General features: G+C 41.6%; 2 protein-coding genes across 2 annotated transcripts; both read right to left on the bottom strand.

The window, feature by feature from the left end:
- Positions 1-44,574: 44,574 nt before the first annotated feature.
- On the bottom strand, positions 44,575-110,628 carry LOC144265031 (sperm flagellar protein 2-like). Its single transcript, XM_077817160.1, has 11 exons — positions 110,445-110,628; positions 107,266-107,388; positions 96,177-96,315; positions 94,884-95,113; positions 60,491-60,597; positions 58,520-58,702; positions 54,827-54,919; positions 52,744-52,917; positions 46,305-46,490; positions 45,962-46,084; positions 44,575-44,682 (listed from the first exon to the last, which is right to left on the bottom strand). Exons 1-11 carry the CDS (start codon positions 110,626-110,628, stop codon positions 44,575-44,577), a joined length of 1,650 nt encoding a protein of 549 aa, XP_077673286.1.
- Positions 110,629-110,922: 294 nt separating this feature from the next.
- On the bottom strand, positions 110,923-139,591 carry LOC144265028 (sperm flagellar protein 2-like). The gene is made up of 15 exons (XM_077817158.1): positions 139,465-139,591; positions 138,789-138,919; positions 132,655-132,736; positions 131,606-131,679; positions 130,468-130,571; positions 129,665-129,921; positions 126,357-126,465; positions 125,478-125,635; positions 121,748-121,887; positions 120,437-120,564; positions 120,189-120,327; positions 118,087-118,224; positions 112,810-112,961; positions 111,807-111,993; positions 110,923-110,985 (listed from the first exon to the last, which is right to left on the bottom strand). The coding sequence occupies exons 1-15, from the start codon at positions 139,589-139,591 to the stop codon at positions 110,923-110,925; spliced, it is 1,989 nt and encodes a 662-aa protein (XP_077673284.1).
- Positions 139,592-144,179: the final 4,588 nt, after the last annotated feature.

Here is a 144,179-nt window from a genome sequence, read left to right as displayed (position 1 = left end):
TCTGTGTCTGTCACTTTTCTGTGGATTGGAATTACAGAAGCAGCATTCAGTTTATCACAGCAGCATTTAACAATATTCTTAAAGGGACAATGGCAACCATTTCAGGCCCCATAATTCTCCTACCTAAGGGAGGAATCCAAGTCCTTATGTATAACCTGATTAAATGGGCTGACTTAAAAGGGGTGCTTCCACAGGGATTAGGGGATAGCCCCCACCCTATTAGTTCATGGGATGGCAATTAGTTCATGGGATGGCAATGTTGCCCAAAGACTGCAGTAGTCCTTGAAGCTCACATATCCCGCTATGCAAGAGGTTTAAGCTGGTGTATCTCTGTTCCCCCTGCATGGGCTTTTTGCATGCTGCCCTTGAAGCAGGGGACGCACATTACTTCTGCAATTTCCTGGATCTTCTGTGTCCATGGTGGTGGACTGGGTTTGTCCCTAATAAATTACAGAATCAGATTCCTAATGACATATCCCATCCACCTAGTATTAGCACTTGTATTCCTCAAAATGCTTTAGATAATTCATTAACCCTTCTATTTTTCTCCCTTTACAGATGGGGAAACTGAGGAAAAGAGGTTGAGTCTAATGCAAAAAAGAGGGAGTCAGTGCCAGAATTTGCCTCTATCTCTGTTGTGCTCCAGTCCCACATATCCACCATCTGCCATTAATCCCAGATCTAATCTCCAAGTATACTCTGTGTTATCACCCCTGAGATCCCACCACAGACTGGACCCTTTCCACAGAGGGATGCTAATTGGATCAGCAGGACATTTTGGTTCCAAGCTGCAGGGAGTTTGCCTTAAACTTGCCACTTTCATAAACACCTTAGTTTTCTAAACTTATTGAGCTCGTTCCTCAGTTGTACCAATTCCTTTAGCTCCCAGTAATGGACCCATCCAGGGGGCCAGTTTGGCCCTGGCACAATTTGAAGACACCTTACGGCTACTCAAAATTGTGCTGGCTGCAACAGCTACCAATGGACCATACTGGCAGAAAGGGAGCATTGAAACTCAGCAGCATCCAAGTCCAAGTCCCCGCTCAACAACATGAGCAGGGTTAAAATTCAGAATAGGCTTAAATGCTTTGCTAAACTGGGGTGTCAATGACTAGAGGATAGTGACTTGGTGAGCCAGAGTAAGGAAAGCAATCCAAGCATGGAGGGGCAGGGGATGGAAAAAAGTATGGCATTTCTTAATGGAGAAACAAAGAGGGTGTCAAAAGGGTTGAGTTGCTATTCATCTGTCCAGTTTCAGTTTGTTTGTATGTTTCTCATAATCATGCTGCAATTGGTTTACACAATACTTCCCAGCATGTGCATCAGCGTAACCTGCAATAATACTGTTATGGTTGAAGTGGCACTATCATTATTATCTCATGTTTTTGCAGAATCATCATTTGGCTAAAGTTCGTTTTGCTTTCTCATAGGGTAATGCTGATTCTTTTGAGACAGTTTGGTAAATTCTGTGCAAAGTGGAATCAAATGCGAAAGAACAAATTACCTATGGAAAAGGAAGGACAAATTAACTCAGTGGGGAGTGTGTTGTGGGTTTGTATTTGGGCCTGTGTGCATAGGTGCTGGAACTAGGGGTACTGGGGCTGGGGAAGACTGATGCACCCCCTGGCTTGAAGTGGTTTCCATCATATACAGGGTTTACACTTTAGTTCAGGTTTCAGAGTAGCAGCCGTGTTAGTCTGTATTCACAAAAAGAAAAGGAGGACTTGTGGCACCTTAGAGACTAACAAATTTATTTGCGCATAAGCTTTCGTGAGCTACAGCCTACTTCATCGGCTGCATTCAGTGGAAAATACAGTGGGGAGATTTATGTATATAGAGAACATGAAACAATGGGTGTTACCAGACACACTGTAACGAGTGTGATCACTTAAGATGAGCTATTACCAGCAGGAGAGCTGAGGTGGGGGGGAATCTTTTGTAATGACAATCAAGGTGGGCCATTTCCAGCAGTTGACAAGAACGTGTGAGGAACAGTGGGGTGGAGGGGAATAAACATGGGGAAATAGTTTTACTTTGTGTAATGACCCATCCACTCCCAGTCTCTATTCAAGCCTAAATTAATTGTATCCAGTTTGCAAATTAATTCCAATTCAGCAGTCTCTCGTTGGAGTCTGTTTTTGAAGTTTTTTTGTTGAAGAATTGCAACTGCAACTTTTAGGTCTGTAATCGAGTGACCAGAGAGATTGAAGTGTTCGCCATCTGGTTTTTGAATGTTATAATTCTTGACATCTGATTTGTGTCCATTTATTCTTTTACGCAGAGACTGTCCAGTTTGACCAATGTACATGGCAGAGGGGCATTGCTGGCACATGATGGCATATATCACATTGGTAGATGTGCAGGTGAACGAGCCTCTGATAGTGTGGCTGATGTGATTAGGCCCTATAATGGTGTCCCCTGAATAGATATGTGGACACAGTTGGCAACAGGCTTTGTTGCAAGGATAGGTTCCTGGGTTAGTGGTTTTGTTGTGTGGTGTGTGGTTGCTGGTGAGTATTTGCTTCAGGTTGGGGGGCTGTCTGTAAGCAAGGACTGGCCTGTCTCCCAAGAACTGTGAGAGTGATGGGTCGTCCTTCAGGATAGATTGTAGATCCTTGATGATGCGTTGGAGAGATTTTAGTTGGGGGCTGAAGGTGATGGCTAGTGGCGTTCTGTTGTTTTCTTTGTTGGGCCTGTCCTGTAGTAGGTGACTTCTGGGTACTCTTCTGGCTCTGTCAATCTGTTTCTTCACTTCAGCAGGTGGGTACTGTAGTTGTAAGAATGGTTGATACAGATCTTGTAGGTGTTTGTCTCTGTCTGAGGGGTTGGAGCAAATGCGGTTGTATCGTAGAACTTGGCTGTAGACAATGGATCGTGTGGTGTGGTCTGGGTGAAAGCTGGAGGCATGTAGGTAGGAATAGCGGTCAGTAGGTTTCCGGTATAGGGTGGTGTTTATGTGACCATCGCTTATTAGCACCATAGTGTCCAGGAAGTGGATCTCTTATGTGGACTGGTCCAGGCTGAGGTTGATGGTGGGATGGAAATTGTTGAAATCATGGTGGAATTCCTCAAGGGCTTCTTTTCCATGGGTCCAGATGATGAAGATGTCATCAAAGTAGCGCAAGTAGAGTATGGGCGTTAGGGGACGAGAGCTGAGGAAGCGTTGTCCTAAGTCAGCCATAAAAATGTTGGCATACTGTGGGGCCATGTGGGTACCCATAGCAGTGCCGCTGATTTGAACGTATACATTGTCCCCAAATGTGAAATAGTTATGGGTGAGGACAAAGTCACAAAGTTCAGCCACCAGGTTTACCGTGACATTATCGGGGATACTGTTCCTGACAGCTTGTAGTCCATCTTTGTGTGGAATGTTGGTGTAGAGGGCTTCTACATCCATAGTGGCCAGGATGGGTGTTTTCAGGAAGGTCAAGATGGATTGTAGTTTCCTCAGGAAGTCAGTGGTGTCTCGAAGATAGCTGGGAGTGCTGGTAGCATAGGGCCTGAGGAGGGAGTCTACATAGCCAGACAATCCTGCTGTCAGGGTGACAATGCCTGAGATGATGGGGCATCCAGGATTTCCAGGTTTATGGATCTTGGGTAGCAGATAGAATACCCCAGGTCGGGTTTCCAGGAGTGTGTCTGTGCAGATTTGTTCTTGTGCTTTTTCAGGGAGTTTCTTGAGCAAATGGTGTAGTTTCTTTTGGTAACCCTCAGTGGGATCAGAGGGTAATGGCTTGTAGAAAGTGGTGTTGGAGAGCTGCCTAGCAGCCTCTTGTTCATATTCTGACCTATTCATGATGACAACAGCACCTCCTTTGTCAGCCTTTTTGTTTATGTTGTCAGAATTGTTTCTGAGGCTGTGGATGGCATTGTGTTCTGCATGGCTGAGGTTATGGGGCAAGTGATGCTGCTTTTCCAGAATTTCCGCCCATGCATGTTGGCGGAAGCACTCTATGTAGAAGTCCAGTCTGTTGTTTTGACCTTCAGGAGGAGTCCACCTAGAATCCTTCTTTTTGTACTCTTGGTAGGAAGTTCTCTGTGGGTTAGTATGTTGTTCAGAGGTGTGTTGGAAATATTCCTTGAGTCGGAGATGTCAAAAATAGGATTCCAGGTCACCACAGAACTGTATCATGTTTGTGGGGGTGCAGGGGCAGAAGGAGAGGCCCCGAGATAGGACAGATTCTTCTGCTGGGCTAAGAGTATAGTTGGATAGATTAACGATATTGCTGGGTGGGTTAAGGGAACCACTGTTGTGGCCCCTTGTGGCATGTAGTAGTTTAGATAGTTTAGTGTCCTTTTTCTTTTGTAGAGAAGCAAAGTGTGTGTTGTAAATGGCTTGTCTAGTTTTTGTAAAGTCCAACCACGAGGAAGTTTATGTGGAAGGTTGTTTTTTTATGAGAGGTTTCAGCCATATTAGTCTGTATTCGCAAAAAGAAAAGGAGTACTTGTGGCACCTTAGAGACTAACCAATTTATTTGAGCATAAGCTTTCGTGAGCTACAGCTCACTTCATCGGATGCATACTGTGGAAAATACAGAAGATGTTCTTATACATACAAACCATGAAAAAATGGGTGTTTACCACTACAAAAGGTTTTCTCTCCCCCAGCCCCACTCTCCTGCTGGTAATAGCTTATCTAAAGTGATCACTCTCCTTACAATGTAAGCTGCTTCTCTTGTTCTCCAGCGGCCCCAGCCCCTCCCCATCCTGTCTGGCACAAATTGCATCCACAGGGCCATGTGAAGGGAGCAGTTTTTGTTCTCCCCTAGGCATGGAGACTGCAGTTGTTCCTTGTCTTTACACAGGAAAGGTACTTTTGCTTCCCTCTAGCCCAGGTACCTTCAGGAGGATCAGGCAGAGAATCCTTTAATACTGCACATGCTGTTCAATGATTTATTACTTGGAGCTGTGAATATCAGTGAGTTTCTTGTGAAAAGAATATTTATTATCTTTACTTTTGATCTATGGTGGTTTGAGCGCCCCGAGTTTTGCTTTAAATTTCAAATTCAAATGAAGGGGGAAATCTCGACGCATACCCATAAACTGATCCAGGTCATTCAAATCTGGGGCATGGTTCATTTGAAACAATGGAGCAATGTTGATGCAAAACAATAAGCACAAGGTGGCTCAGACTGTTCGTGGCACTTGGCCAAACCTTTGGTGACCTTGGTCTGCGTTGGAGACAGTTTGTAACAAAACATGAGAATGGGAACGTTTCACCTGGTTTCACTTTTCACGGCAAAGACTGCACGCACACAGCTTTGTCAGTGTGGCCAAGTTACAGTTTCTGCCGCAGTTATGGCTCTGCGTTTCTATTGGCGACCGTAATGTTCTAGTAACCTGCACTGTGCTACCTTAGCTTGAGAAAGAAGAGAGTAAGGAAATAATATACAAAAAGTGAGCAGCCAACAAGAAAGAAGCCAGACAAACTGCAGCAGATGCTGAGTTGTTGAAATGACCATGTTCATTGCAGCGTGAGAGTCAGCTGGGAAAACAGGCAAGGAAAATTCAAAGAGGGATGTCCGAAAAGGAAGACAAAAAGCAATGTTTTTTTCTTTCCCTAATTTCTGTGCAAGGGAGGGAGGAGGCAGATAGTGCCCCCTGATGTCCTACATGGCTACCAACACATTGGGGTGGAGAGCAGACTCTAGGGAGCTGCTACTCCCCTTCCCAAATAGGGAGGCATGGAGTGAGCAAGTGTAACCCACACACCTTTGGGGTATGGTGTTCTGTCCCATCTACTGGCACCAAGACCACTTAGAGCAGGGGTGGGCAAACTTTTTGGGCCAAGGGCCACATCTGGGTGGGGAAATTGTATGCAGGGCCAGGGCAGGGGTTTGGGGAGTGGGAGGGGGTGCGGTGTGCAGGAACGGGCTTAGGGCAAGGGATTGGGGTGGAGGGAGGGCCCGGGATGTATGAGGGAGCTATGGGAAGGGGGTTGGGGAGCAGGAGGGGTGTGGATTGCGGGAGGGAGCTCAGGGCAGGGGTTTGGGGTGCAGGAGGGGTGTGGGGTGTGACAGGGGGCTCAGGGCAGGGAGTTGGGGAACACGGGGTGCAGGGTGCAGCAGGGGACTCAGGGTAGGGAGTTGGGGTACAGGAGGGGTGCAAGGTGTAGACAGGAAGTTAGGGGGTTGGGTGCAGAAGGGGTTCAGGCTCCAGCCCAGCGCCGCTTACCTAAAGCGACTCCAGGGTGATAGTGGTGTGCACCAGGGCCAGGGCAGGCTCCCTGCATGCCTGCCCTGACCCCACCCACACTGCTCTGGGAAGCGGCCGGTACCACATCCCTGTGCAGCCCTTGGGGGAAGGTGGAGGCACAGGCCTCCGCACACTGCTCTTGCCACTCCTCCAGGTATTGCCCCCGAAGCTCCCATTGGCCATGGTTCCCCGTTCCCAGCCAATGGGGGCTGCAGGGGGTGTTGCCTGGAGCCAAGGGCAATGCACAGAGCCCTTTGCACCCCCCCCCCGCCCCGGGCCGCAGGGATGTGGTGCCAGCCACTTCTGAGAGTGGTGCAGGGCCTGCGGCACCACGGGGGGCAATCCCGTGGGCTGGATCCAAAACCCTGATGGGCTGGATCCGGCCCGCGGGCCATAGTTTGCCCATCCCTGACTTAGAGAGAGAGATAAAATGAACCTGCTCTACAGCCTTAGCGAACAGCCAGTTGGCTTTTAGTTCTTGTGGTAGAAGCTTATGCACTAAGCTCCAGAGGTCCCCGGTTTGATCCTACCCGCTGACGTCTGGGGTCTGTCACCGATACACAAGCAGAGGTGAGGGCTGGGCAGAGCCTTAGCTCTGTCTCCACAAGCACACTGGCCAGTGACACTGAGCCAGCACTGAGAGGGAAGCAGTCTGCACCTGCTGTAGACCAGTAGCAGATTACTTCTCTCTTGGAGAATGGGAGCAGCCAGGGAATGAACTGTAACTCAGTACCACCGTTTTGTTCCCTGGTCCCCTCAGGTGCAGCCTACTCCTTCCTCAGGGCAGATTGTTATGTTACAAGCTAACCCAAAGATAAGTGCGGAGGGGTAAGGAGGGGAAAGGGTGTATTTGTGTCATTACAGGTTTGTGTCATGGCTTTGTAATGTGGCTGTAACCTATATGGTCCCACTTGCACAAGCAACGCCTAACATATTCCAGTAGAGCTCAGGCATTCCCCATATTAAACAATAGTTCCTCTGTCCTCGCCCCTGCCCCAGTAAATTCTGTTGTGTTGCAAGATCCAAATACGTCCACACCAGCAACTTCCTTTATCATTTGCATATTTTCTCCTTTTTACATTTTTTCCAGTTGAGTTTCATGTTGCACAGAATTTACCAAACTTTCCCCAGCTCTCACCTCTGTGCTAAGAAGAAGCATGAGAAATTTTAGCTCAAAGGATGATTCTACAGAATCTGCTAAACACGAGAAGACATGGGTGTATGATGAAATTGCCACCCCTGTAATGCTGCACACGCTGATCTATATTCTGTAGAATTGTGATCCTGTGATCATGAGCCATGTCTGTCTACAACAAGCTCAAATGTAAAAGATTAGTAGTCATCCGTGTTCCTCAGTGTCTTGCCTTCTTTCTCCCACAGGCATCATCCTTTGCCATTCCACACCACTCACCTCGCTGTGCCCTAAATGACACAGGGAAGCTCTGTACATGTAGACAGGGGACTGAGTTACAGGTGCTAAGGGAACTATAACTTTGCATTTCCTAATGTATAAACTTTTAATTTCTCACCTATATTTTAGGTTATTATAGGCCAGGATTTTCTTAACTGGGCTTTTAAAGTTAGGCTCTTAAGTCTGAGGGTGGGCGTTTCAAGAGTGTTCAAGTGACTTAGGAGCATTGCAAGTCACCTAGGTCATTAGGTGCTTTGAAGACCCCACCTTAGCTCCATATTTAGACATCCACACTTTTCAAACGTGATGAGCATCCTGAAGCTCCGGGTGAGGAGCTGCGGCTACTCAGTACTTTTTAAAATTAAGCCACTTCTTAAGATGCTTAAATATGGATTTAGAAGCCTGACTTTAGGAACCCATTTTTGAAATATTGTCCATAGTATCTTGCAAAGCTATCATTTCAATAACACTTTCCATATTTTTACAGTACTTTTGCCTAACTACTTGTAGCAGAATTAATGGTCACTGCAGTTTGTCATTGTAACTTTCAACAATATGTTTTCATTTTGCAGTTACAAGAAATAGTTGTACACATAGCAGTTGTTATGAGCAATGTCCAGGATTGGCAATGGTTTCATCTGGAATTACTGTGTACTGAAATCATGAGTAATAATGTCTTCCTTGTAGAAAGGAGAAGTCAGAAGTATTAGGCAGCAGACAGAAGGGGGCTTAATCTCATTCTTTTAAGCCTTAGGCCTGGTCTACACTACAAATTTAGGTTGACATAAGCCGCATTAAGTTGCTCTAATAATGTATGTGTCTATACTACCGAGTCCCTTCCACTGACTTAAGAAGCCTGTAAAGTCAACTTTTATACTCTGCCTTCATGAGAGGTGTAGCACTTGATTTGCCATCCACAGGTCGACATGTGGATAGTGTAGACACTGCGTTGTGTAATTCTAATGAATTGACCTCCAGGAGGTGTTCCACAGGGCTCCGCTGTGACCTCTCTGGAGAGCACTTTCAACTCCACTGCACGTCTGCCAGGTACACAGGAAACAGCCGCTCCCTTTTAAAGCCCCAGGAACTTTTGAATTTTCATTTCCTGTTTGATCAGCTTGGAGAGCTCGCCAGCACAGCTCATCATGGAGGCTCAAGGCCGCAAACACACTCCAGCATGGAGTACAAAGGAGGTGGTGGAGCTTACTGCTGAGTGGGGAGAAGAGTCTGTGCAGGCAGAGCTCCGATCCAGCAGAAGAAATTCTGACATCTATGCCAAGATTGCACGAGGCATGGGGGAGAAGGGCTACACCAGGGACACCGATCAGTGCCGCGTGAAAATAAAAGAGCTATGGCAAGTGTACCAGAAGACAAGGGAGGCGAGCAGTCATTCTTGTTCTGCCCCACAGACATGCTACTTCTATGAGGAGCTGCATGCAATTCTCGGCAGCGACGGCATCACTACCCCCAAAACACTCTGTGGATACCTCCCAGGAGCCCCGTGTGACCTTGAGCAACAACGAGGAGGACATTGTTGACGAGGAAGAGGAGGAGAAGGAGGAGAATGCACAGCAGGCAAGCGGAGGATCCATTCTCCCCGACAGCCAAGAACTGTTTTTAACCCTGGAGCCCATCCCTTCACAGGACCAGTTGGTGGCGGAGCTGGGAAAGGCACCTCTGGTGAGTACACATTGCCAATCAAACTGTAGGGGTTACATGCTGTATTTTTTTATGTTTAATCTGAACAAAAAAGTATGTGTAGTGGGTATTGGTGGCCATTCCAGGTACGCAGAGGGTGCTCTTATGTGCATGGGGATGGCCTGGGAATTCTCCAGAGAGATCTCTAGGAAGCTTTCATGGAGGTACTCTGCAATCCTTTGCAGAAGGTTTCTGGTAAAGGCTGCCTTATTTTGTCCACCACGGTAGGACACTTTCCCACACCACTCCAGTATTAACTCTGCTGGCATCACTGCAGCACACAGCATTGCAGCATAAGGACCAGATCTGTACCCAGACGTTTGCAGCATCTGCTCCCTTGCCACCTCAGTTACCCTCAGGAGAGTGATATCGCATAAGATCACCTAGGGGAAACAGAGGACGTTTTCGGTGCTAATCCTTAAACCACAAACAATTCAACAAGTAATCTTCCCCCGTTTGGTGAAATCTGGGTCACACAACCACGTTTTCCCAAACATGCCATGGTTGTGGTTGGAAGGGATCACCGTGTATTGCAAGCAGCATTGAATAAAAGGGGGGGTGGGGTGGCCTCATCCTGTTTGTCTCCCTTCCCCCCAACATGGTGCCACTTTTGTAAAAAACAAACTAATTGGGGGGCTTTACATTGGTGCCTGTCCTTAAGCACCATCCAGGTTGCTAAGGGAAAAAGGGCTTTTCTCAAGTTCCAACCTATGATCCCAAGGATATCTTCACAAAAGCAGCAGCAGAAGACCTTTCACCCATGCCCTGTAGCCTTACTTGCCATGGCCGGAACAGCAAACCGACTCTTGCAATAGCCAGCAGTTGTGATTTTGTTGTCGCTTGCAGTGGAGTGTATTGAGGGGTGTTTTTTTAATAAAAAAAATTAACCTTGCACCAGAAACAATATATGCACTGTTAATGCTACCCTTGTGCTTTGCATTCCTTGCAACTGAAACCTTGTCCGTTGGCGCATCCTCCACACCAGGATAGAGACTTTCCCAGATTGGAAGGTGGAAAAAGAAAACTTGGGAGGACATGTTCAATGAGTTAATGTGCACCTCCGAGAGTGACAAGACAGAGCTCAGAGCATGGAGAACCTGGACATGGGAGGAGAGGAGAGCATGCAGGGAACAAGAGCGTGGCATGCAGGAAGAGATGCTGTGGATAATGAAGGAGCAATCAGACACGCTGAGGTTCAAGAATGGCAGCTGGATGTGAGAGCCCCTTTGCAGCCTGTGCTGAAACTGCTGCCATCAGCACCGAGTTCTACATCCTCCTCCCCGAACTGTCCTATGAGTCGGGGGGTGGGAGGGAGTTCGGTATCCCTTGCACTCAACACCAGAGGAGGGTACAAGGACCAGAAGGAGCCCATTCCCACACCTTTGATTGTTATTGCAGTGCATCTGTAAGCAAGCTTTCTTTGTTTCTCCCCCCACAGTGTTATCAGCCATTTTGCTCCAGGTTATCTTACTTTTCTTTGCTGTCTCTGTGTGTTTTTGTGCATAATAAAACTTAATGGATTGAGGAGAAAAGGCTCTTTCTTCATTCAGCACACAGTGATTGGGGGTCTGGAGTTTACAGGGGTAACATGCAATGGAGGGGTCAGTTTGGTAAGGAACAACACAGATAAGTGTCACATTTCAACTCATTGAAAACATTACTGAAGCTGGTTTTCAAAGTCTCACAGAGATGCAGAGCCCCTCGATGTGCTCTTCTTATTGCCCTGGTCTGGCTGCACAAAATTGGCTGCCAGGAGATCTGCCTCAACCCCTACCGAAACTTTTCTCCCTTTGTTTCACAGATATTATGGAGCATACAGCAGGCAGCAATAACAATGGGGATATTGATTTCACTGAGGTCTAACCTAGTAAGCAAACAACACCAGCAATCTTTTAAATGTCCAAAGGCACATTCTACCACCATTCTGCCCTCACTCAGCCTATAGTTGAACTGGTCCTTACTGCTGTCCAGGCTCTCTGTGTCCGGCTTCATGAGCCATGGGAGCATGGGGTAGGCTGGGTCTCCCAGGATCACGATTGGCATTTCAACATCACCAATGGTTATTTTTCAGTCTGGAAAGAAAGTCCCTGCCTGCAGCTTTCTGAACAGACCTGTGTTCCTAAAGATGCGCGCGTCATTCACCTTGCCCGACCATCCCATGTTAATGTTGGTGAAACGGCCCCCGTGATCCACCAGCGCTTACGACAACTTTGAGAAGTACCCCTTTTGGTTTATGTACTCTTTGGCAAGGTGATCTGGTGCCAAGATAGGGATATGCTTTCCATCTATTGCCCCATCACAGTTAGGGAAGCCCATCGCGGCAAAACCATCCACTAAGTCCTGCACGTTGCCCAGAGTCACTTCCCTTCTTAACAGAAATCTGTTGATGGCCCTGCAAACTTGGATCACAACAGATCCCATGGTAAATTTACCCACTCCAAATTGATGCCCCACTGACTGGTAGCAGTCTGGCACTGCAAGCTTCCACAGAGCTATCACTACTCGCTTCTCCACTGTCAAAGCAGCTCTCATTTTAGTATTGCTGTACTTCAGGGCTAGGGAAAGCTCTTCACACAGTTCCTGGAAAGTGGCTTTATGAATTCAAAAGTTCTGTAGCCACTGCTCATCATCCCATAGCTGCCTAATGATGTAGTCCCATCAGTCAGTGCTTGTTTCCCAGACTCAGAAACGGCACTCAACTGTGTCAAGGTGATGCGTGACTGTTGCCAGTAAATGTGAATTCATAGAATCATAGAATCATAGAATATCAGGGTTGGAAGGGACCTCAGGAGGTCATCTAGTCCAACCCCCTGCTCAAAGTAGGACCGATCCCCAATTAAATCATCCCAGCCAGGGCTTTGTCAAGCCTGACCTTAAAAACTTCTAAGGAAGGAGATTCCACCACCTCCCTAGGTGACGCATTCCAGTGTTTCACCACCCTCCTGGTGAAAAAGTTTTTCCTACTATCCAACCTAAATCTCCCCCACTGCAACTTGAGATCATTACTCCTTGTTCTGTCATCTGATACTACTGAGAACAGTCTAGAGCCATCCTCTTTGGAACTCCCTTTCAGGTAGTTTAAAGCAGCTATCAAATCCCCCCTCATTCTTTTCTTCCGTAGACTAAACATCCCCAGTTCCCTCAGCCTCTCCTCATAAGTCATGTGTTCTAATCCCCTAATAATTTTTGTTGCCCTCCGCTGGACTCTTTCCAATTTTTCCACATCCTTCTTGTAGTGTGGGGCCCAAAACTGGACACAGTACTCCAGATGAGGCCTCACCAGTGTTGAATAGAGGGGAACGATCATGTCCCTCGATCTGCTGGCAATGCCCCTACTTATACATCCCAAAATGCCATTGGCCTTCTTGGCAACAAGGGCACATTGTTGACTCATATCCAGCTTCTCGTCCATCGTAACCCCTAGGTCCTTTTCTGCAGAACTGCTGCCGACCCTTTCGGTCCCTAGTCTGTAGCGGTGCATTGGATTCTTCTGTCCTAAGTGCAGGACTCTGCACTTGTCCTTGTTGAACCTCATCAGATTTCTTTTGGCCCAATCCTCCAATTTGTCTAGGTCCCTCTGTATCCTATCCCTACCCTCCAGCGTATCTACCACTCCTCCCAGTTTAGTATCATCTGCAAACTTGCTGAGGGTGCAATCCACACCATCCTCCAGATCATTTATGAAGATATTGAACAAAACCGGCCCCAGGACCGACCCTTGGGGCACTCCACTTGATACCAGCTGCCAACTAGACATGGAGCCATTAATCACTACCTGTTGAGTCCGACAATCTAGCCAGCTTTCTATCCACCTTATAGTCCATTCATCCAGCCCATACTTCTTTAACTTGCTGGCAAGAATACTGTGGGAGACCGTGTCAAAAGCTTTGCTAAAGTCAAGGAACAACACGTCCACTGCTTTCCCTTCATCCACAGAACCAGTTAGCTCGTCATAGAAGGCAATTAGATTAGTCAGGCATGACTTGCCCTTGCTGACTGTTCCTGATCACTTTCCTCTCCTCTAAGTGCTTCAGAATTGATTCCTTGAGGACCTGCTCCGTGATTTTTCCAGGGACTGAGGTGAGGCTGACTGGCCTGTAGTTCCCAGGATCCTCCTTCTTCCCTTTTTTAAAGATGGGCACTACATTAGCCTTTTTCCAGTCATCTGGGACTTCCCCCGATCGTCATGAGTTTTCAAAGATAATGGCCAATGGCTCTGCAATCACATCCACCAACTCCTTTAGCACTCTCGGATGCAGCACATCCAGCCCCATGGACTTGTGCACGTCCAGCTTTTCTAAATAGTCCCGAACCACTTCTTTCTCCACAGAGGGCTGGTCACCTCCTCCCCATGCTGTGCTGCCCAGTGCAGTAGTCTGGGAGCTGACCTTGTTCGTGAAGACAGAGGCAAAAAAAGCATTGAGTACATTAGCTTTTTCCACATCCTCTGTCACTAGGTTGCCTCCCTCATTCAGTAAGGGGCCCACACTTTCCTTGACTTTCTTCTTGTTGCTAACATACCTGAAGAAACCCTTCTTGTTACTCTTAACATCTGTTGCTAGCTGTAACTCCAGGTGTGATTTGGCCTTCCTGATTTCACTCCTGCATGCCCAAGCAATATTTTTATACTCATCCCTGGTCATTTGTCCAATCTTCCACTTCTTGTAAGCTTCTTTTTTGTATTTAAGAGCAGCAAGGATTTCACTGCTAAGCCAAGCTGGTCGCCTGCCATATTTACTATTCTTTCTACACATCGGGATGGTTTGTCCCTGGAACCTCAATAAGGATTCTTTAAAATACAGCCAGCTCTCCTGGACTCCTTTCCCCCTCATGTTATTCTCCCAGGGGATCTTGCCCATCAGTCCCCTGAGGGAGTCAAAGTCTGCTTTTCTGAAGTCCAGGGTCCGTATTCTGCTGCTTTCCTTTCTTCCTTGTGTCAGGATCCTGAACTTGACCATCTCATGATCACTGCCTCCCAGGTTCCCATCCACTTTTGCTTCCCCTACTAATTCTTCCCAGTTTCTGAGCAGCAGGTCAAGAAGAGCTCCCCCCTAGTTGGCTCCTCTAGCACTTGCACCAGGAAATTGTCCCCTACATTTTCCAAAAACTTCCTGGATTGTCTGTGCACCGCTGTAGTGCTCTCCCAGCCGGTATCAGGGTGATTGAATGATGAGAATCAGGGCATGCGATCTAGTAATTCTGCGAGTTGCCGGAAGAAAGCCTCGTCCACCTCATCCCCCTGGTCCAGTGGTCTATAGTAGACTCCCACCACGACATCACCCTTCTTGCTCACACTTCTAAACTTAATCCAGAGACTCTCAGGTTTTTCTGCAGTTTCATACTTGAGCGCTGAGCAGTCATACTGCTCTCTTACATACAGTGCAACTCCCCCACCTTTTCTGCCCTGCCTGTCCTTCCTGAACAGCTTATATCCATCCATGACAGTACTCCAGTCATGTGACTTATCCCACCAAGTCTCTGTTATTCAAATCACATCATAATTCCTTGACTTTGCCAGGACTTCCAGTTCTCCCTGTTTGTTTCCCAGGCTTTGTGCATTTGTGTATAGGCACTTGAGAAAACCCGCTGATCGCCCCTCTTTCTCAGTATGAGGCAGGAGCCCTCCCCTGTCACGCGCTCCTGCTTGTGCTTCCTCCCGGTATCCCACTTCCCCACTTACCTCAGGGCTTTGGTCTCCTTCCCCCAGTGAACCTAGTTTAAAGCCCTCCTCACTAGGTTAGCCAGCCTGCCTGTGAAGATGCTCTTTCCTCTCTTCGTTAGGTGGAGCCCGTCTCTGCATAACACTCCTCCTCCTTGGAACACCATCCCAAGGTCAAAGAATCAAAAGTCTTCTGTCCGACACCACCTGCGTAGCCATTCGTTGACTTCCACAATTCGACGGTCTCTACCCCGGCCTTTTCCTTCCATGGGTAGGATGGATGAGAACACCACTTGTGCCTCAAACTCCTTTATCCTTCTTCCCAGAGCCACGTAGTCTGCAGTGATCCGCTCAAGGTCATTCTTGGTAGCGTCATTGGTGCCCACATGGAGAAGCAGGAAGGGGTAGCGATCCGAGGGCTTGATGAGTCTCGGCAGTCTCTCCGTCACATCGCGAATCTTAGCTCCTGGCAAGCAGCAAACTTCTCGGTCTTCCCGGTCGGGGTGGCAGATAGATGACTCAGTCCCCCTGAGGAGAGAGTCCCTGACCACAACCACCCGCCTCCTTCTCTTGGGAGCTGTGGTCAGCTCAATGTCTTCCAGCAGGGCTGCTTGCATGGCATCATATTGTTCCGTGCAGCGGCTCCTGTATTGGCTGTGTAAATACTGCAGGATAAGGTGCAAGGTGTTTGTAGTGCTCACAGTAGTGTACAGCTGAGAGAGGTCCATGCTTTTCGTACTATGGCATCTGCGTGGGTAACCTAGGCTTACGAAAAAAGGCGTGAAAAAAGGCTTGGTTTGTTTGTCACTAATTTCAGGGAGGGAGGTAAGTGCATCATGGGAATCTAATACCATGTTCCCATACCACCCACATCAATGTTTTGGTCCCATAAGGCATTGCTCTAACCCAAAATTCCACTCGGTTATGTGCACTGTGGGACAGCTACCTACAGTACAGTGCTCCGTGCAGTGATGCACGCCCTGCTCGTGAGGATGCATTCTGCTGACAACAATGAGCATAATGTGGATATGCAAGATCGACTTACTTAAATTGGAGGCTCAGTGTCAACTTACATGAAGTTGACTTAACTTTGCAGTGTAGACATTGCCTTAGTGTAGCAAAGCAGAAATAGATGTAATAATAAAAATACCTTAGTGGTATACAGTAAGTGGAGTTTGCACTAGCTTACAACAGCTCTAAATATAGCTCATTGGTAAATAAATATAGAACCCCTTGTGAGATAGGTAAGTATAATTAGCCCCATTTTCACAGATGGAGAAATGAGTCACAGAGGCAGTAACTCTGAGTATGGAGCAGGACCAAACACCCTGTCTCTCAGTCTCCTCTTCTAACCCCACCAGCTTGTACTTCAGAATTAGAGTTAACCAGATCTGGAAAGACCTGAAGGTTCAGGTCAGATAGTCATCTAACAATATGGATGAGGGTTTGAATGATCCTTTGAATATCTTTGGTTTAGAAATCAGGATAGAAATCTCAGACAGATTTTATGTAAAATTTTTAGTATCTGGTATTCTGTACCTCTGTCCAGGCTGGAAATTCCATAAAAACAGCCTTTTTTTAGCAATAATCCCATTGCTGCAGAGAGCATGGGTGAAATGCTGGCCCTACTGAAGTCAAGAGGATTTTTGCCAATAACTTCAACAGGTCCAGGATTTTACCTCATGTGTTCTTCCATATTTTGTACAGCCCTGCACACACTTTTTGTGCTTAATAAAAATATGTAATAATAATAACTTTCATTTCCAGCTCCTCATATGACTTTCATATGAGGAGAGATGAATAAGACTGGGACTTTTCAGCTTGGAAAAGAGACGACTAAGGGGGGATATGATAGATGTCTATAAAATAATCACTGGTGTGGAGGAAGTAAATAAGGAAGTGTTATTTACTCTGTCCCATAACACAAGAACTAGGGGTGACCAAATGAAATTAATAGGCAGCAGGTTTAAAAAAAACAAAAGGAAGTATTTTTTCACACAATGCATAGTCAACCTGTGGAACTCCTTGCCAGAGGACTTTGTGAAGGCCAAGACAATAACAGGGTTCAAAAAAGAACTAGATAAATTCATGGAGGATAGGTCCATCAATGGCTATTAGCCAGGATGGGCTGGGATGGTATCTCTAGTCTCTGTTTGCCAGAAGCTGGAAATGGGTGACGGGGGACGGCTCACTTGATGATTACCTGTTCTGTTCATTTCCTCTGGGGCAGCTGGTACTGGCCACTGTCGGAAGACAGGATACTGGGCTTGATGGAACTTTGATCTGACCCAGTATGGTCATCTTATATTCTTATGGTTAAAACTGGAAAGTGCAGCAGTTCACATAACTTCAACAAAAATTAACTAGACGGTTTTTTTTGTATCTCAAAGTTTGGTTTGCGTTTTTAACTAAAGTTCGCATTTGTGTTTTCTCTAAACCAGTTCATCCATCTCAAATTACGACACAGCATTTGAATTTAATTTGAATATGTAACAGTACACAGCACTAAACAATGTGAAGTGGAAAAACCATTCTGAATCAAAACACGACATAGTCTCATTCTGCTTTTGCCACTAACATAAAGCTTTTTCTCATATAGGTCTGCTGAAACTATCCCAGTCATCTTTGTTATCTTGCAGTGGTTTACACCCTCACAGAAGTGGTATTTTAACCAACACATGCAGCATCTTGAAGTTTCCTGATGATTTATTCACATGCATATACAAATGAGAAAATGGTCTTCAGGTCGGGAAATTTACAAAAACTGTGTTTTCCTGTTTACACAGTTGAGTCAATAGTTAAGTTTTGAAAAGTTTATTTTAGCTTTGAACAACCCACAGCTACTTTTACTAATATCTACTTAGCCATTTTTGTGTGTTGCACATCCAGGACTTTCTGCTTCAGGGGATTAGTACTCAGCTGACCATGCAGGGCATCAGAACCCTAGCTGGTACATCGGCATATGGCACTATTTTGATTCACAGCAGCTGAAGATCCGGTCTGAAGGTATCTGGAATAGAGGAAATGTAATAATGTGAACTGATTTTTAGTAACTGGGGAAAATAAAGGTTTCGTTGCTTCGTTTCTATGTAGAGCTGGCTGAATACCACTAATGCAGTGTGTGAAATCCTGGCTCCATTGCAATCAATGAGAATTTTGCCATTGACTTCAGCAGGGCCAAGATTTCACCCAGTATCCATAAAGTTCAATTTAAGCTTTGAGTAGCTGCTCACTTTATGTTCCTGCCTCTCCGTATATGTTGTTCACAAACATTTGCAAAGATAAGGTTTCATTTGCATGAGTATTTGAAGAATGGCTTTTTTTGTTGTTTGAACAAAGACCTGTATTTGTACATGAAGAAGGGTTTTCATGCATAAATTGGAGTATTTGTTATTCACTATTCTCCTATTTGAAAAACTTCTGTTATCTAATTAGAAATAGTCTCATGTGATTTATGTGACCAATGCAAATAATTGCAAACTTAGTGATCAATGCACACAATTTGTGAACCACACATAAACTGAAAATTGTTAGTCTACATTATTTGGTGAATTGCAAACACAGTTTGTGAATCATTTGCAAACAGGAAAACAAGGAAATTAGGATATTAAATTTATTTGTGAGTAATATATGGAATAACTGTAACTATACTGATGGATTTCAGAAGCATGGTAATAATGCTTAGCACGTAATTTATTCTGCCCTTCAGCTGGTGTAAATCCACAAAGCCCCATGAACTTAAAAGAAGCTACAGCTACAGGAGATGAGAATGGCCCATACTATTCAGTTTGGATTTTTCTGTGTCTATCAGAAGCTCTAGTTTCATTACATCTATAATTTTGTATAGTGCTTTCCCATCTTAGAAAAGCAGTACTAACATTAGGAAATTTTTGCATGTTTTCTTCCACTCTTCTTTCAACCGACCACATTGTAGACAATTTGTTTGTATAAAACATAGAAAAGTATAGTGTTGAAGGAACACTGACCAATGCAGATTTTAACTACCCTAGGGATGTGAGAGTGGTTCCATTTTGGTCTGGTTTGATGTGACACTTTTGCCTGTGGTTTATGTGAATTAAAATTGCTTTGTCTAGCTAGCCACTGGTACACAGTCACTGTGCTGTTGGTTATATGGCTTGAGAATGAATTACTGTGGTCTGAGTGTTTCTCACGTAGATCAGGACTCTGAAGTTGCTTAACTGCATAAGAAGAGGAATGGTCTATGTCTCCTGGAGACGTTTCAAATGTCACAGGTGAAAACAGAGATGTTACATTGTCAGATTATGAAACCTCCACCTCTCTTTTATTTTTCTTCAGAATAAAATGAGGAGTTTTAGATTATATGTGGGCTTTTTGTTTTAAATTTTATACTCCATGTCACTGAAGAAAAAAATATGAATATGACACATGTTTGAAAGTTTTTTCTGTACCAGACACATGTCAGTCTGTGAATAGCAACTTTAACTGTTCTAAAAAGTTAAACAGAAAGTGATGAGAACATCAAGGTTAAGGATACAAGCAGAAAAGCGTATAAATAGCCAGAAGCCCAGAGTGGAATGGGAATAGAGGGAGTTGTTGTTGACTGGTGATGAAGACAAGACTAGAGCATGGAATCAACTGCCATTGGATGCTGAAGAAAGGGAGTAGTTGTGATCCTGAACAATTAGAGGACCTTGATTTGCTAAAATCTAGAAACTTCTGGAAGATAGGCAGGGGTTCTGAGAACTTACATAAAGCTGGCTATAGCTCATCTTATTTTTTAGTATTCATGCTTTTTAGTATTCATGCTCATCTTATTTTCTAGTATTCACAATTCCCGATGTAGTAGTGTCATTCTAACTGTGGAAAATGTGAAATCTGCTGGACAATACTGCTAATGGGCTATTAGTGTTTCGTGAATATCCAGCATCAAGGTATTAATTTGTCCAAATCAACAAGCTGTGATACAGCATGGCCAGAGGGCAGCAGGAGAATGTGGTTTTTTTTTTTTTTAAACAGAAAAGAATTTCATTTGTGTAACACTTACAAAGAATCACCAAAAAGGATAAAGCAAAACTATACAACAAAAGAAAAGCAAACACAAGGTATAACATAGCAGCCTTCAGGAGGGAGAAGTGTTCAGGCTAGCCTGGGCCCAGAGCTGGGGGGGCTTCCTCGACACTCGTGGTCTTCCACCCTCCTGAGTTACCTGGTGGCCTAGAGCCGGGGGGGCTTCTTCGACACTCATGGTCTTCCACCCCCTCAAGTTACCTAGTGCCACGCCCAGTGTCACCGATTATTCCTCTCCTGAGAGTGCCCGACAAGATGGGCACGGCTGCGGGGTGGGCGGTTTGGGGGTGGGGGGGGACGTACACCCACATGTGATAGGACCCCTCCTAGGTGACAGTGATGATGGTATCCACAGCAGCAACGGCTGGGGCTGGGGTCTCTCGCTCTTCCCCTCAATCAAAGGGTCAGATGGAGGGAACCGGATGGGGTCACCGAGCAGAGAAACTTGGACAGCGCCCACCGCTCCTCGAAGGCGTCAAGGGAGTTGGTGGACGCTGCCCAGAGGAACTCCGCCCGGATACGTGAATGTACTGAGGATCGGAAAACGGCCCTACAATCGCAGGATGCTTCATTAGCCAACCTCCTAAGTATCAGGTCTGGAGAGCCCCATGCGCCGAGAGAGCGTCACGGGATCCAGCCAGTCTCCCCGGTCGTAGTCCAGGAGGTCTCCGACTCTCGTGACTTCCTCCAGGACCCAACTCTGGCACACCAAGCGGGACTCCGCTGCCTGCACATGGAGCTGGGGGTTGTGTAGCAGGGGCTCCGCGAGGAGATCTGCTCCCACGGTGACCGCCACGGACCTGGTTGTTGAAAACAGTTTCCAGGTCCGGAGGAGGTCCTGGTAGAAGACCAGCAGCCTGGAGAGGTCTCGCGGAAAACCTCTCGGACAAAGATAAAAGAGCTGCCGGTCGTATCGGAGCCTTGGAAATGGCACAGGAAGGCGTGCGCCAATATGCTCCACGTCGAACTACCTGCACTATAAAGGAGCCTCTGCAGGGCCTGAAGGTGGAAGACACGGACCTGAGTGTGCAGACACTTCAGGCCCTGCCCTCCTTCCTTCAGGGGTAGATGAAGAACCCCAGCAGGGGCCCAGTGCATTCCTGACCAAAAGAACTCTAGAATCGATGTCCGGAGGTTGGTCAGGAAACCCAGGGCCGGGACCAGGGTGTTGAGTCGGTACCAGGGCGTGACAGGACTAGTTGGTTAAGCACCAGTGCTCTCCCTCGGAGGGAGAGACATCGGAGTAGCCTCGTCCATTTCCGGAGCCGCTCTATCACCCCGCCTTCTAAATTTTGCCAGTTCTCCGGCGGAGAAGGGTGCGTGGCAGAAAGGTAAACGCCTAGGTAGAGCAGTGGACCCACGCTCCACTGGATGGTCTGAAGCGCGGGTGGGAGGGAGCTCACCTGCCGCCAGTCCCCCACTGCCAAGCCAGAGCTTTTGACCCAATTGACTTGGGCGGAGGAGGCTGCCGAATAGATGGCCTGGCAAGCCTCCACCCGCGCCAAGTCGCCTGGGTCCTGGACCACGAGAAGCACGTCATCGGCGTACGCTGACAGGACCAGCCGCAGCTCCAGCTCACGCAGCACCAACCCTGTCAACCTCCTGCGGAGGAGACAGAGGAAGGGCTCGATCGCCAGAGCGTACAGCTGGCCCGAGAGGGGGCACCCCTGCCATACTCCTCGCTCGAAAGCAGGAGAGTGTTAGAAGGGAGCCTTATTCCCTGTAAAGGGAAGAAAGTTTGCTATAAATTAATTAAAGCACCTGAAGCCAATTAAAGCACCTGAAGCCAGTCACATGATAAAAACCCCTGCTTCAATCAGACAAGAGAAGGAGTTGAAGCAGAGTGGATTGGTGTTGGAGCAGAGAGCAGTTTGGAGGGAAGCAGAGGAGAGTTTGGAGAAGTGCTGCGGTGGGCTAAGAAGACAAAGACCCTTGGTAAAGGGACACCTGGTTTGTGCAGAGGGAGGGCAGGAAGCCCCACAAGCTGAAGGGCAGGAGAGGGAAGTAGCCCAGGGGAAGGAACCGCTAGTTTTAGTGGTTTACCGTTATCCCTAGGGCCCCTGGGCTGGGACCCGGAGTAGAGGGCAGGCCTGGATCCCTCCCTCTCCACACCCCTCCTCTAGGACACTGGTGGGACAGTTAATACCCCAGTTCAGGGACAAGAAACGGTGCCCTGAACCCCCCCCCGCCCCCCAAGAAGAGAAAGCGCGAGACCCATCATAGTAGTGCCGGCAATTTGCCACAAAGCCTAAAGTTGAAGGAAGTGATAGGAAACAAACTGTTGAATAGACTGATGTAATGAAAACACATTTTTTTCTAAGGGTAAAAGGTGATTATTGTCAAGAGTGCCAAGTAGTAAGATAAAAAGGATTTGTGCTCATCTCAAAGTGCAGAAAGCCACTTTCTATGGATTCTTCAAGATCAGATATGCCATTAAATTAAACTTTGGCCAGGATTTCCATAAAAAGGGCATTTATTTTAGTGCCCCACTATGGATGTAGGTTCCTAATTTTAGGATCTTGTTTTTGAAAATCTTGGCTTTAGTGGACTGAATTAGAAGAGCAGATGCCTGATGAGTTTGAATGATCCTCCAAATGAGGCATTCTTGTGCTATCGTCATCAGTGAAAAGTAGCTAAGAGGACAATTTGGATGTTACCCAAAGCCCAAAGAAGTCAATAAGAATCTTTCCAATGATTTCAGTAGGCTTTAGACAAGATACTTATTTTTTGTTCAAGGCCTTTTAGGGTTCATCTACACAGCAATTAAACAACTGTTAGCCCTGGTCAGCTGACTCAGGCTTGGGCTGGGGAGCTGTAAAACTGCAGTGTAGATGTTCTGGCTCAGACTGGAGCCGAAGCTCTCAGACCCCAGAAGGGTCCCGGAGCCCAGGCTCCAGTCTGAGCCTGAACATCTACACTGCAATTTTTAGCCCCACACCATGAGCCCGGAGTGCCTTAGTCAGCTGACCCGAGACAGCTGCAACCATGCCATGGGTCTTTTATTCCAGTGTAAACGTACCCATGATGGCTCTTTAACATCAGCCTCCTACAGGAGTAGGCTCTTTCATCTTTGGCATCCAAAAAATGTTGAAGATCAACTGGTGGTTAAGCCATAAAACAGCTGAACAACAAAGACTGGAACTGAAAAAGCTGCAGCTTCCTTTTAGGTTGACAACATCATTTTCAAAGAAGCAACAACAACAAAAACCCATTTAAAGAAATATTGAATCATTCCACTGTCAGCATAGTCCCACAGGCAAATTTAGAGTTACAAACCCACGCTTTGGTTATGCCATTGACGAAACAGAGGAACAATTAAAAGATTCTTGATCGAAGATGAAAAATTACCCAATAATGGCTTCAAGCATCAATGCACAAAAAAATATGTTCCTAATTAATACAGTTGATTTTACATCCAAAAAGAAAACATAGATTATTATGCCAACAATGCAGAGAAAGATTAGACAGAAGAAGTTTTGCCATTTGCTCAAAGTAATAAAAGTAGAAAAGATGAAAGACCCTCTCAGGTGAAATGCCTCTGGGAGTGTTCCACATGGTATTTAAATCTTATTCAGAAATAAGTAGCTCCTAACATGGTTATAAGATTATATCTGTCACTGATTAATATGTTCTGTTTACGTCATTGCTGATACTTCATTTTTATGGGAATGGTTGAAGCAACAAGATTTTTTTCAGTTTCCTTTCTTTTATATGTTTGAAAAACTATATGACAAATTTCCAAACACAGTTACATGTAGGGAAGCACTAAGGTAAGGGCAATTTCAGTGTACTAATGATCTGAATTAGGTCAGCCAGTATTTGTGAATGTTGGACAGTTGTGACCTACTCAGATCAGATTTGGTCAGCCTGCAATATCCTGCTTATGAAATACACTTTTACAGTGGGGAATATGGACCCTAAAGCAGCATAAACTGATGAATCCAGAATGAGACAAGATAAAATAAAATTGTGGGCTAAATTCTGCCTTCCATTTCAAATCAATGGGAGCTATACAAGTGTATCTGAATTTGGCCCCTATAAATTAGAAGTGAAAAGTTTCAGAGTAACAGCCGTGGCCCAACTTGATTATCATGCACATTGTGTAAAGAGTTGTCACTTTGGATGGGCTATCACCAGCAGGAGAGTGAATTTGTGTGGGGGGTGGAGGGTGAGAAAACCTGGATTTGTGCTGGAAATGGCCCAACCTGATGATCACTTTAGATAAGCTATTACCAGCAGGACAGTGGGGTGGGAGGAGGTATTGTTTCATATTCTCTGTGTATATATAAAGTCTGCTGCAGTTTCCACGGTATGCATCCGATGAAGTGAGCTGTAGCTCACGAAAGCTCATGCTCAAATAAATTGGTTAGTCTCTAAGGTGCCACAAGTGAAAAGTTGAACAGGTAACCTAAACTGTCCTCTGCCAATGAAGGATTTTATTCTTAACCAATACTGTTCAATGGCAAAAAGAGTTAAGATTGCTTGTGGTGTGTTGTCCCCTGGCACTGAGTTGAGCAAAACTGAGATTTCTGAAACTCAGGAAAGGTTGCCTATGCCCTCTGTCAGCAATGCTCCATTAACATACTGACCTTCACTCTGCCAACCCTACAGGTGCTGGAACGTATAAGCTCTTTACCTCCTTTTACAGCCCATTCACTCTCCCCCTCTGGATTTCAACACATACAGGACAAAAAGTATGTGTGTGTGTGGGAGGAGGGAGAAAAGGTTGCCCATGCTACCTTTCTTCTGTTCCCCTGAAGCTGGAGGTAGCCAGTGGGAATTAGTTGCATACATTCCTGGTGCAGTCAGCATGTTAGGTGTACCTACACTAAATGGTGGAGGCCGTAGTTGGGCCTGCTTGTGCTTGGTAAATGGGTGTTTGTGATAGAATTATAGACCTTGAGGTGAGAAGGGACCATTATGATCGTCTAGTCTGACCTCCTGCACAATGCAGGCCACGGAATCTCACCCACCAACTCTGGTAACAAACCCCTAACTTATGTCTGAGCTATTAAAGTCCTCAAATCGTGGTTTAAAGACTTCAAGGTACAGAGAATTCTCCAGCAAGTGGTATGAGAACATGTGTGGGTTATTTTGGAGTAGGGAACACAACTAGCATTTTACTAAGCAGAAGGGCCAACTTACTTGCCTACTGCCCCAAATTTGAGTGGCATCACGACCTGGTGCACAGGGTCACAATACCACTCCTGTGTCCCGGCTGCCACTCTGTAAGTGACGTGAACTTTTTCTTAAATACTGCTCACCATTTGGGTCTGCCAAAGACTTAGTGGGTGCCAGGGACTACCTTGGGTAAAAGCTGACCAAGACCCCCCATCATAGCAGTAGTTTGACCTCTAGCTCTGTTTAAAAAAAAAAACACCTAGAAACTTTTTTAAAAATATAGCCATTTCTTTGGGGTTTGTGTCTCTGGAACCTCTTGCTCAAATTACTTCAAATTTGGATCACTAACTCTACTCTGCACTTCCATGAGGCTTAGTGAATTTTAAGAATATCTGTGCAAACGTGTATTTTAGAGCACTGAGAAACATCATCCTTCAAATAGGAAGAATAGAGGAACAATGGAGAGAAGGGCTCCTCTACTTATCCATCTTCACTTTAGGAGGCTCTGAAAGACCTGAAATTCTGAATGATGTGAAGGCACTGAAAGGTGTGAAGCTGAATGAGAACACCCCATGAAGATGAATACAACCTGGAACAATAGCTCTGAGAATTGTGAACTGTTTCATTCATCTCAGATGGTGTTTCCATCCACCCCAAGTGTCTTAGAGCCTGTGATATGCATGAAGTATGCCTGTTCTCAGCTTCCATCCAAAGAGGCAGGACTTCCACAGATCCTGGCTTACATGGGGGGCAGAGAGGGGCCTCAGATACTCCCAAAAGAGCAAGCCCCCCCCCAACCTGGTTCATATGAGGGAGGTGGTAGTAGTGGGTCCATCCCCTGTAGACGGGCACAGATCCTGGCATATGGGGGTAGTGAGAGGGGTTCAGACACCCCCAAAAGGGCAAGGGCCCCATATCCCAACTCATATGAGGGGGGCATATAAAATGGTAAGCATGGAAACCCTTTAGCATATGCTCACTGTGTATCTTCTTAAATACAGTTTGTTTGGGTCCTCCAAAGGTTTAGTGGGTGCCATGCACTACCTTCAGTGAAATGCAACAAATTGAGATCTTTTTGACCCACATCTATGGCATGTACTATGCAGGAGGCAAGGCTAGGAGATCAGAATAGCCCTTTCTGCCCTTAAAATGCCTGGTTAAAATTGTGACTCTATTGAAATGTGTGACAAAACTCCTATTGAGTTCAGTGGGGCCATGATTTCACCCTGTGACTCGATGGGCCCCAAAATGGACTGTTGCTTGGAAACAATCTTTGATATTATCTAAGTAGCAGGTCTCAAAAAGAAGGTTGTCCTCATTTTGTTCCATTGTTTTGTTGTCTGAATGTTCAGATGTGGGTAGTGGCAGAGGAGAGGAAACTTGTTTCTTATGTCTAATTCAGCTGTTTCTGAGAAGCCTCCATTGCCCTCCCACTCCTCAACTTGGGCTCCTTTACACAGTTTGCTTTCTAAAATTCACTGCAGATATTTTGGGGAGGCAATAGGGAAAATGAAGGAATGCAGGGAAAGGGAGGTTTTCAGTGTGCATCACAGCTCAGGTGAGAAACGTCAAACTGGATTACTTTGTCTGGAAGGGAGGAATGGGCTCTACAATGTAAAACTGCTCAGCTAATTTACCCTCCTCTTGGCAAGTAGCTGTCATGGTGCCAATCTTGCTGTGATATGGAATGCCTCTAATTTTAGCCTTCTTTTACCTGTGCCCTTTGCTAATGGGGAAGTGGCGAAGATAGGCGAGATTTTTAAAATAATTGCTTCTTCACTCACAGTGCAGAGCCCTAACCACAAGACCATCTTTCTTCCCCTTCAGACTTCCTCCCAGAAGCAATGTGAATGACAGGCCTGGTTTGAAGAACGCTAGGCTCATTGTCTTACTATTAATCACAGTGTGAACTGTACGACATTTCAGCCAATACAACATTTACTGCGTGCTTGCCACCTGTGTAACTGCAATGCTATTGTACAACAAAAGGGTTTTTTTTGTCAGTTTCCTGCCAGCCCTGGGTCTTCAGGACTTTGGGTTCTAATTGATTTCAGTACCTTGGGAGCTTGCAGGACTGGACCCATAATCTTATTTTTGCAAAAATGTTTATTTATATAATCAATGCAAATCAAATTTAAAACCACTTAATAATAACCCTAATCTGGAACAGCAAATGATAATGCTTTAGATATTTCTATAGTATCAATAATAGTGCAAAAGAACATTCCCCAGTAATGATCAAGATCCTACCCACTAAGTCCCCACTTTAGGAAAGACATACGAAAACAGACAGGCCGTGCAATGCTCCCTAAAGGTCAGCAAACTCAGGGCCTGGCTTTTCACTCTGTTACACAAGTTTTATGCTCATGTGACTCTATTGGGTTCGAGTCTCCTATAGCAAGATCCACTCAGTGTTGCAGAAGGTTCTCTAGAAGTCAGTCATAGCTCTCTGATTCTGAAGCCACTGCTTCTCTGCTCCAGCCTCTGGGTCAGGGCTGCTCTACCCTGAAAACTTTCATCAGCATAGCTCGGTCACTTTGGGGTGTGAAACCTCCATGCCCCGAGACATGTAGCTATGCCAAACTGGTGTAGACAGTGCTAGGTTGACAGAAGAAATCTTCCATCAAGTTAGCCACCACCTCTTAGGAAGGTGGATTACCTAGAGCATTGGGTCACTCCTGTCACTGTTGTGTGTGTGTGTGTGTGTACACTGAAGCACTACAGTGCTACAGCGACAACACTGCAGATGTGCCATTGTAGTGCTTTAAGTGTAGACACAGCCTCAGTCAGAGTTCTTTGGGGCAGAGGCTGTCTTCTTTGTTATTCATAAGAACGTAAGAACAGCCATACTGGGTCAGACCAAAGGTCCATCTGACCCAGTATCCTGTCTTCCAACAGTGACCAATGCCAGGTGCCTCAGAGGGAATGAACAGAATAGGAAATCATCAAGTGACTCATTCCCTGTTGCTCATTCATCTATTCATCAACCCTATTCATGTATTCATCTATACAGCACCTTGCACAATGGGGACCCTAATCTTTCCTGGGGTTCTGGGGCTCTTAGGCACTACTGTCATACAAATACACTCGGGGATGTTCCACATTTCACAGCTTCTGCAGGCCAAGCCCATTGCACACACCAGGGGCTCCTTACATCCCTCCATTCCCTGCACCCATAATCTCCTTGTGTGCCACCTTCCCCTTCCCCACTCTATTTCCGGGACTCCCTGCAATCCCCCCACCCCTTCCTTCATACTGGGGGCTCCAGGTGCTCGCCCCATGCTCTTCCACCATCTCCATTGTTTCCCATTCTCCCCCCCGCCCTCCTTGCTGGGGGTGTCTATGTGCTCTCTCATTCCGCACTTGGCACATGCCAGGAGCTCTGTGCCTCCCCATGTCCCTCTCCCCGATACCATTGTACCCCATTCTCCCGCCCATGCCAGCAGTTCTATATGCCCTCCCCTTTCCCTATCACATGCCAGGGGCTCTGTGTGACTCCATTCATTCCCTCCTTCCCCCATGCTCCCCCCCCTACATATTGGAGTTTCCAAGTCTCCCCCTTGCCAGGGTCACTCATTGTGTCCCCGCCATGCCAGGGGCTCTGTGTACAACCCAGCATTTCCTCCCCGTTCTTTTTTCCTTCTGTCTCAGAAAGAAGTCATTCAGGGGGTTAGACAGACAATGTGGGTGAGGTAGTATCCTTTATTGGACCAGCTCTGTTGGTGAGAGAAACAAGCCTTCGAGGTTGGTCCAATAAAAGATATTACCTCACCCACCTTGACTCTCTAATATCCTTGCACTGACACGGTTACAACTACACTGCATTCAGGGGTGCAGCATTTTAAACTCTATCGAGATTATGGGCAGAGGTGAGGTGGGGCTATTACACCAGAAGGTATTAATGGTATCAACCAATTCCTTGGTCTATAGCAGGGGTGGCCAAACTGTGGCTTACCATTAAAGTGCGACTTGCAGAGTCGTCGTCCCCCCATTCTCCACCTACCAGACTGAGGATGGGGGAGATTGGGACCTCTGCCTTGCAGTGGGGTAGGCGGCTTCTGCCCAGCAGGGATGGGGGTCTCATGGCTTCAGCCCTGTGGGGCACACATGCCCCAAGCCCCATCAGGCGCCTCCCCCAGGACTGAAGCCTTGAGCCACAGGGGGTGCGCCCTGGCTCTTGAACGTCTGAAGATTGTCATATGTGGCTCAGAGTGTCAGGCTATCCCTGATCTATAGACAATTACAGAGGTGGTTGAAGCTGCTGGCTGTGCTAACCAGATATTAGGAGCTCTGCGTGTCCCTTATTTCCCACTTCTGGTCTTCTGATTTTTCTCCAGAATCAACACTTTTACTCTGAAAAGTGGCTGTGGAAAAAATGACACCTTTTTTTCTCAACAGACCTGCTACCTCCCTATCTGCTGACTTGAGAGACAAACATTAAGCATGCTTTGCTTTTTATTCTTGTTAGCATGGCACAGCCAAGGCAGGCTAGAGAGGGAGTTGGATTCTATGCCTTCTTCTGTATCATCATTGGAATTGTTTACTAAGGGCTGTCTTCACTAGAGGGATCCACACTGCTAAAATCAATGCAGCAGGGATTGATTGAACAGGTCTAGCAAAGACCCGCTAAATCGATGGCCGAGAGCTCTCTGGTTGACCCTGGTACTCCAGCTCTCTGAAAAGAGTAAGGAAAGTCAACTGGAGAGCATCTCCTGTTGACGCAGCGCAGTGAAGACACCGGGGTAAGTCAACCTAAGATATGTCGACTCCAGCTACATTATTCACGTAGCTGGAGTAGCGTAACTTGGGACGACTTACCCCAATAGTGAAGAAAAGCCCTAAGTTCCAATCAGTCACACCTGTGCAACCTCAGTGAAGTCAATGAGTTTGTACTGCAGGGGTATAATTTGAGAACAATGAGATTGCCCAGATATGGTGGTGGGATAATTTCCTCTGAAGAACCTTTATTATAGGTCATGATACATGAGATGGAGAAAATAAAACAGTTTGGTTCTCCAAAACCAGGCAGAGTTTGTAAAACCAACCATTTGATAAAAACATCATTACTTGTAATCCAAGCACATTTGAGATGGAATCCCTGACAGACAACAAACATAGAACTAACCAATGCCATTTTTAGAATCACTTTCCAGCATTGAACTACACTAGAGTGGTTGGACTTTCCTGAGTTTGGTTTGATTTCATAGCCATAATGTTGCATTAATGTTAGTGGTTTGCATTTAATTTTCAATTTTAGTTAACATACTATGTCCTTTCAAAGCATGTAGTAAAGCTGCACATAAAGATTAATTTACACTTTTCACTCATTATGGAATAAAACAGAACTAAGTGGTTTTTAACAAGCTGACATGCTTCTCTTGTGAACGACATGAAGAAGGCAGTGGTTGAACCTCGAGTTCAATGGAAATTTTGAGGTATGAACCACAGAGCAAACTAAGGAACATTTCTTGCTAGTATGGAAACAGTGTGATAGCATCCAGTCAGATTTTAAGGGGAGAAAAAGGCCCTAATGTTTTGAAAAATAGTCCAGGTATTCCCTTTCAAGTGTTCTGCCTCTCACTGGGCCAAATGATGCCCCATTAGATTTGCATGTGGAGGGAACCGGCGTATGCTGATCTCCTCTTCTCTGTGTGTAAGGAAGGGACCATCCAAATCACTGCCCCTGAGCCTGCGAAAGATTCTCTGAAGCTGGGTTCCACACAGGGCGAGGGGTGGTCAGAATTGGCCAGAGGAGAGTGGGAAACAGTGACAGAGCTGAAGTTGTGAGTACCTCACCCCACATCTCCCAGTTTGGTGTGACTTATAAGAACCAGGCCAGGTCTACACTAAAAAGTGAAGTTGACACAGCTATGTCACTCAGGGGCAGGGGCAATGCTTGGGGGAGGGGGCTTGCAGGGGCTAGAGCCACCCCAAAATTTGCCTTAGCCCCCCCATAACAGCTGCCACTCTCTGGCCACCCAGCTCTGAAGGCAGCACTGAAATCAATTGATTTCAAGGGGAGATAGGTGCCTGACTTCTTAGGCATTTTGAAAACCCACCAGGTGCCTAACTGCATCTTTAGGTGTCCAAAAACCTTTGAAAATCTGTTTCCCCCAGTCACAAAACGTTGCCAGCCATAGCTGAAAGAAACTGGGCAGCAATGGACATGAACCGGGGAGAGGAGGAGAAGCCCTGATGGTCATTTGTAGCTTAGTAATATGTCTGAGTTACTAGCATGTAGTTTACTAACTGATAAGGCAGGGGAACTTGCCTAGGAAGGGTTAAGGAAGTAGCATGCATTTGCCTGTTACCCGCAGCCTAAGCAAATAGACAATAATTAACAAAATCTTTTACAAAGAGTGTAGTGAGTGTTTATTGGTGCTCATAATGATCTCTAGGGCAGGGTTTGAGACTTTTCCCAGGGGCGAGGTAGGGAAACAAGAGGGAAGATAGCGCCTGGTAACACTAGTGGCTTCCCAGCTGTCTCCTGTGTAGTAGCTTGAGGTTACACTTAAGCAAGAAAGGGTAGAAACTGAGTAAGTTTAAAAGAGGAACATACAGAAAATGTTGGTAAAAAATCTTGTGCTAGCAGGAGGACCAGAACCTGGCTTAACTTTCAAACTGTCATTCAGCCTTAATCACCTTGACTCCATACTATAGCACACTCTGTAAACAGGGAATATGTTTTACTGGAGCTGTTATGAATGCTCTGAACCAGGAAACAGACTTTGAGACTTTGCTCAGGAGAGATTATGATTGTTTTGGTGTCTTTCCTCCTACATGATGCCTGAAGAGAGGGTTTCTGACCTTGTGCAGTAACTGTGGCTCTTCGAGGTTTGTCCCCCTATGGGTGCTCCACTCTAGGTGCGCTCGTGTCCCCTGCGCCTCAGATTGGAGATTTTAGGTAGCAGTGTCCATTTGACCTGTGCATATACTCTCCCTATCTCATGCCCTGCACCAGGCCTGTAAAGCGGTTGCACAGGTGAACCACCCTCAGTTCCTTCTCTATTACAGAGGTCATTGGAAAGAACTCTGAAGCAGAGTGGAGGAGGGCGGATAGTGGAGCACCCATAGGGGGACACATCTCAAAGAACCACAGTTACTGCACAGGGTGAGTAACCCTCTCTTCTTTTTCAAGTAGTGTCCCTATGTGTGCTCCACTCTAGGGCCTCTGCAGCAGTATCCCTAAGGGTGGGATCGGATTTCAGAGGTGAGTCTAGGATTGAGGATAAGACAGTGGAGCCTGCTATGTAACAGCACCATCTTTACGTCCTTGGGGCAGATCGTTTCTCTCAACCTTCAACAACCAGCCACACCTTGAGCTCGAGAACCTGGAGATTGGAGTGATGGATCTGATCAGACTCCTGGGAGAGGAGATGAGTAACAGGCTGGTGAGTGACTGGTTGGCAAACAGTGAGTTGAGTAAGGTAGGGGAACCATGTTTGTCTTGGCCACATAGGAACTTTAAGTTTAACCCTAGCTTTTTTTCTCTTCATCTTGAGCAGGACCTTGGATATTAGATGAATCAGTGGAAATGCATACAAGAGACCTCTGTTCCATTGGAGGAGAAATGCATCGCGGAGAGGGAATTTCACCTTTGACTTCAGTAGGAATAAGATTGGGTAGTACCAAGGCCACATTGAAATCTACGTACAATATATGGCAAAATGCCCACCTACCTTGCTCACAGGTTTATTGTTTGAAGGTGGCTACATTTTCAAAAACTGGCACAGTTCATCCTGGCTGTCTTTGATAGGCTGCATGTGCCTTCTTTAGAATGGACATTCCTGTAGGGCTATTTTGACAATTGTAGTTTAGTTTCAATTATAATGAGACTATTACTGAATTAAAGCACTGTATTAGCTTTTGTAAAATAGTTGTCTGAGGAATACGAGGGCCTATTATAGTGCTGAACTATTACATCTTTGCTGAGACGTAGAAAGAGGCCATCACTTGTGAAAATTCCAACGTATGTATATTTATGACAGGCACACTGCAGATTAAGACTACCATTCAGGAAAGGACTGAAGCTTATGTTTAACATTAAGTACATGCTGCAGTATTTTGCTGAGTCAGGGCCTATTGGAATCACTGTGCAGTCCTTCTGGATTTGCTCAATACAAAAGACTACCTGAAGATAACATTATAAAAGAGGACTGCGGAACATGAAGCAGAAAAATATTTAGGAAAAGACACTAAACTGTAGAAATATAGGGTGTCCCTCAGAGAGTACATACCATTAGTTCAAAGAATTTCTCATCTGACTTTTCAAAGATGCTGAGTACCTGATGCTCCAATTGACCTTAATAGGATTTGTGGATGATCAGCACTTCTGAAATAAGGCCACTGATTTTTATTAGGAGAACCTTGGTGTATAAGCTTTCCAGTAAAATCACAGCCTTACCCTTTGGCATAACAGCTATCTTGTACCAAATGAAGCTAAATTTGGAATGAAAGTAATCGATGGAGATTCCCCACATTCTGAAAAAGGAATAGAATTGTGTTGCAGGTGGAGGCTATTCTTTAAATGAAGGGGAAAAAGCCAAAAGCTTGCTATAAACATAGGAATAGAATGTTTTAAGAATACTGCATGAAATAAAATGAGATTTTGACTGAGTTGCAGTGTGGTAGGGGAAGAAAAGATGTTGGTAATAGAGTGAATTAGTTTGTATGCATCATACTGTTGTCATAAGTAAAACGAGGATGTGGAGGTTGCAGCATGGTTTGCGGGGGCACAACAAGGTTTTGGCTGTTTCTATGATAGTACCTAGTTACAATATACCGGTGTGGTTAGCATGAAGCATGTAGACTGCAGAGACACAACATTATTTGCTTAAAGCTGATGAGCTTTGTATGTCAAATGTAGATGCTTTGATCTGCTACCACCAGTCTACAACTTTCCTTTCAAATTTGGATTGCCTAAAATCAGCTAAGAAACAAGAAGGGTCAGTGTTGTTATCAAGAAAGTCTAAAATATAAGGAAATATGTTTTTTAAGTCATCATGACAGACTGATGCAGACTGTTACAGATGTCTTGTAAGGCTCTAGTCTAAAATATTGGCAATTTCTGCTGGATACACTGGCCATGTGTATTTACTTTTTGATACATAACTGCTTTATACTTCAAGCAAACCACTTCCCAAACCTTAAAGAGAATATTCTAATCACAGTTGGCAAATAGTGAGCTTCAGTTAGTACTACAAAATGTCTAGGGTATATGGCCAAAATGCAATAAAGATATATATATCAAAATTAGAGAGTAGTCTATGCAGAGAGAAATTGCTTAAGAGACGTCATAGACTTGTTACTTTGTGTTGATAAAATAGCCCTGATTCAGCGAAGCACTTAAGCATGAGCTTAATTTTTAAGTTTAGTAGTAGCCCTTTAGTGTTAAACTCATGCTTAAATACTTTGCTGAATCAGGCCGGAGTGAGGAAGTTTTGATGGTCACCAGGGCATTATCAAATGCAGAAAACATGCCAAAATGACAGTGTGTTAGCCAGGTATAAGTAGACAGTCAGAAAGCGGATACTACCTGTGCATGCTGCCAGGTTAATAAACCAATACAAAAGAAGGGCACTTTTACGTGTCATGTCCTGAAAGTGTAAGTTTATTGATCTGTGTGAGCTAGACAGTCACAAGCACCTAGCTGCTATAGCCATTAGTCAGAATGCTTACAAATGTGCATATGCCACAGGAATGAGCATCATTGGAAAGTTAAAGAATATATTTGCTCATTGGGGAATTCCAGAGAAACTAGTTACAGACAATGGTCTACAATTTACAGATACAAATTTCATGAAAAAATACAGTTCCCTTCCTATTACTATTAGCTCTCATTACCCTTAAGAGAATGGAAAAGCTGAAAGAGTTAGATAGTTAAAGAAATTTTGTCAGGGAAAGGCATTCTTAGCTTAATTAATTTACAGAGCAATGCTGAATGCACGACTAAATTCAATTCAGCTCTATTGACACTCAATAGACAAAAATTGTATATAGGTCCCACCTTGAAGAATTTGCATCCTACATAGTGAAAGTTTAAAACGTGCTGATACGAGAACAATAAGAAAATATAAAAGTAATCTTGACAAGCACAATTCTATGAGAACTTTTCCAAAACTTCAACCAGGAGATGCAGTAAAAGTCAAACTGTATGGAGAAAAAGGTTGGACAACTTCTGCAGAGATGAAAGAGAAGAAAGTTTCACCAAGATCTTATTTGGTACTAACAAAGAGTATGTTATGCAGCAAGTACATATTGCTCTGTGCTGTATAGGAGGCCAGATAGAGCACCATCCCAGGTAAACAAAGCCGGAACCTGAGTTGTCTAGAAGATTGTCCTTTTGTATCAGTAATATATAGTTTTATTTAATAAATGACTCCCTTCAAGAACTTTGATTCAATGATTCCATGTAGCATGACAATTATATGAAAGTTCACTGAGAAATTTTACTATTGCTCACACTGTGTTCTTCCACTTGAACATGAGCTTGGAAATATTCTAACAGATTGTAATTAGAATTTATCTAGAAATGGTATGGTAAAAATTGAAAGGTTAGAAAACAAGGGTTAAATATCTCTGCTAATACCAATAAGTATTACAATTTCATATACATTATGGCTTTTCAATAGTTTGTCCTTATTTAATTGAGAGAAAATTCTGTTTTCATTTATATTATTAGTTTATTAACTAGAAATTGTGAGATGCTGTATACAATTAACAAATATCAATGTTTGTGTTCCATCAATATTAACAAAAGATGATTTTGCACATAGGACTGGCAGACAGTCTATTTCCTATAAAATTATTAAAGAACATATTACTAGTCAACAACTAAAAACCAACTTCATTTTATTTAGAAGTGTTATCAGAATATTTTATCTAAAATAACCAAACTTCTTTAATCAAATAAACTTTTATTTAAAGCAGAGTATAGATAGCATGTAATATACTTAATTATTATAGGACTTGACCTGCAATCCTTACTCACATCAGTAGACCACAAGTCCTAATTCCTACAAAAACTTCCCTTACTGCTTAATTTTTTTTCATATTTTAACATCTTTATATATTTCTCCATCAGTTGATTGTGTCTGTTCATCTCTCTGTAGAATCACTTTAATATCCTACACACAAGAATATTGAAAACAAAGTTAAAAGGATGTGTCAGATAACTTTTAGGTCACAATTAAAACTGTCATAAATTACTAAGTAACAATCTCTGCCTTTCCAGAAGCTGACTATCCTATTAAGGAGCAGAGATGTAGGTGTATAACTTGTATTTCAATTGGGATTTATTCATGTAAGTCACTCTTTCCATATATCAAATAAGATACTCAACATATTCTATTTAAGAAAACACTGGCACTGTCCCTGAGCTCAATAGAAGGCTCAATGGAATATTTTGTAAAGAAAATTACAGCTTTTTATATCATTTGTATAAGGCCAATATCACAGTTCCATACTACTGTAACATGATATTATCAGACCAAACAATTACAGGTTAACTTGTCATGAATTAAAGAATAATGGTCTACTATAGGCATTAAATATTTGTATTACAGAATAAACCAATCACTTCTTTTCCATTATGGAATTGTTATATGTATTGTTCCAAAGAAATCAGTATATGGTGTGGTGCTTCAAGCATGTGATGGGGATGTCAAGGATGGATTTTAAGTAACCAAATCCAGGAAATTCAGTGTTAAGGCTTAAATCTACCTTCTTATCTAGGCATTGGAGGGTTCTTGAATCAGTGTGTGTTTTGTACTACAAATGCTACAATACCTAGAGAAGAGCTAAGGAAATGGTGGCTGACTCAGAACCTTTCCTTTTGCTGGTTCAGTTTTGACAGTTAATCTTTGTGAAAAGACTCTTTCTTCCTTATTCTATGTAATATGTAAATAAAACAATAAAAGAAAGTACCATGTTGATGCCACTGATATATGTCCCATTACATATTTGATACAATGGTATGAATTTGCATGGTAGATTTTTTATCTATCTATCTATCTACTCTAGAGTACTCTCCATGGCAGTATCTAGGTGCTTCCCTGATAAGTTAGGTCTGCATGGTGGCTTCATAAATCTTTTCCAAGAGAGGAGGCTCTAGTTGGCATATGAACATATGTGGTTTTTGTTGCTGTTTTTGTTTTTCCACTCCTCTCTCTCTCTCTCTCTCTTCCTGTCCCTCCCCCATTAACTAGACTATAAACTCTTCAGGAGAGGAACTCTCTTTCTCTTACTGTGTTTGCAGAGGCCCTAGCTCTTCTGAATCTTGCTCCTGATTGGAACATCTTAGTGCTACAATTTACAAATAACACAGTAATAAATAATATGTCAGAGAGTAGGGTTTTCCTTCCACCCTAAAAATGGTAATTTTCAGTTTAGCCTGACCTCCTCTAGAAGTTCACTCCACAGTCAAACTTCTTTGACTACAAGTGATTTGTTCCCAAAGCTCAGCAGTGCCGGCAGTGCATCCTATAGGTATAAATATGCAGAGGCCAGCTTGAACAAGAATGAAAGTTCTTCAGGACAAATTCTGCCTCACTTACTGTTTAATGCCTGTATCTTCAAGATTACATTTTCAGTGACACCTATGCAACCCTATTGTCTTCAATGGATTTACACAGGTATAGCTAATTGGAATTTAAATTGAACAAAGCACTTAAGCATGTATTTAACTTTAACGGAGTAAAGAGCAAAGAGCGTTAAAAACTTATTTTGACATTAAACTCAGCAAGTGTGACTCAGAGCACACAGAGCAAACCTGTTGAGTAAGAAATTGCCTTTTTTAGTAATTCAATTTACAGAGTGAAGCAGAGCGTCAAAGAAATGGAGGTGAAGATAAGGAAAATGAGAAACTGCAACAACATTTGGAGCAATATGTGTTTACATCGAGACAGCATGCATTTACATTTTTGTGCAGTTTTTGGTATTGATAATACATTAACTTATTGGTTTCCAGCTTTTTGTGTCAAGTGATCTCACACAAACTACTCCTCGCCCCCTCCCCCATTTTGATAATACTACCAATTGTGTAAAGAAGACGAACGATTAAATTAAAGACACAGTGTACTGTATTTTCAGTAAAAACATGAACAGCAATCTATTAGCCTTCTAGTGTTTGATATTAAAATGTTGGCGATTAAATTTTGTCTTAAGCAGAAAACATACTATTTTTTCCAGGTTGTAGGCTAAATCCCCAGGTTTTATAAAATAAACCAGATTAAGTTCAAATACTTTTTTCTCAGCTAATATATTCTGTCCAAATTTTTAAAGTCCAGCTTTTTCTCTTTTTTTCAACCATAAAATTACCCATAATTGTTGATATTCCACTAGAGAAAAAGCAATAAAGCATTTCACTGGCCTTTTGTTTTACAAGTTTGTGATAACACTTTAGGATTAGCTGGAAGAGTGGTTCAGTTTAAAACAGCCCTTTTTCAGTACAATGAGTCAGAAACAGACATTTCAGTTCCGGTTATACAGAAATAAAATGTTAGCAAATGGAAGCTTCAGCAAGTTCATTATCAGTACTTATCACTACCACATGAGGTAAATGCTGATACCAGTTAATTGTAATGCTTCTGACACACCAGAATGTGTGTTTTATTACTAAAAATATAGTTGTGAAAAATCAGTAAAACTGCAAGAAGTTACTATTTATTATCACGGAAAAAGGGCACCTCTGACATGCTGTGTGGGCAGGAAGCAGAAATTCTACATACAAGATATACTATACAAATATATTTTAAACATTACTCTAAAAATGAGCAAGGATTCATATGATCCATGATCTGATGCAGTGAGGAAAATGACAGCTTAGCATTTAAGAAAACAGCACATGTACAAAGGAAACCAGCTTCAGTGTATGTAACCAACAATTACAAAAGAAACCAAAGCTCTCAATGACCTCAAATATACTGCAGAGGTAACTGTTTCTGCTCTTGATCAATAGCTCCAATAGACAGAAATGTGCTTTTCTTCAGTTTCATGCAAGAATAATGTCTCTTGTTATCTGAACCAATAATTATCATTATTATTAGCAACTGAAGAAAAATATTATTTTTTGACGTATGTATACATTTCTTATGTCCTCCTTGACGGAACACATGATGGAGTACATTTGAAAATGTACTTAAAGTCCCTTTTAGGAGTTGAGTTAAATTTTCCGCCCTTTGTGCACCCACACATCACACCACATAGAAAATGTTTCTCAAGTTTTAGAAGTATCATGAGCACGGGCTAAGAGCAGACAGTGATTCATCAATACTCCTCCTGCCCTGAGTATTAAATACCTTATTTACTGTGCACGGGAGGCCCCTACTTGTAGTCCTTACTAAGTAGGGACTATAGGAATTGTCCTTATAAGTCGAAGCAGCGTATTTCTTCATTGTCAAACGTTGTATCAAGTGTTGAATCCATATTGAGACAAATGTATGTTTAAAAAACTGCTGCTCATGTAAATTTTACAAATGTTACATGAAATAGTCTATGTAAACTCTTTGGGGCAGGGACTATCATTCCCTGTAGGGACTATCATTCCCTGTACGTTAGTACAATGCCTACCACAATGGTACTCTGAATTGAACAAGGCCTCTAGGTGCTACTAATATGTAGATGGTTAATAATAATATTAAGTTACAATTACTTTAGGAGGAGCAGCCTGGAAGGAGGGGCCTAAATAGTTACATTTATTTATAATATAAATTTATATAAAATTTTATACATATATAACACACACACACATATATATAAAAATACTATATACATGTATTTGAAATCTATTCTTTGATATGCTAAACTAAGAGATTTGGAACAAAAAGGAACTTAAATAATCTTTATGCATAAATAACATAATGGCGTCAAATGCTTTAGAAAAACTGAGAGGCGAGGTGGGTGAGGTAATATCTTTTATTGAACCAAGTTCTGTTGGTGAGAAAGAGAAGCTTGCACAGAAGAAGAGCTCCAATAAAAGATTTTACCTCACCCACCTTGTCTCTCTAATATCCTGGGACTGACACGGCTACAACAACACAGCATACATTAAAAAAACTGTACATTTTATTTTGGATGAGAGACAAAAAAAAAAGATAATGGCAAACTGGGGAAAAAAGATACCAATCATCAAACTGTGCCCATTGCTCTCATTAACTAAGATCAAAGTATTCCACTGGAAATAAACACTAAGGAGGTATTAGTAGATGTTAAATATCTATTGCAGACTATTTTTGTAATTTTATTACAATGAAAAGAGTATTATTAAAAATGTATTCAATAGAATTTGATGACAGTTCTGAACTTAAATAAATGCTTACACACACACACACACACACACACACACACACTGTGTGTTCTGGTGACAGGTGTAGACTGACAACCCTAAAGAATAAAGTTGTCTGATAAACCAAAAAATGGATAGGTCGTGACAGAGAGCTTGCTCCACAGTTCTAATCTGGACAGAAAAGGCCAGAGGTACAAGGGTAATAAAATCTTTGTGTCTAAATCAGTCCTTGGTCTTTGTGCTGAGGCTAACAAAGAGAGTACCAAACAGAGGTGGTGATTTATGATATGGTTACTGGTCCACAAGGAATTGGACTAAGCCAACAAACTCACTTCAAATAGGTCAGCAAACATCCTATCAGAGGATAATTATTTTTTATCAAGATGCTATTGGTTTGATTTGAACTGGTGACCCAGAAGTGAAGGGCTTTCTAATTCATAACCAGTTTCCTAAGCCAGCCAGTGCTGCAGCACATATATTTTAAAATCCTGAATTTTATAATTAAAAGCAAATATTTCATCTATATCTACCTAAATATTTTTCTGCAACTAGTGTTTATGACAGCAGAAGTAGCAACATTTTAACCTTAGAAACCACACCCTAGCTTTGCTATACTTATCTTGCAAAAGATCTCAAAATAGCAGCACTGCGGTTGAACTTCATTTTTTATAAAGATTTTTATATTTACTTGAGGATATATGGAAAAATCTTTTATGTTAAAACGACTGTATTCTTAATTTTGCTTCCTTGGAAAAGGGAAGTTTACCTACCTATGAAATGTAGTTCTTTGAAGAGGTTGTCTGAATGGAACTACATTTCTGAGAGTGCATGTGTTTTGGACACTATGGTCAGAATTCTATGGAAAGGATATAGTGGCCACAAGGATCACGAGTATGTTCCTTCATGAATACGCACAATTAAAGCAAAGTTGTACAAAGAGCTATGGCCTTAGTTTTTTTCCCACTTGATCAGAATTTTAAAGAAAGATTCCAAAGAATTGGAGATTGTGGAACCATGCCTGTAAGTACTGTTACTGGATGTAACTTTGCTTTCTTCTTCAGTACTGAGTACAGATCACCATGTCTGTTGAGATTAATTAGCAATAAAAACCCTTGAAAGAGAAAAGACTGAGGGTAATAGTTAAATAAAGATTTCAGGTCTGCATGATCAAGTCAAGTCAAGCTGCCAAGTCAAGATATGTACGTATCAGATCTAACTGCCAGATCAAGAGATAAATGTAGTACTTGAGCTCCAGACTGCCTTATGTATCTTCAGTAATAAAAGTATTCCTGAGACATGCTGCAGAAGTAATTTTGGTCTAGAGACTATGTTCTACGACCCTCAGGTACTGTGCAAGTTTGCATACACAGTTTGATCTTCTTAGGCAAACTTTGGAGATTGTGCCACTTCTGAACTTAACCTGTAAGCTGCAAACAATGTAGGCGATTTATATATGTTTAGTACTATCAAGATAGCTGCTAAGAAATGGTAACGTATTTAAAAATCTGAGTGCTAAGCTATGTAACAGCTTCTCCTGGAAGTGATTGAGGTTTAGGTTAGACTACTGGGAGGTTAGCAGTTTAGTTAAGATGGAAGAAACAGTGTTGGTTAGCAATTTATTGTGCCCTTGGTAACTATAGTCCTAGCTTCCTATGCTCCTCCTTGCACAGATGGTCCAACAGTGCGAGAAGTGTGTCCCACAAACAGAAATAATATTTCATCAGCAATGTCTAATCATTTGCAATGCACAATTATCCATCACTAGCAATTTTTAAATCAAGATTGGATTGTTTTTATAAGATATGCTCTAGTTCAAAAGGAATTATTTTGGGGGAGTTCTATGGGCTCTGTTATATAGGAGATGAGATTAGATGGTCACAATGGTCACTTCTCGCCGTGGAATCTATGAATCGTAGACTTGCTGATGATTTGCTGCTTTGCGCATCAATAGGCTTTGCCTACTTCTCCTTTGGCATTGATCTGAAAGTTCTCCCTGGTTTGGTTCTTTTGTTGGCAGTTCAGACTACTAGTGATCTAGAAGCAGGATGCCAATAAACAGAAGAAGAGGTCTGTGTAGCTCGAAAGCTTGTCTCTTTCACCAGCAGAAGTTGGTCCAATAAAAGATATTGCCTCACCCACCTTGTCTCTCTAATATCCTGGGACCAACATGGCTACAACAACATTGCAAACAATGAAAAAACTTACATTTATTTTGGGATACTTTTGGGATACTATTTATTCCTCCTCTTTGATACAGCTGGCATATATGCAGGTGTGAGCCTCAGGTCTTAAGATGGTCCCCAGGAGACCTTTGTTTATTGCAAATGTTACTATGCCTTTCTAGTTGAACTGTAACATATTGAGTGATCAGCTAATCTCACCTTGACCCACCAAAAATTCCATATTCAGAGCTTCCACATAATATCCACACAGGTCTTTAAAGTTCTAGAAATCATCAGATGGTGTAGTAAAGAAGCTTCTACATTTGCATTCAGGGAGAAAGACTCTGATTGGTCTTCTTGGGATCCTGATCATCTCCATTTACATCTGAAGAACCAGAATGCTTATCGATGTACTACGGACTGTAAATACACTCAAAGTTTTCTCAGGAGGGAAAGAAGTTGGAGGTGGCTTCTCAGAAATCTTCACAGGGAGAAGATTGGAAAACTCCTTGGAAAACTGACTCCCAGTGGTTCTCACAACAAATTTTTTGGTTGCCTCAGAGTGCGACTACCAACTCCTGCTGGTGGCCACTTTGACAATTTTTCCTAAAATACTTAATTAGATTTAGGAAAAACAAATAAATATCCACATATACATGTCCAAATTGTAATTTATTTATGTGGGTTTTGTTTTTTCAGACTCAATAATGAAAATAATGTAAATTGTCTCTATTCTTTACTGGATCTAAACAGAACAGAAACACAAATAAGGTGCTTTACACGTTCTTGTCTTTTTTGTTGTTGTTTTTGTTGTTTATTTGGTTGCTTTTTATTTTTAAACTTGCTAGCTAGTCAGTCTGCTGCTCTGAAAAGTGATACTTGTATGTTAATATCACTTTTCACAGCCTCCCAGCTAACTACTAAGTCTGTTGTGAAAAGTGATATTAACAAACAAACAAATATAACTTTTCACAGCAGATTTACTCAGCCCTGGTAAGGCCAGGGCCAAATTAAGCCCTGGATGGGGAGGTGGGTAGGGAGGCATCAGGGGCCAGTGGCAATGGGGGGATGGACTGGAGGACAGCGGAGGCAGCAGGTGCCAGAGGCAAAGGCAGGGGGGTGATCTTGGGGCCAGAGCCACCACCATGGAGCCAGAGCTGGGGTTGGGGCGGGGGCAGGGGCCGGGCCCAAGCCAGGGGGCCGAGCCTGAAGTCCCATGGCCAGGGCCTGAGCCTAGCAGCCAGATCCTGAAGCCCCATGGCCAGATCCCAGGGCCTGAGCCTGAAGGCCTGGGGCCAGAGCCTGCCACTGCATGGCTGAAGCCCAGGGCTGGAGAAAGCAGTGGGGGCCAGATGTGATGGGGGAGTGGTGGTGAGCCTGGGGCAGGGTCCAACCCCTATTGGCTGCCCTGGGGTGGGGGCCGTTGCTTCCCCACCACCGCCCAATCAGTACCCAGGAGGCTGTGGCCACAAGAAAAGCCCCTGGTGGTCATATGCGGCTATGATGGTCATATCTGAGAAACACTGTCCTAGAAGGTGGAGCCTATAAACTCTAATATGGCTGAAGAACACAGGTGAGTAATCTCACCTTTCAATAACCTAGTTTACCATCAGAAATGTGAGACAGACACCAAACCCTAAGTTTAAATGAGGAAGGCTAGTCCTTTGCACTGGGGAGGGTCTCAGATATGAGAATCCCCAGGTGAGTCTCACACTCCATTGAATCAGGCAGAGGCTGATCCGGAGAACTCTCAAATCTAAACCACCAGTTCTGAAGAAGCATGCCAAACTGTAGACCCTTGTGGAGTAATGGACAAAGGAAAATGGAAAAAAAATAATTCCTTCCCATAAATCAGCCACAGTCCAAAGGATGAATAGCATCTTCCAATGAAACAGACACAGAGCCTAGAGCCAATGCACTTATTTAGCACCAACAGCGAAGGCTGTAGCAAATCCACCCCGGGCTGAAATCTTGTAGGGCCATATTTTCATCTACTCTAAGGCCACTTTACAGCAGTCTGGCAGTGGAAAGTGGCTGGAGTGTCAATAGGAATCTGGCCTAAACTGTCCAAAGTTGGAGTAAAGTGACAGGAGGTCTTTTTGAACTAAAATATAATTATAAGAAAATGTTTTACTCATATAAGCACCATGGAGCCAACAAATTCCCTCTAATCAGTTAACTGGACCTACAGAATTGCTTATTTCAGGTTTTTGATCCTTGGGAACTACAAAATAGTTATAACAGGTCAAATTCTTTTTAAAATGGGAGGACATGGGCATTTAAGGAATATCAAAAATATGTTTATTTTAATTGGAAACTTCTAATGCAATAAGATTGCCAACCCTTTTACTTTTTTCTGTTCTGGAGAGCACTTGGAAACTTATTGAGTGGCATCACTGCCAACACATTGACCATCATCATCAACGCTACTTGTTGGGATGTGGGGTTTTACTATCACACCGTTGGGTCTTTTCCCTCAGCATGAAGAATAGTTTACTGAACAAGATAAAGAGAAGGCAACTGATCAGCTCCTAAGATGTGAATCAAAGGTTCCTTGTTCCCCTTCCTAATGTGCTGATTTTAACTAGTTTTTTTCTTGTTCGTTTGGATAATGTGGATTCAGGTAAAGCATTCTGGTAGCTTTATGTACAACAATGAGATATCTGACACAGCTGTTTGTTTTGTGTTGCCTTACTCAAGACAGTGGCTAAATGCCACAATATTGCCCACTATTTAAACCTTAACACTACAGTAGCAATGTTTTTTGTATTTACATACATGTTTTTATTTTTTAAATACTTATTTTTTTATGTTATTTTTAAGGTTTCATTCATATGGCGTCCTATATGAAATAGAAGTGGGTAGATTATCTCATCCTTAATGACTTATGGCCAGAACATGACATTAAGACACTAACTATGTAGGAGGCAGAACGAAGTCACTCTACCCAAGGAGGAGCTCAGAAAGACTGTACCTTAGCAGGCATAGTCCCTCCATTAGATCTCAAGCATACAGGAGGAATGTGCGTGTTGCACCATCCCTTTAGCTGGCCTTGCCAGCTCTACCTAGCCAACTCTAGGATCTAGTCTCTTCCCTGCCCATTTTTGTGTGACTTGTGCCCATGGGGGTGATCATCTCTCCTCTGAGTGCATGTATGTCCCTTGTGCATGAGGAAAGGTAAGGCTCCTTGCACCTTCTCCCACACCATGCACCCATGCAATGGCCACACGCAATCTGGATTGAGCAATCTGCAATGCCCATAAAGAGTCTACACTTGTGAATTTGAAGTATTTCTTATCATTAAATTTAAATTTCTAGAATAGTACACATTCGAGATTTCTGTACAATTACTAAGTAGACCCTCCCAGAAAAGAAATACTTACAGGAAGTTTGTACCCCTGGTAGTTGTTAATCAAGTCCTGAATGAAAGGATGCTTCAAAAGAATGGTAATTGGAATGGGTTTCAGATCCTCAGAGCCCAGTTCCTTGTATATTTTTCTGAAATGCTTCAAGAAAAAAAATCTTGCTTCATTTATTAGAAAAACTGAAAAAGAATCACTTCATAAAACAAATATTACATTGTGTATTTCTATAAGACATTCTTGCTGAGGGGTTAAAACATTACTTTAAAAATATGCTGTTAACGTAATTTACAATGATGTATTTAATCTAAATGTTGTCCTTATATTGCAACAGATAGAACTTTCTTTAGTTTAACCAACCAACCTTATTATTACTGCCTGCCTTCTGCCGATCACTGAATCTATGGTTGTCACCAGTTTTACTTCCTTCGTGATGGAACACTCTTTGTAGAGTTGCCATAGAAATTCTTCCCTCATCTGTGCAGTACAAGATTTTTTCTTTTTCCACCAAAGGTTCCTCCTTTATCAGCATATCAGTGTGGGAAAAAGACTGGGGAAAGAAAGCATTTATATATTATGATTCAGTGGTAAGCGGTCTAGCATTAGTTATACATTTCAGTTTGACATTTATTAAGAATCATTGAGGATGTACTTCCAAATATCCATTATTATGATGGAAATCACCATATACAAACAAAATCAGTAACTGGAGTATAGGGCTTTTGAGAGTAATGGGTACCCACCACTCCTGTTGACATCAGTGGAAGTTGTGAATACTCAGCCAGGATCAGGTCCAAAGTCCTGTTATATTAATACCATTCAGAACACTGAAGGAAGTAGCTGCTTTCAAAATAGTCTTAACTTCCTCAAGTGTATATATATATATAGATGTAAACTGCTATTTGCTTTATTGTATTTTTAATATTGTGTTCTTCATATTAATAACTAATTTACATTAGGGACTGCTAGACCAATACAAATGACAGAATTCTGTAAATTAGACTATAGGGGAAGCCCTCTCCAGGCACTGGGGATGTTCACATAGTGAAGATAAGAAGGGATTCTTCTGCTCCAGGCCATGGAGCCACTACATGGAGGTTACATTAAACAAATGGTTGCAGTAGCCTTGCCAGGCCTCTGCAAGGAAATGGGGAAGGAGAAAGAGTTTAGGAGGAAAGATCAGAATTTTTGGTTTTTGACAGGTTTAGTATAAAGGAATGGTGAGACATCCATGCGTCAGTATCTGATACAGGAAAAGCGGAGAGCCCGGATAAAGAGGAAAGGCCAGAAGTAGAGATTTGTGATCACAAATGTGATTGATGCTTTAGCTACCTCTAGATTAGACTGCCCAATACACTCTACCTAGGGCTAACCATTAAGGCTACAAAGAAATTCCAACTAATTCAACATTCAGCCCATTTTCTGATTAAGAGAGATTCCTGAGAGTATATCACATTAGTGGTCTGGGCCCTGTACTGGCTCCCTCTCCAATATAGGAGGCTCAGGGTCTGTTTATCTTTGCCCTGAACAGCTTAGAGCCCACCTATCTTTCTCTCTACCTCCAATCAGCAAGGGTTTTGTTACTAATAGAACCCTAAAACTCTTGGGACTTAGTTGCTGAGTGTTTTCAGTGAAAGATCTTCCGCTGTGGAATTCATTACCATACAAAATCAAAATGGCAATCATTAGAATGTGATGCAAGATGCAACTGATTGTTCAAGCCTTCCATCAGTAGCAACATTTGCACTATAGCACAGCAGTATCTCCTTGGAGTATGCAACTGTTGACTGTAAGTCCTTAAAATGCCAGCATAAAATAAATGAGCTGAGAGTATGTTCTGTTTGAATACATGAGACACACTTGGAGAAAAGATGCTTCCCTTAAATTTACTATATATGGCAACTAGATATTGTGGAGATTTGCATGTTTGAAACGTCTAGCAGAATAGAGCGTGTTTCTGATTTCTTTATCCGAGCAAACTATTTTTCAAATCTCTGAACTTTCTTGCCTTTTAACTGGTGTCACAATTTAAATTTTTAGTTTTAATTTTACTTTTTTTAGTGGAAAGGGGGAAACAAATAAGTGAAAAAATTAGCTAATTAGAGTCTAACGATTGACATAATCCTTTATCAAATAAACACATGTATCCATGTTTCAATACAAAGATAATTTACTTGATAGACTAAAAAAAGTATTTATTGGGTACGTACATATTCCAGCTCATGTGTTTAAATCATAACTTCGACTAACTTCTCTTTATAAATGATTTCCAAATTAGACACAGATGCTAAAGCAACATCATTTATAATTGCTGTTATTTTTTAAAAAGTTATATAAAACCAAGGACTTCAAAATTATTTTATAAGCCTTTTTACTTCACAGAGTTTGACTAACTTAAATGTATCCTTCTACACCACAACTATAGCTCACAATATATTTTTTATTCAATGCCCCTTGGTGGTTGTTGAACATTTTGGGTGACATTTCGGACCCACAGAAGTCAGTGGCAAAACTCTTCCTAACTTCAGTGGAATAGGATTTCAGCCATTCACTCTTTTATATATTTAACACTGCTAATAAACTGTAGATGTATGCAAAGAAGAACGTAAGATGAAGGGATATTCTGAAAGAATGTTTTTCCAGCACTATAATTCTTTGAACGCTAACTCATAAAATAAAGCTGTTATAAAGTGAAACTGATTAAAACCTGATGTTATCTAAAAGAAAAATATCTGTCTAGATACCTCTGTGCTCCCCTGCTATACTAATGAAGCACCTCACAAACAATAATGTAGTGCCTCACAAACAGAATGTATCCCGCAACATCCCTACCTATGAACATACACAATAACAAAGGAAAAGGGGGAAGGAAAATGCTAATTAGAATTCTGGCAAGCCAGACTTCAGGCTTTCCTCTGCTTGATACCAAGAAGAAGAAGGTACTGAGGCAATAGAAAGTTCCCCCTCTGATTTATAACTACAAACATTATTGTCTTTTAGTTATACGTGAAAAATTGAGTTACAAAGAGATTAAGTGACCTGTCCAAGGTAACACAGGAAGCCTGTGGCAAAACCAAGTTTGAACTTTGATAGCTTTAACCACAAAGCAATCCTTCCTCTATCTTCAACTAGCAGCCAAATAGGGACAATGTTAATCTTCTTTTACAATCTAAATTCTCCATAAATTCAGTAAAAATACCATATGTTTTACAAGATGTTTATCCTCAAATTACAGAAACTATAATTAAAAATGTATTATCTTGCAACTATGTATTTGGAAATGTCTAGTTTATTTTAGTATTAGCTTTACATTTATTTAAAATGTAAACTACTCAGAGAAATAACTCTAAAAATGGGAGAGTGTGGTTCCACATTTATAGTATCTCAAGGATTTTCATATTAAGTATTCTCACCTTACAAGTAAAATGTTTTTTTCCCCCTTAACTGCCAGTCTTTCAGACTCTCCCTGGGATCTTAAAAGTCAAGCTGTATTCTTTACCAAATGTAAGATTCTGCTGGGCAAATTCTGGCCTCAGTTATACTTGCACTCCCTTTCCCAAAGCTGTGCTGGGTCTACAGTACTAACAGGGGTAAAGAATACTAAAAAAACTAATTTTTGTCACAAAAGTGAGAAGACGTGACTATGAATACACATGGGGTAGATCTGCGCCACAAAACAATGCCATTTTTATACAATAACTTTTCAGAGTAGAACTGCAGTTTAAGTAGGTTAAGGAAGTAGTAGTCGCTGTGGTTGTGCAAGTGTGGTGAGAGATTTCATCATGTGTACAAGTATTGAGCTCTTTAAAAGGTATGAAAAGAAATACATGGTGGCATGCATACTTAAAAGATCAATCATGATTTTTATACTTTTGTAAAAAGAGTAGAAAGTAATCAGTATTGTATTGAAAGTTTTGGGTCATTAAAGACTGGGAAAACAGCTCAGCACACTAAAGAAATATGAACATATTAAATGAAGTCAACATTTTGCAGTATGTCAATATATTCATAATGGTCTTGAACTTTCAGACTGAATCTGCAATAAATGACTGAATTTACAGCAATATGTTACTAATCCATCTGACTAACAGGTGAACTGAAATATTTGAAAACCATACCAAAAATAAACTTTTTAAGATCCCAAAGAAACATACCAGAAAAGAAAGTTAATAAGAATGGTAATGCTACTATGACTGGGTCCTAGTGGGGGCCAGCTATGGTCACTCAGGGTGAACTGCAAAGAATGGGGCAGCCAAACCCCCAAAAGCTGGTGGATATTCCAATACTTAGATTTACCAAGACAGCATAAAACAGCTTCTTTATTACCTTACTGGTTACTCAGAAGTCCAAACAACACAGTTCCCTTAAAAGTGATCCAGTCTCAGGCCTCCATCCAGGTACCCACGTCAAATATGATGAAAATTTCTGTAAATCTTATTTCATCATATAAAAGAAAAGGTTCTACCAATCCCAAAGGATCAGACACATTACCTCCCAGGTTAATGAATGTTTCAGATCTTACCCAAATACACGCTACAGACAATTCTTATTAACTAAACTAAAATTTAGTAAAAAACAAAAGAGAGTATGGTTAAAAGATCAATGTACATACAGACATGAATTCAATTCATTTAGGTGCAGATTCATAGCAGAGATGGTGAGCTTTATAGTTGCAAAGAGTTCTGTCAGAAATAGTTCATATTTATAGTCCAATGTCCAAATATCATATTCAGGGCATACCAGCATAACTGGGACCTCTGTCTTGTGACTCAAACTTTTCCTGAGCAGATCTGAGATGACAGAATCAGGATGCAAGGATCTTTTATACAATTTCATGTCTTTTGACAAGTTGGAGTTCCTCAGGGAACAAAAGCTAATTAGGATGATTTGGAAGGAGGTCCATCACCGGTACTTAGCTATACAAATTAACATAAGGCCATTTGCTTGTTCCTCCACCATTCACAGTGTGATGCTATTGACATAAACTGTGACCGTACAGATCATTGTTGCACCAGTTCTTTTACAGAGGAGGCCAAGTAGGGTGTCTATGGAAAGGTTGTAGTTTGCTGGTTATGATTATGCTGTCTGTATGTGTGTATCATTTTTGAATATGAAGTTATGAATATTGGCCATGTATTTGTTTGATTCTAAGTAGCCTCAATGAAGAATTTGGTCAGCTTCTTGAGAAAGGACTATTCTCAGTAAGTGCCCAATCAAGAAACACTTAGCTGACAATGGACTTTGGGAGACACCAATCCACATCTGAGTTTTCTTGGGAACATCCAAACTAACTTGTAAACAATGGCGTCGGCCTGCAAAAAGCTGAATCATTCATAGACATGTGACTTGCCCAGGTGGCTACAGACTCCATCTTGTTGCTATGATCTTACACAGGAGAACAAAGGGGTTTCTGCCCACAAGAAAAAGAATATAAAAGGCCCTGGAAACCCCTCCATTTTGTCTTCAGCTGGCTCAGAAGATAGCCTCTCCACCTCAAAGAGATGCCTGAAAGAAACTGGAACAAAGGACAGTAACTACGGGGGTGTGAGTGATTGCTGGACCCAGACTAGGAAGGAATCTAGTCTGTGAAAGAAGCTTATTGGAACATCTCTGAGGATGAGATTTATCTGCATTTAGTTCACCTGTATTAGGCCTAGACTTGCATGTTTTTGTTTTATTTTGCTTAGTAATTCACTTTGTTCTGTCTGTTATTACTTGGAATGACTTAAATCCAACTTTTTGTATTTAATAAAATCACTTTTTGCTTATTAATTAACCCAGAGCAAGTATTAATACCTGTGCATATCTGAGCAAACAGCTGTGCATCTCTCGCTCTCAATGTTATAGAGAGCGAACAATTTATGAGTTTACCATGTATAAGCTTTAAACAGAGTAAAACGGATTTATTTGGGGTTTGGATCCCACTGGGAACTGAGTGTCTGGGTGCTAGAGACAGGAGCACTTCTTAACCTGTTTTCACTTAAGTCTGCAACCTTTGGGGGACGTGGTTCAGACCTTGGTCTGTGTCTGCAGCAAGCTAGCATGTCTGGCTCAACAAGACAGGGTACTGAAGTCCCAAACTGGCAGGGAAAACGGGCTCAGAGGCAGTCTCAGCCCATCAGGTGGCAGTCGCAAGGGGGGTCTCTGTGACCCAACCTGTCACACACAGTACTCAAAGAGAGATGAATACTGAGATATCCCGTGTTTACAATTCATTTAAATGTTAGGATCTTCTTTTGACTTCTGAATTATCAGAATACAGCATAGACAGGGACTGTTGATTACATGGTCGGACCATATGTAAACAGACAAAAACACAAACATTATCTCCCCACATTTCTTTTGAGGGTTATTCATTTTGGAGGACATTTAACCCTTTCTAGCCATGTATCACAAATACATTTAAACAAACTTATTATTTTTTGCTCATAATAGCAATAGTAACAACCACAGTGCAGTGTATCTACTGGGGATTAATAGCTAGCTGGCTTTAGTGGTCTGAGGTTAGACCAAAGGATGCCCTCAATTCACCTGTACTGGACATTAATTACCAGGAAATGCTCTGCAATTGTGTTATTGCTCAAGGAATATATCCTCATACCCTTACTCATATTGAGAAGCATCTTATTTTGAGTATTTCTACTGATGTTGTTAGTGCATAGTCAATGGTACTATTTCTGAAGAAAGTTGCTACCCAAAATGAATAAGGGTATCAGAATCTGACCCAAAGTCATCAGACAAGAAATTATAACTTGCCAGCACCATAATGGCTCTATTTACTAATTCATATAATCACATTTTACCACATGTGGAGGAGAAACCTCTTTTCTTCTATGGATGTATGTTCCAGTAGCAATACTAAGCGCTCGGTAGACTCCCTCAACAGCATCAGGATGCGAAGCAAAATAAAGCAGCATCTTAGTATAGTCAAGTTGAGAGGGATCTTTTCTGGCATCAGCAAATAAAATAAAGAAAAACTAGAACAGGAAAAACATTTAAATTAATTCCTGCAAAAGATATTTGGCCAATTTAAATCAAAAGTCTATAGAGAACAGGATTAAATGTATATGCAAGGTAGTGACTGCTGAAGAGAAATATACTTCCAGAAAGAGTGTTGAGATCCTATGGAAAAATCAAGAAAATCTACATTATAATATTTTGTTTTTGGCAGCGAAGATTCTCAAAGAACCAGTAGGAATCTGTAAAATCTCACAAAAAAGTTATGACATTTTACCTCTTCTGTACACATGCACTGTGTCTCTCTCTGTGAATATATATATACCGGTACTACATTTAAAAGTAACGGGTGCAAGATTCATCTTCCTATTCTCAGGTTTTTCTTATTTTTTATAGTAAGTAGTTTTTTTCTTTTCTTAAAAAAGTTATTTACTCAAAACTTTTGCTCCCAACAGTTGTGTTAATTATCATTTTTATACTGTACACCAATAATTTGTTGCAAAGCCCCCTTCATCAATAATGAAATGTATTCACCACTAACTATATTGAAAACAGTATCCTCGAACAGGTGTCAAATTGGAAAAAGCAGTGGTAGTCTTCCAATGTCTTATGTAAAATTAAGTGCTGCCCAGTCCTGACACCAACATGAGATAGCATTCATAGTAGCTTCTACAGAAAGGATTGTCTCTTTTTGTGTGTGTGCTCTAATGAGTAGTGAAATAGTTAATTATTATACGTCATAGTTTCACAGAGTTTAAGGCCAGAATGGACCATTAGATAATCTAGTCTGTATACAGGCCATTACATTTTAACCAGTTACCATTATATTAAGACCAATAACTTGGGTTAGACTAAAGCATTTCAACCTTCAGGGACTAAACTGCTGTGTGCCACAGGCAGAAAACAGGGGATACTGAGGTGCCAGTAATGTCTGAGGCCCTTGCAATAAATTGTCATAATTAGGTTTAGGAATGAACAAAGCATTGAGGTACATGGGATTGTTTTTTTCCTCTCACGGCTACTGTTTCAGGCTGTCTGCAGATTGAACCAGGCATCACAGTGTCACTTTACACACAATTTACATTTTGAAGGGGTTGGGTTTTTTTTGCAAATTTAAGGGCTAGAACTTGGGCTAAGGTGTCAAAAATGGGTGCCTAAAATTATGCTATTAAATACACCTATAGCTGCCTAAATACATGGCCTGATTTTCAAATGTGTTGAGCATCAAGTGGTTCTGACTGATTTCCATTTGATTTAGGTGCCTAAATATGGATTCAGAAGCCTAACGTTAGACATCCAGTTTTTTAAATCTTGGACTTAATTTTTAATAAATGAAAGCTTAGATTCTGGAGCATAAGATGGCAGCCACCACAAAAAAATACTGATTAAATGAGCCATTGTTATTCAGCTCAATTCAATTCCTTATTATATTTTCATTACTGTTATTTAACACTTGTATTGTGTAATTACTCAGAGGCCTCAAACAGGTCAGGGCCCTGTTGTGATAGACACTGTACAAACATATAGTAAATGACAGTCCCTGCCCCAGGGAGCTTAAAGTCTAAAAGACGAGACCTAGCAAAAGTGGAGAGACAAACAAGTGTGCGAAAGTGTTTGGGAGAAGTAACAAAAATTATAGGATGTCATTGTACATATTAGCTATGTGCACAATTCTTAGCCAATCATTAGCAGATCTTTAGACTCAAATGTTTTTCACAGGTAACTCATGTTATCAGTGACAGTTGTGGTCATTTATGACTCAACTGCTCCCCCCAAAATCTTTTTTATAGTTTTCTGGTGAAAAATAATAGCTAGGTAAAATAGGTAAGCATTAACATTGCAAAAGAGGTCATGCAAACTGAGGAAAAGGACCACTGCATTCAAAATGGCAAATGATACCTTAAATTCTTTACAGTTTTCAATAGTTACCGTTATAAGATGCTCCTGTCTATTAAAAGGAAAAGGCTCTGTAGAATTTTCTGGCATTTTTAAATCTTCACTGCGTTTAAACCATAAACCAACCTTAAAAAAAAAAAGTTACTGATTTTCATCCCCTTAAAAAAAAAGTGACTGGACTGTTCTGTTCTAAAATCACAGAAAGAGATAGGTTAACAAAGTATAAAATCTGTCTCTGAATTTATTCAAGTTCAGAATTTATTGTTGTAAGTAACAATCTACTTAATATGAATAATTTAATTAGATACTTGGACACTTTGCAACAAACTCTTTTCATGAGCAAGTAAATACTGAATGTTATGGTAGCAACTCGAACCTTATACTGCTACTATCTACGTAAGAATGAATTTGTATCTAGAGAGTTCCCTGAAAATACCAAGTATTGAAACTTTATTCTTTTTGCCTATACCTAGGGGTCAATTGTGGATTTACTAAATGCCTCTTCATATAGATGCACTACCCTAGGAACAGACTAGGAAGCTGTTTGTGATGCAGAATTGCAATCTGCCTCCTGGTTTTCTCCTTCACCAAATGAGGTGTACCCTTCGCTAGCCCTATAACTGACACACTGTACATCCTCCTGAGGTACCCATACAACCGTACAGGTTGGGATTTCGGGAGGCAGAGGCAAGGCTTCCCATTCCTGCCTCGCTCCCAGTCCATAGTGGCCAAACGAGGTCAGCAGGTGCAAGAAGTAAGGGGACACCTTATAAGCCATTCCTCTCCTGCATGTACATGCAGGACAGGCCACAATCTAGTCCCTGATCATTATGGACCAAAACTTGCACCTTTTATTTAGGCAAAATTCCCATCAATATCATTTTAAAATTCATTTTGGTCAGTAGCCTGTTTATGGAAAATGTGTGTGCATATAGATATAACGTAGGAATATTCTTGTTTTTATTCTCACAGAGGTTCATTTTTTCATAATTTGCTTCTTGGAATAGCAACATATAGAGTAAATAAATATGACTGTCATGACGTGAGTATGAAATAGAGAATGAACCTTGTTTAAAATTTTATAAACCTTATTTTCAACTAAAAATAATACTCTCAATATATTTCTCATTGGATTAATAGAAAAATATGGGCATTTCCAAGCCGTCTAAATAATACCTGTAAATTTTCAGAAATGTTGAGAAAAGACTATAGCCTATCAAAGTATACACTGAGTTCAAATCCTATTGGGACTGTTTTTTTATTAAAACTTCTTCATGTCCTTTTCTCCCTTTTTAGGTGGATCATTACCTTTTCCACCATTCACAACTTACAATACTCTGCATTTTAATACAAATATTTTTGCAAGAGGCAGATTTAATATGCAGTATGAAGCTGTTTTTTCAAAAACACAGGACGTGCCAAGAGAATTTCAGAGGGGAAAAATTGTTAAAATATGTTTCTGTACTGGATGCCTTCTATAGACAGATTAGTATGGAGAATTCAGAAGATAACAAAGATTAAGTGGATTCTCATGTTAGCTTTGCAGGGCCTCCTTAACAAAGAGTTCAGTGGCTTTTCTTTACAGATAACACATCCTTACATGGCTGAACAGCTCTTTTACCAACTCAGTGCTATTGCTCTTTTCCGGATTGTAACTACTGACTCATTAACCCTATAGTGCATTCTGTTCTACAGATGATGAGTCAGTAATTCTACATCAAAGAGTTAAACATGTAAAAGTGACTAAACATCTATAAATGTCAAAAAGAAGGATATGAAGTTTGTAATAGAGTAGCTTTAAATGCAGTGAGGCAAATACTGACCTCCATTTCCCCTAGGGTGACCAGATGTCCCGATTTTATGGGGGTAGGCCCAATATTTGGGGCTTTTTCTTATATAGGCTCCTATTACCCCACCCCCAACCTGATTTTTCACACTTGCTGTCTGGTCAGCCTAATTTTCCCATACAATCCCATTGATTTCAATGTATTTTCAAGGTGTAACTGAGAGCAGAAATGCCTATTAATTTCAAACTTCATAAGTCTGAAAAACTCCTGGTTACATTTCCCCCCTATATGTATTTATGTTGTAAAATTACAAAAATTGCAATATACAATGCTGTCAGTTAAAATTATTGGATCTCTGTGGTATGATTTGTGGGATCCTAAAGGTTTCTGGAGGCGTTCTGCAGAATTAAATAGACTTTGGGTAAAGTTTTCCAAAGCAACTAAGTAATGAAGCCTAAGTCCCATTTTCAAAAGTGACATAGGTACTTAGGCATCTGGTACTGACTTTTGATGAGACTGAGGCTCCGAATTAGGGTATGTCTACACTGCAGTTAGACACCCACAGCTGGGCTCTAATCCTTCCATGCCTATATACAATCATAGCATTTACTGATGAATAGCTATTGGTCCATGCTATGTTCTCTGCAATAGAAAAGTGAGACAGGTGGAATCTAGGTCTGGAATAACACCTCTTAGCAGAAAATATTATAGCACTGACATATTAATTAATGGAGCTACATTTCTTAAGGGATTTAAAAAAAAATCTCCAAAGATCATTCCATGCAAGCAAGTACTTGGTGGAAGGGAGAGGAAGAGATGAGAATGTAATAATTTAATGCTAAAAATGTAGCAGGCTTACCCTTTGTAAAGAATACCTTCTTATTGCAGTAAACTTGGTTTTGTTTTGCTAGTTCAGACACATTGACATGGCTGCAGGGCAACTGCTAGAATGTTCATACTTCATAGAGTTCATATCAGATGCTGAGTTAAAAGGATGTTCAAACTAGCATCCTGTGTCAAAAATGCTGCATTAACATTCTGTTGACTTTGGAGCTGTTGGTATATTTTTAATCTCTAGTACCTCAGTGAAAAATACCACAATAATGTGTAGGTGGGTGCAACATCTATAGCTATACCTTTCTGTGGCTTTTCCAGCTCTGGCAGGGTTAGTTTCTTTTCAAATGTCTTGGGACATTTGCTGCTGGAAGGTAGTTGGATCAGTGATACTTTGAAGAAAGAAATTCTGAAAATCACAGGCTTCTGGAATTATATTGCCAATATTTAATTCTGCAAGAGGAGCAGTATAGATGCCTGTGAAAGGCAGCTGCTGCCTTCCCCAAAATTCTTTTACTTTCGTGAAACCTCCCTTCCCAAAAACCTCGCTGAACTTTGCAAAATGAAGACCCAAATTAAAATTTTCTTATGTATTTGAACCAAAGAATCTTGTAATTTCCCACTTGCTGCAGGATGAAAAATCAATCTTCATTTGCAAAAATTGTTTATTTAACTAAATAAAGATAAAATTACAGATATTTTACAGCCAAAGTAGAGCTGTCAAAAAGAAAAAAAATCTGGATAAATTAAGAGAACAAATAACAAGAATCAAATAACAGTATGTCAGTTTCTGATTCTCTAGAACAGGAGGATTTTCATTAGAAACTAGTTCCCGAGGAAAGAGATAAATGAATGTACAGAGTCCACCTAACTAATCTGATTCTTGTTATTAAAAACTGTGGATTGGATCTGCAAATATTGGACTCAATCTAGCAAAGTTTCTTTATTTTCTCTGCATAAGACAAATTTCACCAAAAGGGATCCCCAAAATACCAAAACTATTAAAATTCAGACTGTTTAGAAAACTAAATGAACAAAACTAATAATACACCTTTTGAATAAAAACTACAAAATAATATTTTTCAAAAGAAGAAACAATTATAACCTGATTATAGTATTCCTGTGTAACAAAGCCTGATCCAGCTTCATCAACAGCCTTAAAGCTGTGCAGGGTATTAAGGAGCTGTATCACAGAGGGAACTGGCCATGGTTGAGCCGCTGTTAATAAGAATCTGCGCCAATCAATAAGTTCTGAGTTCACCGTTAATGTAGTTGCCAGATTTTGTAACTATAAAAATAAAATTATAAATAGTTTGGACTACAGTTGTGTGTAAGAATATACATTTCTTACATAATTAAAATAAAACACAATACAATTTTATACAATTATACAGAAGGAATTTTCTTCACTCTGACAGAAGATAGCCATCAAACTCTGACTCTCCACTTTTAGACACTTAGCATCAGATTGCGCCATGTCTTAATGTGATTTCACAGGTGAGTAAGATAAGCTCTCAGAACCTGAACAGTCATTTTAGGCATCCTTAAACCTTGAGTCCCCCAGCAAGATGAAAGCTGCGCACTTGGTACTCCACTCTAAGATGGTGGATGGGGAGGAGTATGTGGATCTTCGGTTCTCTTCATACCCACAGACAAGTCAATTATTATCTATTTGCAGTAGTGTCCACTATGTGCAAGGCAAAGAGGGGAATATATTACACCTAGTAAAGGGCTCCCCAGTAGGAGTAGGATCCTTCTCCTAAATTCCTAGGAAACTGGATTTGTAGCCTTACAGCATCATCTTCCAGTTCAAGTCATCACTGAGGTTTCCTGCAGTGAAATTTCTAAGATAGATGATGGGATGAGGGTTCTTCCTATTTCTTCTTGGAGATGAGGTTTTCACTGTATTTCACCAAACAAGCAGCAATGTCTAGGGGTGCACTTTAATGAAAGCCTGGTTTGGGAAATCTAACACCTGTAAGGACTAAAGATACTTAAAGAATGTGTTGTGGGATACGTAAATAGATACATATTTTATATTAGTGATGTAAGTAATCCTCCATTCAGCCTGCATACATGTCAACTACTAACAATATGAACTACAACTACTAAGAACACTATTACTAACATACGCTAACAACAAACTGAACATCTGACTCATATTCTATTTAATTTCTTTACTATGCAAAAAATATCGATTTATGGCCTGATTGCAAGAGGTACTGAGCATCTGCAATTCCAATTTAAGTCAATCGGAGCTCCTGTTGCTCAGAACCTTTCAGGATTGATCAGATACTCAGTGAAATTCGTCCATGTGCAGAGTCCACACAAAGTTGTCTGTACCAGTTAAGTCTCAATTAAAGTCTTAATGTTAAACCTCTTTCACTGTAAGTGCATTTCATCCTCTGAGTGTAAGCCTTTTCCTAGAAGAATCCAAATTTACTAAATTTGGTAATCCTCCTTATCCCATAGTCTTGGACGCATGTGCTATTAATAAAAACATAATCATTTGGGAAATCTAATGGTATCACAGCAAATTCAAGATTCTTGAAGAAACATATTTAACACTATGCAGGTCCAACCTCTGCCTACTTATTCCCATATCTTGGATTTACCGTTGAATAAAGAGCAAAAACGGTCTTGTGGTTAAGCACCGGATTGACTCAGGAGATGTAGGTTCTATTTGCAGCTCTGCCATTGATTCTACTTCAGTCTTGGGCAAGTTACTTAATTTCGCTTTTTCTCAGTTCCCCCTCTGGAGATAATTCCTATCCCCACAATGATGTTGTGAGAATAAATTAAATTATTGTCCAAGACACTCATATACTATAAATGAGAAAAGCATAAATAAATATAGTAGTAAAATACGGATTAAATCTTGTCATTGCTGCATCCACAACCTTACTCTTATAGAAAGGAAATGATGGGAGTAATAACTTGGAAGGCCCTTTAAAAAATTTTTTTTTGTGCTTCTTTATGGTAAGGATAAGGCCCAGAACTGCATATTCACTAGGCAAACTGGCAAAGCGTTCAAGTGATGAGATCTACAGAAATGAAAACAGCAATTAAAACTTACATCTGAAACTGTGAAGCGCATCCATACATCAGGAAGGCTGTTTGTTCCAAGGTTCAAAGTAATCAAGTCAAGAAGAATGTCAATAAATATTTTATTTGATATTAAACCTAGTGAAAAAATAAAAATGTGTCAAATGGATAGCAAAAGACATATCTGCACTTTCTGAAATGGAATATTGGTATAAAATAAACTATATTTCTAGTATTTACTTTCTATGATTATAGAAAAATTACTTGTACTGTCAATGTAGTTCTTAAAAGGCAGCAGTATCCTCTTTGTTCCAACTCCTACATTTTTATATATAAAATATACACGTTATGAATTACACCACATGTATGGTCTTGATAACCCATTTTATAGCCACCTGATAAACTTCAGAAGCATATGATAAATTATATTTATTTTGCATGTTTGACCTCTTCACCTGTACTATGTTCACTAATCCATCTTTGACTAGACTACATTGACAGTTAATAAATAGAGAGGCCATCACAAATGCTAGTTGCCAGACACCAACATAGTCTTGTACATGAATATCACCATCGCGACCAATGGTTTCTTTTTGCTTTATAAGGCCTACATTCTTCAATTTAGGTTAATTAGAAAACATCAGATGCTTACTCTTGAAAGCAAGTAGATATGAGAGTGTGGAACTTTAGAGGAGATCACAATACATTTGCAGAAAATTCCAGCTACAGTTAAATAATTTAACTTTACTTCAAAACAAAAATTCTTTATACAGACTAGCTTTTGGAAATTGTAGCTATCTAACGCAAAGAGGTTTTCTAATGAAATTAAAAGAAAAAACGACTATATGTCTATTTATCTTTGATAAACAAGTAGGTACTTTTATTTGAATAAATAGAAAATTGAGATTCTATGCAAAAATTTCACATGTAAAAAAGGAAGACTGTGGTTGCTGAGGTAAATAAGACAGATGAGTTGAGCCCCTCAGTTTAAAGTAGGACTTTGAGACACAGACAAGATAGATTAGGATTTATTGTGCAATCACTGTTAATCCAATAAAGTTTAAAATATTGAGTGAGCCGCATATGACTTCAGTTTTGAGAGGCAAAACTTATCTTTGTCTGGCTAGTATTACTGCCATGCTTCTAGAAGACTGGATTTTCATAGGGCCTCTCTAAGGGTATGTCTACACTATGAAATTAGGTCCAATTTATAGAAGTCGTTTTTTTAGAAATCTTTTTTATATATTCGAGTGTGTGTCTCCCCACAGAAAATGCTCTAAGTGCATTAAGTGCACTAACTCGGCGGAGTGCTTCCACAGTACCGAGGCAAGCGTCAACTTCCGGAGTGTTGCATTGTGGGTAGCTATCCCACAGTTCCCACAGTCTCCGGAAATGAGATTCAAAAGTTCACGGTTCTTTTCCTGTCTACCTGGCCAGTGCATCTGAGTTGAGAGTGCTGTCCAGAGCAGTCACAATGGAGCACTCTGGGATAGCTCCCGGAGGCCAACACCGTCGAATTGTGTCCACAGTACCCCAAATTCGACCTGGCAAGGCCGATTTAAGCGCTAATCCACTTGTCAGGGGTGGAGTAAGGAAAGTGATTTTAAGAGCCCTTTAAGTCAAAAAAAAGGGCTTCATCGTGAGGACAGGTGCAGGTTTACATCGATTTAACGCTGCTAAATTTGACCTAAAGTCCTAGTGTAGACCAGGGCTAAGTGACATCTTCACCAAACACTATCAGAAAAATAGCTATTTTCTTACGGTTCTCTTAGCTACAGCCTGGACTTCTTCTGCTTTTTTTTTTAAAAAAAAACCACGCATGTAATTATATAGATTTTCTAGTTCTGACTTTATTCACTGCAGACAGAAAACCAAGGACCTTCTATGAAGGCAGTTAATAAAGAAAAATTTCAATGGCAATGGGCACTAAGAATTTGTTTGACTACGACATAGCATAACTACTGTGTTTTAGGAACTGATTCTCTCTCTCTATGCCCCTTCCTCCTTTCCGGCTGTGACTCCCCACTACTGCAGAGCTTACCCAGCTTTTGTGATGAGTGTTCTGAGCTTGATGAGTCAACCTTGAGCCTGTTGAGTCATACCTGACCCTGACTGTTCTGAGCTTGATAAACCATCTAAGGTAATTATTCCCTGTGAGTCCTATGGGTCCAGCCAATTCACAAGCAAGAGTCTAACAGGTGACCCAATGCAGGTATATAGGCTTCTAATGAAAGCAGACACTCCAGTCTGTTTAACATCACTACCGTCTCAGGGATAATCCCAGCAGCCTGGTAATTCTGAAAGTCTGCTCCTGCTCAAGCCATTGTTGGTTGTCTGACTGTCCTGACAATTTGAGCAGACTTTTCCTTACATGTATGGCTCCAGTGCCTGAGATGGAAACCCCCTGGGATGTTCAGCACTGCCATGATGAAGTGGGTCCAGAACCTTCAGGATCAACTTGCCCAGCTGCAACTGAAGAATGCCTTTGTCTGCTCACAAATCCCAGCAGCTCCAGTAGTGCTGGACCCTCTGGAAAGGTCCATCTCTGGAAAGGTTTGGAGGGAACTGCCAGAAATTTGTGATTTTGTTAACCAATGCTGCCTTTTGTTCTTGATGTTCCCATAATATATTCTGATGACCAGACCAAGGTGGGCTTATCATCAATTTATTGACCAGTGAAGCCCTAGACTGGGTCTTGCCACTTCTGGAATAGGTTAGCCTGATCCTTACTAATTTCAGTGAGTTCATCCACACCTTTTCATTGACATTAGACTATCTGAATTGCACTTGTAGTACTAAAGCCGCTGAAACCGCTGAAGTTTCTCTGACAAGGCCATTGGCCCAGATTGGCACATGCTGCTTACTTTTGGCATCTGGTTGCTGATATGGAGTGGAACCAGGCAGCCCAGAGCTACCATTTCTGTCCCATTCTAAACTCATATATTGAATTGTATATCTGGACTACCAGTCATTTGTCTGAGCAATGCCAAGAAAAGAAGAGGACAAACCCACATCCCCAGTCTCTCTCTGCTCCATTCTGGCCATCCCCAGAGGCTGTTCCAGGGCCAGAGCCTATGCAGACGAAAGTGAGGCAAAGGCACCTCACAGATCAGGAAAAGGAGTATTGGTGGCAGAACAGACTTTGCCTACACTGTGGTGTACAAGGCCATTTCACTACTGAATGCCCCTTTAAATCAAGACTGACCCTTGGAAAACCTGGGAAAGACTGTGTCCAGCCCCATTAGAGGGTTTGCAGCTGGACATAACCATGGAGTCAAGTCCTTCACATGAACCTCCTCTTCTGCCATCATGTATCTCGTATGCAGTATTGTCGTAGCTGTGTAAGTTCCAGGGTATTAGAGAGACAAGATGGGTGAGGTAAGATCTTTTACTGGACCAACTGATGTTGGTGAGATAGACCAGTTTTCGAGCTTACCTGAAGAAAAGCTCTGTGTAAGCTCAGAAGCTTGTCTCTCTCACCAACAGAAGTTGGTCCAATACAAGATATTACCTCACCCATCTTGTCTATGAATGTATGTATGTATCTTGGCAGCCAAAAATTGTTACCTTCCACACCTGCTGGTCTTGCTCTGCCTCTGCATCCCAACTATAATTTAGGTGAACTGCATCCAACTCTGAGCTTGTGGACTCTGATGTTTAGTAAATTTATGGATGTGGAGTTTGCCAAAACTAACCTTCTTGCAGTGCGGAAGAACCTCACCCCAGACCTAGTGGAGTTGACTGACAGTAGCATGCTGTCCTCAAGTCCGGTCATGCATGAAACTGCACCCCTCCAGGTTGAAATCCAAGACCATCAGGAAACTCTGCAGTTTAATTTAACCAGTTCAACACACTTCTTGACCATGTTCAGCATTCCCTGGCTCTCAGACCATGGTCCAAACATCTCTTGGAAGATGCAAGAAATGATTTGAGTCAAGCTACTGCTGCTGACAACTGACACAGACCCTATAACTGCCCCATCAACTTCCAGCCAGAGGACCAGAATTCCATTTAGATGGATTTATTTCCTCTTGGAGCCAGAACTCAGGGCCTTATAATAATATGTTGTCGAGAATCTTGCACAGAATTTACTTTGCCTGTCCATGTCTCCTGCTGGAGCTCCGATTCTGTTTGTTAAAAAGAAGGGTGGCTCCTTGTGTCTTTGCATAGGATATCATGCGTGGAACAAAATCATTATTAAAAACAAGTATCCCTTTCCAACCCTTCAACAGGTTGTTGGAAAGGGTAGGTTACGACAAATTATTTACCAGACTCGATCTTCACAGTGCTTACAATCTAGTCTGAATTTGGAAGGGTGACAAATCAAACTGAGTTTCTCACCTGTTATGGACATTTTGAGCACCTAGTTATGCCTTTCACTCTGTCCAGTGCCCCAGACACATTTCCAAACTTTGTCAATGACATTTTCATGGATGTTCTAATCTAGACCAGTTAACGGTGATCTACCTGGATGACTGTGATGAAGTGGCATTTTTTGGGTAGTATTTCTATAAGTCCTATGTATGCCTCAGTTTCCTCCTATACTTTGCATTGCCACCCGAGGGGAAAGGGTTAACACTCCTCCAGGAACAGTGCAGGAGATATGAGGTGTGTGAGTGTGTGTGTGTCACCTTGCTGTCTGGGTGAAATGAATGGGTTGTTAAGGAACTGGCTGAAACCAACCCAGATCAACAGGGGATCCAGCAGTACAATGGAAGCCCCAATGATTGAACAATCTATACTCAACAGTGGGAAGTTCCTTCAGGTGCAGTTGTGAACTCAGCAAGGCCCTGCCTGGAGAAGAAAGGACTGAGAGATGACCATAAGGGGATAAAGAGTTGGCTTCTGGAAGGGGCTTCCTGCTCTCACCTGGAACTGGAATAAAGAAACATGGACACAGATGGAAACCATCACAGCTTGGCTGGCATTTACATAGGCTTGGTCAGGATGGACTATGGCTTAATTTTTGCCTGTCTGTGCTATCCCAAAGACTTCAGCTTCTGTATAACAGGTGACTAAAAATTGTTATCTTCTTTTGAAAAGGGTGCTTGCTGTTGCTGTAAATAATAAGAGTATTGATCTCTGAAGGGGTACAATACAAGCCTCCTGTAGGAGTCCGCCTTGACTGGATCCACTGTAGGGAGCCACGGAGAGAGACACGGTTCGCTGGTGACTGAAGGCACAGTCTTGGAGTCTTGAGGCCCTAGAGGGGTCACTCCCAAGGGACTGGTTACAGGTTGACTACACGAGACCCTGTGGATCCATGACAATGACATCCTCATCTTTTCAGAAAATCAAGCACTACACAACCAAAATGTCTGCCTGGTACTTGAGTTTCTACAAGCAAATGGCCTGTATAGGAAACATGAGAAGTTACACCCACCTTTCTGTGAACTTCTTAACTATGTCATTTTCCTCAGCAAGACAGGTATGGACCTCAGGAGTATCCACAATCATGGATTGGGTAGCCCCAAGAAATGTCTGTGATGTCCAGTATTTCCTGGAATTTGTTAATTTTTATTGCCGATTCATCCAGGGGTTTTCAAAGATGGTGACCCTGATTACTTGGCTGCTCTGGAAGAATAGTATATTTGCTAGTACACAAGAAGCCCAGTCCACCTTTGATCTGTTAAAGAAAGTGTTTACATCAGCACGCACCTTGGTACATCTGGACCCAGCAAAACCCTTTGTTGTTGAAGCAGATGCCTCCAATTATGTGACTAGAGTAGTATGGTCACAGCGACATGGGCCCCAGGGTATGCTTCATCCTTGTGCATTTTAATCCTGGAAACTGATGCACATGGAGCAAAACTATGAAATCTGTGACAAAGAATTGCTGGCCATCAAAGCTGCTTTTGAAGAATGGTGCCATCACCTGGAAGGTGAATGTTTCCCAGTCCAGGCATACGTGGATACAAGAACCTAGAGTACTTGTGAACTGCAAAAGCTCTCAATCAATGCCATATTCACTGGTCCCTTTTTTTCAGGTTTGACTTCATCCTGACTTATCCCTCAGGTGCCAGGAATGGTTGTGTTGTAAGAGTAAGCACAAAGACAAAGGAAATGGGACACTCCAAAACCTGCCACCGTCTTGAAACCATGCCATTTTGCTAATGTGGCAGTGAACAACACCCTTGCTGTCTCTTCTGAAGTCCCTCCTGCACCTTGATCCACTTGCAGCTAAATTTATGTTGACTGAAATTGACCTAGCTCCTGACTCAAAATTCTTGGTCAAGAACAAGATTCTCTTGGTTAAAGACCAGATTTATATCTCTAATGGTCAACCACTTCTAGCAAAACTCTGGCTATGTCATGATTTGTGCCTGGCTGGCCATTTCAGTCATTGGAAAATATTGAGGTTGGTGTCTTGAACTTTTGGTTGTCAAAACTGCATTTGTTTATTGAATTGTACATCAACTCCTGTGACATATGCACTTGAATGAAGACTTCTATTGCCAGACTTCCTCTAGGCACTTTGATTCCATTGAGAACTCTGTCTCAACCTATCTACAAGTATTTTATCACTGAACTTCCAAATGCCAGTGCCACACAACTGTGCTAGTCATTGTCAACCTATTTACAAAAATGTTCCATTTCATGCTGTGTCTTCAAATTCCCACACTGGACGTAACAGAATGACTGCTTTTCAACCCTGTCTTCAGACTCCATGATCTATTGTCTAACATTACATCTGACTGAAGATCACAGCTCATTTCACATTTCTGGAGAGAGCTGTTCAAGTTCTTGGATGTGGCTCTATTGGTCTCCTCAGCTTATCACTGCTAGACATATGGACAGATGGAACACGAAAACCAAATTCTTGACCAATACCTCCACTGTTTAATCAATTACCAACAGAATGACTGGGTTTGACTCCTCCCTTTTGCCAAATTTGGGTATAACATTTCTGGTGGGAGATTAACCCACCAGAGTCCTTTTTAACCAGCTATGGTTTCCCCTCCCAATTCCATCTGTCTATGCCACAAGTTTCCCATGTACCCATAGCCTCCAACCTAGTGGAACACTACATCCAGGAAGAGTTGAAAGCCCACCTAGAACTGAGCAAACAGGATTTCAAATGGTACGCCACTCTCCTTTGGCAGGGAACCTGTTACATCACAGTTGGAGATAAAGTATGGCTCTCCATGCTGACTTTGTCTCTACCTGACCTTCATGACAGCTGGATTACCGATATGTTGGCCCATCTAGCAGATCAGTCTCTGTAGCCTTCAAACTCCAACTGCCCAAGATGATGAAAATGCATCCAGTATTCCATGTCTCAAGAACTCCTTTTCCAGATGAGTTCAGCCTCCACCAGCATCCGTCATGGTCCAGGGACATGAGGAGTACCTGGTTAAGCAGATCTTGGACTCCAAAGTTCACTGAGGAAGCTTATGTACCTTGTTGATTGGGAGGGTTATGATCCAGCTGATCATTTGTGGAATGTACATGCACAGCTGACAATGTATATACACCTGCCCTACTTAAAGAATTCCATCAGTCATACCCCGATAAACCTTTTCAGGTGTGTGTGTGGGGGTATATTGTAATGAGTGTTCAGAGTCAGAGGATGAGTCATCTCTGAGTCTGATGAGTCATCCCTGAACCTGAGTGTTCTGAGCCTGATAGGTCATCAGAGGTTAAGTCCCTGCAAGTCCTGAGGGTTCAGCCAATCCACAAGCAAGGGTCTAATCAGGTGACCTCAGGTATATTGGCTCCTAGTGAAAGCAGCCCTCCAGTTTGCTCAACATTACTATCTTGTTGGGGATACTCCCAGCTCCCTGGTAGTTCTGACAGACTACTCCTGCTCCAGCCAAAGCCCGTGCCTGCTCTTTTTCCAGCCTGTGACGGCCCCTGCTTCAACCACAGAATACTGCCCAGCTGCCCTGACAGTTTTCAGTATCTACCTGATCATGGGAATCAGCAGCTCTGACAGTCTGTGTGCTGGGCCTCAATCTTGAAAACAGGTGAGCAATGCACTACATAAGTTCTAATGCAGCAGAGGTAGACTGAGGCCAGTAGTAAGTCACACACGGATGTGTGTGTGTGTGTGTTGGTAAGGAAGAAATAGGTTGTGACAAGTATGACGTCTGTTGGTAGAGGCCAAGGTAAGGGAGGAAATCCAGAACTTGAACCCCTAAATGGCCCATCATGAATTTCAACACCAAAGGTGATTCCAATAGACTGGGAAACAGAGAAGAAATATTTGCAGGATAACAGACAGATATCACCTTTGGAATAAATTTGGATATATATTATGAGAAAAAACACCTTATAAAACTAGCATTTAGTGGACCATTTGCTAACATACACAGAATCCCAGGTTCGCAGATTTCATAATTTGAAGTTATTACCCATCAAAAAAATAAACTATGATGGAAAAACTCAAGGTTACAAGAGTCACATGATCAAAAAGCAGCTTTATAAGTTTGGTAAGACCTACATCATTATCTGTGTCATGAAGTGCTCCTTAATGGGAAGCTTCATATGCAGCATGTTCTTAATAAATCTAATAATCAAGTACTCTACCCCAAATTTACTTTTACTGATTTGTGGGTGGGTGCAGGGGAAAGGAAAGCAAAGTCCCTCAGAAAAGCAGTAGACAGACTAAGATAATATAGTATATTTTTATATAGTTTAATAAATTAAAATCTAGAACTTCCCAGTGGTTTATCATGAACATTTGGAACATCACAATTCTTATTTCAGGTTGTTGATCTTTCTTTCCTCTTCCAGCATGGCCATGATTTGGGCTGTTTTAAGTAACTTTAAATAACCCATTATCAACTTTGTCCTAACCTTAATTTATGCCATTTTCCTCTTTTGGCTGTAGTCACTCCTGCTCTGGACATCTGCCATCTGTTTTCCCTTACATCACATCATTGCTCAGTTTGTTTATCTCCCCCATATCTCCTCCTCACAGTGTCTCTGTGAAGTAAGATGTACAGGACCCTAACTGGCTCCATGTTCCTGAAAACCCAATTGCCTCTTGCCTATCTGCAACAACTTCCCAAGATGTAGCTATCCCCTAGTTTCACCTTTTGTAAAGCTACATGGAGTTTTGTAACACCCCTTCATGGATAGTACTAGAATGTGATTGTGAGAAAAGGAAATTCAAGAAATTGAGTCAAGAAGTATTGGAGATACAAACTGGGATGAAAAGAGAATCAGAGGTAGAGAACATTAATCACAATTAATAGCACTATGACTGGCTGGTGAGATGTGGGTGCATGTGGTCCCTATGTAAGCAGATCTATGTAATCACATTGTTCACATAAGCTAAAGCCCCATCTCTTCTGATGATTTCAGAACTGACACTCCAAGCCAGCCTAAGTCTTTCAGTATCTCCACATGTAGCATGGCCTATTTCCCCCGCCCCTTCCCCCCCAACTATGTCATTAGGAGAGAGATCAGCAGGGAGATAGGGAGAGGCTAATGTCCAGAGCAGGAAAATAAGATTCAAAAAAAGATTTTAAAACATAGTTTAGGTTTTTTAGATAGCTTTTTCCAATTTTAATGTATTTCCTTGTTTATTCGGTGAATGATGAAACTTCTTCTGAGTGTAAGATTATATTTTAAAAAACAAAAAGGATTTAACTATTTTTCTTCATTTAATTTTGAGATAATATTTGCACAGAATTACCTTAGAACCATAATGAAACATTTCTGAATATGCTTCATGTTGGGACAGCACCATTTCTTTAGTGTTCTGCAGCAATCTACCTAAAGCAATGTACCCAGTATTGCCAATCCCCAGCATTCAAAAATCATGATCCAGGCCCCTGCTAAATCATGAGATTGACTTAAAAATAAGGAGATTAAAAAAAACTAAACTTCAGGTGGTTTTGTTTGTTTGTTTGTTTTCTGGTGTTTGAGCCCTTTGCAGTCAGATTTTCAGGCTTTCCTCCACAACCAAAAGGGCTTGAAACTTCCTTTAAAATAAAAATAAAATTAACACTGAGAATCTAACAACTCCAGGAGCTGGTGCTTTAAGAAACATACCAAATGTAATGAAACTCATGATAAAATTGTGAGAACTGGCAACACTATGTACCAAATAATGTACCTAGCACAACACATACCATGCCATGTTTTGTTCCTTAATAATAGGATTAGTAATGCTTAGCCAATTGAACGCAGTGGTTGTCTGAAAATTCACATTTGATAAAAGATGTATCTTTTACAAAGCTACTCTACCATCTTCTGGTGCATGACGCTGATCTCTTGTTCTGAGCCCATTAATGAGCTGTACTTGATTAGCCCATCATCCATTAGAGTAAGCATGCATTCAAAGGCTGTATAACTATATTACACAATTGTGTTTATTATATTATTGAATCTGATAACTGTTTAGATCTAAAGTATTTCGTGTGTATATTACACATATACATCTGAGTTACCTTCTGCAGTTTTGCATTTGAGGTACCTTATATCCAGAGTACACAGCTGATCTTCTTGATTTAGAAGTGAGTGACATCTTGAAATTCGATTTTACCACAAAGTTGTTTCACCTTCTTAAGACCTGTCTGGGTCTTAGTCCCCAGGAAATTTTTGATGACCATGAATATCATAAGTAATCTCACTCCATTTTTCTTCTGATACAAATTGATGGCATTATTTGAGAGTAGAAACTCAATTTCCTGGAAGCTGTTTCTGATACTGGTTGTCTTTCCCCTTGACTGGAACTGAACTTTTAGTAGAAAATTCCAAAGAATGAATTCTGTGAATTCTCTGAACAATCCTGAGTGTCCATCTGACAGAGGCAATCAACAATCAGATAGGTACAAATGGCTCCAATTTGGCTCTCTAGAAAAGTCTTTTGCAGGGTAAGTTTGACAAATGTTAAACTTACATGAGATTACAGTAGTTGTCAGCCAAGATAGAACAGAAAAAATAATCATCAATCCAGTTAGGAAAGATGTGGACAAATTGGACAGAATCCAGATAAGAGCAACAAAAATGACACAAGGTTTAGAAAATCTGACCTGTGAGGACAGGTTAAAAAAATGGTCATGTTTAGACATGAGAAAAGAAAACTGAGGGGTGACCTGATAACAGTCTTCAAATATGCTAAGGGCTTTTATAAAGAAGACTGTGATACATTGTTCTCCATGTCCACTGGAGGTAGGACAAGAAGTAATGAGCTTAATCTGCAGCAGAGGAGACATAAGTTAGATATTAGGAAAAACTTTCTAACTATAAGGGTAGTTAAGATCTAGAATAGGCTCTCAGGAAGTTTCTAGAATCCCTGTCATTTGAAAGTTTTTAAAAGCAAGTTAAACAAATATTTGTCAAGGATGGCCTAGGTTTACTTAATCCTGCCTCAGTGCAGTGGCTGGAATTGATGACTTCTTAAGGTACCTTCCAGCCCTACATTTTTTATGATTCTATACCACTTCTAATAAACTGAAAGACACATTTTTTTGGATGGGGTGTGGCCCAGATTCACAGGATACAGGGGAAAAGAATCATTTGACAAGAATGGTTAGTTAGTATTTCTCATTTGATTGTTTAAAAAAAGTAAGGGATTTACCAATGATCTTTCTTAAACAACTATTTCAAGACACTTGTTTAAATCAAGTTGGTGGCTGAGATTACAGGTAACCATATTGGATGTAGTGTACTACAATTCAATCATGAATAATAAATGAAAACAAACCACAAGACATCATACTGTCCCACAAATGAGAGGAGCCACTAATGGCATGAAGTCCTCTAAAGTAACATATTTTTTAATTATCTTTGGGTTCGGTCCTGGTATTGGTTTTATATCAAGTGTATATGGGCAGATGGGAGAAGCTATTGGAGATTCAGTAGTGGACATATAATGGCTGCCATCTTTGCAATGCTAAATTTTTGTGAATTTAGTGTAATTTTTGCTTTGGCTAAATTTTCAAGAAATGTTACAAAAATCTCCATGCATGATACAAAAATGAAAACTGGTTATGTTGCACTACTCTAATCACTCCCATAATGACTATCAAAATCAGAGTCTGAGGAGCAATCTGATCTTCCATTAGTTATCATATAGACAGTCTGTAGTCTTCTATGTCTCTGCCAAGCACTATTCCACAAATGAATAGCCTTCTCTGGGTCAAACTTTTTGATGTCTGGGGAATTCAGCTGAATTATCATGAGATCAGTCACACTTTCAGACATTCCTTTAGAGTGCAGTTGCATCATGGTAAGCTTCACTTGACTGAAGCCACGCTCTGCTTCAGCTGAACTTGCAGGAAGTGTTAGGATCAAATCTACCAGCATCAGGATGTTAGGATACTTGTGCGAGTAATCTGAGTTCACTGAATCCCATGTCAAACTCCGAATGTTCTGAAATCTAAAAAGCATAGCAAAAAATAAATAAAAAAATTGGCCATGTAGATTTTTGCATAATCTTTAAACACACTGACTTCAAACATTTTTAGTTTGATGAACTTTCACAATTTCAGTAACTTTATTACCTGTCATATAGCTCTAATTTCAGCATGCTCCATTCAGTGTCAACCTCATCAACTTTTACATTGGCACCTTCCAGTATTGGTTCATAATGCTTAGTTAGGATGGACACCTCCCTTTCACCAAATTCTGTACCAAAGGTGAAAGAAAACATCTGCATAACTTAAAGAAAAACACAAATAATTCGGATTTATTCAGATAGCCAGTGCATAGTTTTCCATACCTTGTTTGATCTTGTCTGGCCAAAGTTTAAAACTTCCAATGGTGGTAGCTCTCAAAACATCTTGGCTGGCATCACAAAAGCAATCACGTAGCCTCCTCACCAGATCACTTAATACTTTGGTTCGTACTGGTAAGATATTTCCATTTCCTACAAGCTGGTGACCATGAAAGTGTGTAACTGCATCAACTAGGCGTTCCTTTGGACCAGATCTGAAAAATGTAGAATACAAAACAAATATTAATCTTTTCTTACACTTTAAGGTAAAACATCTGGTGTAATGGTTAAACACACTCACCTTGTTTTATACATTTGGAGTGTTTCCAGTGTCGACTGCATGGTTGCAAATATATCTGCAATGGAAGAGTTACGATCCTGAGTAACACGGGATAGAATGTTGAGGACATTAATGATATCCAGCAAGAAATGAGAGAACTTGACAACCTCCATTTGCAGAAGAAGCTTTAGAAGGCCTTTGACTTTTTGGTGATTTGAGGCACTTGGGTCTCCTTGCATCTGGAACTCAACAAGAAAAATAATACATGTCAATGAAAATGGTGACAAACAAGTAGCCATGAGTTTGCTTTTTTTTTTTTTTTGGTCAAGACACATAAAAATTTTAAAGCACTTACCTTACTCATATGCAGGAGAATTGCAGGGTAACCCTTAAGAAGGATCTGGAGAGCTGTCTGTAGGCGAGAAAGCCATCGGGTGCCTCCAATTCGAGAGGGAATCGCTGGACGTAGCTTAAGGGTTTCATATGTGGAATTGAGATTGCTCTTATTTAGAGGTGAGTTATGATAAAAGTAATATATATTTTGCAAGAGACCACTTACAGTGGTGTATAGCTGAATGCTTTTCAGTGCTCCCTTATAAGCCAGTTCAAGTCGATGAGCAAAACAATGCACCGACTGCACACAAGGCTGAATTTCCTTCAGCAACTTAGCTACCCCATTGTTTTCTCCTACCATGACATCTGCACCATCACTCCCAAACCCAACTAGTTTTCTTGACCAGTCTTGACTTGACAGATTGAGCTGAAGATTTATTTGCAAAGTTTTCACAATGGCATTTTTTATAGTTGAAGCATCAGACTTGTCAACTGATTGAACCCCAACAATCTGGCAGTGGACTTTTCCTTCATAGGCAAAGCGTACATATACAACTGCAGCTTCTTTGATTGCATTGTCTGCAACTCCATCACTAATGAGGGAGAAGAACTTACATTTTTCGAGTTTCTCTTTCAAGGCCCTACGTTCTACTTCAGCAATATAATGTATAAATGTTCTTGCTGACTTGTCATTTCTAAACATAGAACCAATGTCCACACCTTTCATGTCATCCAGTTTGCACATCCAATCAAGGTCTGTAAAAGGATGTCCACACTTGGCTATAGCATGGCATGTTCTAAAAATATTTTCTATTCGTCCTAAAGTTACTTTGCTCATGCTCTTTAACATCTGCTCAGTAGACGCTTGGTCTCCTGTGGCATTGCTGGCGGCTTCCATGCAACTAGCCCAGGCATGAGCTTCACTGCTGTGATGTATATTTATAAATTCAAGCTTAAAGATGTCAGTCCCAGAACAAAAATTATGTATGTTTTCCCCCAAGTTCACATTATGCTTGCGACACAGGGCACAGAACATCACTCCTCTTTTACCATCATACTTTAACCAGGGGTATTTCGTTAGCCATGTTTTCAGAAACTGGTGATTCCCCTTTGCTTGATGTTCAAAACATTGTTTCTCTTTTCCTTCGTCACTGACTTTGCTCTTGTTAGGAGGGATACTCTTGCTTTTAAAATGCTTGAATGCTTTTATGGCTACAATTTAAAAAAATCATTATTTGGGGCTTGGATGTGATTTGAACTCATACACTCACAAACTTTAAGGCTAGACAGAACTATCATGATCATCTAGTCTGACTCCTGCACATCACAGGCCACAGAACCTCACCTATCTACTCCTGTAATAGGCCCATAACCTCTGACTAAGTTACTGAAGTCCTCAAATTTTGATTTAAAGACTTAAAATTACAGAGAATCCACCATTTTCTCTAGTTCAAACCAGCAAGTGACCCATGCCCCATGCCGCAGAGAAGGGGGGAGAAAACCAACAACCAAAAACCCAGGGTCTCTGCCAATCTGATCTTAGGTGAAATTCATTCTTGACTCCTAATATCACAAAGAGTTAGACCCTGAGCATGTGGGTGAGACCCACCAGCCAGAGAAAGAATTCTCTGGGTAACTCAGAGCCTTCTCAAACTAGTGTCCCATCTCTGGCCATTGGAGATATTTGCTAACAACATTCACAGATGGGCTATTTGCCATTGTAGACAATTTAATCATACCCTCCCCTTCACAAATTTATCAAGCTCAAATCTTGAAATGTTAGATTTTTTGCTGCCACTACTCTCCTTGAAAGGCTGTTCCAGAATTTTATTCCTCTGATGGCTAGAAACATTGGTCTAATTTCAAGCCTAAACTTATTGATGGCCAGTTTTTATCCATTTGTTCTCGTGCCAACATCTTGTGCCTTAACTTAATAATTCCTCTCCCTTCCTGGTATTTATCCTCTGATGTCTTTATAGAGAGCAATCATATTTCCGCTCATCCTTCATTTTGTTAGGCTAAATAAGCCACGCTCCTTAAGTCTCCTCTTGTAAGATAGGTACTCCATTCTTCTGTTCACCCCAGTAGCTCTTCTTTGCACCTGTTCCAGTTTGAATTAATATTTCTTAAAAATGGGAGACCAGAATTGCACACACTATTCCAGATGACATCTCACCAATGCCATGTATAATGGTAATAAGAATTCACTCTCTCTGTTTGAAATACCTCACCTAATGCACCCTAGAATTGCATTAGCCTTTTTCATGGCTACATCACATTGGCAGCTCATAGTCATCCTGTGGTTGACCAATACACCTTTCTCCTCCTCTGTAGCTTCCAATTGATATGTGACCACCTTACAGCAGGAATTGTTGCTGTTGACCTATAAGTGCTTGACCTGCCACTTTGCACTACTAAATTTCATCTAATTTCTATTACTCCAGTTTTCAAGATTGTCCAAATCTTCTTGTATGATATTCTGGTCCTTCGCCATACTGGCAATACCTCCCAACTTTGTCATCCACAGATTTTTATTAGCGCACTCCCACTTTTTGTGCCAAGGTCACTAATGAAAATGTTCAAAAAGACTGGTTCCAAGACTGATCCTTGAGGAACTCTACTAGTAACCTTCTTTCAGCCTGATAGTTCACCTTCCAGCATGACCCGTTGTAGTTTTCTCTTTAACCAGTTCCTTACCCACCCTTCAATTCTTGTACTAATCCCCATCTTCTCCAATTTAACTAATAAACCCATGCAAGAGAAAGAGGTGGAATAAGCACTCCTCTTACTCCCTTTGGGCCTAGACTCCTAAGAATAATCTTGTGCTACATGCTTACTTACTTCAACCCAAAGCAGATAGATAGTGCAGAGTTTTGGCTCCACTTATGTTCCTTGCTGGCCGGCAGAAAAATTGCTGCTGGTATAGAGCAGTAGAAAATCACTACTCCCAGGGAACAAGGAAGAAGAGGAAATGTGACTCAAGGGGGTGTCTTGGAAGCACAATGTCTATGAGAACTACTCCTGGGATGGTGAAGCGTACACATCGCCCATTACTCATAGCTGTGCCTAAAATCACAATCTAGCCAATAGGTTTCAGAGTAACAGCCGTGTTAGTCTGTATTCGCAAAAAGAAAAGGAGTACTTGTGTCACCTTAGAGACTAACCAATTTATTTGAGCATGAGCTTTCGGTCACGAAAGCTCATGCTCAAATAAATTGGTTAGTCTCTAAGGTGCCACAAGTACTCCTTTTCTTTTTGCGAATCTAGCCAATAGTTTCCTGTTCTAGAAGTTTATTCTCCTCTTCATAGGTATGCATGAGGTGATGACTTGCCTGAAATGACTAATATTTCAAGATATATATTGCAACACATCACTGTTCATGGAGGCAGGCTCCTGCATGCAGGCATGGTGGGAACCCCTCAAGCTTTGTTTTCAGAGAGGACATCTTGCACCATCCCTGCAGTACACACAATGCCACAAGCAGATGAAGAACAACAAGGCAGCAGGTCTAGATGAGATCCCCACTGAAACCTTTAAAGATGGTGGACCTGCTTATCCTTAAAATCTGGATAAAGGAGGAGATACCCAGTAAAATGAGGGATGCCCTGATTGTCACCCTCTTCAAGAAAGGGGATAAAGTGGATTGTGGAAATTATTGTGGTATCTCCCTCCTAGCCATTGCAGACAAGTTCTGGTATGGATCCTTGCGACCCACCTTCTGCCTGTCAGAAGAAATTTTACTGGAGTTAGAGTGGTTTTTGACCATGTTGTTGAACTGTGGATATGATCTTCACAGCACAGCAGCTGCAAGAAAAGTGTCGGGAGCAAAACTGACCACTGTACATGGCTTTTATTGATCTAACTAAAGACTTCGATTCAATGAATTGCCGTGCCCTCTGGACTGTATTTTATATGATTGGATGTCCTGATAAATACATCAATGTCCTAAAATTGCTTCATGATAACATGAAAGTGACTGTTCTGAGCAGCACTGGCTCCCAGAGTGAACCTTTCAAAGTACAAACAGGAGTGAAACAGGACTGTATCATCGCTCCAACCATGTTTGCGTTTTTTACTGCTTTAATCCTTACCTAATTGCTGGGAAGTTTACAGCTGGCATTGAAATCGTTTGCAGAATGGATGGAAAGCTGTTCAGGCTTAGCGGAGTAAGATCTCCACAACATCTATTGTGGAATTTCAGTATGCTGATGACAACGCAATCTTTGCCCACTCTTAGAAAGATCTTCAAACTATCCTAAATGTGTTTGCCGATGCTTATGCCTGTCTTGGTTTCACTCTTAATATCAAGAGGAATAACATGCTCTATCAGCCCTCTCCAAAAGAGGTATTACATGCCCCATCTATCAAAATCAATGGAGTGGCACTGGAGAATGTCAATCATTTCCTCTGCCTTGGAAGTCAGCTTTCATCCAAGGCAGATACTGATGCAGAAATTCAATATGGCTTGAGCTTTATCAGTGTAGCTTTTTATCGTTTATGGCACAGGGTTTTTGAAGATCATGACATTCAGACAGACACCAAGCTTCTTGTTTATCAAGCCGTTATTCTCCCAACACTGTTGTATGGGTCCGAAACTTGGACAACCTATAGATACCACTTGAAAGTCCTTGAAAGGCACCATCAACACAGCCTTTGTAAGTTTCTGAAGATCAAATGGGAAGACAGGCGCACCAATATTAGTGTTCTGGAAGACGCACAGACCACCAGTATTGAGGCAATGATAATCAGTCAGCAATTCCACTGGACTGGTCACATTGTCCGGATGCCACACCATCGCCTCCCAAAACAGGTCCTGCTCTCTCAGCTGAAAAAAGGGCACCATAACGTGGGTGGACAATGGAAGCATTATAAGAACTTGCTGAAGGACAACCTAAAAAAGTGTAATATTGACATTGACATTTGGGAGACACCTGCACAGGATCACTTAAAATGGAGTGAAGTCCTACGTGATGGTCCCCTGCATTTGGAACTTGCTCACCGACAAGCTGAAGAGGACAAGAGGTGCAGGAGGAAGGAGAAACTGGCTTTCAGTCATGGTCAACAGCCTCCTGCTGAACCTGAAAACATCTGCCTTCATTGTAATAGAACTTGTGGTTCAAGGATTGGCTGTATTAGCCACCTGAGGACACATAACTCCCATGGAAGATGATCATGCTCGGTAACAAGTGATCGCTCATCATCATCATCACTACCTTTTTGCAGGTCAGCTGCCAGTTCCTCCTTAGGGGGGAATGAAATACTTCTACAATTTATTTATTAAAAAATAGCAACAGAAACCTCAAAATACGTAACAGGAGGGCAGATTACTGGTGGTCTATCACAACACGTATTGCTAGAGAATAGCAATTACAAGTAAGCAATTTTCTCTAATCCAAATACATTTCTGGTACATTCCCCACTCTCCAGGGATGTCTCTAAAATAAAAATATAACATCAAAAATTCTCAACAAACTAAAATAGTTCCTCTATTGCAGACTAATAGGGAAAAGGGACCAACTGAAGTAAAAGCAGGCTAAGGCTCTACTGTTAACCTAAATTACAACCCCAGCTACAAGGAAAAGAGCTGGAGAACTCCTGTCTTAAGAAGAGATACGAGGGACTGCCTGAACCGCAACTCCAGTTCCAGGCAAACGGCTGTGTGGGACTCCTGTCTTATGGACAAAGCAAGACAAAAACGGGCTTTATGAAGTACAACCCAGCTGCTACCAAAGAGGCTGGGAATAGCCTTAAGGAAGCTCCTCAATAACTGGCTGGGGAAAAGCCACATGAGGAGACAGAACTCCAGAGCGGGAATAGGGGAATCTGCAGTCCCTGTGAAAGACAAGGACAAAATAGGGAAAAGGTAGGAGCAGCCTGAAGAAACAGCAAGGGATTAGAAGGAGCAGTTCTTAGCTGCCTAACACAGGGTCCCTGGGCTGGAACCCAGAGGAGAGGGCAGGCCTGGGTTCCCCTGTCTCTCCTCCAGCAAGAGGGGAGGTGCAGGCCGTGGGACTGAAAGAGGCAAAAGACAGATGAGGTCCACATGGGCGTCAAAGGCCAAGCATAAAGACCACTGGATTCTGGATTTTTTCCTCATTGGACTTTTCTGTTGCCCTCAGAAGGGCATTGAACTGAGAGGAGACAAGGGCAGGCTATGGAAGCTGCAGACTGCTACAGCACCAGTATGATGGACAATATTGGGTGCTAGAGCAGAAGAACCCCTGCAATGCTGTGTCCTGGCACAAGGGGGTGCTCTGTGAGTTTGCTCCATAGCATCTTACACCCTATTGTAGTGGTTAGTGCAATCCTATTCAAAGAGGAATATGATCTAAGAATTGATCAGTCTCAGTTCCTAGTGTCTTCTAGTGCGGGACTAAGGACTAAGTACAAGTTCTGTACTTATTCACAGTGAGTACGGGTCTTTTCCACAAGTAGTTCCACTGAAGAAAATGGGATTATTTATTGAGTACTTCTGCTGAGTAATACCGTTCAACAGTGGCAGAATCAGGTCTTAAAGGAAAACTGGTGACCTAGCTATCCAATTCAAAAACTTGGGAAAGTGACATCCTGCAGGACAGAGTCATTACATGTATCTTCCCTTGTGAAAATATATTTGACCTCTTAAGAATCACTAGCTTCCTCTGTGCCATAATAGCACTCCTCCTTGTCTTCTTCCTCACAGGTGTCCCTTCAGACCCAAACAGCCATGCAGGCTGTAGTGCCAGTGGAAAAGTTGGCACTGGTAGCACAGGCAGTCTCAAGGAGCTGTTGAGTACACCATCACAAGGACTGCCAGTGGTAAGTGTGCTAAGACTAGCATTGGATGTGTGACAAAGGTTCTGATGGAACAGGGCACAAGCCTTAGCACTGAACACAGACGAAGCTCTGTCTGGTTCTTCTCTGCCTTATCATCAAGACAGTACTTTGAGGTATCGATATCAGTGCAGAGGTCCATGTTATCATCAGAGTAATTTGTCTGGAAGTAGACATCAAGTCATGTGATATCCCCTACTGTTACTTTTTAAGATCCACTGTCTCATATACCTGTATAGCACTATTTCAAGCAGGGTCACCAGAAGTCTTGGTTGAGTGCCAGCAAATACACAAAGCTGGTCCCCTCTTGATATGGGCTGAAAAGTATAGTTTAAAGCAATGTCTCACTTCACAAGGAGGAACTGGGGTGAAGCACCAACAGGATGGTGCATTGAGTCACTCAAGGCAGTGCACTGTGGAAGAATCTGTTGTATAAACCAGTCCATCCTTGCCACAGAATTGTGCAGTAAAATCTAAGCTTTCATTAAAAAGTTAAGTTTCTAGACCTTTTGATTGCCTTAACTTTTCCCATGTGAATAGAATTTAAACAGGTATAGTGTTTTTTTCTTAAGTCTTCAAACAGCCAGCCTGAAAAATGGCTCTGAGAGGTATGAACTGCCACATACAAGTCAGTGCTATGCTACTCAGACATTGATGACAACTTAAGTGTCAAAACTGTAACAACTTTGCTGCTTAGCATTTAGCAGAGACATTTAGCTAATGTACTTATCCATTTTTGTTGACACAGCCGTGAACAATGGAGAGAATAGTGGGGCATGTGGTTACTGTAATGAGAAACTCTGACTTCAAGTCCCTACCATTTCAATAGGGCCCGGAAGGCTTTTAAATGCTCTCTAGAACTTCTGACATCAGGTGACATACAATCACACACTCCAGTTAATCATGGCTCTGCTGAGACTGCTGATGTAATTGTGTCTGTCCATGAAGAATTTAATACAATTATAATATGGGCATTTTCTGAAACCACTGGAGTGTCTTCCTTTCTCCATCCTATAAGTGAGGTCAGCAACACAAAGAGAGAATAAGGCAACAAGTGTGTTGATGTTCAGATCTAAAGATTTGAACTATGGGATGGAAGCAGATGAACACTTGGCATGTTGAAAGAACTGCCTTTCCTCCCATGTATCTAAAAAGAAACAAGCTTTGTGCTGAGGAGATTCATGACTCAATGCTTAAGGTATTGAGTATTCATAGAATCACAGAATCATAGAATATCAGGGTTGGAAGGGACCTCAGGAGGTCATCTAGTCCAACCCCCTGCTCAAAGCAGGACCGATCCCCGACTAAATCATCCCAGCCAGAGCTTTGTCAAGCCTGACCTTAAAAACTTCTAGGGAAGGAGATTCCACCACCTCCCTAGGTAACGCATTCCAGAGTTTCACCACCCTTCTAGTGAAAAAGTTTTTCCTAATATCCAACCTAAATCTCCCCCACTGCAACTTGAGACCATTACTCCTTGTTCTGTCATCTGCTACCACTGAGAACAGTCTAGAGCCATCCTCTTTGGAACCCCCTTTCAGGTAGTTGAAAGCAGCTATCAAAAACCCCCCTCATTCTTCTCTTCTGAAGACTAAACATCCCCAGTTCCCCCAGCCTCTCCTCATAAGTCATGTGTTCCAGTCCCTTAATCATTTTTGTTGCCCTCCGCTGGACTCTTTCCAATTTTTCCACATCCTTCTTGTAGTGTGGGGCCCAAAACTGGACACAGTATTCCAGATGAGGCCTCACCAATGTTGAATAGAGGGGAACGATCACGTCCCTCGATCTGCTGGCAATGCCCCTACTTATACAGCCCAAAATGCCATTGGCCTTCTTGGCAACAAGGGCACACTGTTGACTCAGATCCAACTTCTCGTCCACTGTAACCCCTAGGTCCTTTTCCGCAGAACTGCTGCCAAGCCATTCGGTCCCTAGTCTGTAGCGGTGCATTGGATTCTTCTGTCCTAAGTGCAGGACTCTGCACTTGTCCTTGTTGAACCTCATCAGGTTTCTTTTGGCCCAATCCTCCAATTTGTCTAGGTCCCTCTGTATCCTATCCCTACCCTCCAGCATATCTACCACTTCTCCCAGTTTAGTGTCATCTGCAAACTTGCTGAGGGTGCAATCCACACTATCCTCATCCACATTCAATGTGTTGAGGCCTAATCTCATTGTGTAATCAGCACCATGAAAGCCAGTAAGTCAATGCCTTGTTGAAACACCAGACAATCAGGTGAAACAAAATCAGGCCAATGCACTAATGGCACAGAAATCACCTATGCTGTAAATGGAGCAGTAACATAGGAACTAAGTTCCAAAAGGGTCAGTAGTGTAATTGGGCACCACTCAAAAAGTAGGAGCCATGAATAGAAAATTCTTTTTAGACCAAAACTACTTTTTTAGGCCCTGATTATGCATCCCTTCCTCAAATCAATTAATGTTTGTTCAATAGTAGTCCCACTGAATTGAGTAGTCCCACTAAATTGAGTTCATGAGACTACTGACATGAGCAAGTACTATCCAATGTGAGTACTGGTTGCAGAGTAAGCCTTTAATATTAGGAGCCTGACCAAGGAAAAACATGCTGAAAAAAATCCTGTACACCATCACTGGAAAGCAGACCCTCACCACTGAAGTGCTGACAAATCCTGGGAAGCTTCTCTATTGAAAGATGGCAGAAAGAAACTCACCTTGGAATTTGGGGTGCAGCCTGTGGAACTTAAAAAAGGTGTGCAAGACACTCCTGTGCACCAACAGCTCAGAAAACTTGAATGATGGGAATTTGTTTGGAATCACAGACCCAAGAGAACAAAAAACAGAACATCCACTGTAATAACCTATATATTTCCCAGTGATACCTTATCTTGTGAAATAAATGGACTGGATTATTTGAAACTTCTATAGTACCTTTTACTATTGGCTCTAACACACCTGAATTATACATTAGAGTGAAACCTGTACAACAGACTACCCTTAATAGCAACCTTTTGTCTTAAGATACACTTCTGCTTCACTTTAATAGAAGATCACCTCCTGGAAACAACAGGTCTCTGGCTGTCTGAATGGCTGTTCAGTACAGATTTTGCTGCAATTTTTAACTAGCTGTCAATTTCTACTTATTGAATTAACTTTAATTTTCAATAATGGGATTTTAAAACTTTTTAACAGCTTTATTCTAGTTGTACATAGTTTATTATTTAGCTTTAACAATAGCTGTAAATGTAGCACAGAGATAATCTCTCATGTGCAGTTCTTCCCATTGATAATCAAATTAATTAACAGCTATGAGAGTGAGCTCATTCAATAGTTCTTTGGACCACTGGACTACCTCCATCTACAATCTGCATATCAGGATCTATACCTTCGTGTCTTGGTATTTGTGTTAGAAGATACCTGGTATAGGCCCAATCTTGCAAATCATAAAGCATGTGTCTGCAGAATCAGGGTCAAACTGGACTCCTCACTAAAGAAGTATGGCCCAGTGGTTTGGGCACTGGCCAGGGACATGGGACACCTGGGTTCAATGCAGAGCATGCCACAGACTTCCTGTGTAACCTTGAGCAAGTCACTTAAACTCTCTATGCCTCAGTTCCCCATCTGTAAATGGAGAGGAGAGGAGATGCGTGCCACCAGGCTAAACCACCCATTGTTACCATGAAAAGGACACCTTTACAACCAAGGTGGTCATGAGATATGTAGATGTAGACTCTTCACTAAATTCCTTTCTTTACTTATAGAGATTGTTTGATTTTCAAAATTTAAAAGACAATATAATCAGAACTTTTAGAAGTTGGCAGTCTTCTTTCTTTCCTGCTCATAAGCATCCATCAGCTGGTCTTAAGTCAATACATGCAAAATCTGCTGTTGGATGAATGAAATGCCCTACTGTATCCCTAACTGATTTGACCTTCTTCAAAAATGTTCAGCAGAAGTACAATTTTATTACTGCTTTTGAGAGATAGAAAGAGCGTAGCACTCATCCTTGAAAACATAACTTTGCTTAAACTTGCCTCCCATACTCAGCAAATAATTTCATAGTTCTGGTGTAACATGGGAGGTCATGGGAGGAAAGGCATTATCTCAGACAGCCAGAACCAGTCGCATGTAGGACTCAGGACAGAAATTCCGAACTCTACACTGGCTCCCCACTGAATAGAGAGTGGAGCACTGGGGTGATGAGTTCATGACAACCTATAACTCCTTTTATAACTCCTCTTCCCTTGTGGAAGTCAGCTGCATGGAAAATATTGCAGACCTAAGGTCCATGGGTCCAGTGAAGGACTGGGACCCAAGTGATTCTGCACCTCATTCTCTATGACCAGGTGTAGGTCTTTTATTATTATTTCCATTATTGTGGCCTGTCTAGCCTCACTATTAATATGTAGTTGGCTTATATAGCAGTAAAGGAATACGATGCTCTTTACTGGCATTGCTTAAGCCAAGGATTTGGCCAAGAATGATAATGTCATTTATATCATCATACACTTATATGGATCCCAAAACACTTTACAACTTTCAATAACTGTGTCAGGTATATCACTCATTCACACACACAGACCTTTTTAGGACAAGAAATGAGGTAATCATATTCTTTGGAGTGCCACAGAGGAGTTTGGTAACAAAATATTACTTAAACTGAAATTTGCTAAGAACATAAAGGTAACACTCTGTTTGCAAGCTTTTAACACAGTTCCGCATGACATTCTCATAAGCAAACTAGGGAAATGTGATCTAGATGAAATTACTAGAAGATGGGTACACAACTGGTTGAAAGACCATACTCAAAGAGTAGTTATCAATTGTTTACTGTTAATCTGGGAATACAAAGTATGTATAATATAAAGCATCTAGTGGGTTCTCTCAGGGGTCAGTACTGGGTTTGGTACTATTCAGTATTTCCATTAATGACTAGAATAATGGAGTGGAAAGTACGCTTATAAACTCTGAAGATGAAACCAAGCTGGGAGGGATTGCAAGCACTTTGGAGGACAGATTTAAAATTCAAAATTACCTTGATGAACTCAGACCAATTCTCAAATTTTAACAAGATGAAATTCAATAAAGACAAGTGCAAACTCAAATGCACAACTACAAAATGGGGAATAACTGTCTAGGTAGTAGTGCTGCTGAAAAGGATTTAGGGGTTATAGTGAACCACAAACTGAATATGAGTTGCTAATGTGATGCTGCTACATGTAATTAGTCTGATTGCCCCACACTTCCTTGGTTATGCAGTTGACATAACAAGTTGACAGCTTGAGGTGATATGGCTGTAGTGTTCTGCCATAGCTCCTTATTTCCAACAGAAGTTATATTCTCTGTTTACAAGTAGAGGATTATAATATCATGTGGGGAATAAGCAGCACCAGCAGATGAGTGGCCAAGAAATAAGGACTAAGGGGCAGATCCTCAGCTAGTGCAAATTGTCATAACTCCTTTAAAGTCACTGGAGCTATAACAATTTACACCACTTGAAGATATGCCTCAAGTATCTTAATTTCATATGGAGGTTGTTTACTTTGAAGACTGAGGGGAAATAAATGTAAAAAAAGGATATATAATGTGCAGAATTGTTTTTAAGTAGGCTGTTTTCCAAAGTCAATAATTATTTACTGATATATACAGCAACTTTAAGTGTTAACACGTTTCAGTAAGTAATGAATCCAGATAACATATAATAACATAACAAAAATGTCCTTTCAACTAAATTAGGCACGTTACAACAATAAAATAAAACTACAAAGTAAAAATAAAATTATATTTTTAAAGGAGATAGAAAAAACCCAGGAACAAATAAGAAATTTTTTGGTACATGTGCCAAGTGAATAAGGCAAACCATTTTAAAAGGGCAAGCAATAGGGTTGGAAGACGTAAAGATGAATCACAGTGCCTGAATTATGAGAGAGGACAAACATGAGACAAGCTCTGCAAATATAAAGATCAATTTTTAAAGAGCCTCAAAAGTTATCAGTTATAGATTTTGAACTTGTTTCAATTTCAGAGGTAAACAATTCACTTGCCCAAACCAAAGAATATCATAGGAATGACAGAGATGACGAATTATATGAGCAGAAAATATGAAACAGAAAGAAAACCCTTGCAACAATTAAGATAAGAATTATCAGATCTGGTTGAAAAATAGGGAAAATGTTTAATGGAAGTCCCCCTACCCCTTTTTTTATTTGAAACCAAGTTTCAATAATTTCTGATCAGCTCTTGATGTTCCTAAGGGCTGGCTATGTTTAACATCAGAGGCAGTGGTATTTTAATAGGGCAGGGGTGGGCAAACTACAGCCCGCGGGCTGAATCTGGCCCATCAGCCATTTTAAGCCGGCCCTCAAGCTCCCGCTGGGGAGTGGGGTCTGCCCCACTCCAGCGCTTGAGCCGGGGAGCAGGGCTGGGGGCTGTTCCACGTGGCTCCTGAAAGCAACTGCATGGCCCTGCTCCAGCGCTTGAGCCGAGGCTCAGGGTTGGGGGCCACTCCACGTGGCTCCCAGAAGCCGCAGCATAGCCCCCCTCTGGCACTCGACCTGTGGAGCAGGGTCAGGGGCCACGCCACACAGCTCCCGGAAGCAGCGGCATGGCCTCCTCTGGAACTCCAATGGAAGCTGCAGGGGCAGTGCCTGTGGATGGAGCAGCATGCAGAGCCGCCTGGCCATACCTCCTCGTAGGAGCCGGAGAAGGGACATGCCGCTGCTTCCGGGAGCTGCTTAAGGTAAGAGCCGCCTGGAGCCTGCACCCCTGAACCTCTCCCCATACTCCAGCCCCCTGCCCCAGCCCTGATCCCCCTCCCACTCTCCAACCTCTTTATCCCAGCCCAGAGCACCCTCCTTCACCCCAAACCCCTCATCTCCAGCTGAAGCCTACACCCCTTCCTGCACCCCAACCCCCTGCTCCAGCCCTGATCCCCCTCCTGCCCTCCAAATCCCTCTGACCCAGCCCAGAGCACCCTCCTACACCCCAAAAATTTGCCCACCCCTGCAAAAGTGGGCAAATGAGTGAAGTAATTGTGTGTGTGCATATTCATGTGCGTGCAGTGAAGGGGATAGGTTTTTTGTATACCATGCTGATGGGTATCTTAAAACCTAAATAGATACATATAATATATTTGTAGGCACAAACGTGTACATAAAGCTCTTTGGGATTCTTCTCGATATAAGGTAATTATGTACAAGCAAAGATTTTAAGCTGTGCAGACAGATTTTTGAAAGATTAAATAAATGAAACTATATGATTAAATAAGAGATCTAACTGGAGAGGTAAATGATAAATAAGAATCAAAAGATTTTCTACTTTTGAAAGAAATATAATGAAAGAAAAATTACCCTCGGAAAAAATGAACACTAGTTATGGAGGTCTCATTACCTATGTCTACAAACAAAACTACAGTTCCTACTCATACTTAACATCAAATTGCAGCTAAATAAGTTTACTGTTCTAAAGATTTTGATTTGTACTCACAAAAGTGCTAGGAAATGGACATAAATCCGAACCCCTTTTAGTATACATTATAGAAGATATTTGAAATCATGGGCCCTTACTCAGGCAAAACTCCCACTGAAGGACAGACTTCCAATTGTTAAATGGAGTCTCAAATTTAGCTATTTCAAATCCAATGATGCAACAAAATTAAACTGATGTCAGGCTTACAGTATCTGCAGTTTTTGATGCAAATAATAAGAAGATGGTGGCCATTGGCTATTTTATATTTGGTAAATACTGAAATAATAAGGCCTGGGATAAATTCTGACTACAAATAATCTGTCATGATTGATTAGAAAGATAATCTTCAAACTGTACATGCCCTGAATGCCAGAGAGCAGCTCAGGTCTAAGTTGTCTATTTTTCACTGTGTCTAAATTTACAAGTATTCTAAATTATTTTTGGATTTAGAATAGAGAAGTAAATAAAGACTTGATTCATGGTTGCTTCATTTGAATGGTTAGCTCTACAAATTGGACTGATATGGTTCATACAGGTCATGATTATGAAGAAATGGCATAAGCTACAAACATAATCATGCATATCAATTATAAATAGAAGAAAAGAATGGGACAGAATTTATTTTAGTTAGTTTAGAAATGCAAAGCGGGTGAATTTAAAATAGGATTCAGTAGGGCACGTTTAGTAAAATATTAATAAGTTCCAGAAAACAAAGATGCATTTTTGGAAATTAATCCAGTCATAAGAAGGTGCTGCTGAAGAAAATCAAAGGAGATCAGATCAAACAAACTTAAGTAGACAGTTGGATTTTGCTGACAAGATAGACTACATCCAAAGAGACTGGGGAAAAAAAAGAAGAGAAAAATGTTGACTGGGAATTAGTGGCTCAATTTCAGACCTGTCCTGGGTCTTCTATTACAGAACAGGGACACCCTTACTAGAGAACAATACAGCACATTCATCAGGGTTATACTTTAAATTACCATAAGAAAACTGATCAAAAGACTTTATGGACCCAATAAACATTGAAAATTCACCTCAAATTAATACAGTGACACTAACATATATGTTTCCTTGTTAACTGAGAGATTGCACCAGCATATATCTAGATCCAGTACAAGTCTGTTTTTTAATCCATTGATGCTCAGAGTTGTGAGTAAGGTGTCTCCATAGAGAACCAAGGGTGAAGGACAGAACAAAGTTGTCTGTGAAGCACCAGCAGCTCTTTAATACTTTACAGTCCTAGGAAACATAAAACTGTTTAAAATTTGATTTTTGAGATGATTGAACTTTATGCCCTCACCCTATTGTTAAAATATACTGGATTTGCCTTTTCTCCTCTGATTTTGTCAATCTATTAAATATATCACCAAGACAGCCTTTTTTCTTTTCAAAAATATTTTCCATCCAAATTTCATGTGAAAAGGCACTTTACATCTCTGTTTCTTCCAAAATTAATTCTTTCTCCTGTTTTTAACTCTCTTCTCTGGTTTTCCAGAGAAGTTAATTGAGAGACTGCATTTCATTCAAAATTCTGCTATATGTAATCACAGTAATGTTATACCCAGTCAACTTGATACTCTAATTCTTAAATCCTTTGCCCGGATTCTGATGAGGCTTCAGATCAAGTTTAGGATTTTTGTTATTTACATACTGTAGAACAGGGGTTCATTGTACCACGATCCCCTTCTGATGAAAAAAATTACTACAGGACCCCAGCAGGGGGGACCAAAGCCTGACCCCACCCAAGTCCTGCCACCTGGGTGGGGGGGCCAAAGACAAAGTCCCATTGTCCCGGGGAAGGGAGGGGCAAAGCCGAAGCCCAAGGACTTCAGCCGCAGACAGGGGGCCTGTAATCTCAGCCCCACTGCACAAAGCTGAAGCCCTCAGGCTTTGACCCCAGACAGTGGGGCTCAGGCTTTGGCTTCGGCCCCTGGCCACAGCAAGTCTAAGCCAGCCCTGGCAACCCCATTAAAATGGGGCTGCAACCCACTTTGGGGTCCCGACCCACAGTTTGAAAACCACTGCTATGGAAGACTTGTTTTTTTAATTTTATCCAAATGTGCAGTCTTGCCACTTAATCGTTCTGGTGGTGGGGAATAGAGGTATTAGGATTAATATCTGTAGGTATTGTGTATCTGTAAGTATCTATATTAATGCCTAATCCTATAGCCCATACTCATAAGTAGTCTGGTGACTTTAGTATCACAAGTAATCTGAGGACTACTCACATGAATTAGGATTGAAGGATTAGGCACTATCATTATTATTCTTTATTATTATTATTAATTGGTTGGGGCAATGAGAGCTCTAAAAGTTTAGAGGTTGTTGGTGGCCTGGGTGAGTGTGATTGGCCTCAATGACTAGGGAGCCTAGATTCTTGTGCTAAAAGACAAGAAGAGACAGGAAAGGGAGAAATTAAAGAGGAGTGCTGTTGTGCTGTGATCTCTGCTTATTATACAAATCATAACTGACTTATTGTCATATTATCCTCCCTTGACTGTTTGTTGTACCCACGTGTTGTTTCTTGCCATATACCTTGAACGTAAGCTTTCTGGGATAGGGATAATTTATTTTTATACTCATATGTGTTTATTGCTTAGAAGACATTACCATACTACAAATACTACTACTCCAGCTACTACTGCTAATATGGATATAAACTAAAACCAATTCGTTTTGATCCCAATGGTTTCCCCTGTTGTCATCACTCTGGTGAATGGCATGTCAGCAGACAAGAACTGAAGTCATTGGCTGACGCTGATATGCATTAGCATATTTGGTCATAAAGTTTCCACCATCCATGATGTAAGAAAGAATGAGGTTCCCAATCTTGCATATATTACCAAAACCTGGCTGGACAATACTGCTGGACCTGTATTTGTGCAGTTGGTCTCATTTGGATGTTTTGTACAGTAGGAACTGAAAAGGATTGCTGAGGAGGTGGTGAGTCTGTGCTGTTTGTATCCAATCTACTGCATAGGTCTTTCACCAAAAATGGATTGAATACAATATGTCCATCTTGTGTGTGAGATCCCAAATAAAAGATACTAATCTTGGCATACATATCACACCAGTGTTCCTACCTGAGTCCCTGCTGGTGTAGTGTTAGATTCTCCTGGACTGTTCATGATCAGCCACTTAAACATCTATTCTGATGATTATTCCTCTGAATAAATTCAGGCCTCCATGAGGACCACGGCTGACGACAATCTTGAGCTAGTGTTTAGATAAGGACTGGAGGTGGGTTGACTGATTATGTTACCTATGTCTTTGGACCATTACCTCCTGCAGAAATAGAAGATTGCAGCATACCTTTTTCATTATGGCAAGGAAACGGTTTTGATGGTCTGCTCTTGATGGAACAAGAGCACTCTGAAGGGGAGGGCTGTTCTTCCAACAGACCACTCTATTATTGTTTTCAGTAGGGTTTTTAAAGTTGTTATACTGTGGCTGTGGAGGAGATAAAGAAAAAGATTTTTTCTTCTACTATCCCATCTCCAAAATCTTGTTCCACAGACCTTTTTCGATGACTGATAACTTGGACAATCCAACTGACTCCACTCACACGATGACTCTAGTTTGGTTTGTGAGGAAACTCCTTTTTATTTTGTGGAGACACTTTGATTCTGACCAAAGTGTCTGCTTCTGTGGAAGCAGGGCAACTGTTTGGGGGACAAATGCTGTCATCTGTTTCAGCCAGTGGTGCTCTGTGAAGTACTGGAGGGTGATCTTTGAGCCCCAACCTCAGTTCTGGATTCATGTCCTTCCTGAACCTGGGGAGGTTCTGAATCCAGTGATAATCCAGACTGTCAGTGCCTCTCTTAAGAGTATGCTGCTGGCTTTCTTAAAGAATAATTGAGGTTTTTGTTCAAGATGCAAAAAAATGATGTTGACTTATCTGGTTAACTACAGTCCTGTATCTAATCTTCTCTTCATGGTTAAAATTACCTACATATCTCAGATTTCCTTGATTCTTGTCAACTGGGGTACCAACTAGGTTACGGGATGGAGATTATGTTGATCGCATTGATTGATGACTTCATCCTATCAGTGAATGAAGGCTGAACATGCGGATATCTTTAGATATATCCACTGCTTGCAACACCACTGACCATAGTAAGTTGCTATGGACCATATGTATGCACCATGGGGGAAGGGACAGGGTTGTCCTCAATTTTTTTCTCAAAGTTCCCAGGAAGTAGTGTTTGGCAATTGCCATTTCTCCATGAAAGTACTAACTGCAGGGTTCCTTCTTGTTCAACATTTTTTTTTAGGAGGGTCAGTGAGATAGCACGAGCTGCATTGCTTTCAACAGACAGATGATTCCAATCTATTTCTGTTCCTTCTGCCCCAGATAGTACAGTAGAGTACCTTTTCCAGTGTTTGGCTGTATTGAGAGTGAGCTGGCTAAAGCTCAATCTAGATATGTTGATTGGTTGGGGAAACCAATCGGAAGATATGGTGAGGATTATATCTGCTTCTCTGATTAAGGTGTCTGTCTCTCACTTCTCACTGGAGTATTTGGTTAGATTCCTAATTACTGTGGTATGATCACATTTCAGCAGGAACCAGACTGTTTTCTTTCATTTGTGTCTGGCCAGGAGGTTGAGATTTATTGATTTATTTTGGGGGGCAGGGGAGAGGAAGATATGTATCTTATTACCATGATTCATGCCTTTGTCACTACAGAATTAAATTACTGCAATGTGCTCTTCATGGGGCTACATCTTAAATCCATTCAAATGATGAACAAAGTGCAGAATGCAGCAGCCCACTTGTTAAGCAAGATATATATCTGTCAGGACATTACACCAGTGCTTGTTATCTTCACTGGGTACCTGTATGTTTCTATCATTATAGAGTTTAAGGAGTTGTTTTTGATCCTGTGGGTTCCTAGCCACTAGCATTACCATAATACCAATAACGTAAAATAATAACAACAAAATGCATGTGGCCCGCGACCTGCCTATTTGAGAGCAGCTCTATTTCTGTGCTATACTGTCACTGCAGAGATCAGTGGAGGCTCTTGAACTGCAGTCCCTTTGGCTTTAAAAGAGAGGGAACTGCTGGTAGGGCATTCTTGACTTGGCTTTGGAACTTGTTCCCCACTTGGTCCAGAATAGCTTGAGTCTGTTGACCTTTCTTTTACTGGAGGAGGTGCTACTTAAGGGGCAACATTGGAGGAAGGTGAGATATTCTACATTTTTTTTTGCTATAAGATTTAACTGGTTGTCATCAATATATGATGGAAATTATTGCTGCATTTAACTATATAGAAATGTCAAGGGTGTTAAAGTCTGTGTTAGACACCTTTTTATAGTCTTATATATCTAATAAATAAATCTAAAACGAAAGCTCCTTGAGGGAATGACCAGCCATGTTTGATGTCTGTGAAGTCTGCTTTACTCCTATGGAACTCTATAAATGAATGCAAATATAAGATATTCCCTGCTTCTTATAATTAGTTATATGCACAATACTATCTGTTATTTTATTTGCTGCAGAGCACTTTGGAATGCTCTCTCTCACAGATACATACACAAGACAGATAGACATCTCTTTAAAGGAAAACTGTAAACATGTTTCTCAGCCAAACAGTTTTCAAGCTCAAAAAGTGACCTCACTTTTTTCCCGTAAATATACACTGAAATGAATTTCAACCTAAAGGACCAAATTCATCCTTAGTGGGCCTTCGTGAGCTTCAATGCATTACACTGGGTGAATCTGGTTATGATGTTTAACTATACAAGGTATTTCTTAGCGTACTGGCGGCATAGGGGCTGGAACTAGCGGTGCTGGGGGTGCTGCTGCACCCCCTGGTTTGAAGTGATTCCCATTACATACAGAGTTTACAGTTTGGTTCAATAGCTCTCAGCACTCCCACTATACAAATTGTTCCAGCACCCCTGATTGGCGGTAGCAGTCATTTGCTACAAAAGATAATAATTTGTGACACTGCCAGTAATGAATCCTTGTGTAAATGATTGTGAACTATTTTCCATTTAATTTAATATTGATGTAACTACTCAGGAAAATATATATTTAAATAAAAGGTTTAATTTTTAAACACTTAAATTGTTTTGCATAATTCTAAAACCAGTATTAGATCATGCTGGAAACTAGTTTAAAATCTTTTACCCAGGGTTCCCACATTTGGAGGGCGTGTTTATACTAAGTGAAGAGACTCCTATAGATTCACTAATTGCATGAAATTGTTGGTTGGCTCTACAGTTAAGCTGCTTGCAGGATAAACTATCGTTGAATCTAGTAACTGAACCACAGCTGAGCTAAACGCTTCATCTACAAGTGTTACAGGAAAAAAAGAAACATATCTGATCTACGACTTGCAAAATAAATGGAATGGTTGCTGTATATTGACAAGAGGCATTCTAGAAGTGTTGGAAACTCAAGGTATTTGAACCAATGCTTTGTTGCCTTTTGGCTAAAAAGGCACCAATGTCATAAATGATGTCATTTTTAATAACATGGCTGCCATCTGCACTGAACTCAGAAGTATTCATTTAATTAAAAACTTGTATTTGAAAATGATTCTTGCCATATGAATTTTCAGAATTTCTGAATTAAGCAAGATGGCCACCACTTTTAAAACACACACAGCATACTGGAGTATACAGGAACTCAGATCAAAGACTCTTACAGATCACTTAAGTTTAGATATTTCACATTAAGATGAAAATGGATACCAGCATTCTGACTTTGCTCTTAGTAACAGTAGTAGCATCTTTACTTACTAGTATAAATTAGTGTACGTAATGCTGTTGGCTAAGTATCAAAAATGGTTTAGTAGCTCCTAACAGTTATTTTAAATCTTGATTAGGTAACTAATTCTCTTATGAACGTGTAAGAAAATTCTTTCCTACCTTTAGGTGCCACCTGTAGAAATTGCTTATGGAGTGCACTAAGTTGAGAAATAGTTAGGGTACCATTTACAGATGTCTCTACAGGTGGAGGCCGTGGTGGAGGGATAGGATCTGGAATTACTTTTACATCATTGCTTATGAAGAAGTCTGTCTCATCTAAAACCAGTTCATATTGGATTCTTGTAGAACATTCAATGTGGTGGCGTGCAATCTCAGTTAAATTGTCAACACTAAAAATTGAAGTGCAGAAAGCAAGTATTACTTTAAAATGTAAGATAGTAACTTAGAGTCAAATTCTGAAATATTTCATCAATGGGAGATTTTCTCTGTTAAGGACCACAAATCCTCTGTGTGGATCATGGGAAGGAGGGTCAACAGGAGGCCCTATGACAAGCTAGTTATTTCTCACTACATCCTGGCAGCAAGCTCTATTTGTGACTGCTATGGGAAGTCCACTTAAAGTGGAATCCCAGGCATAGAGAAAACCCGATGGAAAGATAGTACAGGTTGAGATTTTCAGAACTCCATAAGGAAAACGAGGTGATGTGTATTTGCCACACCTCACCCTGTCCACTTACTTCAGCCTGTTGCCCTGTCATGTGCCCCTGCATGGACTCCTGGATCTACGGAGCACATTCTGCAGGGAAAGGAGTAATACTGTTGTGGAGGCATAAGTACTTGGATATTATAATGGGAAGGGTCTGACCTGCACACAGAAGATCCCCTCTACATGAGAGTCAGGGAGTCATGATTAGTCCCAAATCTACACACCTCTTGGGCACTGCAGACTAATTTGTGTCACAAAGCAGGCCCTCATGTACTTATGATCTTTAAAATAACTTCCGTCAACTGCTATACACAGTGGGTTTAACAAAAGGTGGAGGATTCTGGAATGGCAGAAGCATAGCAAACAACAGCCCAAAATCCCAAGGTGGCAGGAGCCACGACTTGGTATTGTGGCTTCCTGTGAACAAAATTTCGGGTTCTCTTCTGGTGCTCATAAGTGTAACTGTATTTCCTAAGAAAAAAATAAGAATGAACAATTGTATACAATATTGCTGACTACACTTTTTAACTTTCCAAGGTATGCAGCACTATAGGGCATATATCATAAGGCAAGATCAAGTCCCAAATCCTGAGAGTAAAATTAGCAAGCAAAATGATTAATTTTTGTACATTTTTACAAATTATTTGCTTATGTCACCTGTCGGAACAATTATTTTTACCAGCTTTACTATAACTTTTCTATTCTACTAAGATACCAGGTCTATTTAAAAATTAGCCATATATTACCTGGACATTTCTGCTAGGAACCTGGCTCCAAGCCACTTTTCCATATATTTGTAAGTTTCTTCTGCTTTCATTACTAGTTCTTCAACAAATGTTAATGCCTTTGTCTTTATCAGCTGCAGTCGAGATTTTGCAGCTTCCTCTGTTGAAACAGTCATTTCAGAATAATAATTTATTTATACAATCTGAAACCTATTTTCAAACTTACTTAGGCATGTAAAATTAAGCACCAAAACCTGCACTCAGGCATCAAAATGCCTATTTAGATTTCTGTGTTCATATATTACTTTATATTTTTTTAATTCACTCAGACTCCAGAATTTGTTTTAGAAAATATACCTACTGTTGATACCAGAATGTGCATATCATAAGGATATAGCAATGTTAACCAAACTGATGTAGAAGGAAGAGGTGATAAAAAGACATTAATTCAGACAGTACCCTCTGACAAAAGTGTTAGATTTAGAAGCTCAATGATGAAAAAGCAGATAGTCCACTGAATATGATTTCAAAACATTTCCCTTAGAACTTGAATATAAAATGTATATATTCTAAAGAGGAAATGTTCCTTTTATTTAAAAATAACACCATTAATATTTAGGTAATTTAAAAAATGAAATCTTTTCAGGGAAAGACCATTCCTTTCTCAGATTTTTCAAAAGGGGAAAAAGTAAATATCAAATTATACAAATTTTATGGGAACCATAGCCAATGTTTGTTCTTACAATTCAAATTGGTGACATACTGTGAGGAAATGTCACCAAATGGTGACATACTGTGAGGAAAAAATGGGTGACATACTGTGAGGAAAAAACGGTTACCTACCGTTTTGTAACTGTTGTTCTTCAAGATATGTTGCTCATATCCATTCTATTCTAGGTGTGCGCACGCTCACGTGCACAGCCATCAGAGATTTTTGCCTTAGTGGTATCTGTAGTGGTATCCCTATGCCCTCTCAGTTCCTTCTTGCCAGCAACTCCAACAGAGGGGCAGGAGGACGGGTAATGGAATGAACGTGAGCAACACATCTCAAAGAACAACAGTTACAAAAACGTAGGTAACTGTTTTTTCTTCTTTGAGTACATGCTCATATCGATTCCATTCTAGGTGACTCACAAGCAGTATCCTTGGAGGTGGGCTCAGAGCTCACAGTCTAGAGGCTTGCAGCACTGCTCTACCCAAGCCTGCTGGGTTAAGTGCGTAATGGGACATGAACATGTGGATGGACAATCAAGTGGCTACCCTACAGATGTCCTGGATAGGCACTTAGGCTAGGAAAGCTGACAAAGAGGCTTGCGCCCTGGTTGTATGGGCAGTTACAATCATCAGAGGAGGCACCTTTGCCTGATCGTAGCAGCAGCAAATGATGCAAGAAGAAATTATTTGACGGGACACTGGATGACCTTTCATCCTGTTGGCCACCAAGACGAACAATTGCATTGATTTGTGGAATGGTTTGGTCCTTTCAATGCAAAAGGCTAGCACCCTCCTGATGTCTAGGGAATGCAACCTACGCTTCTCCTCCTCCAACTTATGTGGCTTTGGAAAAAAGACAGGTAAGTAAATGTCCTGGCCCGTATGAAACTGTGAGACCACCTGAGGCAGGAAAGCTGGATGTGGCCGCAGCTGGACCTTAACTGTTAACCTTAATTAAAAGACTGTTTAGGACAGTTCCGAGGTAAGCGCCCTAATTTCAGAGACTTGGCGGGCAGATGTCCTTCCAGGAAAGGAGGAGAGAGCAGGAAGCCAGAGGCTCGAAGGGTGGTGCCATAAGCCCCGAGAGCACAAGATTCAGGTCCCACTGAGTAACAGGGTCCTTGACGTGCAGGTAGAAGTGCTCGAGGCCCTTGAGGAACCTGGCAGTCATGTCCTGGGCGAAAAACGACCTACCCTCGAGTGGCAGATGGAAGGCTGTTGGGGAGGTAGACTGACACCAGCCACGCCTGCAGGGGCTGAGGCAGAGCCATGCGTGCCAGACCACGTCAGTGCTGGCCGCCATGTGGCCTAACAATCGCAGGCATGTGTGAGCGGTGGTGAGAAGGTGGGCTGGCATCCATGAGATCAGATCCGCTATGGCTTGGAACTGAGCCTCGAGGAGGAAGGCTCTGGCCTGATTAGAGTCTAGGACCATTCCAATTAACTCTATGCGTTGCACTGGAATTAAGGTTGACTTTCTCATTTATTAACAGTCCCAGGTCGTGACAGGTGGCGCAAACCAGGTCGAGATGATGCTGCACCTGATCCCAGGATTGGCCCTTTATCGTCGATGTATGGATAAATTTGCAACCCCTCAGCGCCCCAGGTAAGTGGCCACTGGTGCTATGCACTTTGTAAACACTCTCAGGGCTGACGAGAGACCGAAGAGCAGCGCCATGAATTGAAAATGGCAGTGGCCTAACACAAAATGGAGGAAACGCCTGTGCCCCGGGAAGATGGAAATATGCATCCTTTAAGTCAAGGGTGGCGTACCAGTATCCTGGATCCAGGGAGGGAATAATGGAAGCTATAGAGACCATGCGAAACTGCAACTTCTTGAGAGACTTACTGAGGCGGCGCAGGTCCAGATTGGATCTGAGGCCCCCTTTTGCTTTGGGGATTAGGAAATAGCGGGAGTAGAACCTTTTCCCTTTCAAGTCTGGAGGGACCTTCTGTATTGCCCCCGGGTGTAGGAGGTTCTTGACCTCTTGAATGAGTAGTTGCTTGTGAGAAGGGTCCTTGAAGAGGGATGGAGAAGTGGGGTGGGAGGGAGAGTCAACCACGAACTTCAGGGTGTAGTCCGAAGATATCATGTCGAGCACCCAGTGGTCCGAGGTCAACCGTGACTAGGCCAACCAGAACTACGGCCGGATTAACCTTTTGTGGGCCTGGCACCAAACATATTTATGGGCCCCCATGTATTCATCATGGGCCCCTTCCGAGTGTGGGCCTGGTGTGGCGGCACCACTGTATACTCAGTACTGAATCTCAGAGACATTTTTCATTTTGATCACACACCTCTGCTTAACTCTATGTATTGCCATACACAGCTTCCTCAGCCCCCAGTTTTTCTCGTTAAGCTGTACCAATGTGGGTTTCCCAGTGTCCATAGTGAGCAGAACTTTCATAATGATCAGGGAAACTCCACTCAGATTTATCTCCTTCCTCATTAAGACATTCTATAGTCATGTCTCCAGCACCACCCTATTTCACCAACCACTGTATGTGCTCCTGGCCTCAGCTCAATAAAGTTCCATAGCCAGAAGATACCTGATCAATTCTGACAAATCCCTCCCCCAGGACCCATCCTGCCATTTGAGCAAGCCACTTGTAAACATCATTTCTCCAACCCTGGCTCAGTTAGCACTTAGCCCCTAGGATCCTGCAGTCACCAGCCTTCTTTTCCCCTCTGCTCCCATCTACATGCTATTCCACTACCTGGTCACCACCACCTCTCCTCATGCTTATTTCCCTTCTACCTTGGACATGCTCCCCAAACAGCTGGTCCTATTCTCCCCCTGCAAACCTGACCTACTTCCACTTTCCCTGCTCCCCTTGACATTCCTTTCCTACTGGTGACCTCTGTTCCTTGAGGTTAACTCGTTTCTTTATCTGCTCCTAGTTTAATGGCCCTCAATAGTCACAGAGTTACCTGTAGCTCCTCTGGCTACAGCCATAGGGCCAACTGCCAGAGGCCAGCCTTAGACAGGTGCACCTTCTAGTTGACAATTCCAACACTGAGCATGCTTGAACCTTGCAATGGCAGCATTGGGACCCTCAATCCTCAGTGCTGGCCTTATGTAGCTATAGACTCTGCAGTTAGGTGCTTCCCTACTCCAGGCCATGGTTTTAAGTACCTGAGATGCCTGTCACCTGCAGCAGGAGCCCCCAGTTCCTATGTACCCAACAGCTAACACATAGTAGTGAAGAAGGTGCAGCCTGGATGATTTCTGAGGCTGGGATGCCAGGAGATTCCCCATCCCTGAGCAGCAGCTCTGCAATAAGCTCACGCCACCCCTCTCTGCTGTGGGACCGGGACCCTATGAAGACAGTGGAGTTACCGCATGTATAACCAGTTCTACCCAAAGCCTTTTGAAGTCAGTGGGAGTCTTTTCATGGTCTTTAATGGGCTGTGTAAAGAAGCAAAGGAACTAATTCTAGACTCTAGGAGTACAGTGCATTCTAAAACTATGCTGCACTGGTTTACTATTGTAAACAGGAGGGACTCACATTACCTAGTGAATAATGAACACCTCCTGCAGCGCTTAACTTTTTCTGAGAGGCCTCCCACGCAATTACTAAATGTAAACCTGCTTAGCTTACAAATTTGAAAATATCAGGTGGTATGGTTACAAAAGCAAGGCACTTCTGAATTCAGTAGGAATTTTGGATGTGCTCAGAATGCAGGACTGGTTCCTGCATGGTTACAGAACTGCTGTAAAGTGGAACAATTTTCAGTTTGTGTGATTAGAGGATATCTGGAACCATATTGTAAGACTGTCCCACATGATGAGGAAAAGTTTTCTGTTCTTTTGTTTCTGTGGGGAATTTGCCAATGCAATATTACTGTCATCTTCTTTTTAAACAAACAAAACTAAAAAAAACCAGTAATGGTTGTTGAACATAGCATTTCCGGTTTTAGTTAGCATTGGGAAGATGCCAGCATTTGTTGCTCAATTTTATCCTACTTTTTTCTAGAGAAAATTACAGTGGATCAATATTTGATTTGGGAGAAATGATGTACATTGGCCAAACAGGAGAATCTCTACGCAAAAGAATAAATGGACACAAATCAGACATCAAGAATTATAACATTCAAAAACCAGTTGGAGAACACTTCGACCTCCCTGGACACTCAATTTCAGACCGAAAAGTTGCAATTCTCCAAAAAAAACCACTTCAAAAACAGACTCCAAAGAGAAACTGCAGAATTGGAATTAATTTGCAAACTGGACACCGTCAAATTGAATAAAGACTGGGAGTGGATGGGTCATTACGTAAAGTAAAAACTATTTCCACATGCTAATTTTTCCCCCTACTATTACTCACACCTTCTTGTCAACTGTTTGAAATGGGCCATCCTGATTATTACTACAAAAGGTTTTTTTTCTCCTGCTGATAATAGCCCACCTTAATTAATTGATCTCGTTACAGTTGGTATGGCAACACCCATTTTTTCACGTTCTCTGTGTATATATATATCTTCCTACTGTATTTTCTACTGCATGCATCCAATGAAGTGGGTTTAGCCCACGAAAGCTTATGCCCAAATAAATTTGTTAGTCTCTAAGGTGCCACAAGTACTCCTCGTTTTTTTTAAGTAACAGAGAGCAGCTCAAATTGAATTTGTGCTCTCCTGAACTTTGAGGGTGTTCAAATATGGAAGGGAGGTGCTAGATTCCCTTTTTGATTATTAGACAAATCTGGAAAGGAAAAGCCAATTTCTTCTTTTATTATCTCAGAAATTGAGTCACATCTTCCTGTGTGCCTGGTACTGTACCTAAAGCTGCCCAGGTCCTCTAGTAGAGCCTTCCCTCCCTCATAGGCGCCGACTTCTGCTCCCGCCGGTGGGTGCTCAACCCGCCTCTACCTCCGGCCCCGCCTCAATTCCATGAGGCCCTGCCCTGCCCTGCCCTGCTCCCATTCCAAACCCTTCCCCAAAGTCCCTGCCCCAACTCTTTCCCCAAATCCCCGGCCCAGCTCCGCCTCTTCCCTGCCTCCTCCCCTGAGCTCGCCACGTTCCCGCTCCTCCTCTGCCCCTCCTGGAGTGGTCAAATAGCTTGGCTGCCAGTGAGTGCAGAGCACCCACTAATTTTTCCCCATGGGTCCTCCAGCCCCGGAGCACCCACAGAGTTGGTGCCTATGCCCTCCCTTACTTATCATTTTAACTTCTCCTGCTGGGGTCCACATATCTCCCTTGCTAGGCTTCAGACACTGTCCATTCATTCTATCTAATTCCTTCTTTGGGGGCTGTCAGCTGAGGCCACCTGCATCCCTAATCCAGTCTGATGAAGTCCTCTGAGCGTGATATGTGGGCCAAAGCCTTCTACTCCTTGTGCATACATGTTCCCCATTCACAGTGCCACCCCCTTCTAGCAGCCAGCTCCCCATTCACAGCAAGCCCAGTGTATTGGGTCACACCAGCCCTCACAGCTTCCCCACTCCCTCCCACTCCCTTTCCTGTTGATAGTGGCCATGGGAATGCTTGGAAATGTAGTTTCTTCCCTGCTCCAGGGCGAGGTGGATCCTCGGAAGTGACTGAGGCGATGTCCTCGGGCACATCTTCAAAATCCCTGGTTCTGGCTTCCTTAGCCTCTAGAAGAACCAGGCTGGGCAGAGGAACAGGAAGATGAAGGGTGATGCCGTTTAAATCCTTTGTCTCTGTTCTTTCTGTAGGAGCTGGACCGAGGGACACCCCACTACCTCGACGGAGGAGGTGGGGGGTGGAACAGCTTTCTAGTCTGCTGAGGGCTGTGTAGGTCCAATGAATGTAGGGTGGCACGGGAGTCTTTAAGACCGTGAAGCTGTGCATTGGTCAGCTCCAAAAAGAACCCTGCCCCATCAAACAGAAGGTCCTGGAGGGTACTCTGCATCTCCTGGGATAGCCTGGAGGACTGTAACCAGGAGCTGCGCCTCATGACCACTTAGTCTCTTCCACCAACGTGGCAAACTCCTAGGCTTGGTCCTGTGGAAGGCCCTCCTTGAACTTGCTGATGGAGTCCCACATGTTGAAGTTGTACCTGCCTAGCAGGGGTCTGCCACACAGACTCAGCAATTTTTAGCAACGTGACCTGGGCCAGAGTGGAGGAGGGTATGACATTAAAGAGATCGTCGGACTCCTCTGCTAGCTCCTCAACCACCAAGTTTAGGTTGGCAGCCACCCTTTTGAGCAGGGCCTGGTGCTCCTTGAAGTTGTCGGGGGGAGACTGCTCGTCACTGCTTCATCCGGAGACAACGAAGATGACTGCACCACAGGGGGAGAGGTGGCTTCCCCTTGTTCATCTGGGGACGGTTCCTGGGGTGTTGGGTCCTGCTGTGTCATCCCTGCATCAGATTCAACACCGTGCTCTGACTGTGCCAGGGGCAGTTTGTCCAAAGCAGCCTGACAGGAACAGCATAAAAGGTACACCCCACATGTTCCAGTGCTGCCACCGAGCCTCCACACTGCTGCTGCAGGAGTCGTGCCGGTCTCATGGGCTGGTGGTGATTCACCTTTTATAGGTGAGAGGCTGAACTCTCCTTCTGACTTGGACCATTGCCCTTCCAGTGACCAGGGCGGAGCTGTAGATGCCTGCGTCTGCTGACGGACCCTTGTCGGCAACCAGTAAGGAGAGGATCCTTACCCTGGTGAGGATCAGTGCCTGTCCAAAGAGCGGTACTGGGGAGCTGCAGACCGTGCCACGACTGGGAACTATCCCAAACCAGGCAGGGAGGTGGGAATCTAGGCCTAGGAGACTGCCTGTGTGATGGTGATCTGCGCTGTAGCGATCTCTGGTGGGAGGCCCGATGGTACCGTGGGTACGGGGATTTGCGTCATGACTCAGGTGTCCAGTGCCATGTAGGTGGAGACCTCAGCATCAGGGACTTGTGTCTTCTAACCAGGGACAGAGGCTGAGGTATCGGGGTTCAAGGCCGCAGTGAAGGGGATTGACGCCTGCGGTCTGGGGACACTCTGCTGCTTTAGAGGGTAGTCCCATAACTGGCTTGTCTGTAGATGCCAGGGCCTTAGCTGGGTCCATCACCTGGCTTGGTGCCTGCGGTACCGGACATCCTACTTGCTCTTTGGTCGCCAGGCCCACTTTGGGCACACATGACCCTACTAGGGCCCAGGACCCTCTGCCGCTCCCGGGAGCCAGAGGTGGGTCCCTGGCTGGGCTAAGGGGTCCGACCACAGCAGTACCCCTTGAGTAGCTCCGGGGCGGGCACATGGCCTAACACAGGTTCTTTGCCCAAAGCCCCAAATGGTGCTGGGCAGATTCCGGTACCAGCGATGTGTTGTGCACTGATGCCTAAGTGCCGGGCATGGAGTTCGACTAAGCGGGCTCCAAAGCAGGATGAAGGGCAGCCTCCATGAGGAGGCCCTCAAGCGGATATGCCACTCCTTTTGAATTTGAGGGCGAACTTTTTTTTGCAGATCCTGCACTTGTCCTTTCTGTGGGACTCCCCCAAACACTTCAAACAGCTAGTGTGGAGGTTGCTAATGGACATTGGCCAGCTGCAAAGCCTGGGGAACAGGGCATGCCCTGCTCCGAGGCGAAGTTCCAGCCGGGACTTTAACTCCTAAACTATTACTCTAACCCTTAACTTAATGGTCTAACTAAGTACCTATCAACTAAAACCAAAGGAGACAGAACAATGGACTGTAAGAACCACTAGCGCTCTTGCAATGAAAGACAAGATGCTCCAACCAACCATCACGGGCAGTAAGAAGGAACTGAGAGGACGTAGGGTCGGCAGCACCTAATATACCAGCACATGAGCGTGGCACTCAAGGGGGCACCACAGCCGTCCCTACGGATACTGCTAAGGCAACAATCTCTGACGACTGTGCATGTGGGCACGCACAAACCTAGAATGGAATCGACATGAGCAAGAACTCGAAGAAAAAACAGTTACCTACCTTTTTGTAACTGTTGTCCTTTGAGATGTGTTGCTCATGTCCATTCCATTACCCGCCCTCCTACCCCTCTGTCGGAGTTGCTGGCAAGAAGGAACTGAGAGGGCCTAGGGTTGGGGTGCCTAATATACCAGCGCATGAGCATGGCACTCCAGGGGCACCACAGCCAACCCAACGGATACCGCTAAGGCAAAAATCTCAGATAACTGTGCACGTGGATGCGCGCACACCTAAAGTGGAATGGACATGAGCAAGCACTTGAAGAAGAAATATTTGTCTATAAAGATCTATGAGTAAAAAATTCCATCTAACTTAGAAAAAACTGGCATTTCACAATGGGAGGACTGAAAAAAGACAAAGAATTTGTTGTCATTGAGATGTTAAGAGTAAAAAATGGAGGCAACAGACAGAGAAACATAAATGTCTTGGAAAAGATAAATGTCTTAAAAATGGGTATGGAATGTTAGAAAGAAAAAGATATCGAACAGATAAATAGAGGAATGAAAAACCTGAAGAAAAAGAAAGAAGACCAAAGAGTAACACTGAACTAAGAGTATCTCAAATCTTGGAAGATCCATGTAGGCATCCAATGTTCAACTCAATTTTTTATTTTGAGACCTGAAGAAGACCTCTGTGTAGCTCAAATGCTTGTCTCTTTCACCAACAGAAGTTGGTCCAACGAAAGATATTACTTCATCTACCCTGGCTCTCAATTTTTTATTAAATTTAATTTTACCTGCTAGAAAATGTTTTTCTAAACAAAACAAAATTTTAGTTGCTGCTGACAGTGACTTCAATAGGTAAAACTGTAAAGCAGTTTCTGTTACAGACCTTATTCCCATATGCCAATAATAACTTTCCAAAACAATCATCTTTGAGGCTGAAACTTTCCTTAGGCAGGCTCTACAGAAAGATGAATGTATTTGGAAGGTCTGAACAAAATCCCTTTAAGTTCATCTTTGAGTTAAATGAGAATGAAAAATGTACACTTCCTATTTTCAGCAAAAACAGCTGACATTTGAAATTTTAAACTTGGCATTAACTCATTTTTCTCTGAGATCTGCTTGATTTGGGAGGGAAAGCTGTAAAATTAAAAAGGTAAAAGCAACTGAAAACACCTCAGAGGATTTTTAGTGCATATCTATTAAGCTTTTCAGTACAGCTTAACAAATTGCTGCCTTCTTTGTAACTTCTTTGCACGTTTTCCAGGAGCTGCTTCTCTCAGTCTGCTACTGGGACAATGGCATAACAATCTGTAAGTATCAAATCGAGTCACACAATTCTCAAAATATCCAACAACAGAAAATACTCTCAGACCAGGAACACAATTGAAAATAAGGCATATACATGCAACTGCTAAATTCAGTGAGAAATCAAAATTCACAACTCAGTAACTGCCTACAGATTTGCATGTCTCGAAATATCTACACACTTAATTGGTCATTTACATTTCCAGTTATTACACTTGCAGGTGTAGCTGTGGTATCTGCATTTGCAAGGTATGTTAATAAGCTATTATGAAAATGTGGCCCTGTATGTTTTAGTTCTCCTTTGATACATACCTTGGCTGTTTTGTTAGGCAGGTCTTTACCTCTTTAAAGTTCCCCTTCCTATTTCCAAATATCTGATTTTAAAAAAATATTGTTGTGCTGAGATTGGGTGAAACATTGTTGAAGCAGGTGAGTGTAACAGTCACCCTTCGTTCAGGATAAATGTAAGAAGCAATTAAGCTCCTTTGTAGAACAGATAGCTGAAACAATAGGAGCCACTGCCCAAAACACAGGCCACCTGCAAGGCTGATGTGGGAGTTGAGCCAGGTGGTTGGAGCGGTTCTCCTTGGAGTCTAAGCACAAATGCAGAAGGCTGATTATGGTTTGATGAAGCTCTGTGTATGTGTGCACGCAGGAGCAGAAACATGCCAGAAGCACATAAAGGAGGCAGGAAGGAAGCCCCAGAGACAGCCAGAAAAGCTCTTGTTGCATTATCTTGAGAGAAGCTGAGAGAGAGAGATTTTGGGTAGAGTGCTGGCTGAAAAGAGGCTTGGCCCTGTGAGAAAAGGAACTGTCTCCTGCTGTTTCATTCCTACCGTATTCAGGAAAACAGGACTTTATACATTCTTTGTGAATAAACAGGATTGCATCAAACAAATACCTGACTCCCTCTAACAGAAACAATCCAGAAGATCCTGAAGATTGGTTAACTGCTCAGGTCAATATTATTTAATATGTTCTCTTACAATGAATAGCTGATAGTAGAAGGATGACAGGAAAGAGAAGAGAGGCTTAAAAGTACTTTCTCTTCTATTTTGAATATATTTATTCAAAAATTATTGTCTACTACCATTTTTTTAAGTTTCCAGGATTCTTCAGACCTCTTTCCTCCCCATTCACTCAGCAAACTTTCAACAGAACTTTGCAGACAGTTTCAACTATTAAAAAAAATCTAAATTGGGAATGATGATCAACTTCCACAATGTAGCCCGCTGAACTAATTACATACCTTCATATTCAAGGGCACTAAAATATTCCTGTTTCATTTTAAGCTTTAATTCCTGTTTCTTTAGTTCCTCTGGTGTTAGAGGAATGGCAGTGGCTTCAGCCACAGGTGCTGGAGAAGGAACACCTGAAAGAAAAGAAAATATTTTCACCAAAAAGAAAATCTTATAATGTTTGGACTGCATATATGTAGACAACACAGCATAGTACAATTTATTTTATGGAAATAATTTCTTTTCAAATGAATCTGATATCATTTTTATAAGATTACAAGTTTGGTGGATAAATGTAATTGTTGACATAATATTCTTAGACTTCTGTAAGACATTATTACTGCATGACATCCCAATTTAAAAAATTAACACTATACTAAATCAGTGTAGCACCTATTAAATGGATTAAAACTGGGTAACTAATAGAGCTCAAAATATAATTGCTAAAGGGAAATGATTATCTAATGGAGTTGTTTCTACTGGGGTTCTAGATGGTCATAATGATCCCTTGTGGACTTAAAATCTATTAATCTATTGATAATTTGCAGATACACAAAGTACCTTTTGAATGCTAAGTGTCAGTCAAATTCAGAGCTGAAGTAAATGGTGATAAAAGTTCTATGTTGATAAGTAGGGCCCTACCAAATTCACAACCATGAAAAATACATCACGTGAAATCTGGTCTCCTCCCATAAAATCTGGTCTTTTGTGTGCTTTTACCCTATACTATACAGATTTCACAGAGGAGACCAGCGTTTCTCAAATGGGGGTCCTGACCCAAAAGACAGTTGCTGGGCATTTGCAAGGTAATTTTAGGGGAGTCATGGTATTGCGGCCCTTATTTCTGCACTGTCTTCAGAGCTGGGCAGCTGGAGGGCAGCGGCTGTTGGCCAAGCGCCCAGCTCTGAAGGCAGCATCCCGCCAGCAGCAGTGCAGAAGTAAGGGTGGCAATACCATACTATGCCACCCTTATTTCTCCGCTGCTGCCTTCAGAGCTGGGTGTCTGGAGAGTGGCGGCTGCTGACTGAGAGCCCAGCTCTGCAGGCAACAGCACAGAAGTAAGAGCGGCAATACCATACCATACTATCCTTACATCTGCACTGCTGCTGGCGGTGGCTCTGCCTTCAGAGTTGGGATCCCAGCCAGCCGCCACCACTCTCCAGCTGCTCAGATCTGAAGGCAGTGCCCCCGCCAGCAGCAGCACAGAAGTAAGGGTAGCAGTACTGCAACCCCCCTGCAATAATCTTGCAAACCCCCCCCCCACAACTCCTTTTTGAGTCAGGACCCCTACAATTACAACACAGTGATATTTCAGATTTAAATAGTTGAAATCATGAAATGTATGATTTTTAAAATCCTATGACCATGACATTGACCAAAATAGACCATGAATTTGGTAGGGCCCTATTGATAAGTCAGTATTAGTTACATTAGGACAGTACTGAAATACAATAAGGAGGGTGTACAATATATTAAAAGTAGGTCTCCTCTAGTTCATGTTATACTTTTTTACATCATCCTATTAGTTACTTTTACATGATGGACCTAAAGCCTGCAATGAAAACAACAACACTTTAATATTATAAAGCTATTTTATAATTTTGTTTTTTAATATTGTGTTGGCAGTTTATTTGTAGTTTAAGCACTTTTGACTGTTAAGTGTTGTCAAGTACAGATACTGATAACTTTTCTTCCCCAACAACCGACTTGCAGCTGCTGTGGTGGTGCAACAGGATGATACCAGATCAGTATATCAGGTTGAACATAACTCTAATGATCAAATCGAAAGGTGACAAAATTGAGTGCAGAAAGTTATATCACTCTTTCAGTAAGTATGCTGCTGCACTGCCTACAAGATAAAAAAAAATTGTATTGTGCATCCCTAGGATGTGAAAGCCAGAAATAAAAGTTGGTGAGCTCTTCCACTCTCAGGAGATGTACAACAGCACTTTATTTGGCATAAAATGAAAAATGTATCCATTAATATCTTATCTTGTATTGTGAGGAAAGATGGTTAAGGCACTTGACTTAGATTCAGGAGACCTGATCTCTGAAACAGATTACTTCTGTAACCTTGGACAAGTCATTTAGTGTATGTGTACACAGCAAAAAAAAACCCCTGTGGCAGCAAGTCTCAGAGCCCGGTCAAAAGACTTGTCTCGTGGTATGGGGCTGAAAATAGCAGTGTAGACATTCAGGCTTGGGCTGGAACTTGGCCTCTGAAACCCGGGTGCTGGGGGGGGAGTATCTTGGAGCTCTGGCTCCAGTCCAATCCCGCATATCTACACTACTATTTTCAGCCCTGCAGCACGAGCCCCACAAGCCTGAATCAATTGACCTGGGCTCTGAGACTCGCTGACGCAAATGTATTTTCGCTTTGTAGACATATGCTAAGTGACTTGCCCAAGGTTACACAAGTAGTCTGTGGCAGAGCACAGGTTTTTCTGCTGTGTAGATATACACATACTCTCTCTCCACTTCATTTGCCCATTTTTAAAATACTTTCTTTCCCCCACCATTTGTCTATCTTCTCTATTTAGACTGTCAAGTCACTGAGGCAGAGACTGTCTCTTATTACATGTACATATGGTACTTATTACAATAGGGCCCTGATCTTGGTTGGGTCTCTAGGTGCTAACAGAATGCAATTAAACAATACATTGTTTATACCTTGTCAGAATGATGATAGAGCAGGGACAGACCTGATTGATCTATCATATTATAAAGATTGTTACATTATACTGTGGAATAATAGCCTTGGACTATTTTTATCCTGTTCCTTATTAATAAAGTAAGAAGTATTTATATGGTTTTAGCTACATCAGGAGATTAATGTTAGAAAAGAACAAGCATTTTTAAAAAAATTGACATAATTTGATAAAATGGCTGCAATGTGTACAATTCCAAAACAATGCACAGAAAAAGATTAGCAAGTATTACTTTCTGGTATTACTTTGAACATTTATCCCTAAATATTATTATGATTTAATTCACCCAACTATCACTAAACAGTCTCTGGATTTCTTTATCATTACCATGTCAGCACACTGATATATCATGTTTTGAACTATCAAAAGAACAGAGAGAAAAGAATTAAACTTTTGTAGTTAGTCTCTTTTTTAACATACGTTCATTTAATTTGAATAGTTTTATGCTCTATTTTTAAAAGAAAAGCACATGCTTCAGTTACCTTTCTTTTTGGTGGGTGATTTTGGAGGTGGTTTCTTGGCATCTTTGGCATCCTTTCCACCACCTTTGCCTCCTGCTGCCTGAGAAGGTTTTTGACGTTCTTGTTCTTTCTTTTCTACCTGCTGGCGTTCTTTTTCTTCCTCGGCTTCTTTTGATTGTATTTCAGCAGTTACCTTAATATTCATATTAATATTTTAACTTAACTATTCTGGATCTAGAACATACAATTAATATTTTGAACGAGCTATCCTTTATTTTCTACTAGTGGTTGCTGCTGGATGTATAATATAAATTAGATATTTTGATTCTTGATTTCATATCCGATCAGTATATGTTTATTAAATAAAGAAACAGTTGTTAAACCAAAAAAGCAAGAAGGAAAAAGATGGCAGCTTTAAATATTTCACAGAAGAAATTATTTAAGTATTAAAGGGAAGCAGCGGAAGTAGACCAACTGGTAACCAAAGCAGGGCTAGGCTTCAGTGAAGGCTGAGAAGCTGAAGAACTGAGGATATGTCTTCACTAGCAACGTTGAAGCACTGCTGTTAAACATTAAAAGCTTTAACATGGCTGTGTCGTCACGGCACCAGCCCTGGGAGAGAGCTCTCCCAGCACTGTAAAAAAAAAAAAAACCTCCATGAGCGGAGTGGATCCCAGCGCTGGTGAACTGTCTACACTGCCACTTTATAGCACTGAAACTTGCAGGGCCCCAGGGGTCCCCTGGGGGTGATGTTTCACACCCCTAAGCGAGAAAGTTGCAGTGCTGTAAAGTGGCAGTGTAGACAAGGCCTCTAGAGTTAAGTTATCTTAAGGCATTCACTGTAGAGGACAACATGTCTGACCATATTGTAAAAGTGCAGAAAGGTAGGGAAAGCCATCAATCCTAGCCACTGATCCAGGAACTGCCTTTCGAAACTAGCTGTCACACAGCTAGCACACGTTGGGCACTATAAAATAAAGCTGGAGAAGACTTGTGACGTCTAATCTCTGCTTGAGGATTTATTTTTGGAAGGTTTAAGAAAAAATGTACTAAGGGGCAAATACTGATCCCTCTTCCTTATCGCACAGATCACTTCTAACACCAGGATTGTTTGGTTCCACCATATGAGGAGGCGGGAGACAGGATTTGAGTGGATATACACAAAGTAGAGCTCTGAGGAGGAATTGCTACTATGCTGATCCTGCCATTTCCCCGTTTATAGCAGGGATGTATTAGGGCTGCAGCGATTACTGGAACATCAGGAGTGGAACAGCAGCCATGGAGTTGAGATACTGGTGCATGGGTCTGGTATTTGGACTGGAAAGATTTAGATCTAACTATTTAACCAATCTGTGAATCTTTACTAAACAAAGCATTTCTTACCATATTTGATATTGCTGTTACTGCTGCTTGCCATGTATCAGTGATAAGTTTCTCATCTGCCCCAAAGTTAAATATTATACTTTCAGAGGAATTCTCCTCCTTATTGCTCTTTAGTTGAATTGCTTTGCTTTTCTGCTTGATGACATTTATTTCAGGAGAAGGGGGTCTACGAGGAACCATGGGAATCCTTGAAAACAAAATAGGAAATAACTCACTATCCCGATGGTGTAGTATATGTTTACATGGTGCAATTAAGTTACATTAAGAGAACCAGAACCCCATTTTCAAAGTCTGTGATAGCAATGGAAAAAGGAGGAACCCTTCCATGGATCACAAGTGGTAAAATTTGTGGATGACACAAAATCATGTTGATTAGTCTAGAGTAGAGAGGTTTATAAGGAACTCAAAACTGATCTAAACAAAACCAGGGGATTAGACAACAAATAATACACACTGGATGGATTGATATTAACTATTGATATACATATTGATGGGGTCTTGATGGACTGTAACCATTCAGGTATCAATATAGGTATTGTTATGCACAGCATTATGCCATTGTTATATACAAGTGATGGTATACTCTCACCTTGAATATTGTGTTTAATTCCACGCACCCAGCAAGGCTTCTTTAACTTATGTTCAGTTGACCACAACCTCAGAGGCCATGCTCGTGAAATTTTAATTTCGTCACTGATACAGAACCAAATGTTTAATACTTAACTATAATTAGTTGCAGGATTTGTTGGGGAACTGTCATAATTTGGGAGAAAGAAGGAACCTTTTATCCGTCAGTTTTTGTTGTTTTGTTACTGCACAGAGTATAGATGGGGCAGCCAAAAGTGTACAATAAATTAAATACATTACAATACTCAACATCTATCATATGGCTGTGATCACCATAGTCTATCTATTTAACAGTAACACATGGACAAACATACTTATATGCTATATTAATTACGTTACTTTTTTTTTTTTACAATGCAGTTTTTACCTTCTTGACTTGCTTTGTTCCACAGATTGCTCTACATTAGCAATATCTAATAATGGGATTCTAGTGAACTCTTGACAGGCCTCTGTTGGCATTTTGCCTTCCATTCCCCTGTAATAGTCATGTAGAAATCTCTTTGTATCTTGAAAACGGTCCACTTCAACCTTCAGAACAGGATGGAACAAAGCAGTTTCTGTTTTTTAATACCCTAAAGTAATGCCTACATCATGAGAATGCTTGATGGAGGCTAGAAAATAGGACTGGTTGATCATATGTGTTTAAGTATCTTATAATAAATACATACTACAACATGTACTGGAAAAGTACACTTTCAGAATGTGTGTTCAAAACTTTAATATAGATATTTCTAAGGTTTAATAACAATATCAGCTATGAAATCGGAAAATATATCTAATTTGAACATATAAATATACTGATATTTAATTCTGACACATATATATACAAAATTAATTAAAACAAATCTACCACGTGCTTCTAAACCGTAATTAAACAGATTTGAATAAATCTTTAATCCAAATTATTAAAAATCTTTAATAATAATATAAAGCAAAAGAAATTTGTTTAAATGGCCAAGAAAGAATTATAATTGTGCAAGCTGTTTAAAGAAAAAACAAGTGGATTTTGTAAGGTTCAAGACATCTATTTATTTCAGAGTGAAGCCAAAAAGCATTAGCACCTGTCATGCTTTGATTTATTAAACCAGTAGTGTCAGAGTCTCTAACTGTCAAAACGGCACTGCATATTCATGGGAAAATGCACAAAACCACATTCACAAAAAGAATAAAAATCTCATAGTGTAAAGCAGCCAGTTGGCCATAAGTTAAAGATAAAAATTTTTCTGTCTCGTTACGGAAAATAAAGCAAGTGGATGGAAATCTGATATAGACTAGTTAGGGATATCTGACCTCGCTAAAATGAGTATATAAAATCTATACTAATACAATAATATAGCAATCTGAAGAACATATTATAGAATCCCATAGTAAAACCTACACCAGAGGATTTCAGCAATCAGGAACTCTCTGCCTGTTTTGTTGCTATTCTTATTGCTTTCTCTGACAAAGCTGTTGAATGTAAAGATATAGATAGCACAATTTCAGAATTGCTACTTTTAGCATGAATAATTTTACCCATTATTGTCAATGAAGGTGATAGTAGGTAAAATTATTATTAATCATGTTAAGTAACGTAGTGTCTAAGGGCCAACCAAGAACGCAGCCTCCCTTGCACTTGGCTCTGTACATACCCAGAGTGGTAGATGATCCATGCCCTGAAGAAACTAAGTGTTGGGGAAGGGGTATAACCCACAAGCAAAGTGAATAATGTGATGATAGCAAATATCATGTCAATTCCATGGAGGTAGGGAAATGTTTTGGGTGGGTTTACTTAGGAGGTAACAGTTTGAGGGGAAAACTCAGAAGCAGCTCAGTGACTTCGGAGCCAAAATTGCATTAACTTTCAATGACGCTTAGTGCTTGACTACACATGAATTTAGTTCATAGCAAAGTGGGTGCACCCTGCACTAGCCTACTCTGCGCTAATTGTCCATGTGGACCTTGCTGATGCTTATTACCCATTCATTAGTGCATTTTGATCTATACTCGTTTCAAAGAAGGGTAGTTCAAAGTGCACTAACAAACTATTAGTACGGCCTTGTGCGAATACAAAAATTTGGATCCGCATCTGCGGCAATTAAATTGTATCCAACCCACAATCCACCTTTTATATGTATTTGCATCCACACCCACACCAGCACCCTCTAGAGCAGCAGTTCTCAACCAGGCCTACATGGTCCCAAGAGGGCCACGAGCTGGTTTCGGGGGGTCCACGGGCCTGTCCCAAGCCCCAAAGCATCAGTGCCCCATGCAGGGCTGAAGCCCAGAGCCCCGAGCTGAAGTCCTGTAGCATCGTCTCTAGCAACATCTACTTGCCCTGGATCGTGTAAGTGCTGAATTGTGCTCCCTATGCTAACAGAGAGGTGTCCGTTTTTATAATGATCACTGAGGGAAGATGTGCAAATGGATTTTCTATGCATATGTTGTGATGGTCCTTCCACCGTTGAGGGATTATTTCACGAAGGTAGGTACGGAAAGAAGCATATTTAGACTGTGCCTGGTGTGTGAATAGATGGTTCTGAGCCACCCCTGAAGGCAGCCCATTCGAAGTCTGGCATGTTCCGTCATGAAGGTGGTGGCTGCCATGTGCCCCAGTAGTTGAATGCAGCTCCTGTTCATGGTTTGGGGTCTGAGCTGAATTCTCTTTGCTATGTTGGAAAGAGCCAAAATCTGTGCTGAGGAAAGTTGGCTCTTTTTATCATTGCCCCCATCAAGATGTGCCCCTATGAACTCTAGGTTCTGTACCCAGGTCAAGATGGATTTTTGTATGTACAGTTGTTGGCCCAATTTGAGAAAGAGGCCTATAGCCTTGGAAGTTGCCCGAGACGTCAGTTCCAGGGGGCAGCTCAGCAACCAATCGTCCAGATAAGAGAATACTAAAACACCTTTCCTGTGCAGCTGCGTTGCTACCACCAACATGACCCTTGGGGCAGATGATAGGCTAAAGAGGAGCACTCCATATTGAAAGTTATCCTGGCCTACAATAAAATGCATTGGACTTCCTCACCACAAGATGAGAACTTGAGGCAAAGGACACTGCCTAATGTACTCTCGGGTGGGTGTTTTGCTCATGGTCGTAAACTTCTGAATCATCATGCTTATGGGGTTTCCCCAAATTAATGTCAGGTTACTTCCCTCTTTTCATTAAGTTTCTTTTCTACGCACAGCCTCAGTCATTGAGAGAGGGGAAGTATTGTCTCTTAGAGGTGCCCAGGGGTGATGTGTAATTTCCCAGGTTACTGGGTGGGGGAGCTCAAGCCAGTGCTCAGTTGTATTGTAAAAAAGAACCCCTAGATATTGAACCTGGCCCTTGTGGCTGCCGACTGCACCTGGCAGATGGGTTACATGAGTAAAAGAGAAAAACAGAGTTGAGGGAAGCTCAATAGGACAACTGCTAGAGCTCCGTCTCAGGCAAAGGCAGTTAAGAAGAAACTGGGAGTGGTTCACCCATGCAGTGCTATATTACAACGGCATGGGCATGAGACTGACTAACACCGATGAGCAGGCCAAACGGACACTGCTATGAGAAATCACAGATCAAAGCTGCAGGGGGCTCTAGTGCACCTAGAGTGGAGCATCCGTAGGGACATGACTCGAAGAAGAACTGGATAAACAAGTCATTGAAGATGGCAGATGAAGGGTTGATGTTTGACATAGTGAGAGACTAGCCCAACTAAATAGGGAAAGGCAAACTTTTTCAGGATGTTGAAGCATGGACAACATTGATTTGATGTTGTGGAGAATGGAAGCCTGTAAAAAAAGGATGTTTTTAAATGTACAGCATCATTTGTCAATACATCTATGAAAAGTGATATTTAGAGTGTATACTCTAAAATACTGTAAAAGAGCTCCAAAAATATATATAATCAATGTCAAGCATTTAAAAATTAGGAAATGACAGAATTAAGCTTATCTGTGCAACTTTAATTCAATCCGCTTCCATGTAGGCATGATGATAGTTTTTAATTACATGATCACATGATATTTTTTCCATCGATGTCCTGCTTCATTCAGTGCACAGGATGGATGGTGCTCTATTAAGATCAGTTATTCAATATTTTGTTTTATCTGCATGATTCAATGCATAGCCTTTGGTTTATTCACAGCATACTATTCAAACCCTGGTCTCAATACAGAATTATGAATTTCCTCATGGGCTTTTCTATGGCACTGATCAGGGTGCTTCCCAAACATTTATTTATCTTCAAAACACCCCTGTGAGGGGAGGGGATGGTATTATCCCATTTTACAGAGGGTGAACTGAGGCACAGAGAGATTAAAGTCAAAACTATCCACTAATTTTGGATGCCTAATTGAAGAAGCTTAGGACCTGACTTTTCAGAGTACTTAGCATTAGATAGCACTTTATATTCAAAATACAGCTCTCACTGACTTCAGCTGCAGCTGTGAGTCTCCTTGCCCACCAAATCCCAGTCCCCAACCTGAGTCCCAATTTCCTCCACCCCCAACACTCACTCACAGTGTCTCTCCTCTCCTCCAGTTCCAGACTCAACAGACTCCTTGTCCCAGTCTATTCCTTTCCCTCCCTCCATCCCTTCTTCATCCATGCTGCCTGGGCACTAAAAGGGAAGGATGTCATTGAGAGCACAGGAGAGAGAGTCTCTCCCTGCTCTCAGTTCTAGTGTCTGTCCATGCCCTTGCCTGGAGCAACTGGAAGCAGCAATTACAGGGGAAGTCCAGCTTCAACCCTGTAGCCCTGGGCTGGAACATGCTCAGTCACTCTGTAGTGATGGTGCATGAGCAGTCTGGTGAGCACTAGGAGCTGTGAGGGGCTGGAGCATGTTCATTAACAGATAAAAATCTCCAAAGGTATTATCCTTAAACTCTAGGAAGCTTTTACTGAATATGTGTGATGTGAGGTTTTTCAAAGGTTTATAACTTGGCAAAATGTGAGCAGAATTTCTCAGGAACAGCAAAAGGCACATTCCTGACACAAAGGCCAATCCCTATCAAATTTCAAGTCTATGTTCCAAAGAAAAAAGATGACCAGATTTTTTTACATGGTAAAACAATGTTTTTCCCCTTTGCTTCACTCTTAGAAATGGTTGAACTGTTTTGGCTGAAATTTTCCAAAAGACATCTGGCATCTACAATTTCATCCCAAATGGCTAAAGTTTGGCAAAGTTATAAGGAACTGAAAACAAGGTCTTATAAAAGGAAGTGTTGGGCAATCTTAAAATAGGAGGGTCTGGTAACATTGTATATAATTACAGCATTTAGATGGCCAAGTTAAGAACAGAGGCCATTATAAATAGAAAAGGATAACCAGTACCAGGATATTTCACTAAACTGATTTGATTGGTAAGCTGAATGCAAATAGCAACACTATGCAATATAGCCCAAAAATTTATTTTTACAGGACTATGATACTGGTATTTTTCTCAATCCGTTCTGCCCAGAAGGTGATACAATGCCAGGAGTGCACATGCATTCTTCTTTTTTATATTTTCTCACTCCTCACTTCAGTCAGCTTCCTTCTTTAGTAGGGTTGAATTAAAGGGATATTTGGTCTTGACCATGTAGTCTTAAGGGACCACATACATGAAGTCCCACTAAGATAAATACATTAATCCAAGAGTCTGCCTGGGCAACTGCAAGATAAGGACTATACTGATTTAGCTATTTACCATACCTGCATAAGTGAAAAGAAATGGTTCATCAAGATTCCCATATGATCTGGTAACCAGCCATCATTCATGATATCACTACGTTCTTGCTCTGCTTCTTCCCTTCTGTTTTCACAAATATCCCAGAGACGGTCCCTCAGGTCCTAAATACAAATACTATTGCAAATAATGGATGTGTAAAACCTTAGGCTATCTTTCATATATTTACGTATAATAAAAGTCAATCCAAAAGAACCTGGCCAAAAAGCAATCAACAAAATGTAGCCTTGGAGACCCACCACGGGCATGGACTGACTAAGAAGTAAGAAGACTCAACCAGTATTATTGGTACCAATGAATGCACAACTAGTACGTGCTGTTTTTTCTCCAATACTGGAGTGAGAATTGGTGGTGGTGGAGGCTGTAACCTTCACAGTTCTGGGAACCAGAATATAATTTTGTTAGGCCAAAAGCTACTTATGGCAAACAGGTCTTTGAAGCTGAGATGCACCTGCACTGGCCTTTAAACCTGAAAGAAGGTACCCATCATGCTTTGTTCGTAAAAGGCACTCAGTCCTTTCTCTAATGGCGATTTCTCATATTTCTTCTATGTAAACACATCAAAAAAGAACAACATTGAGAACAGAGGTACTGGTATACTGACCCATATTTTTGACAAAGGAAAAGAATGAAAAGAAAAAGAAACAGTGCTTATTCCAAGTCTTATGCCCACTATAACTAAACTCCAGGATAGTTCCCTAGGCTTTTAGGATTTCATTGCAATGCACTGCAGAAAAATGACACTGCATTTATAACGTCTTGTTCCAAAATGATGCCAAGCACTTCAGGCCAGATCTAATCAATCATTGCAGCAAACCAGTTGGGAAATTATTTGCAATGTAATAAACTCATCTCTGTAACAGAGTTAATACAAGTAAGATTCACCAGAATACCAACTGCTTTGAAAAGATCTGCTGAAAAGATTTTGCCATGGTATATTAAAACAACTACCACTGTCTCTTTCACAACCACAGAGTATCAACATTCTCTATGCAGCAATAAGTCTGACTCAGGGTAAATTTTTCACCACTCCTACCAGTTTATCAGTTGCAGGCTGACAATGTAAAAAAAAAAAAAGCAAAGGAAGGGGAAATATAAGTGGCTAAGTTCAGTCCACTAGTAGTAGGTATTAATTTAAATTATTTTCCTACTGATAATAATATAATCACTATGGCCAAGAGGAGGCATTACGAAAGTAACATGCAATATGAAAAATTACAATAGTTTTATTTCATTGTATGCAGATCTTCTAAGATGTACACTTGCATTCCATTTCTATTTAATGAAGCTGATTCTTTAGTAGCAACTGCCACAATTTTTTCCATCTTCTGGAATTCTGCACATAAAGTCTATTCTTCTCTCCATGTGACCTTAGGTTTTGCCACTGAGATAGAGCATCAAATATGGGATATTCCAACTCCTGTATTTCTTTTTAGCTTCTTGAAATTGTTTTTAACTGGGTTTATGCTATTATCCTGGAAAAAGTACATTTTGACATTTTGATATTAGAAATCATTCTTTCTTTTTGCCAGTCATGTAATCAATTCTTCATTTTTCAAATATTCACCTCACTAGCTGGGCCACAATTTTGATGGGGCCAGGAGTGGCAGAGACATTTTCTGGGGCTGTAGGATGGGGGAAGAGGGTGAGAGCTCACCTGGAAAAGGCTGAGGAAGTGTTCCATATGCCCTTTCTAATTTTCTTTCTCCTCCCCCCTACTCCTTTTCTTTCAGCATGCGGGGGCTGCTTTTTCCTTCCCTCCTCTTTCTTCCTCATGCTTAGTGGGTGGAAGAGGGGACATACTCAATCAGAGGCCTAGGCTCTGAGACCAGTACCACACACTGCCACAGCCATTGAGCAGCAGGGATGGTGCCAAAGCTGGCTCTGTTTGGTGACTGATGCTGTTTGGTGGTGGTGGAGAGTGAGAAGTGTTCATATAATAGTTGACTAGACAAGGTAGCATTAGTACATTAGTAGTCATATTACATCAATCCTGTGTGAATTCAAATGCCCAAAGATGCACAAAGCTCCAGAGCTAGAAAAATTGAAACATTTGCCATTTACTCACAGTAACCCTTTGGTGTAATTCTGCTTTTGTTTCCTCATCTTCCCACAGATCATCAGCAATGGAGTTATAATCAGATTGCCACTGAGATACAAACTCCTGCTTATGGTCTGGACGCTTCAGATAATCCTTAAAATGGTTTCTGTGAACAGTGAGTCAAAACAAAGGAGTTTTAGCGCTAAAACATACATAGTGTGCTAGAGGAATAATATAAAATGAGAATTCTAATGCAATTAACTACTGTTACTCACCTAGTATCTGCTAAGTAGTGAATCACAGAATACTGTTCTTCTCTTAAACATCTAAGTATAGTTTTGATGGTATTTTCATATGTATTTTCTACCATTTCCCAATAAGGTACTAAAAATTCAGGTATTTCCTGTTAATTATTAAAACACACAAATCTTTACTTTATATACTTCCTGCAGCCTGTCCAAACACACAATCAGCAAGTATAGGAAAGAGGTATCTTGGACATCAGGTTAACAATATATTTCCTTTATTTTATTTATAATTAAGGCTACGATTATGTCACGGAGGCACAGAATTCATGACTTCCATTGACCTCCGTGACATTTTCTGCCTTGGGGCTGGAGCTCCCACCCAGCCCCGCCTTCACAGCCCCCAACCTGCAGCTGTCTAGCTGCCCCAGGGGATGCGGGGGACTCCCCGCAGCTGCCAAGCCACGGCAAACGGGAGACCCCAAGCAGTTGCCCAGCCACGGCTGGTGACCCCCCTGCATCTGTCCAGCTTTGGAGGGCAGGTCAAGGCAACCCCGCGCAACAACTGCCCAGCCGCGGCTGGAAGGGGGGGGGATCCCACGCAGCTGCTCAGCCGCGGCGGGCAGCCGATGGACCCACTTCAGCTGCCAGCCACAGCGGGCACTCCCCACAGCTGCCCAGCCGCAGCTGCAGCCACGGCCAGGGGATCCTGCAGCTACCAGCTGCCCAGGGCAAGGGGACCCCGCTGCAGCCCAGCCCCAGGGGCAGGGAGACCCTGGAGTTTCCACACACCACATCAGTGGGGGACCCGGGAGCCCCAGCAGCAGTGGGTGCTGAAGCCACCCACCCCTTTTGTCAGGGATATTTTTAGTGAAAGTCAGGGACAGGACACGGGCTGCCGTAAATTTCTGTTTATTTCCTGTGACCTGTCCCTGACTTTTATTCAAAATATCTGTGACAAAAACTTAGCCTTAGTTATAATGTATTACAAATACCCTGCCAAAATATAATATTTACTCTGGATACACCTTTCATAATATTAAAGTGTTACCATCTTGTCAACCATGTGCATTGTCACTCTGAGGAATTATCCATAAATTTCTAATATATCTCATTATCAAATTATCAGATATTTTCAATACTGTACACTGAGATGCAGCATATTTTTAAAATCACATCTCTTTAGGTATTTATATTTATAATTCATGCTACCATCTCTCAGACATTCTTTATGTATTAGAAATATGTTTTAAAATGAATTCATTTGTAATGGACAAAAAGTTATCTAGAACTCAATAAAGTATAGTCATATAAAAGATTCCTAATCTTGAACTGCTGCACCTTGGGAAGCGGCTCATCTATATAAACCCATTCATCTGATCCTGGTTTAATTGGCGGTGGTTCTACAGGGGTGGGAGAAGGTACATCTTCAGGTGTAGCTGGTGAAGATTTTTTCCCTGGTGATTTTCCTCGAACGGAGCCTTAAATATAAATGCACAATTAGTACCCTCAAATATATTTTAAATAACAATAAATACATGGACCTAGACCCCTAAGCTGCTTAGTTGCCTTCAAATAAACTTTGCAGGTGTTCAAATGTGTCATTCCGCAACCAATATATAGCTGAAGTCAGTAGTTTTGCATTTATATAATGATATTTTCCAGTTTAGCTTTTATTTTATTCGACTTGCCAAAAAAGTTAGATTTCCTAAAGCTCTGCTGTGAAAGAAATAGAAAGATAATGAAACAAGTTACTTACCACGTTAACAAAAAGTAAATGGTATTGTTACCATTATGACTGACAGTATAGGTACCATGATTTCACGGTATCACCATGTAATTTCTGCTTGATGGATCTTGAACACTGTAAATATTTACAGTTTCTATATAGCAGGGCTTGGAAGAGCTGGAGTCAGACTGAAATAATTTCTAGGACCAATAATCCTTTGAGGTTACCCCATGATTTCATGGCAAGATGCTGTTTTTAAATTCAATTAACCCTGGGCATTAGGGTTACCCACAGAGTGCTTCATTTGATATACACTCTACTTTTAATTTTACATGTACTGCAAAATACAAAGTAAATCATAGGTCATAGCCCTGCAAGTGGGGATACACAACACATAGTCTGAAAGGCTTCTAGCAAAAGGAAAAGGAAAGAATGGGTACTTACAATCACTCTCACTACTGGATCACTTTCTAAAGACTAGTGTTTTTAAATTGTTGAGGAATGAGAGAGAAATGGGCAACAGGAAGGGCAGGACGATGGTATGGCAAGATACAAAGGGGGAAGAAGAGGAATAAAAACGGAAAAATCAGATATATAGGGAAGGGGAAAGAAGCAGGTGAATTTGGATCCAAACCCTGGCACTGAGGGAAAACTGAGAAGTATGGAAGGAGCAGAAAGTGAGCAGTACAAGAACTGGGGAAAAAACCAAGGCAGATAAAGGAAGATAAAGTTAGTAAACTAAAGAGGGGGATCAGAAAAGATCATTCAAGCAGGGAGTTGGTGGGGGAAAATCTAGTGGCCTGCAGGAAAATGTGGGAAACTATTTAAGAAAACCATAGGAACTGTAAGTGCAGCAAGATTTGCAATTGTCACCTGCACTCCATCTTTGTACTACTTTAGGAGGGGGATCCACCCAAATAATTTCGTTCTGAGAGCAATCAGACAAGAACATAGGGTATGGTAAAATAATATTGGCTGTACTTAGTAGAGAATTGAATGGGTCATGTTGTGTACAATAAGCTCCTTTAAAAATGTTACACAATGGTCCCATTCTTTTTGTTTAAATTTTTAGTGAAGACATATCTTGGTTCACTGCCTCATTGCTGTGACAAAATCTGTACATCCAATAATAGCATAACTAGTATTCCCCAAAGGAACACCTGCTTCTGAAAGTGCTGATTTAGTATGACAGAAAGCAGATAAGCTGATAACCAAATAAAGTACTCAAAGGATATCTGTAGTAAACATTGTGATGTCCCTGTCAATGCCCTAAAGCTCCTCCCAGTGCTCCCTCACTTAACATCCCTACACTCATACCACCTGCTTTGCTCTCATCATCCCTCTAGCCTCTGAGAACAGGATTGGACTCCATTTGGAATTCATCAACACAAACCCTGAATTGCTTGTTGTTGACTGACCCAAAAGATTATTGCCCCATGGGGTCTGAGTGCTCTGCAGCACCTCCAGACTCCAAGTGTGAAATCCTTGCTCCACTCAAATCAATGGGAGTTTTGCTATTGACTTCAGTGGGGCCAGGCTTTCGTGCCAAAGCTCATGCACATAAATGTAGAAGACAAAACCAACCAGGTGGTTCCTTGGAAACATTTTATCCAATTATCTGTCATGTGTGACATTTACAAGAATTCATCATGAAGTGGCTGAATCTCCCTTTGTTGGTATACTACACAAAATTGTCCATATCTCAGTGTGCCTTACAACCTAATTAACAGTTATCAACACTATTTTTAAAGAGAGGAGTGGAAGATAAGTAAGAACTATACATCCTTATGTTAATTACCAAAAGAGTAAAAAACAAACATGCAAACGTGTACTTCACCTGGTTTATTTACTTCATCTTTCTTTTCCTTTTTCTCTTTAAAGGATTCTGACTTTTTGGGTGGCTCTAAGGAAAGTTTTAAAAAAACCACAAAGACACACAACAGAGACACCTTTAAGATGCAGAGTTACCAGCATTTCTGAAGTGTTAATATACCAATTTCTCTCTAATGCTAATATGTTGATAATGGAACTTGGGTCGTTCCTGTATATACATTGTGCTGTCTCAGATGGTGAGGGTACTAGCTCTGAGGTTAAAAACAGGAAGGAAAGGCTGAAATTAATACTCAGTTATCTCAAGGAATTAAATTATACCTGCTGGACAGCTCCTTTTGAACATTTTAGAACCTCTTCTCAAAGTATTTGTGAGAAGATGTGAAACTGACTCATATTACTGGAAAAAGGTAGACAGGCTGTTCAGAGGTTTGGGACAATTATTTAATAGGAAATACGCTCTAGTTACTCTTTTTGGAAATACACTGAAAGTATTTATTATTTTCCCAGGATCCGTTCCAAACAGCTTAGAAAGAGCTTTATAAATAAGTTTGCTATGGCTGACAAACCTTTGGGTGATTTGGATTTTGCGGGCATAGGCTCCTTATCTTCAGGAGGAGATTCAGTTTCCTTATTTTTATCTGCTGGAACTGTTAGCGTCTCAGCTTGTGGCAAAGGGGTAGGAACTTCTTGCTTTTTCCCAGCTTCTTTTTTTTCCAGTTCTTTTCCTTCAACATAATTTCAATAAAACACATATAATCTGATAAAAGATGTACTGTAATCATATTATTAATTTTGAACCAATAAATCTTGAAGACTATTCACTATTATATCTTATAAAATATGTGTGCGAACAACAAATATGTGTTTACTTTTGTTTTATGTATTTAAATGGATTAGCATTAAAAGAAAGCTACATTTAAAATGGGTGCATCCATTTGCATTTGCACAAGCTGTATATTTATAGAGACTTGCTGAAAATATGCCCTTTTAAATTAAACATAACTTGACAATTTTTTCTCTCAGTTATACCAGTGTAAAACTAGAGTAATATCAATTAAGTTATTCCTAATTTATACTAGTGTGTCTGGGAACAGAATTTGGCCCAGGCTTACACAATCCATAAATATATCAATACACACACTACAGCCGAACAATTACCAAAATTCCAACTTTGGTATTTTTGTGAGTCTGATCCAAAGCAAAGTTTTGCCTTTTCTGCAACTGAATATAGCTTTTCATGGGCAAAATAACAAAATTTCACATAATGAGGGAGATTTGTTTGTAATACGGATCTTTGCCAATAAAGTAGATAGTTAGAAAATATTTTTGTCTATATAAAAACATGTGCAGTGAGAATGAAAAATGTGTCACCTTTCCACAAACCTGCAAAAACATTACACCTTTCAGTGCCAGTGAGATATTTTTAAGCTCCCTTCTGAATTATAAAGGCTCAACCATATATTTTAATATTAAAGTCTCCATATGAAAAACATAAATTCAAAAACTTACTTCTGTTCTGTTTTTTAGCAATTTCCTCCATTATGATTTCCTTTATCCTTTTACACAGAAGGTTCTTTTCTGTCTCGCCATTAACTTTCACTAGAATATTTTGCTGTACTGAAAACCATTTCTCTAGTTTTGGCCAGTTGTCTAGAAAGCCAGCAATTCTGTGAAATCATATCAATGTATAATTTTAAAATCAAAACGTTAAAACAAATAGTGAAAAATAAAATCTTATTCCCAACCCAACAAACACATTTAACATGGTGTCTAATCTAAATCTAATGCCAATTCTGAAGATATTCTGGATGCAGAACTCCCAGTGTAGATAAGGCCACAGGTTAAACTAATCTTCTGTTACAGCATCATTAAAAATCAATAATTATTAAAATATTAATATAAACTAATTACATATTTAGAAATGCAGGTTGTTGTCTCTTTAAATTTGCTCATTATACAAAATTAAATATTTAGTGCAAATGATTTTAAAAGAAAGTATAGTACTATTTTTGTATATAAAAATAAAAGAGAACGATAAAAGAAAGCCCAATTTTGGAAATACCCTAAGCCAAACTGAGACACAACATGCATTTATGTATCACATAATATAAATATGTAAATAGCTGTTTTGATATGAATTTGAAAAATAATCTTTTCAAGACTTTGAAAAGTAGAGTATATGAATTATTATTTTGGGGAATCATTTATACTATATCAATAAATGAGGATACGTACTTGGGCCCCACTTCAGCAAATTTCTTAAGGACATCCTTAACTTTAACGGTGTCATTAGAAGTCAAGTATACCCTGACTGCTCCGTGCTTAAAGTTAATGACGTGCTTCAGTACTCTGCTGAAGTAGAGCCTTACTGTACTAAATATAACAAACCTATGTTGTATCTGGTCCCTGACTAAATCAATCTTCTCTCTTTCTTTGAGTTCAACATCTGAAGCTTGATCACTGTCTTCCAGTTGAATCTGTGATGACCCTGATTTATCTGTTGAGTAGAAAATACCAGAGACTATTGAAACAAGTTACTACATAGACTTGTTCTGTGTTCCTGTTAAAAAGTTTATCAAAATGAAAACACTGACTGGCTACTTCACTCCTTCATTTTTAAAAGTAGCTCCATACATTCTACACAAAGGAGATGGATATACAGTACTTTATTAGGAATACATTCTCATTAGATTCCTGGGACTATGGAATTTACTGTCAAATTTTCAAAGTGCTTTAGCAGCACAATCCCTTTGAATAATTGAGAATTGCAAATCTAAAGTTCTAAGGCCTTGTCTTCACTGCATTGTTAGCTCTAGTTGTAACTCAAGTTTTACCTTTAACCCACCTTCTGTTCACACATAAAAATCTCTAGCTGGAGTTAAGTGGTGCTTTAAGCTCGAGCTAGCGGGTTTGAGCTAGTTGGTCAAAGGGTATAGGTTGAAGCTCAAGTGATGCTGGTGTTTGAGCTAGTAACATAGCAGGGATGCAGCAGCTCATGTAACAGCAACTCATCTATTGCTAATCCAATCACTCAGTGCCACTAATCAAATCACTGTGCTTTCCCAGTGTGGCCACCTCACTCGAGATAGGGTAGTCCGAGCGGAGTAACCCAAGTTTACTAACTTCAGGTAACTATGGCAGTAAAGACAAGCCCTATGTCATTCTTTTGATCTTTAAGGGGCATTCTCCTTTCAGTTTGGACAACATACGTTCTCGTCAAGATAATATGTCCCTCCATAGCCATCATGTGTAAGGTGACAAAGAGGATGTGGTCTGAGTGGAGTGTGGGGGTGGCCATTTGTTGCCCTCCTTATCTTTGACTCTACTCTATAATACAATGTGCTTTGGCTATTTTGTCAAAAACACTTATTCCTGTATCCTCACAGGATTAAATGAACATACATACTGAAGGCAGTGATCAGTGTGGGGGGTAGTGGTGCCACTTGCTCAGGTGTGCACCTTCCCTCTTCTCCCTTTTGCTTCTCTCCTAGTTTTCAGTCATTGCAATATGCGGCCCTCAGAGAACGATGTTGTCTGTACATTCACAATAAACTAGTCATATTTCTGCACTTGCCGTATCATATATTTTTTCTACTTAGCACTTCATTAAATTATGTGGGATACTACATATCAGCTGGTGCCAACATAATGCAGATTTAAACAAATAAACACAGCATTTTTTGGCTGCAGGCAGATCTCAAAAATTACGAAAAAAATTTACAATAGTTTGAAAGTACCTGCACTAATGATACATAGTAACCACATGAGATCTAGTGAGATTTAGAGAAATTTGTCAGTAATGATTTTTTGCTCCATTGAATATAAGTTATTGTGAGACATTCTGGTAAATCTTGAGATAACTTCTGTAGCTAGTGTGTGATTAGTATGATATTTATATTTAGCTATACACTATAGCAGGAGTATACAATCTGAAGTCAGAGGCCACAAGGAGCCTGCAAAATATTAAAATACAGCCAATAGCTTCCCTCTTTTTATAACTGCACATAGAGAAAAAAATCTGATGATGAATCTAAACAACACACAATTCCTATCCATCATCATCATCAGGGAAGATAAAAGTAAATTTTTAAGAGTTTCTGGTATCTGTGATAAAAATTATGTAAGTTTATATGTGATTTTAAAATTCAGCCCACAAACTCCTGGCACATAACTAATGTGATCCTTGGTATTGTAAAGATATGGCAAGCAAGCAGTACATTAATAACTTTAGCTCTCTTGGTGTCATAACTACTTAGCATTTCCCATTTTATCATGATATGGGTGTCACTAAGCTTTTTTAAATGTATGTGTAAGCGGGGGAATAGTCCTGCTATTGTGGGGAACTTTCCTGGTTTCTGCACTACCCCGGTGAAGTGAGCTAGCGAGAGGATCTAAGTCCTCGCTCCCACTTCCTTTACCCAGTGGCCTCCCTGCCCTTGAGGACTCTCCTTCCACTCTCCTGTCTGACAGAGTCCTCGTAACCCCAACAAAGCTGGGCCCAGGATTCCTGGGGGCTCGACCCCCAACCCTGCTGTGGTCACCTAGGACAGGGGCTAGGGTGTCCCCACTCCGGGGTACTCTCTCTGCACGCGGCACTTCTCTGACCCACTTACCATTACATACAATTGAAAGCAAATGCGAGTTATTTAATCAACAATTAATTTTAAAAAGAATAAGGAAAAATGGGAAAGGTTAAAGGAAACACATCAACCCGCTCTGTGGCACAGAACATCACAAACAGTGTCTCTGGAATGTCAGGGCAGCTCACAGTCTGTTCCTTGTAAGTCCCAGGCCTTCTTCTCAGGCCCTGGCTGTGTTGTAGGGATGCTGTGGGTTGGACACTTGCTCTGGTGGTGGCCAGACACTCTCAGGCATTAAGTGATAGGACCCTTCTTCCCAGTGTGGCCCTGCCCTGTCGGGGTTACGATCCAAGCCTGGCCTGCAGAGCCTCTTGGCTGAGGCGTCTCCCTGTGCTGGGCCCGCTGCCCAGGGTGCCCCTCGCTCTCCCCAGCTGCTCACCGCACCCAGCTCCGGATTGCTCCAGCCCCAGCTCCACCACTCTGTCTCAGCACTGCTGCTGCTGCTCTGCCTCCAGCTCCCTGGGCTGCTTCTTTGGCCCCTCTGCCTCCGGTTGCTACAGCTCTGCTCCCAGGACAGGTCTGCTCTGCAGGCTGCTTCTGTGACTCTGCTCCCAGCACTGACCTGCTTCCTGGGCTGCTTTTCTGGCCCCTCTGGCTCTGGTTGCTGCAGCTCTGCTCCCAAGGCAAGTCTGCTCTCTCTGGGCTGTGCCTCTAGCTTTGGGCTGCAGCTCTGCTCCCAGGACAGGGTCTGCTCTCTCTGGGCTGCTTTTCTGGTCCCTCTGGATCTGGCACAGCTCTGCTCCCCAGCTCAACTTGGGCCCCTACTTTCTCCTTAGCTCGGGCCCACTCTGTCTGACCCAGGCAATTCTAGCTCACACGGAGTACGGGACCTCCCTGGCCTCCTGACTCCCTGATTAGCCTGCCTGCCCTGTCATTCAGGCTGACCTGGAGCATTGGCCTCTCCCGATTGTTCCTGGGGGCTGTCAGTCTCAGGGTCCTGATTCCCCATCGACCCTTCCACCTTTTTAGTACTGGGAGCTAGCAACTAAAACACTCGCACTGAATGTTAGTAAGGGGCCAACAGTCCCTTTACATATGCAGTGAAGTATAACTCACCCTTCATGCCAGCCACGCGTTCCAGCACTGTGGTGTCTGAAATGTCTAATAACAGAGCAAAATCAAATGCAGGTGGAGATAAAGGTAGATCTTTTGGGGCTGCTGGGTCTGTAACTAGGGAGGGCTTCTTAGACTTCTCATCCTTTGTTTCTCCTTTGGTCGGATCACTCCCTGTAAGTGCTTTTTCAAGTAGTTTTGCCTGGTTTATTGTCATTGGAAATCCATCCATGATCCATCCCTTCTTCTGGGGTGTTCGTCTAAACATAAACAAGGAACTATAAACATGTAAAGAAACTACTTTAACTTAGTATTAACATTTATAATAAAGAGTTTTCCTATAATTCTGTGATTTGAAATTAGGTAGAACAAAATATCATGAAAATTCTATAAAATAACAATGTATGTCATTAAAATTAACACGGCAAATCAAAAGATTTTCCAAACAGAAAACCGCAGAAAACAGGACTAAAACGAAACAAAACAAAAGGACTGCAATTTTCTGGAACAAACACTATGGGACTGATCTTTATACCATGAGAAAAGATGCCAATTTTCTGTTATCTGCCAACATGTGGAACAGCAGCAGTAAATAGCAGATTTCTAGAGGGAGGTGCATGCCTTGACCAACTTGCCTATTAGTTCAGAGGAGGTGAAAACTATTCCATGAGTTGCTCTATTTCAATGGAACTACTCACGGAGTCAGGTATTATTCACCATGAGCAAGAATGGCAGTATCTGCCCTAAGAAACATATAATTATTTAGCATATAATTATGTTTGAAAGCAAACTACACTATTTCATACTTAATAGCCTCCACCATGATGTCAACTAGCAATTCATCAGGAATATTTTTTCCTTTCTTCAACAATTTCTCTGATGCTGCACCAAGACAGGCACGAACAGATAGCTGTGGAAAAGAGCAGTTAAAAGAATATGTAGTACTAATAATATCATGTATCATGTAGTACTGATATCATGTTCAGGAAGTTCAGTGCACTAAATGTTAAAGTGTATGCATTCCACTGCACATTTAAAGCACGTATTCAATTCCGGCAAGATCCTCAGCAGGTGTAAACTGGCCTAGGATCTTGGTCATTACATGCAAAAATTAATGTTAGACAGTGTTAAGGTTGAAAATTGAAACATTTAAAAAATCAGGAAATTTAAAGTTAAGAAGCCTGATTTGGATCTCACTCTGGTTTTACACTGATGTAATTCTACTGACTTCAATGGAGCCCAGTCCTGATTTACACTAGTATAAGATTATAATCAAGACTGAGGTTTTTACAGCAACATTTAATCTGGTTGGTGTCACCAGAGTCATGCTCTCTATAGGTCTTCAGGATATTCCCACATCCTGCTTGTTGAGTAAGGTACTACTTAGTATAAGCCTAACATAATCTAGCCCTAAGGAATAAACATTTTAATATTGGTAGGACCAATATATTAACAAATTCTGTGAATGCTCTGGATGTGGTAATAAGCAGATTTAACAGCATGGAAAATATGTGATGAAGAGCAACGTTCCCTCTAATTTTTGACAGGCCATGTGCACAAAAAATTTCTTCTGTGCAAATTTTTGACAGGTTGTGTGCGCAAAAAATTTCTTCTGTGCAAATTGTGCTTCTGTGCAAATTTTTGTGCACGCAGTGTTTCACTGTGTGCATGCACACAGCTTAGAGGGAACAGTGATGAAGAGGTATTTGTGAATAATTCTGATGACATAGATGACAACAAAGCCAACAGAGAAAATAAATCCAAATTTGTGTAGTAACTTTGAGTAAAGTTATCACTTTTCATATTTTATATAGAAATATGAGCCTGTGGCATGGTCCATAAATTAAAAATAGTAAGAGAAAAGTTCAATATTAACCGGCTTTGTTTAATAAACAAACATTTCATATATCTATACATGGTGGAAGTCAAAGTCAGTTTACATACTTTAGATACTTCATCCTTACTCTCACTTGACTTCATTTCTTGATGAGAAGATTCTTTTCTGCCAAGACCATTACCTAGCAATAACAAAACATCAGCAAATATTACTTTTATTATATTAACATTTATTACTAATTATTATTATGGATACATAATATCATTACATAATATTTTTATTTAGTGAGTGCTGTCAGTGTTCTCTGCACTAGTCAGAACACAGGCGGAGGCACAGAAACTATCCCCAGGAGCTTATTATCTGTAATTATTTTACTATAATTTCTCCTTTTCAGTCTATTTATTTGTTTATTTTTAAGAGACAAACCATCAAACTCTTACTCACATGAATAGACTTTACTCCTGAGAACCAACTTCAATAGGGCAACTTGCATTAGTAAGGACTACACACAGGAGAAAGAGTTTTCAGGACTGTGTGTTTTTCAGGGCAGGATTCTTGTCTTCATACCTCTCTATAAAGCACCCAACATATTGTTGTCAGTCTCCAAATATAAAATAATAACTATTTTGTTTTTTTTCTCCTTCTCACACTATATGATGCCACAAATAGTCAGTGAGGAATATGGCTTAGTATTGTAAACACTTCTCCATGTACTTGAGTTTATGCACACAAATAGACTCACTGATTTCTGTAAGACTATGAAGTTAGGTATGTGTTCACAGGTCTGGGGGCTATGTCAATGACAAATTTCAGGTTTCAAACTTCAAACAGTTTTTGCTGGAGTCATATTCAAAAAAGAGAGGTTAACATTTTCTGACCAAGGGAAAATACTATTTTCAACCTCCATATCCTAATACAAGGAAGCTGAAAAACTTTCAACCTCAGAGGTGAACGTTTCGGAAAACTATGAGTATGCGGAAACAAGGGTTATAATGGGAACTTTTGCAAAGCATGAGCTGTAGTGGGCACTAACAAACACCTGCTAGAACATATAAGCAAAAAATCAGCAGGGGATGGAGAAATCCTCTTTTTTGCCATTCAAATCCAGACATCAAAATTATTTAAAAGAAATCTAATTAACTCTACACATTTTTACCTTTGGTTCCATCAAGTGATGCGCTCTTTGGCACGGTTTCAGAAACCTTAGATGCTGAAGTTGAAGGGGGCCTCTTCAGGACCTTTTATAAATTAAACAATCACGAACCACATTTCTTAGTCTTCATAACATTAAGCAAGAATAGTTTTTGGATATTTTAAATGTATTTTAATGAATATTCAGTTATTTAAACATATATAACCTGATTGTCAGGTGCATAACAGCAGAATAATCTATAGTAAAACAGTAAGAAAAAGTTATTAATGTCAGCCTGGAATTATGAGTGTAAGTATTATTTTGATATTGATGGTAACTTGAAAGCAAATGAAAAGTTGGGGATGGAGTGACAGGAAAGAGAGGGTTGTTATTTACTCATGACACTACTCAAATTCAAGTAAACAGAGCAGGCTAGAAGGCAATGATCACTTCAGATGTCCTCTGTTCACTATGGTCCTGGTCCTGCGCCACTGACTTCAATGGGAGCAGGATCAGGTCCTATATAAATCTAACCCCGGTCTACACTACGCATTTAGGCCGAATTTAGCAGTGTTCGATAGATTTAACCCTGCACCCGTCCACACAACGAAGCCATTTTTGTCAACTTAATGGGCTCTTAACATCGATTTCTGTACTCCTCTCCAATGAGGGGATTAGCGCTGAAATCGACATCGCTGGGTCGAATTTGGGTTAGTGTGAACACAATTCGACGGTATTGGCCTCTGGGAGCTATCCCACAGTGCTCCATTGTGACCACTCTGGACAGCACTCTCAACTCGGATGCACTGGCCAGGTAGACAAGAAAAGCCCCGCAAACTTTTGAATTTCATTTCCTGTTTGGCCAGTGTGGCAAGCTGATCAGGACAGGTGACCGTGCAGATCTCATCAGCAGAGGTGACCATGGAGTCCCAGAATTGGGAAAGAGCTCCAGCATGGACCGAACGGGAGGTACTGGATCTGATCACTGTATGGGGAGACGAATCCGTGCTATCAGAACTCCGTTCCAAAAGACAAAATCCCAAAATATCTGAAAAAAATCTCCAAGGGCATGAAGGACAGAGGCTATCACAGGGACCAGCAGCAGTGCTGTGTGAAACTTAAGGAGCTTAGGCAAGCCTACCAAAAAACCCAAAGAGGCAAACGCCTGCTCGGGGTCAGAGCCCCAGACATGCCGCTTCTATGATGAGCTACATGCAATTCTAGGGGGTGCCCCTACCACTGCCCCTCCCCTGTACGTGGACTCCTGCAAGAGGGGAGTCTCACACAACAGGGATCAGGATTTTGGGGATAAGGAAGATGATGGGGAGGGGGAGGTTAAAGATAGCACACACCAGGCAAGCGGAGAAACCATTCTCCCTGACAGCCAGGAACGGTTTATCACCCTGGAGACAGTACTCTCCCAACCAGGGCTCCCGGATCTTGAAGGCGGAGAAGGCGCCTCTGGTGAGTGTACCTTTGTAAATATAATACACGGTTTAAAAGCAAGCTTGTTTAATGATTACTTTTCCCTGAAGACTTGGGATGCATTCGCGGCCAGTACAGCTACTGGAAAAGTCTGTTAACATGTCTGGGGATGGGGTGGAAATCCTCCAGGGACATCTCAATGAAGCTGTCCTGGAGGGACTCCAAAAGCCTTTGCAAAAGGTTTCTGGGGAGGGCAGCCTTATTGCATCCTCCTTGGTAGGACACTTTACCATGGCAGGCCAGTAGCACGTAGTCTGGAATCATTCCATAAGAAAGCATGGCAGCATGTGGTCCCGGTGTTTGCTGGCATTCAAGCAACATTCGTTCTTTACCTCTCTGTGTTATCCTCAAGAGAGTGATATCGTTCACGGTCATCTGGTTGAAATAGGGGAATTTTATTCAGGGGATATTCAGAGGTGGCCGTTCCTGCTGGACTGTTTGTCTGTGGCTGAAAAGAAATCATCCCCACTGTTAGCCACGTGGTGGGGGGTGGGGGGGTAAGCGATCATCCTAGAGAATTGGGTGTGGGGGGATGGGGGGTTTGTGTAGTGTGTAGTTGGGTTTGTGCTGCATGTTAACCCAAAAACATTAGCCCCTCCTTTTAAATGGCCAAATGTGTCTTTTTCAGTTTTACTCTCCCTTTTTTTCCTCCCACAGCTGCAAATGTTTCAACGCTCCCCCTATCGTCTCCGTCCCATAGGCTAGCGCAGATAAGAAGGAAAAAAAACCACACTTGCGATGAAATGTTCTCTGAGCTCACGCAGTCCACCCAAACTGAAAGAGCCCAGCAGAATGCGTGGAGGCAGACAATGGCAGAATCCAGGAAAACACAAAATGAAAGCGCGGACAGATGGCTGGCGCAACAGGAGAGGTGGCGGCAGCATGATGAAAGGAGGCAGGATGCAATGCTGAGGCTACTGGAGGATCAAACTGATATGCTCCAGAATATGGTTGAGGTGCAGGAAAGGCACAGACCGCCACTGCAGCTCCTGTGTAATCAACCGCCCTCCTTCCCAAGTTCCACAGCCTCCTCACCCAGATGCCCAAGAACATGGGAGAGGGAGGGGACCTCCAAGCACCCAACCACTCCACCCTAGAGGACTGCCCAAGCAACAGAAGGATGGCATTCAATAAGTTTTGAATTGTAGTGTGGCCTTGTCCTTCCCTCCTCCCCTCCATCACCCAGTGCCTCCCTCCTGGCCCACCCCTCCTGGGCTACCTGGACAGTTATCCCCCTATTTGTGTGACGAATTAATAAAGAATGCATGAATTTGAAACAACAATGACTTTATTGCCTCTGCAAACGGTGATCAAAGGTGGGAGGGGAGGGCGGTTGGCTTACAATTAAGTAGAGTGAACCAAGGGGGCACCATAAACGTCTCCTCCTTACTCTCACAGATATTGTGGCACACACAGCAAGCAGTAATAACAATGGGAATATTGGTTTCGCTGAGGTCTAACCAATTCAGTAAACTGCACCAGCGCGCTTTTAAAAACATCCAAATGCACATTCTACCACCATTCTGCACTTGCTCGCCTGTAGTTGAACAGCTCCTGACTACTGTCCAGGGTGCCTGCATATGGCTTCATGAGCCATGGCATTAAGGGGTAGGCTGGGTCCCCAAGGAAAACTATAGGCATTTCAACATCCCCAACAGTTATTTTCTGGTCTGGAAAGTAAGTCCCTTCCTGCAGCTGTTCATACAGACCAGAATTCCTGAAGATGCGAACGTCGTGTACCTTTCCTGGCCATCCCACATTGATGTTGGTGAAACGTCCCTTGTGATCCACCAGTGCTTGCAGCACCATTGAAAAGTACCCCTTTCGGTTTATGTACTGGCTGCCAAGATGGTCCGGTCCCAAGATAGGGATATGCGTTCCGTCTATCACCCCACCACATTTAGGGAATCCCATTGCGGCAAAGCCATCCACTATGACCTGCACATTTCCTAGAGTCACTACCCTTGATAGCAGCAGCTCAGTGATTGCGTTGGCTACTTGGATCACAGCAGCCCCCACAGTAGATTTGCCCACTCCAAATTGATTACCGACTGACCGGTAGCTGTCTGGAGTTGCAAGCTTCCACAGGGCTATCGCCACTCACTTGTGAACTGTGAGGGCTGCTCTCATCTTGGTATCTTGTGCTTCAGGGCAGGGGAAAGCAAGTCACAAAGTTCCATGAAAGTGCCCTTACACATGCGAAAGTTTTGCAGCCACTGGGAATCATCTCAGACCTGCAACACTATGCGGTCCTGCCAATCTGTGCTTGTTTCACGGGCCCAGAATCGGTGTTCCACGGCATGAGCCTGCCTGATTGCCACCAGGATGGCCAAATTGCTGGGGCCCGTGCTTTGAGAGAAGTTTGTGTCCATGTCCTCATCCCTCTTGTCACCATGCTGCCATCACCTCCTCGCCTGCTTTTGCAGGTTCTGGTTCTGCATATACTGCATGATAATGCACAAGGTGTTTACAATGCTCATAACTGTCGCGGAGATCTGAGCGGGCTCCATGCTTGCCATGGTATGGCGTCTGCAGGAGAGCAGAGTGGCAGCGGAAGCAGTTGTTCAATGATGATGGTTTGCAGACCTACTGCACCGTCTGCAGCCAGGACACAACAGCTGAGCGGGGTGCACACTTGCCGTGTTATGGCGAGACAAGAGCAGCCGAGCAGAGTTGCAGCAGAAGCGGGAGCCCATGAGAGACAACATGGAGAAATTCGCTATCTAGACAAGAGCAGGAGGAGGAGAGCAGAGTGGCAGCGGAAGTGGTGGTTCGATGATGATGGTTAGCAGTCCTACTGAACCATCTGCTGAAAGCAGTATGGCACCCGCATGGAAAAAAGGCGCGAAACGATTGTCTGCCGTTGCTTTCACAGAGAGAGGGGGAACTGACGACATGTACACAAACCACCTGTGACAATGTTTTTGCCCCATCAGGCATTGGGAGCTTAACCCAGAATTCCAATGGGCGGCGGAGACTGCGGGAACTGTGGGATAGCTACCCACAGTGCAACACTCCAACAGTCGATGTTAGCCTTGGTACTGTGGACGCACTCCGCCGACATAATGCGCTTAGTGGGGACACACACAATCAACTGTATAAAACTGCTTTCTAAAAATCGACTTCTATAAATTCGACCTAATTTCGTGGTGTAGACATACCCTAAGAATGGTTTGCAGTTGAGGTTGAAATCATCATTTTGTCACACTGCACAAAGGGAGTATTCTGGCATTTTCTCATATCCAAAGGAAGCACTCTTGCATGGCAACACCACATTAATCTACAGTTCTATAGATGAGGCTGATTTACTCTTCCAGTACGAGGCTAAGTTATTTTTCTGTCACCATAGTTCTTAAAAATAATCTCTTTCTCCAGTGACTCAAGATTTTAGTGCATTAATATAATAAAGACAACAAGGAGTCTGGTGGCACCTTAAAGACTAACAGATATATTTGGGCATAAACTTTCATGGGTAAAAACCCCACGAAACCTTATGCCAAATATATCTGTTAGTCTTTAAGGTGCCACCGGACTCTTTGTTGTTTTTGTGGATACAGACTAACATGGCTACCCCCTAATACTTAATATAATAAAGGACAATCAGGTCTGTACTCCTTTCCATGCCTGTATTCAGTGTAAGGTTCCTCCTACTGAACAGAGCATCCTAATGTGGGATTATTACTAGGCAGCTCCACACCATGTGGACTAGCAAGACTTTCTCATCGGCAGGACTGGTGTCACCATCTATTACTAAGGTTGCCCAACACTCCTCATTATCAGTCTTTTTTCAGTTTCTTATACCTTTTCGAAACTTTAACTATTTGGGCTGAAATTTTCTATGCTTGGTATATTTGGGAAAATTTCAGACGAAAGGGTCCAGATGTTTCCAAGACTGAGGTTAAGGAAAAATATGTTGTGTTGCCCACATTAAAAAATTATGGTAACCTTTTCTTTGAAATGGTCTGGCATCCTCATGCTTTGGAGCAGGAACTTGAAATCTAGAAGAGAGGTGCCCTTTGTGTCTGGGATGGACCTTTTTCCATCCCCATGACAATCCACCTAAATTTAGCCAAATTATAAGACTTTGAAAAATTACCTGTTCACATGCGCTCAGTAGAGACTTGCTAGAGCTTAACCGTTAAAACCTCAGAATACTCCCTCCTCTGAGCATGCTTGAGCCTCTCAAAATCCCAGTGCTGACCAGACTGTGCATGTGCCATCCCCACAGAACAACGGACCATGCTACAAGCTACAGAGGTATTTTCCCTGTAACTGCTGCTCTGGGTCAGGGTAGTAGGGCTGGGGCCTGGAACTGACAGCAAGGAGGCTGTCTCTCCTGTGCTCTTAATGACCCCCCTTCTGATACCCAGGCAGAAAGGGAGCAGGAAGGAGTCTGCTTTGAATATAGAGGGGATAAAGCTGGACATGGGGAAATAAAAGGAGTAGACTGGGACAAGGAGTCTTGTGATGATAAAAAGAACGCTAAAAAAGCACTATTAAGGTGTCAAAGCCAACCCCTCAAAAGTTAGGAAATGTCAGAATTAAGACCAGTGCAAGTCTTCTATACCTGACTCATCTCAAAGAAGAGGAAGGAACATGACCAATATACTTTCCCCCAAACCTGCTCCACTGTTCCTTATAACAGTTAAAACCAAAATGAAACTTGCACTTACTTCATTTTGTTTCCCAGAACCCTCTGCTTCTCGTAGAATCAAGCTGCTTTCACTTTTCATTTCACTCTCATGGAAAGCTTTGATAGTGTCCTGGACCAGAGTATCAATAGACAATACCTGAATGTTGCAAGCTAATAGACAGAAAACATTATTGTGATAGGTTTATATTTTGGAAAGAATGTAAAGAGATTATTAAATGCAATTAAATTAATTCTAACAAGGCAGCTTTATTAAATGCAACGCACATTTCTTTTGGTTTGGGTTTTTATTGGAGTTTGTTCCCACTGACACGACACTACAGCCTGTACAATGTACACTGGTAACTGCAATTAGTCTGTTTGCCATTTTATAACCATCTACAGAAAAGTTCTGTGAAAACATTTCTCACCAGTTCTTCACTTAATAAATTCTGAAGCAGTAAAATTATTAGGTACAATGAATTAACAGTAAACTTTTATATTCAGAAACTTTTCATTTTACTTGGGAAGATGGAGAATAAATTACACGGAGCCAGACCTTGCAAGTTCTGATGCATCTGAGGCACCTATCTTGCAGTGAGCTCTGCACAGGTGCAGGGGTCTGACCACAAAGAGCATATTGTAGGGACTGGGGCTTAAAAGAGTATAAACAAAACAAACAAACAATAAAAAAAAGTCTACAGAAAAAAACCTTCTACCTTCTTCCAAGAACTTTACACAGGTGCTTTTTCCACTAAAAACCTTTCCTAAAACACATCCCTGGATAGGAAACGGAGGAAATACAGGTGGTGGGGGTTCAGGCGTTGGAGGGTAGACAATGTCCATCAATCTATGAACCACATGACCCAATATATTATTATTAGGTGGAGGTTTGCTTCCACTGTGCTCTTCAGGTGGGCACCACTCACCTATCATACTCTGTATCAAAAACAAATCAGAGAATAATTTGTGACTCTGCCGTGTATTTCATCTTTTAAAAGATAAATACAGAAATAAATAAATAAATAAATAAATTATTTTGCACTTCTAGAATGCTGTATTTCATCCAAAGATATCACAGGGCTTCACAAACATTATTCATTAAAACTCATTAAAACCTATTTGAGGTAGGCATGTATTATTTTACCCATTTTACAGACCAGTAAACCCATTCTTATCTGTTTTACAGAGAAATTAAGTAATTTGACCAATGCAAAAAACAAGTCAAGGGCAGAGTTAGGAGCAGAACTCAGGAGTCCTGACTTCAGCCCCCTACTTTAAACATTAGACAACGCTGCTTCCCTATTACCATGCACCAACATCTAGCTAAAACTTTCAGTAACATATTATAAATTATTTGATTTATTTCCTAAGCATTTAGTTAAGAAACTAAATTACACAGTGTTTTAAGGGAGAAAAATAACCATGAGAAATGTGGGCCAGGTCTATACTTCAAACTTTTGCTGGCACAGCTACATCAGTCAAGGATGTGATGAGGTATAATCTCTGACTGACACAGCTGTGCTGGCAAAAGTGCCCAGCATAGATGCAGTTATACAGGCAAAGCTGCATTTTTGCTGCTTGTGAGTGGAGGGAGGGCTATAATAATCAATACTGGCAAAAGCATAGTTTTGCTGGTATGAGCTGTGTCCAAACTAGAAGCCCTTTGTTGGTACAGTATATGAGTATAGCTATACCAGCAAAGCACTCCTAGTGTTGACTTGGCTGTGGGTTGATCCTAACAAAAGAAAAAGGAACATTTTATTAGGACCGGATAATTCTAACTCTTTAAAAAGACTTATTGAGAATACAGGCCATTAAACAGCTTCTAGAGGACAAGTTTTGGCTTCCAACAACCTGGGCTAGATTCATGCTTGTAATCTAAAGGTTAAACACTTCGTTACCAATCTTTTATGTCATCCAGTTCTCCCTCTGAGCACTACTGAAAGACACAATATGTATTCAATCACACTACAAGTAAAATATAGTTATTTTTCCTATGTCTATTAACGAATAGATGATGTCTCAGTGTATTTCACACTCTTCAAATATAAACTTGATTTGTGCTTACTTATTTTCACCTGGAGCATCCCATGGAAACTGTAACTAGATGTGATTACATATAACTATATTATTAGTGTAAATTAAAATGTTGCCTATTTTTCAAATAGCAAAACTTATTTTGAGCTATAAAATGTGCCCTCTTACATATCTCAGGGCAGATAAAAATGTATGAGAGGAGACAGGATCAACTTACTTGATCTCTAAGGGAATATCTACACTGTAGCTGGGAGAATGCCTCTCAGCCCTTGTAGACAGACACATGTTAGCTCCAGTTGACCTCATGTGCTAAAAATAGCAGCATGGACATTGCAGCATGGGTGGCAGCACAGGCTAGCCACTCAAGTACCAGCCTGCCTGACCCCTGGGTCCGAGTTAACGTGGCTAGCCTATGCTGCCAAAACATCCATACAGCTACTTTTTAGCACACTAGATTGAACAGAGCTAGCACATGTCTGTCTACCTGGGCTGCGAGGCAAGCTCTTAGCTCCAGTGTAGACACACCTGTCAGACAAGGGGGAAAAGTGAATTCCGTACTGCAGGGACTCTCCATTAAGATCACCCAGTCACCAATTTTCTGGCCTTTAAATCTAAGGACTATTTGCTTTTGTGTCTCTGATGACCTAAATTGTCATGATGGCTCACAGGGGAGAGGCAGGCCTGGTCTACATTACACAGTTAGGTCAACGTAAGGCAGCTTACATCGACCTAATTATGTCAGAGTACACACTATAGCCTTGTCCCGCCGATGTAAGTGTCCTGATACACCAACATAATAATTCCACCTCCACAAGAGGCATAGGGCTTATGTTGGTGTAGTTAGGGTGACAGTGTCTGTCTAGATACTGCATTACTTATATTGGCTGTTGGCTATCTTGTCAAGAAAGCCAGGCAGGTAGAGCCCGGCCTCCAGCTCTCCACTCCCAGTTGGGCTGCGCCCACCCCGCTCCCTATTCCCAGCCAGGCTGCTGCCAAGAGGCTTCCCGCTCAGGGACCCAAGAATCCCAGGCAGCTGCCCCCCACTCCCAGCTGTCAGTGTCCCTCACGTCAGTGGAAGCACTCCTAGTGAGGACACACACCACCAACCGAAGGAGGGTAGTGTGGACATCAGCCACCGCAGTGGCTGTAAGTCAACCTAACATAGGTCGACTTAAGTCTGTAGTGTAGACATGCCCTGTCTTTCAGACAGCCAGGACCCAATTCATATAGGGATATACAGATTGAAGTCAGTACCTTGAATTGCACCTGGAAGTTAACTAAGATTCCATGTCGATCTAAATTTTTAAGAACATAAGAATAGCCATACTGGATCAGACCAAATCTAGCCCAATATCCTGTCTTCCAATAGTGGCCAATGCCAGGTGCCCCAGAGGAAATGAACAGAACAGGTAATCAGCAATCCATCCCGTTGCACATTTCAAGCTTCTGGCAAACAGGGGCAAGGTACACCATCCCTGCCCATCCTGGCTAATAGCCATTTATAGATATATTGTCCATGAATTTATCTAGTTCTTTTTTAAACCCTGTTACAGTCTTGGCCTTCACAACATCCTCTGGCAAAGAGTTCCACAGGTTGACTGTGCGTTGCGTGAAAAAATACTTCCTTTTGTTTGTTTGCTGCCTATTAATTACATTTGGTGATCCCTAGTTCTTGTGTTATGAGGAGTAAACAGCACTTCCTTATTTACTTTCTGCACACCAGGCATGATTTTATAGACTTCTATCAGTAATCTCTTTTCCAAGATGAAAAGTTCCTGTCTCATTAATCTCCCCTCACATGGAAGCTATTCCATACCCCTAATCATTTTTTGGCCCTTTTCTGAACCTTTTCCAATTCCAATATATCTTTTTTGAGATGGGGCACATAGTATTCAAGATGTGGGTATATCATGGATTTATACAGAGGCAATATGATATTTTCTGTCTTATTATATATCCCTTTCACAACGATTCCCAACATTCTGTTAGCTTTTTTTGACTGCAGCTGCATCTTGAGTGGATGTTTTCAGAGAACTATCCCCAAGGACTCCAAGATGTCTTTTTTGAGTGGTAACAGCTAATATACACCCCCATCATTTTATATGTATAGTTGGGATTATGTTTTCCAATGTGCATTACTTTGCATTTATCAACATTGCTCTAGGAGAACTAGTGTAATGTGTTCCTTGTGACTGATTCTATTTAACAAATGATCAGCTGCAATCTACAACTGCTGCAGCTTACACATATTCTTCAAGGACAGTCCACTGTAGAATGCACTGCAGTAATTATGTCAGGTGTTTGCCGTACTTTGCTGTTTTATCAGCTATACTTCTTATATTGGAGTCACAACATTTTGTAAGGCAATACATACCTGCCTATGTTCTTGTCTTCACTTTTACTCCCTTAACCTCACTGTCTCAATTTCTGACATCAAAAGTTGCTGCGATAGCACAAGAGTTTGGGATATAATTCAAATATGCTGTTAATTCACACTGTTAATTCACACACACATTTGTGTTTGATACGGTCACTGCAGTTCTAGAAAAATGTTTTGTTAATCTGAACTGAAGAAGATATTCTAAAGGGCCTTGCTGATTAATTGCTGACTGACAACTTCTTTATATTCTCTAACTATACAATATTAGTTCATATTGTTTTGTCTATCCATTGTTACTCCAAAGCTCATTTGAATGTGTGAATTACTATTCAATTTCCTCGTGTATATAATTTTAGCAGATCAGCATTTTTCTTAGTTTTAATAAGCACCATTAGTATGTTCAGCACTGTACATTACACAGAACTATAGTTCCTGAATCAAAGAGCTTATAATTTTGAGGTCTTTAACTCAAGCAAACTGGTATTAATTTTAATTGGAGTTTGCCTAAAACCTCATTAAAAATTAGTAAGGGCTTTAGTATTTTCCCCTAACTTAGACAAACAGAATGGTTCAGATGCATAACAAACTGGAAGATCAGATGATGGTGAAAATTCATGACTGTGAATTTTTTTTTCTTCAAGTATATGTTGTGATATGTTATATACTTCTGGCAGCACTAACTGACATTGATAGGCTCTGCAAAAGTAGTGTTTGAATGAGGGATTTTAAGGAAGGATTTGAATGAAAAGAGAATTGATGTTTGGTGCAAGCACAGGGGGTAGTGAAGATCAAAGTACAAAGATGATAGGGGAAAGATAAAAAGGGCGGTGAAATATACCTCTTTCATATCCTTCCCTCAATACCCACCTCTGCTTTGATGCTAAGTGTCTGAAGTTGAGCCACGTTGAAAATTAAGGGCCGTATTAGAAAATTTTGGGTTAAGTGACTTGCCATGACCAAAGAGAGAGTCAGTATTTAAACAGCAGACAGTCGTAATTAGAGAGTCAGTGAATC

This window comes from Eretmochelys imbricata, chromosome 5, assembly GCF_965152235.1.
Source record: "Eretmochelys imbricata isolate rEreImb1 chromosome 5, rEreImb1.hap1, whole genome shotgun sequence".
Lineage (NCBI taxonomy): Eukaryota > Metazoa > Chordata > Testudines > Cheloniidae > Eretmochelys > Eretmochelys imbricata.
The sequence above is the reverse complement of the archived record's forward strand: the minus strand, read 5'-3'. Positions and strand labels throughout refer to the sequence as shown.

What these genes read in the sequence shown, in the direction of transcription:
- LOC144265031 (XM_077817160.1), bottom strand. Translation starts at nt 110,628, where the DNA reads ATGAATATTAAGGTAACTGCTGAAATACAATCAAAAGAAGCCGAGGAA. An exon ending in TTCCTAGCAGAAATGTCCAG is followed by an intron (nt 95,114 to 96,176) that starts GTAATATATGGC and finishes TTCAATTTTTAG; the next exon opens with TGTTGACAATTTAACTGAGA. An exon ending in AGGCAGGCAGTAATAATAAG is followed by an intron (nt 46,085 to 46,304) that starts GTTGGTTGGTTA and finishes TTTTTCTTGAAG; the next exon opens with CATTTCAGAAAAATATACAA.
- LOC144265028 (XM_077817158.1), bottom strand. Translation starts at nt 139,591, where the DNA reads ATGGACATTGTCTACCCTCCAACGCCTGAACCCCCACCACCTGTATTT. An exon ending in TGTAAAGTTCTTGGAAGAAG is followed by an intron (nt 138,920 to 139,464) that starts GTAGAAGGTTTT and finishes TCTGTCTATTAG; the next exon opens with CTTGCAACATTCAGGTATTG. An exon ending in TAGATGAGCCGCTTCCCAAG is followed by an intron (nt 120,565 to 121,747) that starts GTGCAGCAGTTC and finishes AATAATTAACAG; the next exon opens with GAAATACCTGAATTTTTAGT.